This window comes from Podarcis gaigeae (genome assembly GCF_964106915.1).
Source record: "Podarcis gaigeae genome assembly, chromosome: 5".
Taxonomy (NCBI): Eukaryota; Metazoa; Chordata; class Lepidosauria; order Squamata; family Lacertidae; genus Podarcis; species Podarcis gaigeae.
In genome coordinates, this window is record NC_139681.1 from 61741266 (window position 1) to 61864180 (window position 122915).

At 43.0% G+C, this 122915-nt stretch overlaps 5 protein-coding genes and 1 long non-coding RNA gene across 7 annotated transcripts; 3 read left to right on the forward strand and 3 right to left on the reverse strand.

Annotated features, from left to right (window-relative positions):
* Window positions 1–741: 741 nt before the first annotated feature.
* Window positions 742–29543, reverse strand: EFHD1 (EF-hand domain family member D1). The gene is made up of 4 exons (XM_083741980.1): window positions 28959–29543; window positions 13386–13533; window positions 4351–4485; window positions 742–2562 (listed from the first exon to the last, which is right to left on the reverse strand). The coding sequence occupies exons 1-4, from the start codon at window positions 29270–29272 to the stop codon at window positions 2428–2430; spliced, it is 732 nt and encodes a 243-aa protein (XP_083598106.1). The 5' UTR covers window positions 29273–29543; the 3' UTR covers window positions 742–2427.
* Window positions 29544–37451: 7908 nt separating this feature from the next.
* LOC310846002 (nuclear body protein SP140-like protein) lies at window positions 37452–48554 on the forward strand. The gene is made up of 8 exons (XM_083741981.1): window positions 37452–37486; window positions 43752–43893; window positions 44654–44819; window positions 45700–45798; window positions 46096–46206; window positions 47138–47280; window positions 47632–47679; window positions 48293–48554. The coding sequence occupies exons 1-7, from the start codon at window positions 37467–37469 to the stop codon at window positions 47674–47676; spliced, it is 726 nt and encodes a 241-aa protein (XP_083598107.1). The 5' UTR covers window positions 37452–37466; the 3' UTR covers window positions 47677–47679; window positions 48293–48554.
* LOC310846034 lies at window positions 41028–42714 on the reverse strand. Its single transcript, XR_014565103.1, has 2 exons — window positions 42095–42714; window positions 41028–41989 (listed from the first exon to the last, which is right to left on the reverse strand). It is a non-coding gene; the product is annotated as an uncharacterized lncRNA (long non-coding RNA).
* An 8406-nt stretch (window positions 48555–56960) lies between the features above and the next one.
* LOC310845982 (nuclear body protein SP140-like protein) lies at window positions 56961–73117 on the forward strand. The gene is made up of 11 exons (XM_083741922.1): window positions 56961–57241; window positions 57648–57789; window positions 58918–59083; window positions 60091–60186; window positions 61413–61555; window positions 62651–62701; window positions 65623–65741; window positions 66672–66777; window positions 68992–69063; window positions 69191–69334; window positions 70814–73117. Exons 2-11 carry the CDS (start codon window positions 57649–57651, stop codon window positions 70892–70894), a joined length of 1119 nt encoding a protein of 372 aa, XP_083598048.1. The 5' UTR covers window positions 56961–57241; window position 57648; the 3' UTR covers window positions 70895–73117.
* A 7734-nt stretch (window positions 73118–80851) lies between these two features.
* On the reverse strand, window positions 80852–92705 carry LOC310845971 (uncharacterized protein). Its single transcript, XM_083741900.1, has 13 exons — window positions 92564–92705; window positions 91250–91415; window positions 90265–90360; window positions 89271–89413; window positions 88005–88052; window positions 86412–86530; window positions 86144–86285; window positions 84753–84918; window positions 83574–83672; window positions 83163–83273; window positions 82119–82261; window positions 81720–81767; window positions 80852–81022 (listed from the first exon to the last, which is right to left on the reverse strand). Exons 1-12 carry the CDS (start codon window positions 92702–92704, stop codon window positions 81723–81725), a joined length of 1419 nt encoding a protein of 472 aa, XP_083598026.1. The 5' UTR covers window position 92705; the 3' UTR covers window positions 80852–81022; window positions 81720–81722.
* Window positions 92706–99006: 6301 nt separating this feature from the next.
* On the forward strand, window positions 99007–120479 carry LOC310845974 (nuclear body protein SP140-like protein). 2 transcript variants are annotated; one of them, XM_083741909.1, is made up of 14 exons: window positions 99007–99230; window positions 99864–100005; window positions 101463–101628; window positions 103740–103835; window positions 104635–104733; window positions 106200–106289; window positions 107511–107621; window positions 109258–109397; window positions 110935–110982; window positions 114462–114577; window positions 115174–115267; window positions 116435–116506; window positions 116622–116768; window positions 117386–120479. In XM_083741909.1, exons 2-14 carry the CDS (start codon window positions 99865–99867, stop codon window positions 117467–117469), a joined length of 1404 nt encoding a protein of 467 aa, XP_083598035.1. In that variant the 5' UTR covers window positions 99007–99230; window position 99864; the 3' UTR covers window positions 117470–120479. The 2 variants fall into 2 exon arrangements, with proteins under 2 accessions (XP_083598035.1, XP_083598036.1); XM_083741910.1 differs by lacking the exon at window positions 103740–103835 and having other exon boundaries at window positions 99027–99230.
* Window positions 120480–122915: the final 2436 nt, after the last annotated feature.

Here is a 122915-nt window from a genome sequence, read left to right on the forward strand (position 1 = left end):
AGCCCGAATCCCAAAGACAAGCAGCCATTCTCTTTCATCAAATAGCTCAAAATAGCTCCAAAAGTGGCATATTGATCTAGGTCATTTCACAGGAATTTTACAGAAGATGGCGGGGAGGGAAGTTAAATAGTTGGATCTAGGACATTGCCTACTCATAGACTCTCTAGAATAAGGAGAGTTGGCCCTCCATATGTCCTTGGACTCCTATCAGCTGTGTGGCCAGTAGTCAGTGAGAATTGATTTATTACACCAGTAATCACCTTACACTTTAAAAAAGGTCTCAAATGGATTTACAATACAGTGGTACCTCGGGTTAAATACGCTTCATGTTACAGACTCCGCTAACCCAGAAATATTACCTCGGGTTAAGAACTTTGATTCAGGATGAGAACAGAAATTGTGCTCCAGCGGTGCGGCGGCAGCAGGAGGCCCCATTAGCTAAAGTGGTGCTTCAGGTTAAGACAGTTTCAGGTTAAGAACGGACCTCCGGAACGAATTAAGTACTTAACCGAGGTACCAGTGTATATACAATACAATAAAGCATATTAAACAAAGCACAATATATATAAAGTAGCAATTATATTAACAAATACTAAATCCCAGATTGAGGTTTGTATCTAAAGAAGTACTAAATCACTCATTGCATTAGTGCAAGGATTTTAGTTTGCACCACAGAACTCCGCCCCCTCCTTCTGCCATGAAGGATGAGACAGAATAAAAGGATTTCAAGTTAGCCTCCAGCAAGTTAGAAAAGTTTTATTTGCATAACTAAGCAACAGGGGAAGAAAAATCAAACTTTTGCATGTATAAAAACATTTATTATAAATATTTTAGCTAAAACATGTGATTTTTATCAAATATAATCTGTGGTCTTGCAAATACAGTTTTAAAAAATTGTTTAGCAATTTCCCCACCTATTATTAAATATCAGATGGGCTCCCTTTGTTATTCCACACTCACAGTTTAGTGTCACAGTGTAAAAAGCTAAAAGACAGTGAAAATAAAGTTGAGGATGAGAGATCCAGTTTATGATCAGATGACAAGCTTGGCAAGGAAGAGGATGTTTTCCTTTTCTATACATGAAGATATATATATACACACACAAGTATAAGCTCTGAATATAGTACAAGCTTTCTGAGCAGAGTAACATGCTGCTTTCTGCTTTTGGAATCTATTTTCTCTTGCAAGCAGAACTGGCTGTTTTATGTAAGTGTTAACTCTACAGAAGCTCTTTCATTTGCACCAATGTTTGCAAGAAGATTAAAAATTCCATGGGGTGGGAAGCCACTGTGTCCCCAAAACTGTACTAATCCACTTCACTGAACATCTTATTGATTGATGTTTCCTTGCTTCTTAAAATCCAATGGCTTTAAAAATAAAAAGGAGAAAGCTGAAAACAGCTATGGACCTACACAGAGAATGCAATGGAATGTGGCCAGAACTTAGCAGTTCTATTTGTTGCTCAAAAAGTACAGTCGTTTGTATACATGGAAAGGGTAAAATTGAATGGTGACTGCTGTATCCCTGAACAGAATCTTTATGAGTTAAAAAATGGCATGGACCCAGAAAAGCATGAGTAGAGTTCTGCCCACACAACAAGGTTTTCCTGCCACCTCTTTCAAGTCATGGTACCTTGTGTCCCCTTGAAAACCTGCTTGCAGGGGTCAAGGGATGATGGGGGATATGCAATATGGGGGCTGCATTGGAAGGGTGGGGTAGTATTGGGGATCAGCTTGCACAAGAATTTGAGGACTGAGTGGAAGACGTGCCTGCTATTCACCCAAGAAGCTCTTTGGATCTCAGCCAATATTTACTAACTGGGTTTCCCTTCATTACTGGGAAGCTGTTGTACCAAAAAGCTGTTGTCTTTCCCCTCCACCCCCAATAGTGAGCACAAAGACAGAAAAGAATGATACATTAGGAATTGGGGCATTTATTTGCACATGAAAGGATTGTGATCTGCACCTAGAAGAAGGGTCAGCTTGTTTAGAAGCAAGAAATGGTTTTGTAAAATTCAGGAGGAGTCAAAAGGTATACAGAAAGGAAGCCCGAGGGAAATTACAGAGCTATGACACAGAGACATTCAGAAGGACACAAGGAGTGTTTTCTGACCAAGATGCAAATGGTAAGCACTATTATCAGGTGCTTCAATCACCTGCCTCAGGCTAAAGCATTAGGACATTTTGATTCTTCTAAGCAATGCCTATTACAGAAATAAAGGAGGTTGCTTGAACCACTCCTGCATCGTTCTGAATGCCGCTGTGTGTATGGCACACCTCCCCAGCATCTAGGTAGGAGGCTCAGAAAAAGAAAAGAAAAGAAAAGGCTTCAAAACAGTTTTGTTCCCTCTCCTGGTCCTTCACCTAGTCAAAGGCAAAACTTGTAAGATTGTACAAAGTCCCTCAGGTGGCCGATAGGTTGCCTCAGTTATTGGCTGAATGCAGACTTGAGTTCTCGGAAGGCTGCTCTGCGGTGACGTCTCTCCTCTTCCTCACGTTTTCTCTCATCTTGCTCTGCTTTTATCTCTGCTTCAAACTTACTGGCTGAGGACAAAGCTTGAACCTAGAAATAGAGGAATAAAATTGTAACACAAAGAAAAGATTGAGAGATGGGTTTGTATTACATCTGGGGTAGGGGACCTCTGGCTTGTGGGGCAATTTTGGCCTAACAGTGGGTCCAATTTGGCCCATGAGGCCATTTCCCCAAACCACACCCACCTGTGAACCAGTGGGTGCCATGGGGTGACAGTTGATGGGGCAGAAATTTAATTGTGTTGGCTAACTTGCCAAAGTTGGCCTGCAAGGGGCAGGGGAGATATATAAACATCTGGCTTGCAGGGTCAAAAGGATTCCTACCCCTGTATTCCATCATTAGCAACTTATCACTTATCTAAGACAGCTAGCTCTTAGCTGCCCTACAGGTACTGTGAGATCACCAGTTCTCGCCAGAGTTGTACACAGTCAGCTTCCAGTACTGACAGACACTTAATTTCCCCTGAACTTGATCTGGGAGAAAGGATGGTGTTTTAACCAAAACCCACAATGGACTCATCCACACATTCTGTTAATGCTTGCATTTCCCAGACTAGTAACAAGTTCAGAAGAGGCATGTATGAAAAACTATATGCTGCAAACCATCTGAGTCCTCAGGCTGTTAAGCACAGCTATTTCTCTAGCCTGTACGATGTAACTACAGTGGTACCTCGGGTTAAGTACTTAATTCGTTCCAGAGGTCCATTCTTAACCTGAAACTGTTCTTAACCTGAAGCACCACTTTAGCTAATGGGGCCTCCTGCTGCCGCTGCGTTGCGATTTCTGTTCCCATCCTGAAGCAAAGTTCTTAACCCAAGGTACTATTTCTGGGTTAGCAGAGCCTGTAACCTGAAGCGTATGTAACCTGAAGTGTATGTAACCCGAGGTACCACTGTAATACCACAGGCTGCACACCCAATGGTTCTTTACAAACAGGTGACCAGAGTCAGCTATCTTGGTGTCAACCAAACATTATTTTAGTTCAGAATATGGTTAAATGCCCTGATTGGTTGTGCTCACCTTGATTTATTGTAAAATGAGAGGGTAATTTAATTTAGGGAGAAAAATATATTGTGACCAAGCACCAGGAGTACTACTAAAGAAGAGTTATTAGTACTAAACTTAATAGATGACAGTTATCATCTTCCCTTGGTCTTGGCCTTTGAAACTTTACCATGCAATTGGCATTATCTGCAGAGAGGGGCAGATCATGTTGTATATTCACAGCACAGCCTTCGCCAACCTGATTGCACCTGCTTTCCACGTGCTTTGGACTACAGCTGCCATCAGCCCCAGCCAGCACTGGGCTTATGAGAACTGTAGTCCAAAACACATAGAAAGTATTGGGGTGCTTTTCCCACCATACAAAGATTTGGGGGAGGTGTTACAATACCTCAAAAGTAGCCAACAAGATTGACTTGGTGGTGGTTTTGTTTTTTAAAAAAGAAAACTATGTGGCTTTTGTTTTCATAGTGAGACACAGGAAACGGAACAAGCATTCATTAGATCTGATTCATCCAGTCTCGGTTCCACTTGCACTTTCACCCAATCTGAAACAATTGTACTTTCAGCTTTTAAAACAGCACTCTGGTTTACATTAAAGCAGGGAAATTTCCAGGTGCACCACTTTCCCAGTGTGAATCGTTAACTTGTGCTCTAGGTGGTATCATTGAGTTGACATACAGCAGAATCCGACGCATGGTTACTCAGAAGTAAAACTCCCTGTGTTCAATGGGGCATACTTCCTAGGGTGATTAAGATTACAGCCTAAGACTTATGAACCCCTCCATCACCTGATTCTAAGATATGTTTTTCCTACCTTTGCTTCAAAGAAGTTCTTGGCGCCTTTCACTCCCTCAAGAGCGACATCTATTTCGGAAAGTTTTGCCAAAGCCAGCAGGCCACTGTCTTCTTCAAGCTCCCCAGCTGCAGCTTTGTGGAAAATGAGTAGAAACTATACAAGATAAAAAATGGTAATTTAGAAAAAAGTAACAGGATGAGCACTTAAGCCTAAGCTTTCATGACTGGGAGCTGTAATAGCTTAGGCAGGAAAATCAGTAATAAAGTGGTGAACTTATTTAAGACAAAAATATGTGAGACTCAGGAATGTGCCAACATTTAATTGTAACGTAAAAAGAGCTATAGGGGATGAATTTGATCAGAGCAACTGAACTGGGGGAAGATAAATCAATTTCCCTGATCTGAAGTCTCTCCCTCACCCGTGCCAGTGCAAAGTTGGTGGGGCAGGAGACCAAAACTGGAGAAATGGCATGTCATCTCCACCCTGCCACACACTCCATTTTTCTAATAAAACCTGGAGCCTTTCATGGTTTAGGTAAACACTTAAATATTAGGAGATCTAATAATGGATTTCCCAAATCTCTTCTGTTTTGTCCTCAGTATAACTTATTTTATATCAATGACCATTTTACTACTTATGTAGATCATCTATATATGAATAATTTGAGTCCAAAGAAGAAACCAAAAGGAAGATAGCTCCACTGCCACTGCTCTGTGCCCACTTACTTGTTTGGTCCTGGAAAATGTAACAACAGCCCTGCTAGATCAGACCAAAGGTCCGCAAAGTCCAGCATTCTGTCCTCCCCGTGGCCAAAGCAATGCCTATGTGAAGTCCATGAGCACATGATGACAACAGCAATGCTCCCCACTCAGTACAGTCAGTGTGTGTGTGCGCGCACGTGTGCTTTGACTCAGGCCCTTTCACTTGTCAAACAGCCCTATGACACTTGAAGAAACTAGACTGAGCTGGGAAAGCTGGGAGTATATGGAGGCACAAGCTTGTGTGTGACTGGTCTGAGAGGGAGATGTCTCATGCTGCCTCTCTTCCTAATACCTAAAACATTCATTCTCCATGTCTCCCCCTGCCCCCCATCCACCCCAAGTTACATTTAAAAATGGTGAATTTGTGACATAGCACTCAATAGCACCTTATCTATCTGGTCTGCTCAGTGTGGTGTAGTGGTTAAGAGCGACAGACTCATAATCTGGGGAACCGGGTTCGCGTCTCCGCTCCTCCACATGCAGCTGCTGGGTGACCTTGGGCCAGTCGCACTTCTTTGAAGTCTCTCAGCCCCACTCACCTCACAGAGTGTTTGTTGTGGGGGAGGAAGGGAAAGGAGAATGTTAGCCGCTTTGAGACTCCTGAAGGGGAGTGATAAAGCGGGATATCAAATCCAAACTCCTCCTCCTCTTCTTCTTCTTCTTCTTCTTCTTCTTCTTCTGGCTGATGCTGAACCCAGTTACTTCACCAGATCACTGACTTCTTGAGATGCCAGTGCACTGTGTCCTAGCACTTCTAATCACTTCCGGCTTCATTCCTCCTCTGGCACAAGCAACAAGTCATGAAGCCTTGGCTTGTCAAACATGGGATGGTGGTGGGTTTCCATCTAAAAAAGTGTGATCACTTTATCAGCATGAAAGGGAGGAGCAATCCCAATTTGGACCTAATGGCAAGCCAAGATTTCATGGCTCCTTGCCCCTACTCAGACCTAGGGGAAGGACCAGAGCCAGAGTGAGCAGGCAAGGTGGACTAGCATGCTGCTCAGTCCCAATACACCACAGCTTACTGCTGTGTGCAAACTGGCCTAGTGGCTCCAAACTAAATAGCACCAAGTGCTAATACTGCAATACTCCAACTCTTCTTCTATAGTCAAAGGACTCACCTAAGGTCCTAAATAACATAAAACATCCAAACAGGGAATGCCAGTACTACAGTAATTCAGCTTTCAAATTTCGTATGTGTGTGATCAGAGTGGATTTCCATCCTCTGAAAAGCTCACATTCTCTCACTACAGAGCAGCATGCAAGATACCAGAAACTGCATCCAGCTTCTTTCATCAGGAAATTAGGCATCTGGCAGAACCCTTTGTTCCCAAGCTTCCCCCGCATGCCCCCCCAGCTCCCAGCTGCTTACTAATTCAGCGTTTAAAAAAAAACAAAGTTGAAAAATTCCCAAAGTCCCTCAGGGATGGGAGGGGGAGCATTACGAAACTGCTGGGCTCTTTTCTAGCAGCAAATATAGGATGGGTGTGTCCAGCCAAATGTTTGGTAAGTTTTGCTGCCGCAGTGTGCTTGACAGGTCCTTATACTGAATCACATTCCCAGCCTCAACACATCCCTCAAGAGTGACACCGCCATGACACTGCCATGACTCACTCCAGAGGCTGAAAACTGGGAAAGGATAGAGGGAAGGGCTCTATGACTGGGCTAACACCCCTCCCACTAGATTCCCTTCTGAGAGTAGCATAATTTTGCTTCCAATACTTGGCAAGTGGCTAAAAGCTTTTCTGCAGCTGGAAAAAAGTATGTACGCAGTTACAAAGCTGCCTTTTATAGTGATACATTAGTCCATCTACAATACCATCTACTTTGCCTGGCAGCAGCTCACCAGTCTCTAGCAGAGATCCATTTAACAGAGACCGAGGAAGGTGCCAATCCTGAATCTCCTGGGTGTATAAACTGGAAGAAGCTGGTTTTTAATCAGCTGTGCCCACCTGAGATCTTGGTGCAGGACCAACAGAAAAGGGTTGTAGTGATCTGTAATAATTCTATACCGCTTGGCTAGACTTTCTGTCCAGTCCATTGCCAGGTTGGAGGGCTTCTACCTGGTGATGGGCAACTAGATCCAAATAAGGATTTGATCACAGTGCCACCTACCCGGCCTGAGATGACAGTGGTAATTATTATGGATTTTCTGGACTCTACCCTACAGAATCACTACTTCCTGTTGAGGGTGGCTCAGGAATATATAAACTTCCCTGTGAAAGCATGCCCACCTGCCCCACACCTTATTGTCATATGTGATGTCAGGTGCTGGGCAAGTCCCAATGTGGCTGCAGAGAAACAGGTGAGAGCTGGCAGCGAGCTCTCGAAAGGTTCCTTTGTTAGAGCAAGGTGCACTCCAACTTCTGTTGTCTATGCTTGGATAACCTCTTAGGTTAGATGACTGAAGCGTGTTATATGAAAAGGCTTTGGAAACTGCAGCTGGTGCAGAATTCGGCAGCAAGGTTGCTTAATGGGGCAAGAGGGTTTGAACATATTACACTGTTCCTGGCTGGACAGCACTGGTTGCAGATTGGTCTGCGGGCCCAATTCAATTCTTTTTGACCTATAAAGCCTTAAATGGCTCAGGACTGCAGTACCTCAAGGACCACCTCTCTTCATATGAACCTACCCAGACCCTGAAACCTGTCAGAGAACTGCCATCAGCTCAGAGGCGAGAGGTGGAAGGGCAGTTGTGTTACAGGGAGCCTCCAAAGAGCTTGTGAAGCAGTTCTTCCTCTGGTGAGGAGGGAAGCCCTGCCTCCAGTGGGGAAGGGGCACAGGGATCAGAAGATGCTAGGGAGACCCTCAACACCAAGCCTGAGCAAAACAGAGGGGAGCCAAGTACCCTTTGCCAGCGCCCACTCTGCGCAGTAGGTTTGGGCGCAGAGAGGGGAGGAGAAGGATGGGAGTCACACGACTGTTATGCTGGGGAAGTTATAAGGACCGCCCACTCCCAGATTCTGCTAGCGACTGAACAGACATGGACTTGAGACACTCTGCACTGTAAGTAGTTTTGTACAGATAATAAAGCCTGGAAAAGACAGCTTGGAGTCTTGCCTGTTTGCTCTTGAGCAACCACACCAGCACCTGACAGCACCATTCCTCTTTAGCCATGCTTTGGGTTGATTAACATCCTATATTCTTTTAAATGTGTGGGTGAGGGAGGAGTGTTACTGGTCTGTTCTTGTTTTTATTATGTATTTTGTTTGTTTTTTAATCTTGTATTTTTATGCTGTGAACTGCTCTGAGATCGACAGATGAAGGGTGGCATAAAATTTAATAAATAACATTGATTAAAAAATAATAATAAATAATAAACTCTGTCATGTCAATTACGTTTACCACCACTGAGCCATGGATCCTCTCAGTTTCAGTGGTGACCTATCAAAGTGATAAAGAAATAACTACTATATTGAAAGAAGCCTGGTATAAGTAGCTGGTTTTCCGGCCTGTCCATTTTGGTGACCTTTGTGAGCTGGAAGCTATACACAAACAGATTTAAGATTTATTTAAATAACAGGTCCCACTAACTGGGAGTGCATGCCATTCAAGCCATATGCACCCTTTCCTCAAACACAAGTAAGCACATCACATGCAGAACAGTCTTGTTCCAAACAAACTGAAGCTGCAGTTGCAATGTGGCCAATGGAGATCCTCCTGGCTTTCAGATTTTCTGATGCTTGCTTCGATCACTATTATACTAGATATTACTTCCCCCTGTTCCAACAACACCCCCTCACAGAAGAAGCACCCAAAGGTCTATTACCAGCAAATGTTCTGAGATCTAAGACCCACTCTAGTCCAAGGAATGTCAGGTTGGTCCCTGTAAACACGTTGGCATGACCAGCTGTAGCAGAGTCAGCAAATGCTCCAGAGTCTTCTGCACTGGGCAGGTTCCTCCATTTGGCTGGGAAAGGAGGGAAATATGCTGTTGTACCAGCTGACACAGCCAGAAAAGGCATGTGGGAATGACTCACTAAACAGCTGGGAACAAGTCATAGGTGCAAGTTGCCAAGTCCAGATCATCTATGCGCAGGGGTAGAAGGGACTATTCTGTGTAAATGGCAAATGATTTGAGCACGTTCACATTGTCCGAATGCCTTCTGGAGAGATTCTTCACATTGCTACACAAACTTTTGGGGACATAATCCACAAGGCGTGGGTGTGTTCAGATTTTGCAAAGTCGTATGCCTACTGCGTGCTCTTCAGAAAGTAAGTAAAGAAACCCATACATCCAGCATAGTAGCCAAGCCTCAGAGTAGTGATTTAAAGGATGCTTTAGACCACTGTGTGGATGATGGGGCTGAGTCCATTTCCACACAACACAATTTTTTATAAGTAGGAAAAGGGCAGTTCCACATGTATTGTATCTGAATATTGGCCCCATGTTACTAACAGCAGACACTGATACAGAAAAGTTGCAGGCACATTGCTTAAATGCAACAACTTTCTTCACCCTGGGATCTGGGCTAGAATGGTGTGGAAGCAATTGGTGATATATTGATGGGTTGATAAGTACAAAATTAACTTTATTAAAACACCCCTTGGGAAAGGTACGGTGGAATAAGTAACCATTACAAAAGCAAACAGCTGCACAAGTTTCAGAGGTATGAAATGAACCTCCCTGGGGAATTCCTTTTCCTGCAGCAGAGGGCATAAGGTGCAGCCAAAATCAATATGGAAATAAATGCGATGTTCAACTGCTGCTGGTGGCCAACAGTGAGAGCCACACAGGCCGAGTAATAGGAAGTAAACAGGGACAAGTTGCTTATTTCTGGGTTGAAACTTCTAGCTGGCTTCAGCCTGAACAGAATCGCATATTCCCCCAGAGAGCAATTTTGCAGCCTTTTTATAGGCTTGTTCCTCAGTTGCAATAGATCGGCACAAATCACTCTTTTCATCTACTTCCTTAATCTTATTTTTAAAATGCAGAGAAAGCAGTTCTAATTTCCTTGAATGTGGCATGTCTAGTGAATCATCTTTTTTGTGCTGATCTGCAAGACCATGGTGGACAAGCGAAATGCTCTCTTGCAAAGCAAGTAACTTTGCACTATCCCCTCCTCCTGCTCTTTTAGCTCTCATGGTGCCAGAATGATGAGAAATAAAGTTTCAAACTTATTTACCGTCAACAAAAGTTATTGCTCTTCCATTTCTTTCCCACTGCAAAAAGCATCACATATATGTTATACTGGAGAAGGAACTGGCAAGCCACTCCAGTATTTTGCCAAGAAAACTCCATGGACATAAAAAAGGAGAAGCTTTGAGAAGAAAGTGAGAGTTTCCAAGGCATTCTTTGGTTCATGGCATCACGGAGAGTCGAACACAACTAAGACGACTAAACAACAACATATGTTATACACTCCATAGTATCCAGCGATCTACCTTCATACCGCCTTGCCATATCTCCTACCGCTCAGCTCCCAGCTCTTGTGTCAACACACAACCATTTTGCACCCCAGCAGGGACTGGTTTCACCAACCCCTAGGCATACCTTTAGCTCAATCTATGGCTTAGGCTCCCGGCTTTCTGCCCTACCAGTCACAACAGGCCCCAGCTACCACTGTGTGTATGCATATTCATGCATACAGACACACACACACACACACACACACACACACACACACAGAGAGAGAGAGAGAGAGAGAGACAGACAGACAGACAGACAGACAGACATATATACACACACACACACACACACACACACACACACACGAAGAATGACACATCCTTAGACTGCAGTTCCCTCGCCAATCCTGAACCCAAACAAAATCAGACAGCCATCCCAATCATAAAACTAGCTGTTGAGTGAAAGTGGCCTTCATGAAGATAAAACAGGCCCCTCGATCACTTTTATTGCATAGTTTGTAATCTGACAAAAATAAACAAAAGGAGAATGGTTATGACACCTTTCTCAACTTATTTCCAATCGCTTACTCATTGTCACAGGTAGGTAACAGGAGAGACAGAGTTGGAGAAAGCTGTTCTGCCCTACTTGTCCTTCAGTAAGTCAAGATAATACTTCAAGGACAAAGAATGAATCCTCACACATTAAATTAGAGCAGCAGCAGCAGCAGCAGCAGCAAAGCAGGTGTCTGGGTTCTATTAAGAGAGAATTAATTTAGCATAATGACCTAATCAGGGGATGGTTTGCTGGACGCTTTGGGTATATTTTGAGGGGGGTGTGTGTGTGTGGAAGGGCCAATGTCCCACAGCCCAAGTGGCCTGCTTGAAAAATCTATCACCATTACCACACCTGCTAGAGGAGCAACTGGGGCATCAGGTAGCACTTCTCTAAATGGTGCCTTTGGGGCCATACTTGGCAAACAATATAACATAAAATAAAATATAAGCATAATAAAAACATTAGAACAGTAAAAAGGTAAAGGTACCCCTGACTGTTAGGTCCAGTTGCGGACGACTCTGGAGTTGCGTGCTCATCTCGCTCTATAAGCCGAGGGAGCTGGCATTTGTCCGCAGACAGCTTCCAGGTCATGTGGCCAGCATGACTAAACTGCTTCTGGCGAACCAGAACAGCGCACGGAAACGCCATTTACCTTTCCGCCGGCGCAGTACCTATTTATTTACTTGCACTTTGACGTGCTTTCGAACTGCTAGGTGGGCAGGAGCAGGGACTGAGCAACTGGAGCTCACCCCCATCGCGGGGATTTTAACCACCGACCTTCTGATCAGCAAGCCCAAGAGGCTCAGTGGTTTAGACCACAGCACCACCCGCGTCCCATTAGAGCAGTAGTCAAGATTAAAATGTCATCACAGAATGACATCATATATAAACAACAATAAAAAGCAGGAATTATAGTCAACAGTATTCCTCTCTCTCTCTCTCTCTCTCTCTCTCTCACACACACACACACACACGCATCCACATACAACCAATTTATCCACCAAAAGCAAAAGTAGGCAGACTTTGCCTTGCACCCGAAAAGTAACAAAGGCACCAAGTGGATCTTCCTTGGAAGATAGCTTCACAATTGACATGCAACCATAGAACAGGCCTTCTCTCCAGTAGCCGTCTACCTAACCTATGAAGGTAAGGGAACCTAGAGAGTTGTGCTCAGAAACAAAATGGAAGCCAATGAACCTTTCTTGGGTACTATGTACCAGCCAGTCCACATCAACAGCTTGGGTGCCATATTCTACACCAAATGAAGTTTCTGAACCCTTTTCAATGGTATACCCACATATATTACAGCCTGAAAGTTACTAAAGCATGGCTAACAGTGGCTAGGTCATCCCTTTCCAAGAGAAAAAGGTACTCCAATGAAACATTTTGAAAACCTATCCTGCCAAATCACACACTGAGAAACAATGTCCTTGCTGATTAAGTGAATGACATGTCCAAAGATGGTACCATTGGAACTCTACTCCCTACAGCAGGGACGTCCAACACCCAATAGACTGCGATCTACTCACGGTATAAAAAAAATGGCAGTAGTCTACCCATTATCATTGGATGGACCAAAGTTGGAGGCACTCACACTCAGAAAGCATTACATCAGGCAATCCCAACCTTGGCCCGCCAGCTGTTTTGGGACTACAACTCCCATCATCCCTAGCTAACAGGACTAGTGGTCAGGGATGATGGGAACTGTAGTCCCAAAACAGCTGGAGGGCAAGTTTGGGGATGCCTGGATTACATTTTCTGGCTGTTCTGCCTCTTCAAGCAAGTGGAGCTAGACAATACCCATGTGGTAGTGCCTTAGTACACACTTGAGTATCCGCCTTCTATACCTACTGCTACAAGGGGAATAATTTATTACAATGTGGTCCTGAACCCCAGAAGTTGTTACAAGCAGGTGACATTTGCAAACCGTGACATGAACAGCTGAGTGTAGTGTCACAAGAAAATAAAATTGTTCAGAATTGGTTCAGCTTTCTCTTGATGAGGAAAAATAAAGGCAGAAGTTTTCATATAAGAAAAATGAGATGATTATTTCTTAACTCTTCTACCTGCAACATGGAAAGTCTAGGTTAAAAGTTCTTCTGGCCTTCAAGCCTCAGACTTTCAGTCCCCATAGCTTGTGTCTTACAGTATGCAGAGGATGTCTCCGTATCTAGTATCATGCCACAACACCCGAGCCTGGGAAATTGCTATCTGGTGTACAACAAGCTGGAGTTTTCCACGGAAGTTAAAGCACAGCTTCTCCAAACAGCATAGGCTTAAAGGAGGAAGTGTGTTGGTGAAGGACACATTCGTTGTGATAGCAGAAGTTCTACATTTTTATTCCCCATTTGGTTTTGCATTACATTTTATTTTCTGCTGACATTTACCTCACGGAAGCTGAGTTTGCCATCAAAGTCTTCATCCACTTCCTTGATCATGTTCTTCAGGCCCAGATGAGTCTGAGGTGCCCCAAGCTTCTCCATCATCAGCTTCAGTTCCATAAGGTCAATGTAACCATCCTTCCCAGAGTCATACCTAAAAAAAGGAAGGGGGAAATGAGAGACATGAGAGATGTCAGAGAGACATAGCTTTGTTGGCTCAAAGGCCTTCAGTTTAAGGAGTGCTCAATGCTCCCTTGTACATAATGTAGTTCCAGCTAGTCAGTGCTGTCTCAAGACATTTTGGTGCCTGGTACAGATCCCCAATAGTGTCCTAAGAATGCTTTTAAAAGTCTCACTGGCACCATTCAGGCACAAATTCCTGCCTTCATCTGTTTACCCACTCCATGGTGCTGCCTGAAGGTGATCACTTTGCACAGCCACATGGAGGGCCAGACTTGAAATAAGCTACTTCCAGAGCTCTCACGTCTTTCACGACAGAGCATTCAACAGAGAAAGAGAAATGTAGGTTTAGGTTATCCAGAAAATTATCTGGCACAGAAATTTATACCATTGCCCATTTAAAAATAGTTGATACAGTCAAACCTTGGTTCCCGAACAGCTCCGTTTTGGAATGTTTTGGCTCCCAAATGTCAAGAACCAGGAAGTAAATGCTCCAGTTTTCGAACGTTTTTTGGAAGCCGGACATCTGACACGGCTTCTGCTTGAGTGCAGGAAGCTCCTGCAACCAATCGGAAGCTTCCAAAACGGATTACGTTCGACAACCGAGGTCTGACTGTACCGGCTTTCTCCAACCTGCTGCCCACCCCCAGATGTTTTAGATTAAAATATCAGAGATGTAGTCCAAAACATCTGGAAGGGGCAAGTTGTGGAACAATGTTTCAAATGGATGAAACACCCATTCAGTACTATCCAAATGTGCACATACTTGATGTTTACTAATTTCTAGTGTAACTTCTATGTAGGCAGTCAAGTGTGCAATCATGGACCACAGATGACTTGAGACAAAAGTAAGTCAGATATCCACATAGTAAATATATCTTGACTTTAGAACCTATTTTTTGAAAAGATACCTAAGAAGTAGGCACTCATTTCTGAAAGGAGTGGCTGAGATCCCTTCAACTAAAATAATAATATTGATGTTGAAATGCATTTTCCTTTTATCAGCCCATTACATTATTCCAAAGATATGAAGCGCCTTTTAACGGCAAGTGTCTGGCTTCTGATTGCAAAACATGTGCTCCATAGCATGTTCAAACACACACACACACAAACAGCTGAACTCAATGGCAATGAAAATAGATGAACTGGAATCTAAAATTGGATAGCATAGTTCCAAGCACAACAAAGGAGCAGTTCATATATATAAATATATATATGGAAGGTTCCTTATCATGGGGGATGGGGGGGATGGGGAGCTGAATAATTACTGAAGCTTCTCTGTTCTGCGTTATCCTCCTAACTCTTTGCCACTCTCGCCAATATCCGGTTGCTGCCTTTTTTAAAAAAAAGAAAAAGAAATGAATCCACAAGGGCAGAGACCCAGTTTTGCAGATAGGAAAGACTAATATAGAAGGAACAAAAAAGGGAGCAAGGAGCAATTAAGAGGGCCAAAATGTGTGTGTGTGTGTGTGTGTGTGTGTGTGTGTGTGTGTAGGGGCTGGGAACAGACACTCCTCCCTGCCCAATATAGAAACCAAAGGGGCTGCTACAGGACTCCTCCTCCTCTGCACTGGGCTGCTTCAGAAGGGACAGAACTTATGGGCTCTCCCCTACCAGCAGTGGCGTAGCGTGGGGGGTGCAGGGGGGGACGGCTGCACCGGGGCGCAACATCTGGGGGTTAGGGTTAGGGGGCGCAAATCCACGGGTTAGGAGGCGCAAATTACTTGCCTTGCCCGGGTGCTGACAACCCACTCTACGCCACTGACTACCAGTCCTCAGCAGACTAGTAAAAACAGGCTGATAAATTCTGACAGCTTATTTACAAGGCTGCTGTAAACCGTCATTATACCCGGAAACCCCACAAGCAGTGATAGGTACTTGGAGCAGAAAGAAAACGTTAAGCCCCTTTTCCTAAGCATGACACTCCACCTGTGGGGATAGGGGAATTGAAGCAAGGCAGTGCTCATAGAATCAGAGTTGGAAGGGACTCCAAGGGCCATCTAGTCCAACCCCCTGCAATGCAGAAATCTCAGCTAGATCATACATGACAGGTGGCCATCCAACATCTGCTTAAAAACCTCCCAGGAAGGAGAGTCCACCACGTTCCGAGCAAGAACGTTCTACTGCCCATGTTCAAGGCAAGGCTATAGCAGTCAAGTGGATTATTATAATCTAAGGAGGACTCATGCACTTTCACCTACTTTGTTTGTTTCTTACCTGCACTATGACATGGGGTCTCAGGGAGGTTTACAATGATTTAAAAATACAGTTTTGAAATCAGTTAAAACAAATTCCAGCCACAATTCCAGCAAAGATGGTGGGGTACACTGCTACGCTCCGACATGAAGAGAGAACAGATAGCGTACTAAAAAGAAATACATCACGGGGAGTCACAGCCCAGGATAAAAAGGTATTTCTACAAACATAGGCTTACTAAAGGTATTCTGGAACCTTGGAAGCTGCCTTATATGAAACCAGACCATTGTGTCCATTTGGCTCATTATTGTCTCTACGCCAGAAGTGAGGAACCTTTGGCCCTCCAGATGTTGCTGAACTAGAAATCCCATCAGCCCCAGAAAAAGGATAGCCTAGCCGTGGTGGCCCTCCAGCTGTTTGGGGACTACAATTCCCATCATCCCCGACCCTTGGTCCTGTTAGCTAGGGATGATGGGAGTTGTAGTCCCAAAACAGCTGGAGGGCCAAGTTTGGCCACCACTGGCCTATGAGCAGAGATGAAGGGAGTTGCAGTTCAGCAACATCTGGAGGGCCAAGGGCTCCCCATACCTGCTCTACACTGACTGGCTGTCACTTTCCAGGATTTCAGATGGGAGTCTCTCCCAGCACTACCCAGAGATGCCTGGGGACTGAACCTTGGACCTTCTGCATGCAAACAGAGTAAATACTCTGCCACTGAGCTACAGCCACTCCTCTAGCTCAAAGCAATGTTCTGAGAGCTGCCCCTTTTGAAAAAGAGGGGCTCGGATGCTGGTGCACAAGGAGGAAGGCAACTTTGCAGCAATAGCTCCACAGGGGTTAACCGAGTGTACTGGGGATTCACAGCCACCGGAGCAAGTCTCACGTATCTGTCATTCCAGCACACATGCAGTACAAAGCAGGGATTGTGAGAAACTGGGTCTTGCCAGCAATGGCAAAGCAATGCACTATCCCGGCAGTACAATAGGAGTTTAGTGCGCCGTGCCAGAGACAGCCTTCAAAGCACAGCTTCCCAAAGTTGTGCCGCCTCAAAAAGCAGAGTGGCTATGGAATACTCAATCTGTTCTCAATTCAGCAGGACCTAGGAAGCAGATGAAACAGCTCAGCACAATACAAAAGGAATTAGAGGGAGATAATGTTTCTCCTCCTCCTCCTCCACTGAGTCCTGAGAGGCAGCACTGAGACATTTAAATGGGGGCGGGGGGGGGGGGAGAGAGAATCTCGTTCTGTGGGTGTGGAGCAAGAAAGACAAACTTGTTTTTCCAGAGCAGAAAGAGCTCAGCACAAATTCCTGCAGGGAGTGAAGGTTGCATCACATCGCTGGCCTGCAGCATTCCCCACAAAGGGAGAAGTTGTTTTAAGGCCCCACGCTCAGCCATTCCAGAGTGACACGGTACCAGGCATTATTATGATTGTATCACACCAGTGCTGCATCAACTGCGCTGGATCCCGGTCCATTTCAGGCCTCAATTCAAAATGCTGGTTTGGGGGCTAGCACGCCCACCTTCAAATATGCCTGCCTAGATACTAAGACTTTGATATCTTAGGCCCTTATCTGGGTATCCCTGCCACCCCACCAAACATGCAACAGCTGGCTAATGGGAAAGGACCATTTCTGTGGTGCTGCTAATTAAAATAAGGTTCTCCTCAGCAAGGCTTGCCTGCCACCTACATTGCGTGGCGAGTTCCCGCCCCCCACCAGGATAAATAAAGACACAAGACACCATAATTAAGGTTAATTGGGCGAATTAGGCCACAACTTTATTGAATTCAGGAATGAGAGGCATTGACTTAGGCATTGGTCCTATCGACTATCCGGCTCCAGCCCATTTGCTGGAGACATGGGGAAGGGTTAACACTTTATCGGGGGAGTCTCCTGCCAAGGCACGTCGACTAGGAGCTCCCCCGGGTCACCGCTCTGGGGCGTGCCTTAGGCCCACACCTCCATAGGCTTCGGACAGGGCCACGCCCCCCGGAGTCCTTTAACGGACCACCCTTCGCTCACTGGGGGGAGGTGATGGCGTTCCTCCCCCCCCCCATCCTCTTAACCCCTTCTTTAGGGCGAGCCCCCTCTGAGCCGGCCCTAAATAGGGCAGAACTGGCCGGGATTCCCCTGTTCTCGTGGGGGCTGAAACCAGCCCCCGCTCATGTGGGGGTGGGCGTGAAGCCCACAACCCCACCTCCTGGGCAGGCCGGAAGTGGCTTTGTCATTTTAGCATCGGGCAACATCTTTCTAAAATTCTTCCAGGCCTTTTAATCTAATGCAATGCATTCGATCTCTGCTGGTGATATTATGCTTCTGTTTGTAATATGCTTTTAGTATGTGCATGTTTAAATTATAGCTTCTGATTTACTATTATTATTATTTTGTGTAAGCTGCCTGCGAAATTGTTTGAATGGCAAGGGGGTAGAAGTTATAATAAACTAATTTGCAACACACTCTTTTACAGGAAGCTGCATAAGATATCATAACCAAAATTTGCAAGATGGTTCCCAAGATCAAGGAGGAGAGTTTCCACGTAAGTTTGGATACAACTGAACATCATTTTGAATCAAGATGGCAGACTGGACTTTTCGAAAATGGACTTTTCTTAGAATTCCTGAACAGCATTGGGTACAGGGCCTCTAGTAAGTCATAATGCCCTGAGCACCTTTCCTTTGCTAATGCCATTTTTGCCCACAAAGCACCAAACCAATTCTAATCTCAACTTATGTGAAATTAGTTGTTAAGAAATATCTAGGATTCTAAGTGCCAGTATTTCCAAAGCCAGCCTCTCTTGAGGGATGTGACTGACAGTGCAACCTTAAATATCTCTCTTCAAAATCACATTCTGAGTTAAATGGGACTTATTCCCAGATAAGTGGGCACGGGATTGCAGCCTAAATTTCTTCTCATAGGAAAAAAAGAGACAGAATTAGGGGAGCAAAAACTGCTGGCATCAGTATAACATTGTAAGGAATGCATGATGCTTATCTGTATAATTTGATGGATGAAATGAAATTTGAAAAGCAAAATGTAATTTCTTCAGTGCTAATAATGTAAGGTGCCACACCAAAAGATTCATGCAGACCAAGCTACAACATTGTTGCAGAGATAGCAATCAATGTGTTAACATTATGTGAAAAAAGAAGGCTCGACCCAGTTCAACAAGCCCCCAGTGATAGGGAGAGAAAACACAGTTAGAAGCCACATGTCCTTTTTGAATATGTTTGTAAGGAGTGTGTGAGAAGCCCTCCAACCAGGACTGATGAACCCAATGGCTCAAACTGCATGTCCCAATCAAAAGAGGGAGGGCCAAGGCTCCATCCAAGAGAGTTACTTGTTTCAGATGTAACAAAAAAGGACATATAACCAAATTTTGTGAAGCCCCAAAACTAACGAATGCCCCTTCATTTAAGCAACCAAATCCCAAGACACAAGGAAATCAAGATAAGGGGAACAGGGCAAATAAATAATTTTATTTTTATCCCCCCCCTCAAAAAAAGAAGTCTAGTTGTAAACAGCTGTGATACAGTATCAAAGGGCTTGGTTTCAACAAGTGTTTTCTTCCCTCCCTTATAAAGAGAAAAAGCAATACTCAAAGGAAGTTGCTATTATCTTGGATTTTCAGTGATAGCCCAAACAGTTGTACTTTTTAAAAAAATGACATTAACACAGCAACAATAAAAAAGTCATTTTTTTAAAAAAATGTGATTATGATTGTAATGCAAAGAACAAAAAAGTTGAGACCATGGGGGTGGGTGTATGTCCATGTATTTGCAACTGCTATCAGATTGCACTAGGACTACGCAGGCACTAAACAGGTGAAGGGAGCAATGGAACATTTGCTGTCTCTGCCCCCATTGATGCACCTGCTGTCTCAGTCCTCCATGTGGAAGTGTGAAAGGGGCTATACGTATATGGAATTGTACACACATAGGATCCTCTTCCATTTGATCAGGATCCCCAATGACTCCAGAGTTCCCAAGCATGTGAAGAAGCAAATGCATTTAACAGTTGTGTATACAAACAGCCCATTTCAAGCTACACTGAAGCCTGGAACATGATCCCACTCTAGCAGTTCAGAGAACCAGAGGGAATGTCTGCACAGTCCTAAAATGACAGTGAAAAATATAGGCTGCCACCTAAACAAGGATATTATTGGCTTCGGAGTATTTGACTGCAGTACTTACCACATTATTGCTTTGAGAGTTGAATGGCCTAACCCTAGCATGCCAGGAGCAATTAGAGGCATTCCTGCCTCTTGCCACACTGACCACCTCATAAACGAAACTGAGCTAATGAAGCGTTGTTGCAGATATCAGCAATGCAAGACCTGAAGGCAGACTCACAAACTCAGTCTTCAGAACTTACTGTAACTAGCAGCTTGCCCTGAGCAGAGAACGGTTTGAAGCTGAGCTGCAATACTCTGAAGAGTTTCTCCAAAACTGTGAGGAACAGGACCATAATAGTTTTGGAAGACTTCTCATCGTGAAACAGCCAGCTAATTACAACGCAGACCATGGAAACACCAGAATCTCCAAGAGTAACCTGCTCCACATAAGAGAGCTGCGAAGCAGAGACCACTTGAGATTGTACCTGGGTAGTAACTGCTCTACACAGTTAGTGTGCAGCCAACTGCTTCGCGATTCAAGCCAGTATGCAAAAACAGTATGCCACTTTTTTAAAGTGGGCTTTGTGTGATAAAAGCCAAATGCAGCCTGCGTGAAATAGTGAATATAGAATCAGGAATATTCATTAATTTCATTTCACATTTGTACAGCGCTTGACTGTAATAGAACCTCAAAGCATAGACCATAGAGGTGGGAGTTCATATCCCACTTGATCAGGGATAGCTCAGTTTGTAAAGCATGAGACTCTTAATCTCAGAGTCGTGGATTTGAGCCACGCATTGGGCAAAATATTATTATATTACAGCGGGTTGGACCACATGGCCCTTTTGGTCATGTCAAATTTATGATTGTGTATGCTTACTGGGTGAGCTTGGGCAAACCAGCCCAGCCTTGTGACAGTAAAATGAGGGGGTTGGGGAGGTCTGCTGCCTTGAGCTTCTCAGAAAGGTGGTGCAAAAATGTGGAAAGAAAGAGAAATTACTATAGCACTTGTCAAGAACAAAGTGAAATACACCAGGCTTCCCAGCCTCACTCCTCCTACCCACCCTCCAAAAGAATTCCCCAGCATATGCCTCCTACATATCAGCAGACATTTGCTCTAGAAATAGACATATGGTTTAGAAATTCCTGTTGGTTCTTACTGTTGATACAAGAAATGAGAAGGCTGCTGGTCTAAGCAACAGCTACTAATTTTAACCAACAATTAAGGTTGGCTAAAGTGTGCTCTCTTGTAATGTTCCAACATCAGCAACTCAGATTTCATTTCATGTGCTCAATGTTGTCAATCTAGACAATTTAGAAATACCTTTCTCTACTCTCTGTTTTCGAGGCTAGACATTTTTTGTTTCCAAACATGGGGAAAAAATCAGTGGCATTTTTATTTTATATATTATCTTATTTACTGTATTATCTATTTATTAAGGACCAATTCTTATTATGATTTTATTGCAGTTCCATCAGCATGGAATGTGCTTTATAGAATACAAGAGCCCAAGTCCAAAGAGTTTTTAATCTAGAATGCAACATGGGAAAACAACACAGGAAGGGAAGGGGAACTGCTCTAAATTGAAGACTCAAGAGCTTACCAAATCTCATTTAAATAATCACCCTTAATACTTGGAACAGATACCTGTTAATAATACATGAACTTAAAACTATGTCAAGCTTCAAGAGCAGCAATATAGTGTTCACCAGAAGTATACAAATTTTACACTAGAGAGTCCATTAACAACCAGAGGCATACCTAGGGGCTGGCAAAACCAACTATTAGATGTATTCCAAATTAAGGGTGTCTAATTAGCATAACAGGGCGCGGGTGGCGCTGTGGGTAAAACCTCAGTGCCTAGGACTTGCCGATCGTATGGTCGGCGGTTCGAATCCCCGCAGCGGGGTGAGCTCCCGTCTTTCGGTCCCAGCTCCTGCCCACCTAGCAGTTCGAAAGCACCCCTAAGTGCAAGTAGATAAATAGGTACCGCTTTATAGCGGGAAGGTAAACGGTGTTTCTGTGTGCTGCGCTGGTGCTGGCTCGCCAGAGCAGCTTCGTCACGCTGGCCACGTCACTCGGAGGTGTCTCCGGACAGCGCTGGCTCCTGGCCTCTTAAGTGAGAGGAGCGCACAACCCTAGAGTCTGTCAAGACTGGCCCGTACGGGCAGGGGTACCTTTACCTTTAATTAGCATAACAAGAAAGAAAGAGTAACACTTAAAAAAATAAAAAGGATTTGGGTACCCGGGCTGGTCCATTTATAGACATACATTTGTGTTTGTTTCAGGTGGGTGTGGGTGTATAAACAGTCAGGCAGTATCTTTATTAGGACTAACCAAAACATCAAAAAAAGTGAGCAAGCTTTCAGGCTCTCCAGAAAGCTTCATCAAGGTAGATATTTTGAAGAATATCTAGCTTTGTCTTGCCAACCTAGTGCCCTCCAGTTGTTTTTCCAAGTACAACCTATTTAGAGGGCAGCAGGATGAGGAAGGCTGTTCTAGCCTGAGGTGGAGTTCTGGAGAGTTTGAAGGTTTTCTCACTATTTTACAATGTTTTGGTTGGTCCTAATGAAGTTGTTGCCCTGCTGTGGATCTAAAGATACACTGTCTGCAGTGGAAAAAGTAGATTAAGATACCATTCCCAATCCCAGCCAAGCCTGCGTTCTACACTAGCAAAAATTGCCCATGAATTCTAGCATCTAGACTGTAACTCTTTCACAGTGAGGACTTTTGACTATTTTTCAGTGCTTGCAAAACATCTGGAAGTGCTTGGAGGATCAACTACAACTTCCTTTACTCCAACAGGCTGACACAGGAGGATGACTGATTGCAATGTCATACCACTGCTCCCTTCCTGGCATGCACTAGTGCTGAAAAGAGTCAGGCTTTGGGTGTGCAGATCTGGCACATTCCCTATATAATTAAAGAGGAGTGTTTAATCAAAACAGAAAAGTTAGTAGTGGTGGTGGTGGTGGTAGCAGCAACAGCAACAGAAAGCCCTGCTCCACTCTTTCATACAGTGTGTTCCCTCTCTCTCCCCCACACACTATCCTGCAATAATTTGACTGAAGGAATGTGCAAATCACACCAACAGTGTACAGAGATTATTTTCAGAGGCTCTCATAATTAAAATATCTCAATGCATCTGCAGTGGAACCATCACTGTACAAACCTATCCCTTCTGACTACTGCACATGGCAGTCCATTGGTATCTCTGGCAGAGAAGAATGATGGATGAGGTTTTAAAAAGAGGCACTTCCCTTTTCGGTTGGGGACTCCCCCCCCCCCAATCTTTCTTGCCAGATTAACACAGCAGTAAAGAACTTTATACTACCCAGAGCAGCTGGCTGAAAAGGCACAAAGGCAGTGGTCTGGCAGACAGGGAAGCAAGCCACAACACAGCTGGATCACAGCCAAAGATAAAATCAAAAGACTAGGTATCCCTTCAAGTATATGCACTAACAAAATTGTGGGGGACAGTCTACACATCACCACCCCCACCCCAAGAGGGTATATTTGTAGCCTACATGCTAGACAGTAGGGAACAGGTCTGCTTACTGAGTGCAGTAAAATCATGTAAACACAACACAGATCAGTCAAGTTTCGCTGCAATATTTACACATCATGCCAGAGCCAGAAAGGCAGGGCGGCTGTTTTTTTTTAATATGGTCTTGGACAGGATACACCTGCATTGCTCTGATAGGGGCAGTGATTTCTCCTTACTCCTTTAATTTCTTGCCAGTCAAAGAGGATGAACATTTTAAATCATCAGAAGAGAGTAATTTTCTTTGGCGAGAAGCTTGAAACAAATCGCATCATTCAGGCTGAATGCTTTCCACTAACAATTATAGATTAGTGATGCCCACATATACAAGCCAATAGATTTGAACTTCACTGGGATGGACTTCCCATAGGTACCTGGCTGGCCACTGTGTGAGAACAGAAAGCTTGATTAAATGGAGTTTTCTTCTGATCTAGCAAAGTTCTTCTTCATGTTCTTATGATCTGAAATCACTCTTCTGGATGACTAGCAATGTTAGAACTAGAATGTGCTTTATTATGTTGACGTGCAGGGAGCAAAAGGAAATATTCTTCACAGCACACAATTGGCCTTTGGAGCTTATTTAGTATGTGGCAAACAGCCAGCACTAGAGCTGGGTTCAAAAAAGGTCAAAAAGAATGAATGAGAACATTGAATGCTATTAACCAAGATGTTCAGGGCAAAGCATCCCACATTTATTCTCTGATTGTTGAAGACAAGTCAGGGGAGTGGGGAACAGAATTTCCAGATAGGGCCACCTGAGACTAAACTATTTTGTTTGTTACTTCTGCCGTCAATCGCTTTTCCTAAACTAAAGCATAAAGAGTTGGTCACTGGCTTCAGTAGACCACCATGGAGGTTCTGTAAAACTGTTATTAAGTGTTTAAATACAAGTTGGTATAAATAATAATAATAATGATGATGATGATGATATTTATACCCTGCCCATCTGGCTAGGCTTTCCCAGCCACTCTGGACAGCTTCCAGCAGAATATAAAAACAAGATAACATAGACGTCATTAAATAAAAAAAAATGGATGTTGGACTCTGAAGCCAGTCAAGTTTTCTAAAGCTAAAATTCCACTGTGTGCATTTGTCAGGTTTTCTGGCAAAACTGAGGAAAACCCTTTTCCGTAGAATCCCCACGCTGAATAATAATTGCTTTGTTTTCCTAGGTGTTATTTGATCTGGAAGACACTCATAACTATTCTTTCCCTCCTGGAATTAACTGCCGTTTCCCCACCCCAAGATGATTTTGTTTAATTAGCCGCTGTGCCTTCTACAATTTGAAAAATGGTTTTATTCGAAGGTAAAGGCGACTGTGAACAAAGCTTATCAATACCTAATTAGGGCTGAACAAAGAAAGTTGCATCAGCAGTTGTCTGCACTGGCAGACTTCCCCTGTGTGCTTCAAAGAAGCCTCCTCCCCACATGCTACAGTCCTTGAGGTCTCCAAAACCCAACCCAACCAGCTCCTGAGCTTTCTGACAGACCCAAGGTGGCAAGGCAAGCTTGTAGTTGCTGTGTTTGTCCTGTTGACATGTGAAGTGGGGGAGAAGCTTCTTCATATTTATGTCAAAACCACCCCCCTCACCTGCCTTCCTCCCTATTCTCAGTTGCTTCCATTGCTTCACTCTCTCTCAGCTCTGGCACCAGAGCCAGGCTGGGGAAAAGGCATATAATAAGGAGGTAAGCTGGAGGAAGGGGAAAGGTTTAAGGCTCCCTCACCTTCACCACACATACCCTTTGAACCTACAAATGAAGATGCCATTCCCAATGTTATACACAACTAGAGCAGACGCATCAACAAACAAATGTGACAGACACCATCAGCTCTAGTTCTAAAGAGCAAAATCTCCAAGGATCTGTTGACACAGAACACATTATACGTTCCTATGCTTTTACTAGGGGCTGCTGCCTCTGCTTTGCTGGGCCCCCATTCTCCACACCTGGCTAACCCCTCTCCTCTTTACATCTGACCAAGTCCCCCACCCCAAGCCCCACCCACTTTTAAAGGGGGTTGGGAGGTGCTTCAGAGAGTGGTTTGCCAAACTTCAATGCAGCCATGTTTAATAGAGAGTGGGAGGCACTTCAGAGAGCAGTTTGGCCTTCCCCATCTCTGTTGAACAGCTCACCTGGGCCATCCACACTGCTTGCTTGCTCGCTCACCTGTTGTTCTGTCATCCCCCTGGAGTTGGCATAGCTGCCTACTGACGGCCTCAAATTGCAGCAAGACCTGTTTATGCATACTGGAAGAAAAGCATAGCCCACTTGTAATATAGTGCCTTGGCACTGAGGGTTGGAGATGTCTTGACTCTACATGGGAGCTGGACTGCAACTCACCTCTAGGCAGGAAAGTCATGTTGGCAGAATCGGAAGACAGTTGTTACCAGCAAGTTGTTACCTGGAAGGTGGAGGCCAAAACCAAGGAGGCATAGACTGCAAGGTCTATACTCCATAGGGCTCATATGCATTCAATATTGCATAGGAAAGCTAGATGCTACAGTGGTACCTTGGGTTAAGTACTTAATTCGTTCCGAAGGTCCTTTCTTAACCTGAAACTGTTCTTAACCTGAAGCACCACTTTAGCTAATGGGGCCTCCTGCTGCCACCGGAGCATGATTTCTGTTCTCATCCTGAAGCAAAGTTCTTAACCTGAAGCACTATTTCTGGGTTAGCGGAGTCTGTAACCTGAAGCGTATGTAACCTGAAGCATATATAACCCGAGGTACCACTGTACTTTCCTGGTCGCTGCAATGTTCTTATGGGGAGGTAACGTCTCTCTTCTTCTGTAGAAGTATTACTGTTACAGAGGCCCTTAAAAATCCTAATGAGGCTCACAGTGTTGACATGTAACGGAAGTGGAAAACCAGGCCTTGGACTGATGAGTGGTCTTAGTTAACACCCAGCTTATTTATATCCCTCCCTTTTTGGTACTAGCAGCTTTCCTTAGACTGGAGGCACAGCTGCTACTGTGGTTTAAAGCAGGTGTGGGGAACCATTGGCCTGCCAGAGGTTGCTGAACTACAACTCCCATCATTCCTGGCCATTAGCCACGCTGGCTGGGGCTGATGGGAGTTGTAATTTAGTTACACCTGGCGCCCAAAAGTTCCATACACCTGTTTTAAAGTGAAGTAAAATATGCAGCATTTGCCTCTGTCTTTCATAACTAGCCCACAGACAGTGTTTGTCTTTTTGCTTCAAGTAATAAAGAATTATGTTAATTCTGCCCTTGGGCTTTGCATTAAAAGCAATGCAGTTGCCCTTCAGTGTACTGGTAAAAATGCAGTTATTTCTTTCTACCTACCACAAGAAGAGGCACATGGATGTTATTTAAGAGCAGCGTGGTCTCAGAAGCACTTTCAGTGCTGGGATAGAATCATGGACTTGCACAGTTGGAAGGTACCCCGAGGGTCATCTAGTCCAACCCCCTGCAATTGCTCTGTGCTGTAAGGCTCAGGTGGGTGGGTTAGTAGCAATTACAGCAAATTATGAAGGGTGGGCTACAATTTTTGTTATTAAATAATAATGAAATGAAGTATCAAACAGCTTCTCCTTAATTCTGAGGTTTTATGCAACTGTCTGATGGGGACAATCTATTTCAGTTCTTTGTCTCAAGGGGAGTGGAACAGAAAGTGTGCCTCTTTTTCAGCCTCAACTCAGTTTCACAGGTTACACAATCTCCACTCTCTTGGCTTGGGATGTGCTTTATAGTCTTCAGATTCCTATCTCAAAGATGTGATCAACTTTGTTCTTGGTCCCTAGCTCCACCAACAGCCTCTCCTTAAACAAAACAAATACCAATCAGGGAAAAACCATAATCAAAGTCAAGGGATCTTTGTTGCGACACTAATCGCTGATGGAGTTGTTATAGCTATACACCTCATAATGCGCTGTCCTGCCTCATTACAATGGCTATTTCAGCACCATCATAAATAGCTGTTTGGGGGGTGGTTCACATTTTCTTCCAGGACTACAGGTTTATGGATAAAACAAACCTTTATCAACTAGATAAAAGTAGTGCTAACATACTTAGCACAGTAATAAACAAAAACACCACTACCATCCCAGACAGTTTAAACTACTAGCAAACTACACTGCCTGAATAGTGTTTTTCTAGGAGACAATATTAAACTACAACCTACAACTTTCAGAACACGTCACCCAGTACACTTCCACATCCTACGCATGTTTGGAAGTAAGTCCCACTAAGTTCAGTGGGACACGTAATTGCAACACTGACTTAAGGAAGCTGTGCTAGCATAGACTTACTAAGAAAAGGCAGCCCCAAAAGTCCCTTTTCAAAGGGTGCTTAAGCAAGACTGGAACAAGTGACAAATAGTCATATTTCACGACTTAAAAGGAACATGCTAAATATAACTGCAGTTGGCTTTGCAGAGATGAGGATGGTCAAACTTTTTGTTGTTGTTGCAGTGTGGCTTTTGAGCATTGCTACTAAGTATAAACTGTTCCAAAACTAGACCACAGAAGAAAAACAAACCTTGAGATGACTGGTACAAGAGGTGCAATTCACACACAGTGGTCCCAGTTCTGCAAGTTGAAAACGGCAACCTGTTTTACAACTTAGTGAGTGTAAACTTTAAAAATAAAATGAAAAGAATACAGATCCTTTTTCACCTATTCTCATTCATAAGGCTATACAGTACTGCAGGAAGGGTAGCAAAGGAAAGAAGTGCAGGCACTTGAATGCTACTAACCTGGGGGTACTTAAAAGCTCTACTTTCCATAATGACCAGGGTAGATGTAGTTCTGCAAGGCTATCCTCAACCTGCTTTGCACAAAATAAGCTAAAACCCAGACTCAGACTTCTCCAGAAAAGAGCTGCAATTAAAGAACTCCTAGTTAAGAAACCAAGCTTGACATCCATTCTACAGAAGCAGTTCTTGGTTTTAGGCTGCAATCTTATGCACAGTTACCTGGGAGTAAACTCCACGGAGCAGAATAGGTCTTACTTCGGAGTAAACATACAGAAGATCATATTTTCATCTCATACAACCACTAAGAACTGGGGGGGGGGGGGAACGGGGGGGACAAAATTGCTGCTTCTCGCTAGCCAACCACTCACACCTACCCCCAGATCACAAGAGCTTCAAAGCACTTTTCCCGTGGCTACTAAACCAGCAGTCGTGTGAAATAGTACTTGACCGGATTCAGCCCGTGCTTCCAGTGAAGGCTCGGTTGCAGAACGTTTTGCTAATTAAGGCTGCCATCATACATACATACATTTACTGGAGAGTAAATCCTAGTGAACTAAGCGGGTTGGGTTTTTTCTCCTGCCTAGAAAACATGCATTGCTTGCATGCAATCCCGATCTCCAGCAGCAGAGGAGCTGCTTACTCCGTGGAGCTCAACGGGATTTTCTATTTTTTTACACCTCTGAACTAAAGGCGCTGAGAACCGCGCCGCATCGATGCAACTCCAAGCGCACGTGCAGCCGCCCGGTTCTACTCCGAAGCAGGCGCTTTCCACTCCGTACAGGGACCCGGGCTAAGGAGGAAAGGAGGGCCGGGGACGGGGCGGTGCTTACAGTCGGAAAAGCCGCTCCATGTCCTTGATCTGCCGGCGGCTGAACTCCTTGAACTCCGTGTAAGGATTGAAGATCTGGGCGAAGCGGGGCCGCGCCGCGCCCGCGTTGATGTCCTGCCTGCGACTCAGCTTGGCGCTCAGCTCCGGGTCCGCGGAGGCGTTCACGGGGTTCTGGTCGTCGTCGTCGTCGTCCGGCTCCGCCAGGCTCGCCTCGGACCCCGCGGGCTCGTCGCCGTCCTCGGGAGGAGCCTCCGAAGTGCTGCCGTCCCGCAGCAGCCGGCGCTGCAGCTTCTGGGCCAGCTCGGCCGAGGCCATGTTGCGGGGCGAAGAACGAGCGGCGGCGGCGGCGGCGAGAAGAAAAACCTCCGCGGGGCCACTTCGCTCCTGCGCTGAGGAAAGAAGTCTGCCGGCCCCGAACTTTATTCTAAGACTTGGGCGAATTGGCGGGGAAGGCGAGTCAGGGCCAGGGGGCGGGGAGGCGGAGGGAGGCCGGGCCGGGACTTAAGGAGGCGCCGGGGAATTGGCGCGCTCCAGGCTCGGCCTCCGGAGACTCTGCCTTGCGGGGGAGCCGGAGGTTGTTCTCCATTAGTTCCTCTTCCCCCGCACCTGTTCGCTCTGACTCAACGTTTCGCCTTTATTTCTTCATGGCTGGAAGCCGACTTTCATTATTCCAGAGCGCATACATGCACTTACGCGTGTATATATATATATATATATATATATACACGTATATATATATTAGCAACCAGCAATGAGGTTATCTTCTTCAGTGGGTTTGTCTCAGGACAGATCACCACACCTTTACAGCATCTGTGCTACTGACTGACAAACTTTGTTGAAATATGAACACACACACAAAAAAATCAAGTTAAGTCGTGTAAAAATAAACAAGCAATGTACACTAAATTCGCTTCTGGGACCCCTCTGGGATTAGGGGCCCCCAACCTTAAACTGCATCAGTTTTATAGTAGGTGGGCCCCTGATACACACACAAGCTAAGGAAGCAGCTGCACCTCCCCAAGGTAAAGGTACCCCTGCCCGTGCGGGCCAGTCTTGACAGACTCTAGGGTTGTGCGCTCATCTCACTCTAGAGGCCAGGAGCCAGCGCTGTCCGCAGACACTTCTGGGTCACGTGGCCAGCGTGACAAGCTGCATCTGGCGAGCCAGCGCAGCACATGGAACGCTGTTTACCTTCCCACTGGTAAGCGGTCCCTCTTTATCTACTTGCACCCGGAGGTGCTTTCAAACTGCTAGGTTGGCAGGCGCTGGGACCGAGCAACGGGAGCGCGCCCCGCCGTGGGGATTCGAACCGCCGACCATGCGATCGGCAAGTCCTAGGCACTGAGGTTTTATCCACAGCGCCACCCGTGTCCTCTAGCTGAAAACTTAAACTTCCCTGGGTCAATGCACTCTATATTTCACACAAAGTGGTCCTGTTTACCTCATGCTTTGGATCTTTCTCTCTTCCCACCCCCACCCCACCCCCTTCACCCCATTTTTAATCACCAAGTGAGCCAAGGACTATTTATTTAGGGGTTCAGGAGTGTCATTTCAGATTATGGTGAGGGAGAAGGGAGATTTATAGTAAAAGGTTCCCCCATCTGGTGTTCTTCAAATGTAAGGTTGTAGAACAGTATGCTGTGGCTATTAGGACACACACTTTGTCTCAGAAGCAAAGGGACCTGCACTTTGGGTATTCAAGTAAAGTGCAAATAGACCCGTATGCAACAGGAACTTGACTGTGGCTACTTGGAAGTAAATCTGGAAGTTTTCAACAGGGTTTACTTAAGTGTGCATAAAGGTAAAGGGACCCCTGACCGTTAGGTCCAATCTCGGACAACTCTGGGGTTGCGGTGCTCATCTCGCTTTACTGGCCGAGGGAGCTGGTGTACATCTTCCGGGTTATGTGGCCAGCATGACTAAGCCGAGCCAGAACAGCGCACGGAAACAGGAAACATCGTTTACCTTCCCGCCCGAGCGGTACCTATTTATCTACTTGCACTTTGACATGCTTTAGAACTGCTAGGTGGGCAGGAGCAGGGACCGAACAACGGGAGCTCACCCCGTTGTGGGGATTCGAACCGCCAACCTTCTGATAAGCAAACCCTAGGATCTGTGGTTTAGACCACAGTGCCACTCGCATCCCCTTAAGTGTGCACAGGTGTGCAGTTTCAACACCAGCCACCCAGCACCCACAGAACTGTGAGCTGGCCACAAGTAGAAGCTCCATCAATACATGGATCACATGTTGATCCAAATAGTGGAGGAGCTGCTCCCTGGTGGCCCTACCTTTTCTAAATGAAACTGCTGGCTGTGATTTTACCCTAGAACTGAACTAAATTTTCTCTTTCCAGTTCTTGGTGCATCAAAACACATTGAATAATTTTTGTTTCTTTGCTGTGATTTCAGCTGTTGAAGCAATAGCTCCTTACATTTAAAGCACATTGTTTGCCCCGAAGGATTCTGTTAAGGGTTGTAGAATTGCAGCTCTGTGAGGCTTCCTGCTAATCAACCGTCTACAATTTTATCTAAATACCAATTTATGATATATTATTTGTTCTGCAGCTTTTTTTAACATTTCAAATATAAGCCATCCTAAATAAATAAAAGCTAGGGTGGAAATGATGATTATGATAATTATACAATTTCTAACAGGGCTGGGAAATAACAAGGAAGGAAAATAGATCTGTGCATTTCCCACATGTTTAAATTATGAGCGCTTAAAGCAGTTATGAGGTAAATGAATAGTAAATGATCTACTCCAAAATATGGCATATAACTTAAGCTTTATTAGTTACGTCCTTGATAACATGTTTGACTACCTTCTAAGGCAGAAGATGGAAATACAAGATTTAATTTGATTAAATGGTTAAAGAAAGCCCACACTTTCCAAGTATATTTATGTATGGTGTTAGGGCTGTGATTATAGAAGCTGTGGGACCAGTTATTCCATGTTAATTCAGAATAAAATGATGTGATCCATCTTTACATCTTGCCCCAAGCTACTGTCCAGCTCTGACCCTCCTGTATGGCCTCCTTTTTGTTGGGAAAATCTGCTTCTAATACTTACGAGAAGGTGTCTTGTTTCCTCGCCCTCATCAAGGCATGAGGTCTTGGAATTTGCCCATCCCAGCATAGAGGAGCCTCCTTAAAATTGCAGTGGCACGCCTCCTCCCCGCCTATCTCCTGGGGTCTAAAATAAACTAGAACCAAGTCCCAAGTACAATGCTATGCTTTGGCTCTCTGTTTTCCAAAAGGGAACCAGCAGAGGTTTTATTTTCTGTGTGGGTGTGGTCAGGTCTCTTTTTAAGTTCTATTTCCCCAAAGAGATCTGTCTGATAAGAAGTGATTTATGTGTTCATTTTCTTAAGTGCATTTTTTGTCAGAACAGGAGCTAGTCAATTTGCATTATCAAAAGGGCTTTGTTTAAAATCCTAAATGCTTGTTTGTGTCTGTCATGGGGAAGCTTGGCCAGGGGTCTTCCAGGCTTTTCCTGCAGTTAAAATAATATTCAGAAATCCTAAATCTAAGGGCTACATATAACAAACGTCCTTAGGGCTAAGATCAACATTTTTTGTGTGTGACTTGAGTCATCCTGAATGCTTTCTCCCTTCTCCAACCACTGCTCACATCTCTATTGACTTTATTTTACTCTGCCTTAGTGCCAAACCACTTGTTGGCATCAGTCTGTCTGAGAGACAATGGAGTGCACCTGTAGAGAGGGGTTGAAGTCAAACTGCTGCATTAGCAGCACTGAAGTGACCTCCTTGGAGGTCCTGGGCTACCCAGAGGACAATATCTATCCTCTCCACCTTGCTGATGTGGTCCAGAGCAATACGTTTGACACCAGCTTAGCTACAGGAGTTGTCAGGAAAAGGTGTACAAGGCACTATCCAACTATTTTAGGGACTACACTCCAAATTTTTGTATGGTTTACTCCTTAGCCTTTCCTTCTCCCAAATATATCCTGCAAGGCAACAGAGATTTAGGATCAAAGGTTTCTGTCTTCTAGATAGGTTACCTTCCCAGGTTGATGAGCCCCAACTTTTGATACTCATCAGCTACCCTCACCTGGTTTAACCGGCCAGTCGAAGCCGTTCTTGGGATGTGGCTGCTGTCGCATGCTGACAGTTTCTAGGATCCACAGGTGAGGGCAGGGTGGGGACCAAGATGGACAAACTACCCCAGAAGGAGAACAATGTGTCCCGAACCAGAGGTACTACCAACACCCCTAACACCCTCCCACACTGTTTTTCATCATATGTGATAATCCCAGATAAAGTAAAAGTAGAACTTTAGGCTGAAGGAAAAACATGAAAGTCTTGTATACCTTAAAAGACTACTAACACATTCCTGTAGCAGAAACAAGTGTAGAAGCATACAAAAAGGACCAGCCCAGGCCATAGTCTGAGCAATCCTTCACCAGGGCTTAGCAATAAACTTGGGTTTTTTGTGTTTGGTGTATCTCTGGAATATGTAAAGCAACCTGATACTGTCCCTGGCAACAACCAGGTTTATCCATTCCCATCAGTGATTAAGGTCTTTACCTCAGACAGAGGGTGTGGTGTCTAGGCAGCCTGGGGGCTTTCCCTTGGTTGGTTGGTTGGTTAGTTGTTTTGCTTGTTTTATTTTTGCCAGTTAATAACTGAACCAGTCTATTTTATTCCTAAGGTTCATTTGAACAAGTCATCTCAAACTAACTGCTCTGTAAAATCCTTCTGCAGGACACCTAGCTGTACTTTGTATCAATCAGGCAAAATGGCTAGGATTGTGTAGGCTGATTTGTATGGATCATTCTGCTTCATGACAGAGATCTTGGTTAGATAGTCATTCTAAGATTCCATTTGTATCAAAGCCCTTCTTTAAATACTATTTAAAGATGCAGTTAAACTTAAAAAACCTTTTGATTGAAGGTGTTCCTATTAGCTGAGCAGCAGTTGTTTGTTTTTTAAGCGTTAATCATTTTTAATTTTATGTATTTATTTATACCCTGCCCTTCTTTATATATTATCCTGGGGTGTGTCACAGCAAACAACATAAACAGAGAAAACAAATATAAATTAATAGCTAGAAAAGCCTGCAGTCCTCCAGGCTGGACCTATAATTATTTAAAGGTATTTTTTTAAAAAAAACAAAAACACCCTTCAGTTGGTGCTGAAGTTTGGAAGGGAGGATATTCCATAGCCATGATGCTAATGATGAGAAGGTCCTTTGGCAAGACATTGTCTTTTGACCTCTGCTAGGGATGGTATCCTCAAGAGGGTCAAGCAGGATTGTATGGGGAAATGTGTTACTTCAGATACTTGGGTCCCAAGCTTTATTGAAGTTTGTGTGTCTGTACCAGAATCCTGAATTAAGCTTGGTGACTAATAGGCAGCCAGTGTAGACAATTTAACAAGAAGTGTAATGTTGTCTCTTGCAGACATGCTTGTCAATTCACTCTTGCTGCAGTTGCCTGACTGTCTTCAAGGGTAGCCCCATGTGAAGTTAGTTGCAATAATCCAGCCCATATGATAACAGGGTGTGGATAACTTTGCCCAGGTCATCTGTGTCCCCCTCTCCAGGAATGGCCATAGCTGGCAAACCAGCTGTAGCTGTAAAAAGCCATGAGTCACTGAGGTCACCTGGTCCTCTAGCAACAGAGCAAAATCACACACACCTCCTTGATGGAGGGTAACATTTTGCCATCCCAATTATAAAGGTAATGAAATTGCTGCTTTTTAATTCAGAACATATTTTCATCTTTGGCAGAAATGGGGGTAAGTCCTAATTCTATTTATTATCTACTTTCACAAACTTCTCAGAACCTATGTGATATCCATACTACATGGCCTAGTTTAGACATCCCAGTTCTATAAATTAGCCACAGTAATAATGTGTGTGTGTTTGTGTGTGTGTTTTTGTGTTTCTGCCCAGTTTCGAACAGGGGACCTTTCGCGTGTGAGGCGAACGTGATAACCACTACGCTACAGAAACTAGCCACAGTAATACCCTGGCAGATTCTCTCTTGGTTTTGTATAGTGCCATGAGCACTCACAAGGGGACGCAGGTGGCGCTGTGGGTTAAAGCCTCAGTGCCTAGGACTTGCCGATCGAAAGGTCGGCGGTTCGAATCCCTGCGGCGGGGTGCGCTCCCGCTGCTCGGTCCCAGCGCCTGCCAACCTAGCAGTTCGAAAGCACCTCCGGGTGCAAGTAGATAAATAGGGACCGCTTACCAGCGGGAAGGTAAACGGCGTTTCCGTGTGCGGCTCTGGCTCGCCAGATGCAGCTTTGTCACGCTGGCCACGTGACCCGGAAGTGTCTCCGGACAGCGCTGGCCCCTGGCCTCTTGAGTGAGATGGGCGCACAACCCCAGAGTCTGTCAAGACTGGCCCGTACGGGCAGGGGTACCTTTACCTTTACCTTTATGAGCACTCACACAAAATCATTAAACAAAATTATTAACTCCTCTTCTTCAACAAATCCCCCATTGCTTCACAATATGGGGAAAATGTAGGATTCTTGGATAGTTCTAAGGAGCTTCTAAAGGAATGAGTGACAATTATTGATTATCACGAGAACACTAGATCACAACATTTTGGCTATTAATAAATTATTAGACAAGGATCCGTAGTGTTATGATAACAAATTCAAATTGTAGGGAAAGTTTATAGTTTTACCACCCAGATTATGTGAACAAAATAATGATTTATGCATATGAATGATGATCCTGGAACATACCCATGGAATCTTCAATGGGAACTTATGAGAAAATGTGGTTTTAGGATTATTTAATATGCTTGAAACGTTATAGCTCTTATAGCCAAGAAACAGTCTGCAAATGGGCAATTAAGAAAAGAAAAGAAAAGTTATGTCTAATAAACTCAGAGCCAGTATTTCCTTCCTCTAGTGTAAAATGCAGAACTCCTAGAGCCAAGCTAAAAAACAAAATTCAAGAGAACTATTTAACATGCGTGCTAATAGAAGTGCCTGTGAGGGGCCAACTATTTATTGGCTGTGGGAAACAACAGTATAGTTTCTCATGTTTTCAGATAAATGTGAAACCCTGAAAGAGAGCCAAAGCTAAATTGCAAAAGGAATGCTGATTTACCCATATGTAAACACAGCTGTCAATGGTGAAATAGCAGTAGAAGTTTAAAATGAAACACAAGATGTTACAAGCAGACTTTGTTCTGATGTATTTGTTAAAACTACATCAGCTCAGCTGCAATTTTGACAATGTCTAGCAGACACAGGAAATAGTTGCAACATACAGTGTTCATTTGCAGGCAACATACATTCATCTTTGAGATTTCATGTCTGGATTTGGAGCGGGGTAGGTTTGCCCTCTGCTGGATATTGTATGCAAGTTCTGATTCAAAATTTTAAGGATAGCTAATTCTTAAGAGCCTGCTTAAGACATTACACTCATCTTATGTCACATTCACACATCATGGAAAACCATAAATCATGGCTTGTGATGAAAAAAATGTACTGGTGCACACACAGCCGAATGATTCCCTTTTTGTTCCACCCTTACTCAAGCCAGGAACAACAAACCACAAGACTTGGTTTACAATGATGTGTGAAGCAATGCTCATGGTTTGTTTCTTTCCAGAAAAAACTAGGGTGGTAAGACAAGGTTTGTTCTTGGCATATTGATCATGGTTTGAGGCATTAATGCTTCTTAATACTAGTACAGTTGTACCTCGGGTTACATACACTTCAGGTTACATACGCTTCAGGTTACAGACTCCGCTAACCCAGAAATAGTACCTCAGGTTAAGAACTTTGCTTCAGGATGAGAACAGAAATTGTGCAGCAGCAGCAGGAGGCCCCATTAGCTAAAGTGGTGCTTCAGGTTAAGAAAAGTTTCAGGTTAAAAACGGACCTCCGGAACGAATTAAGTTCTTAACCTGAGGTACCACTGTAACTAGAAACTGTAAGAAGGGAAAGTGCTCATACCCTCATTGTGGATTTCCAACAGGCATCTGATTGGCTAATGTGAGTGCAGGATGCTGAACTAGATTGGCCATTGGCCTGATCCAGCAGGTCTCTTCTTCTTGTGTTAGGATAAAAAAACAGTGAGTGCTGGTTCCCACATCACGTTAAGGCGATGCTTATTGTTTATTGGTCCTGGCTCAAGAAAGGGGAGAGTAAAATGGGAGTGATTTTGCAGCATGCAATATCATGCTGCTTACTCATTATGCCATGAATAATGCCTTATACCATGACAACGTTGTTTTTCTTGTGCGGTGCTACAGGCAGAATCATTGCTTCCCAGAGCGAAGGCCCTTCCCACTAGAAAAGTCAAATGCCGCACTACACAGGCAGATACATGCTGATTCCTATGCAGAAGTGTCTTCCACTTAAAGTTGTATAACAATGTATTATTTAAAGTATTTTTTTCTGCTTTCAATTTGATGAATGCAGAATAAACACTGAAAACATCATAATGGGGAGGGGACTTCTTTTTCAAGTAACAGCAGCCTGAGTTGTTGCTAAAGTTAAAGGACTTCGGTTGTAGGCCTATGACACCAATTTGCATAAGGTAAGTCATATGTATACATGCAAATTTAGGCTGACTTTCAAAAGGAAAGAGGAGAAGGGGCAAGAGAGCTGAGGACCCCTCTCTGAGCTACCCTCTAATAATGACCTGGCAGCAAACGTTAAGGAGAACAAGAGTTTAAGGCGCTATACAGAAAAGTGTATTTATTCAGGGCCAGTCTGGAACACAACTGTGCCTTGGTTCTGATCTCATGATTGCCACCTCACACCTAAACACACATTGAAAAAATATCTACTCTTTTATCAATGAGCCATCCTAATTGAAAATTTCAGTTTCAGGTCTTGTCTGCACTGCAGGGTGACTCTCTTCTCTCTGCTGCAGATATTGGTACTGCCTATAAAGTATCTGCTTTTGGGGTTGTCAGGCTGTTACTTAGGCTGTGTTCACACTCCTATTTGCTATGCATTCACTGTGTTTGCAGTGCTGGTTTTTGCTGCTGTTCACATGTTATCTGCGACGCATATGCACCCCCTACTTTGAAATAAAATACTAGTGTTTGATGCACTGTTTCTCAAACTATCTTCTCTAAGGCAGTAATGTGAACACAGTTTTAGAGAACATACTTCTGCTTCGGTTCTGCAGAAGACAAGACACAATGGCTTCTTCTGCACGCTCCTCCCTTAGTTCTGTTGCCTGTGTGTTGTTGTCCTACTATAACAAGCAGGGCTCCACAGCAGGTTGTGAGTCAGGCCAATGGCCCATCAAGAACGGTCAAGACACAGGAGCCTTGCTTCCTCCTGCAGTGGGGAATGTGAAGATATATCTATGTTTCTCTGAGCTGCAGCTTGGCAACTTTAAAGCTGTCTCATGGGCAGTGGTTTTTAAGGTCAAACAAGCAAATTTAACTGTGTCGGAGAGGAAGCAGGAAGTCACTACATATTTTGGAGCATGAGAGAAATGTGTTCCCAGTGCTCAATCCCCAGTCAGCAGGCCAGCTGCTGCTTTTTTTCATTAGTAAGAAACGTCTTCGTAATTATGAATGGCATCAAAAATAGTTGGATCTAGGAATGCCCCAATAATCTGCAACGTTTGCTTTCTGATACGGATCCATTAGAGTGAAGCGGGCAAGCATCTTGAACTCCCTTTATATCCAAATCTGTCTGATTCAATTTCAATTGGGCAAGATTATCTGTGACTGGATGAACAAATGCTTGTCCATGCTGTTGGAGAAAAAGGTTGGCAATATAAACTTCCGCATGCTTGCCAGAGAAATGTTGAATATGATTGGATGTGCAATTGCATGCAAAGAGAAGGATGTTTTCTGCTTGCCTTGTGCCAAGGAAAGGAGACTCTGAGCAAACCATGCCACAAGTACCTTGCAATAAAACAGACACTGCAGTCAGTAATTAGCCATGCATGGCACTAGATCAGACAGCCTCTGAGCATACTCAGAGTGCCTTCCCTCCGCCCCCAAGATATGTAGTCATGAAGTTGCCTGCATGGTACAAGGAAAGAAAGCCTTTGGGCACACGCCAAATGCAATATAACTAACTGAGTCTGCTTCTGGGCTTCCAGTATATCAATAAACTCATTGGGAGATGGTGTAGCAAATAAGAAGTGAAGTGGGTGTTGAAAACAGAGGGAGTAAAGAAATTAATGAGTGCTAGCCACAGAGGATACACCCTATGTGTGTACAGATGGCAATGATTTAACAATTGCTCATACTATCTGCAGATTGTGCAGGTATGACTGCTTGTGATGTCTACATTTAGAAAACCCCAAACTGTAATGCCTGAAATGTGTGCCTAGCCACTAACTGAAGGTGGCAGCAACACTTTATAGTATTATCTGGTTCCCACTAGTGAGAAGTCCCAGGGCTGAACAACCCAGTATTAAAGACTTGTGGCATTTGTGTAATATTTTGCTTATTTGCAAATATATAAATAGAGCTTCAGTGAAGGCAAGAAACATGTGCCACTATCAGATATGCTACCAGGTATCAGAACTACAGAGAGAAATGCCTTGAACCTAGTGATCTGGGGCATACATTTCCAATTTCTGAAAAGAATGGATGTCAACTGCAAATAAATAAACAAACCTTGGTAGTTTCAAAGTGTTTAGCTTTACTTACTAAATGCAAATAAATAAGCATCACTCTCTGGGCTATGCAATTTACACTAATTCAAAACTTTCCAGAAAAAACACACCCCACTGCTTCCCATTCTTCACCTAAGTCTGTCTGGATTGTCCTTCACATTCTGTTCCCCAAAAGGTTTTACTGTATTTCTCCACCCAACAAACCTTTCTCCTCAGTTTAGACAAGGGTGGGGAATCAGAGGCCCTGGGGCTGAATGTGGCCCTCTGTGTCTTTCAACCAGGCCCTCTGGACATTCCAAAGCCACACCCCTACTCCTGAGTATTTTTACTCTGATTATGCTTTTTCCTTGCCTGGAAGGAGATCTGTGAGCAAATTCACATACCTTCATCCACAGGATGGGTATGTGTGTTCTGGTGGTTGGGTCTTGCTTTTGGGTATCTCTTAGGCATCTGGTTGGCAACTGTGAAAACTGAATGCTGGACTAGATGGCCTGATTCAGCATGCTCGTCATATTTTCATGTCCATCCACTTTTGCTTCTGCCTCCTGGCCCCCAGGCCAGCATGCATAAGGTTACCAGATTTTTTTCAATGAATCCGGGGACACTTTTCAACTTCAATGGATTTTGCCAGGGGACTGATTGGCAAATCCGGGGACTGTCTCCAGGAAATGGGGACATCTGGTGACCTTAAGCATGCAGTCCCTGAAAGGTTAACTAATAATAATTGTTAGGTTGTGAGTGAACATATCAGATGACACAGCAATTCTTCAAACAGCTTTTGTTTATTCACAGGCCAGGACAGAACTGAACTGAAGGGTTCAGTCAGCCTGCTTATATAGAGCTCCAGTACCACGTAACTGTAACAACTTTCTAAAACTGTCCAATCACTGAACATCACTTTCGATCCCTTATTTGCATAACTATCTACAGTATCCCCCTGCTGGCCCAGGGTGAGAACTTCAGTACATAACACTAATAATAATAATAATAATAATAATAATAATAATAATAATTTTTTTTATTATTTATACCCCACCCATCTGACTGGGTTTCCCCAGCCACTCTGGGCAGCTTACAACACACATCCATAATTTCTCAATACAGGGCTGCCTTCAGATGCCCTCTAAAAGTCAAATAGCTGTTTATTTCCTTGACATCTAATGGAAGGGCATTCCACAGGGCAGGCGCCACTACCGAAAAGGCCCTCTGCATAGAATGTGGCTCTGGACCAAAAAAGGGTTCCCTATCACTGTCACCTTCCAGCCCTCCTTGAACTTTGATAGCTTGCCTTTCAGTGATTTTGCATCAAGAAACCATTTTCTGGCAATGAGCCCCCACATTGACTGGATTGACTTAGCTCTTCAGGAAACACACACATCCCTTTCTCAACTCCATGACTGCTCAACCACAGAGATACAGTTATTCAAAAACTTACGTCACCATTTCCTCATGATGTGTGAGGGAGAGAATGGACTCTAAGAGATGGTGACGAGAACAATATTTTTTTAAAAAAATAAGAGGCATACAATTCAGAGGTGCCAACTTGAATGAAATATTGTGGGGGGCCAGGTAAGCCATGCCCCACATAATTGATCACACGATGTGGTGCATGCACACTATTCGAATGGCAATTCCTATCAACTTTGAAGGGGTCGAAAACCCCACGACCCCTAGGAGTTGGCTCCTATGGTACAGTTCCTATTATGACCCCCGGGGGAGGGCTAGAGAGGATACTAATCATTGATGAAAAAGGTTGTTTAGTCATTTAGTCGTGTTCGACTCTTCGTGACCCCATAGACCAGAGCACACCAGGCACTCCTGTCTTCCACTGCCTCCTGCAGTTTGGTCAAACTCATGCTAGTAGCTTCGAGAACACTATCCAACCACCTCGTCCTCTGTCGTCCCCTTCTCCTTGTGCCCTCCATCTTTCCCAACATCAGGGTCTTTTCCAGGGAGTCTTCTCTTCTCATGAGGTGGCCAAAGTATTGGAGCCTCAGCTTCAGGATCTGTCCTTCCAGTGAGCACTCAGGGCTAATTTCCTTAAGAATGGATGCGTTTGATCTTCTTGCAGTCCATAGGACTCTCAAGAGTCTCCTCCAGCGCCATAATTCAAAAGCATCAATTCTTCGGCGATCAGCCTTCTTTATGGTCCAGCTCTCACTTCCATACATCACTACTGGGAAAACCATGGCTTTAACAATACGGGCCATGGATGAAAAAGGAGAGGATGTTAATTCTTGATTGTGCTTTCCTTCCTCTTAAACCGGCTATGCGAGAGGTTTTTTGGAACAGCGACTCCCGACAAAAGCGCCGACTTTTGGAAGAGGAATACTTTCAGTTTCCTTTCCTCGAGACAAAAATCGACGGGGGAGGAAATTTCCCTCATTCTCTCTTCTTTGTCCTTTATTGGGCGACATCCTGAGGCCGAGTCCATCTGTTTGCTTCAACCTGGTGGTTGAGGAAAAAGGGGAAAGGTAAGTCAAGGGACTGGTTGATCTGCTGCGCAAAGGAAAGGGCTCTGGGCGTCGCCTTCCTCGGGTCACCATTTTGTACTTGATAGAAGGGACCGTCTCTTGATTCCCACCGATCTGTTTTAAAGCGCGCGTGTCTGCCAAGTGCGTAAAGTATCACTTGCTCCGGAGAGTCCTGGTTATCTCCGGCTCGTGGGCATGGAGGTCCCCCGTCTCCTCGGAGGGCGCACGGTCCCACTAGAACCCCCTTGATCTCTGTGTCCATGAAGCAGACAAGCAGTCCGGGAGAAACGCGCTTCCAGTCTGCGCTCGGCTCCCTCTTGCCACAGACTCCGGAAGCGCCTCTTAACGCGGCAAACAAATCCGAATCGGCGCTGCGTCAAGAGATCGGGGAGAATCGAGCCTCTGCCTAAGTTTCGTGCAAGCAACTGGGGATGAGGGACGCCCAATAAACTGGTCTAAGGGCAAAACAAAACGAAGACACGTCTGTTGCGGGCAAGATTTATGTCTTCCCCTCCGTCTACTCCTCCCCCGTCACTCCAATAGGAAGGTGCAAAAAGGGGCACCGCGCATCTCCTGAACCCCATTTCCTCTTCCTGCTCTTACTTATGTGGGGCCAGAGCTCTCACAAGCTGTTTCAAATCTAAAGAAACAAGTTGTGCTCACTTTCCTCAAGCAATAAAGTCAGTTCTTGCTCCCCTGGTAAGCAGTCTGAATAAAGATAGCAAACTTTTTAGGAACACACCCTAACTGAAAACTGCAGGGTGTGTTCATTATCTGCCTCTGAGAGTACCAGAAGTTCGGTGGCTGCTGAAGTAGAAACACCCGTATCTCTGAAACTAATAAGGCACGTCTGAAACAAAGCGAAGTGAATATCCTTGCACCCAGAATGTTCAGAACAACTCGGGAGATAATTTTGAGTAAGGGGTTGGGGTGGGGGTTGATACCATTGTCAGAGCTACCAACTGAAACGCCCAGCTTTTTATTACAGATATCTGGTCACACACTAATTTTACTGGACTACAGGGCTAGCTTCTGTTTGCCGCTGGCAATTCAGACTACCAGCGTGCCATCAATGGGCACAGACAGTTTTTAGCATCTCCAAGACCTGAGGCAACTGGTGGTGTGATCAGAATGTTGGCTGGCTACTGGGGTGGAGTCAGGTTAAAACCCCTATTCAGACATGAAGGCAATCTTGGGCCAGTCTCTTTTATCTTGACCTAACCTACCTCACAGGGTTGTTGTATGGATAAAATAAATGGTGGAGAGCCTGGCATGCTACCCTTTGCTCCTTGGAGGAAGGGAGCAATTGAAATGAAACTCATGAGCTTTCATTCTTTCTGAACACTGTTCACCCCCACCCCTAGTTTATTTGTGACTCTTGCTAATCTAAGTTAAACTGAAGCCATCCATGCTCCTAAATTCACATTGGAATCTCACTTTGGCTATAGCTGGGTACTCAAAGTAAATATAGAAGGATACCCATATAAGTTACTAATAGTCACACAGAACACCTAAAGCTGAGTAGAAGTAGGAAAATAGCAGCACAATTCTACAGCCTGATTTGAGGTTAGAGATTTATCAAGCCTCAGACATGTTTTTCTTCTTCTAATGGGACCTTTCTGTTTATATGCTCTACAGTTCTTTACTTTGTGCTTGAAATTATTCTTTAAATAGCCATGTCATTTATTGCTTTCATTGAATTTTTTGTGTTGTGATACTTCTTGCTTTGTTTATAGCATGTCTGCTCTAGGTACTTCAGATGAAATTTTTCAGTGGTTCAGAAGCCAAAAAATACAGATTTCTTATGCAATTAAAGATACTTTCCCTTTTCTCTATCTCCTGCGAGACAAGAAAAGAATATCCGAAGAAGATTTTAAGGTGATTATTATAGGCATTGAATTTATTTTTTAAAACTCCACCTGGACATGTGAAGTCCATCTAAAGTAAGAGTGTGAAATCTTTGTCCCTACAACCAGAAAGGTTTTCTGGGTTATAGGTGGAGCACAGCATGAGAGGCAGTGCAGTATGGTGAACAGGGAGCCAGACTTGGATGCAAAGATCTGGACCCCAACTTCACTCAGTCAGGGTTGGACTAGATGATCCTCAGGGTCCCTTCCAACTTTATGATTCTATGATGAAGTTCACTAGGTGAACATAGGCCATTTGCACTCTCCCAGCCTAACCTTCCCCACAGGATTCAGGGAGTATCCTCCACTCATCACTCCTGAGTTTCTTTAGGAACAGTTGGTATAAAAATGTTCTAACAACAAAAAACTTTGCACGGAAGGAGAAATTAGTGGGGAGATGTGAGCCACAGGAAAAAACAAAGAAGACAAACCCCATAACAGCAGCCGATTGTGGCTTGTTTCTGAAGAACAAGTGGCCAAATGCCTTGAGGCTTTCTCTGGCATTGATAAAAAGCATAGGAAAGGACATTAGCTGGTCTGAGGGATGCTAAGTGTGCAGGGTATTTGAATCTGGCAAAGGAAGATAAAACTGCCTTGACAATTTTTGCTTCCTTTGATTGTGCTGGGATAACCACCCAAGTAATCTGCTGTTAGATCTGGTGGGAAATAGGAAAGCTACTTTGCATTTTCTCTCTAAAAATGTTTTTAAAGCCTGTATTGTTTCTTTCTAGAAATGGTGTGATAAGGTAATTGCACAACCAAATGATATTTCGAAAGTGGTATACAATGTCCTTGACAGCATTCAGACCAATGTGTTAGCAATAAAGGAGATCTTCTGCAAGGAGAACCTGGAAGCATATCAAAATTTACAGCCATTATACGAAAGCCTAGAAAATGGTAAGTTATCCTGTTGGCTGTGCTAAACCAATCAAATAAGCCTTAAAGATAGAAAAGTCATCAGCATTTACTGAGAAACGGTAGTCAGTCAGTCTTTGGGCCACAAAATCCTGTAGACGCCATGCATTCACTTTGCCTCAACCCTCTGCCTGTCTCCTGGGATATAATAATAATAATAATAATAATAATAATAATAATAATAATGTATTTTGTTTATTTTTTCCAATAGATTGCCTTTTATTGTGAAAAATATCAAGGTGGTTTGCAAAGTAAAATGAGTACCCTTAAATAATTAAATATGAACCAGAATATTCAAAACTCAGTAAAGCCAATACTAAGAATTAGTGTCTAGGAATGTCTGTAGTTTTTACCAACAGGTGGAACACCTGCACCATAGGTGCCCATTGTGTCTGCAAGGGGAGATAATTCCATAATGTGGAGGCCATAGTGGAGAGGGTCCTTCCAGCCACCATAAGGTGTATGCTTGCAGGACATATAATGATTAGAAAAGGCCTTCAGCGATGACAGGGAATGGGCAGGCCCATATTAAAGGCGACACACTTTCAGGTCACCTATGTCAACTCAGTAGCAAAAAGGCAACCAATATATGTATATTTTTATGAGCTGAATACAGTGAAAGATTAAAAGCCATGGGGGTGTGGAGAGTGTGTGCATGAACTTAACAGTTCAAAGCTGGTGATGCCACCTTAGAAGAACCAAGCACACTGTTAAGATTGTGCCAACCTTACACCTGAACTTTACTTGAGGCTCTCAGCTCTTTTATAAGCTACAAATAATTTACACTTCATTTTCGCCACTTACCGGTAATTTAACATTAAGGTGGCAATGCCCTTGTTTTCCTAACACGTGTCCTCTTCAGTTCTCCAGCATGCTCAGAATAGTCCTGCCGCAGTACCTGGGAGCAGCAAAGTACTCCAGGGAGAAATGAAGAAACCTGCGTCCCCTGGGGAGCAACAGAGTGAGTTCAACAAAAGTCCGTAAATGAGGGACAGAGCATCCTGTTTCACTACCGCATTCTTGATTATTTGTGCTAATAAAGCTATCAGGACAGTCACATGTAATCTTGCTTTCAGTGAGTTTGTGCCTGCAAAGGTTTGGGGCAGTCACAGTGTTTTGTTTTCACTCTGACATGAATGCACACTTTGTACCTCATCCTCTTAGCAGGATCATTAATCTGGTAAGACCACTGTCATTCTCTGGAAGGCCAAAACATGGGTGTTGTAACAGCTGACATACATTTCTTGATTTCATCTAGGAAAAGGCATGCAGAATAATGAAATACAAGATTTGAGTGTTGAGGTACGAACACTGAAAGTACGCTGTGGAAGAAGTAAAGGTGTTTTCTATAAGAAAAGATTCATAGCAGGTAACCATTGTGTTGGAATAATATAATTATACATGGGATTGCATCTGCTAAAGGAATGTGATACCAACAGCAGATGAAAATATTTTGATTGTGCAGTGACACAAGGCCTGGCCATGTTGCCCAGAATGCCTGGCTTTGAGAAAAAGGAGCCTCTTGGCCTTTTCTCCGTGTCCAAGTGCAAAGGAGATGTTGGAGAAGCCCTGCTTAAGCCCTATGCTGAAATTCCTTTCCAGCATTCATTCTAGGGCTGTGCCCCTCTGATCTGCCCCATAGCTCTCATTTGGGAGGAGGGTGTCAGGTTGACCCACCTTGGATCAACATTCGAACCACCACCCCACCTAGCATTTAAGCTGCTTACAGAGACTCCAATCCTGCCTGGTCTATGCTATTGCTTTGCAAGCAGTTTCTCTGCCGGGAAGCCTCTAGCAAAGGAGTGCCCTGCAGCACACAGGATAGGTGCTTCCACTGAATAACTGCTCAACAGAGGTGCTAATCCTGCTCCTTTGCAAGTGGCTTCTCCCAGGAAGCAGGCTCAGGTAGCAGGCTCCTTCCTAATCCCAGAAGTCAGGGTAAGTCAGGGTCTTTTATTGTGATTTTCCTGCATGATGTCCTCCTCTCTTTCTGCCTAATGCCCCACCCCTTGACAACCACTGATTGCTTTGGGCCATCCAGCCTGACCTGTGGTGATCTGTGTTTGTTGGTATCTAATTTGTCTGATGCCAGAGTCCCTCCTAATATGCCAGTTTTGGCCCGCGACTTGGTCAACTCTGGTGCACAGCCCTAGTTCATGACACAATCTTTGTTCATATCTTTTTTCCTAAGTAGATATTGGAAAAGAATCTCTTGTTGGCGAAATTTCTTTCTCTCTTCAGTGAAATTTGCCAGATGGGATAAGTGAGTCACATTGATGTGACATATCTGTTTGTCATAGGAGACTCACGGAAATGTATCAAGGGTTCCGATGGAAAATGGTTCACACCATCAGAATTTAAGGCTAAAGGAGGATATAAAAGTTCAAAAGACTGGAGAAGCTGTATCCGCTGTGTTGGGATTTCCTTAGAAGCATTAATAAAGGTATGCAGTTCAGGTATAAAAATCTGTTAAAAAATCAGTTTTTACTTCTAATGCCAAAGACTTTCAGGTGATAACATCAAGGCTTTCCAGTTATCCACACATTGTATTCTTATGACTGGTATAATATCCTGCATGACGTGTGAATAATTTTCATGCACTGTTGTTGCATGAAAATAACATTATTCAAGTATGGCCACCTTAAGATCAGTAGCAAAGTGTCCTGGCAGAATGACATGTCCTCCTACTGACTTTTAAACAATGATTTATAGTAAGCTGCTACTTATGGATCTAATTTATTTTGAGTTCATTTTGAGTGCCTCAGAGTAAACCCAATACATGTGATTGTTTCAGTGGGGAGAAATACTGAAGCCACAACCGGAATCCTCAAGAATGTAGAAGGTAAATAATTACTAGACATTCTTACCAGATGGTTGTGTTTTCCACATATATGGTACACACATGCACACACATTATTCGTTAAGATATTTCTGTGCCTCCCTGTTGCACAACAGTGGGTTAGGCGGTCAGGTTTGCCGCCCAAGGCAAATGGCTTGACTTGACCTCATGGATGGGCTTCACACATGCAACATATGAAGGGAGGAAATCCAAAACAGGCAACAGAGAGATCCTCTTTACTCAGAAGCTGAAATGCCAACCATGGCCATTACTAGTTGATTACACACCCTCACCTTAGGGCCCAAGAAACGTTGCATGCATTAGCTTCCTGCACCTCTCGTTTCCACAAAAAAATATTGAATTGAGAAAAGAGGAAGGATCACATTTAAAGGAAACTACTAGAGGTTATCAGTTGAAGCAAAAATAAAAAAGTCTGTTTCAAATTATATTTTCTTCCCTACACCATTACATGTTTTGATGATGTTGATATACCTGCCAACTGAATATTCTTTATTAAAGTGTTTTTAAACCTCCTTTTGGGGAATATTGACAAGAAATTTCACATATTACAACCTCTGTCTCTCTCTTATGCTTTCAATAATTTTATTTTTCAGAGTGACAGGTGTTGTTTCTTCTTCTCCATTTCAGCCAGATGACCTGTGTGCTGTGTGTGCTGTGAGGAGAGAGGTCACTGATACACTGCAATTCATGTCCCAGATCTTTTCAGGAAGATTGTTGAGAAAAAGTTGACAGGCGATGGTAAAATAGAACTAAATCAAGCAATGGTCTCCATATATATCAAAGTGAATGCTATGATATCTTCTCCCTTTAGGGTTTGGAAATTTCAGTAGATGGAAAAGTAGTGGAAGATAAATTTGTTAAGAAATTTTGGGAAGTGTTTTCTATTCTGTAAGCAATTACTTACGTTCCGTCTTCACACTTGTGAGCCATCCATCCCAAAAGGTGCTAACTTGCTTGCTGTTTTTAAAACCTCTTAACTTTACCCTATGCTTTCATTTTAAAGTTAATGCCTATGACCCAGATAGACTGAAAACTTAGCAGTGACCTTGATACCAAGCCAAAATGTCCTTAGCAACTCTGTTTAGTGACAGCATAATAGAAAGGATGTGTATATGTGTATGCATTTGGAGGGGTTTTTTGTTTGTTTCCACGGGCTAAGAACGAAAAATTGAGCTTGGGGCTGGTAAATGAGAGGTGTGAAGAATCAAGTTGGAACGGTGATGCAAGCAAATCTGGACTTTGCTGCTTGCACTGGCCTCATGAAACGAGGAGAGGACAACATTAGGACAACCCTGGATTTGGCCAATGGATTTTGCTGCTTTTGCAACATTATGGCATTCTAGATCCTGTTGGAGAGGATGTTGCTTCCCATCTTTGTCTATGTAAAACCTCTGTCTCAGTGCCATTTGAGAGAAGGTTACCCAGCAATCCTCTATAGACAGGACCAGGGCTAGACATTTAGACACCTGAGGCAAACCACCAAATGGTGCCCCCCACCCCCTGGCCAGGGAAGAAGGGGTGAGCGAAGATGTACACCAGGAACAAGTGGGGAATAAATATTGACATTGGGATCTGCTATGCCTGTGGATCCTGCCGCCTGAGGCAGTCATCTCACCTGACCTCGTGGATGGGCTGGCCTTGTCCATAGCGGCAAATGTGTCTGCAACACCTTCTCTCTTTTTTTATAATAAGTTTTTATTAAATTTTCTTTTACAAATTGATCATCACATCCATGTTCTCAGATTTCCAGTTTTTGTACTTCCACCAGCTCCTCCACCAATCATCCATATTTTCTATTTGTTACGCATTTTCGATATATTATATTGCCAATTAATATTATCCTTTTATCTCTATTTCTTTTTACAATACACCTTTAACTATCACAAAGCCTCTTTAAAACCGACTAACGTTGTCTGTTCATCACATATGTTTTTCAGATAATCCGTAAACTTTCCCCAGTCCTCGATGAACTTGTGATCCTTTTGGTATCTAATTTTCCCAGTCATTTTGTCCAATTCTGCGTAATCCATAAGTTTCATTCTCCACTCTTCAAGGGTTGGTAGTTCCTCTTGTTTGTATTTTTGGGCCATTAATATTCTTGCCGCTGTTACTGCATATTGAAAGAGTTTATAGTCCCTTCTGTTAATCTCTCTTCCTGTTATTCCTAGCAGAAAGGCTTCTGGTTTCTTTACAAATGTATATTTAAACATCTTTTTCAACTCATTCTATATCATTTCCCAGAAACCCTTAACCTTCTTACATTCCCACCACATATGAAAGAATGATCCTTCTTTTTCTTTACATTTCCAACACTTATTACATGTTTTGAACATTTTTGCTAACTTAACCGGTGTAATGTACCATCTATATACCATTTTCATAATATTTTCCTTTAATGCCGTACATGCAGTAAATTTCATATTTTCATTCCATACTTTTTCCCAATCAGCCAGTTGTATATTATAACCAAAGTCTCTGGCCCAATGTATCATAACCGACTTAATCTCCTCATCCTTTGTTTGCCATTCCAATAGCATTTTATACATTTTTGACATTATCTTAAAATCATTATTTATTATCTCTGTTTGAAATTTCGATTCTTTTTCTATATATCCCCTCTCTTTAGAATCCTTTTTGAACATTTCATTTACCTGAAGATAATGCAACCAATCAAACACATAGTCTTTAACTTGTTCATATGGCTTCATTTTCCATTTCTCCTCCTCTTTAATTACTAAGTCTCCATAAGTAATCCAATTCCCTCTCATATTAGTTTTCTTTACGCTCATAACCTCTAATGGAGACAACCAGTGTGGGACTTTAGGTTCCAATATATTTTTATACCTGTCCCATATTTCTATTATTGAGCTCCTGAAGATATGATTCTCAAAACCCTTGTGACTTTTCTTCTTCTCCAGCCATAAATAAGCGTGCCATCCAAATCTGTTATCAAAACCTTCTAGGTCTAATAATTTGTTGTTTTTTAATTTTATCCAATCCCTTAGCCAGCAGAGACAAGACGCTTCATAGTATAGTTTCAGATCTATAGTAATTTCATTGTCCCCGAGGGGGCAATGACAATAAATATATTATTATTATATTATTATTATTATTGTCTGGCAGGGCAAAACCACCTCTTTCCTTTGCATCGGTTAGTAACTTAAATTGTATTCTTGGCTTTTTGCCCTGCCAGATATATCTTGAAATCATTCTTTGCCACTCTCTGAAGGTCTTTGTCCCCTTAATTATAGGAATCATTTGAAACAAAAATAACATCTTTGGAAGCACACTCATTTTGATCGTTGAAATTCTACCCCAGAAGGAAAGTTTCATCCTGCCCCAGACTTCCAAATTTTTCTTAATTCCATTCTACACTCGTATATAGTTATTTGGAAATAAATCAATTTTTTTGGGTTAACCATATTCCCAAATATTTTACCTTCTTAGCCACTTCAATCTCTGTTTCTCTTTGCATTTCTTCTATTAAACTCTGATCCATATTCTTAGCCATTACTTTGGTTTTTCTCTTATTTAGTAGAAACCCGGCCACCTTGCCAAATTGGTCGATCTCCTTTAAGACCTCATTTAAACTGTTTACAGGGTCTTCTATCGTTATTACCAGGTCATCGGCGAAGGCTTTAACTTTATATTCGTTTTGACCTACTGTCACCCCTTTTATTAATTCATTTCGTCTAATTGAACTCAAAAGGACCTCCAGAACCGTTATGAATAACAGTGGCGAGAGAGGACATCCCTGTCTTGTACCTTTCCGTATCTTCACTTCTTCTTTAAGTACATTATCTACAATCAATTTCGCTCTTTGCTCTGAATAAATTGCCCTTATACCGTTGTAAAAATCATTCCCCACTTCTATCATTTCTAATTTTTTTAACATAAATTCCCACGATATATTGTCAGATGCCTTCTCCATGTCTACAAACATTAATATAGCTTGTTTCTCATTCCTAGCAGTCAGATATTCCAAAATATTTATTATATTTCTCACATTATCTTTCATCTGCCTGCCTGGGAGAAAGCCTGCTTGGTCTTCATGGATAAATTCTTGCAATATCTTTTTTAATCTTCTTGCTAATATTCCAGAAAAAATCTTATAGTCTGTATTCAGCAATGAGATCGGCCTATAGTTCTTCACTTGTGTTAAGTCGGAGTCTTGCTTGGGGATGAGTGTAATAAAGGCTTCTTTCCACGTTTCCGGGATATCTTGTTGTTTCATAATATTGTTCATAACTTCTTTCAATGGTACCGTCATGGTGTGCCTCAATTCTTTGTAATAACTAGATGTAAAGCCATCCGGTCCTGGTGCCTTTCCTTTTTTCAGTTCTTTTATAATCTCTGTTATTTCCTCATTCTCAACTGGGGCGTTCAGTCTGTCTTTCTTTTCTGTCGGGATCTTTTGCACCTTTTTTTCTCTTAAAAATCTTTCTATTTTCTTCATATGTGTCTGCAACACCTTCTTATGCCTCTGTCTTTTTCTATTTTTGCTTGTTGCAAGGATCACTGGCTGGGATCCTTTGTATGTATAAGTATCACGCCATCCTTGGTATGTGTATGGATTAGGGTTAGTCTGCTTAGATAGGATGACTCCTTCACTCCAATTTTTATTTACCCTTTTCCAGAAAGGATGCCCAGTCTGTAAATGTTTGATCAGGAAATAAAGCTTTTCAACTTTAGTCTGGCTATTTGTCTATATACTTCCTTGCAAAGAGAGATCCTGGATTGTGTGTCTGAGGCCTGATCACCTTGGCACACATAGCAATGCTGTTGTTTTAAAGTTCACAATCCAGTTCTGACCCACAAACTGGGTGTGCTGACCCCGGGGGTAAGGTACCGTGGGCGTAAGCAGAGTCCACACGAAGAGGGGCGAGGTCCGAGGCAGAGAGCCGGGCGGGGAACAGGAACGCTGGAACAGGAGGCCGAGCAGGGAACAGGAACACCGGATGGTCAGGAACAGGAGGCCGAGCAGGGAACAGGAGCACCGGATGGTCAGGAACAGGAGGCCGGGCAGGGAACAGGAACACAGGAAGGTCCGAAGCCAACAACGACGTTGCTCCTGCAACCTGGGGCCGGGCTGACCGGGCTTTTATCCTCTTCTAAGGCCAGGGGCGGTCCCGGCCCCCAGGAGCCCCGCCTCCTCTGACCTTAAGGTGAGCACTACTCCTGGGAGCAACCAGTTCCCTTCGCCTCTCTGCCCTAAGCCTCTGCAGATCAGGAGAGGCCGAAGGGTTACTGGGCCCTGGAGGAGGCTCACCTGTAGCCACTGAGTCCTCAAGCCCCTCTGGGGCCAGAAGGGTTTCACCTGGGGCCAGCTCCTGGTGCTCTGCCACAGGTGCAGGCTCTTCAGCATCTAGGCCTTGCCCCAGTTCAGCCGGTCCTGGAGGCGGGGACTCCTGTGCAGGCTGGGATTCCTCCGGTTCGTCCTCTGAATCGGAATCCCAGGCCATCACACTGGGTCATAACAATATGAGCCCAAGGCACGCTCTTATGCACCACCCTCTGCAGCTTAATCTACACCTTATGTCTGCAACCCACAGGCTGAAGGATCCACAGCTGGGTCATCAGGACCCACAGCTGGGTTGTGAGGCCACACCAGGTGGGTCACAACCAAACTTACCACACCACCATGCAAACCTGCAGCCTTCTGTTCTCTTCCTTATGTGAGGGTTTCCTCCTCACTTTGGACTGCTCCAGCTTTGCCACCCTCTGTTGGAACCATGCCGCTTGGCTTTGAAAGACGCTATCCATCCAATTTCAGCAGCCTCACTGAAACAGTGTCATGGAGAGCAGGCTGTGACAGGAAGCTGAGAAGCCACAGGTCACTTTTCTTCTCCATAGGTACAAGCAGCTGGAATCAAAAAGAGGATACAACTACAGTGGTACCCCGGGTTACATACGCTTCAGGTTACAGACTCCACCTCAGGTTAAGAACTTTGCTTCAGGATGAGAACAGAAATCGTGCTCCGGCAGCACAGCAGCAGCAGGAGGCCCCATTAGCTAAAGTGGTGCTTCAGGTTAAGAATGGACCTCTGGAACGAATTAAGTTCTTAACCTTGAGGTACCACTGTATTAAAAAGGGAAAAAATGTTTGACCAACAATACATGAAATAGTGGCTCCAATCTACTGAAAAAAACCCTATGTACCAAGCACATATGTGATGAGTGCTAGCATTATTAGGCATTTTATAAACAACAATTTATGTTCCTGGAGGAACAAAGAAGAACATTATTAGTAGTTTGTCTTGTGTATCCACAAGACTTGTGAGTGCATGACTATGCACAGTCCAGGGACAAAAATGTGTTCTCTTAAAAACTTTTCGCAGTGTTGCATGTGGAGAGGTGAAGCTGACATTTGAAGACAAGTAAACACAAGCAGAATAAACAGGCTACATTGGCTCACTCTCTGGGATGTGAGAAAGTATTATGATACAATTTACGCTAAGTCAAGAATTCTGCATCACTGAAAGGTGCTTCCATTCTTCAGCTAATCTCAATTTTACCTGGATCTCATTCACACTTTGCTCCAAGGAGGTATTTCCCCCTCAATTTGGACAGTGGATGGTTAACTTGAGGCCAGGGGATTGGTTGTGGCCCTCTATACCTTTCAATCTGGCCCTCTGGACTTTCCCCAGCAACACCCCTTCTCCCTAGATGACACTGCCTCCATACCCTTTTAGAGTTGTAGAATAGAAGTCTGAAATCTGGACTCTTGTGTAGGGGAAAAAAATACTTTTAAAAGCTATACTGCAGAAAAGCATCTGTCTTAAACACTTAGATGTTACAAAGTAACAAAAAGAACTAGCAGTGGTTCAGTTAAAACATTCTCCCTCTAATCCTCATCCCAGAGAGAATTTAAACATACAGTAGTTTTTATCGCTAAATTCAAAATGCACCTCTCTATGTTCTCTGCATGCTGGCATCTCACAGCACCTTTGTCTCTCTCTGTGTTGTAAGCAGCTCTAGTTACACATTTACATAGGCGGGTGCTCAGATTTCAGACCTCCTGTTAAATCAGGAGGCTTATACAGTAGCTCCAGATGCAGTCACCACCACACCCAGTGGAAAAACACCAGTTCTGTCCCCATACAAAACAACAACAACCCACAACAAACATAGCATTATGTTTGACTCGGCCCCAGACACACTGACGAGATGTCTGGAAGCTGTAGCTGGATGGCTACGTGGGAGCCGGTTTAAGTTAAATCCTTCGAAGACAGAGGTCCTCTGGCTGGGACGGGACGATATGGGATTGGGGGGGCAACTCCCATCTCTTGTGGGGGTGCAATTAGTGACAGCACCGTCCGTTAAGAGTTTGGGTGTAATCTTCGATACCTCCCTCTCTATGAAGGCGCAGATTACAGCTATAACAAAGGCGGCATTTTTTCATCTCCGCCAAGCTAAGCAGTTGGCTCCTTATCTCTCTCGCCCTGACCTAGCCACTGTGATCCATGCAACGGTCACCTCCGGACTGGATTATTGTAACTCGCTCTATGTGGGGCTGCCCTTGAGACTGACCCAGAAACTCCAGCAGGTGCAGAATGCCGCAGCGAGACTCCTTATGGGGTCTTCGCTGAGAGATCACATTCATCCGGTACTATACCAGCTGCACTGGCTCCCGGTGGAGTACAGGATCAGGTTTAAGGTGCTGGTTTTAACCTTTAAAGCCCTATACGGACTAGGACCCTCGTACCTATGGGACCGCCTCTCCTGGTATGTCCCACAGAGGAACCTACAGTCTGCAAATAAAAACATCCTGAAGGTCCCAGGCCACAGAGAGGTTAGGCTGGCCTCAACTAGAGCCTTCTCGGCTGCGGCTCCAATCTGGTGGAACGCTCTGTCACAAGAGACTAGGGCCCTGCGGGACCTGACATCTTTCCACAGGGCCTGCAAGACAGAGCTGTTCCACCAGGCCTTTGGTCAGGGCGCAGCCTGACTCCCTCCTCTGGCAATCTGCACAGAATTTTGCTTAACGGTTGCCATCAATTTGTTTTTAATTAATTTTTATAATGAAATGTTTTTAGAATGTTGGATTATTTGATTGTTGTTAGCCGCCCTGAGCCTGGCTTCGGCTGGGGAGGGCGGGATATAAATAAAATTTATTATTATTATTATTATTATTATTATTATTATTATTGCATTAAACATATAACCAGGGCTTTTTTCAGACAGAACTCGCTGGTATTCTCAGGTGGGCACCATTGCCATTATAAGAGAAGAAGAAAGGCATTCATTGTGAGTTCTGGCACCTCTTTGTCTAAAAAAATAGCACTGCATATAACACAGCCCTCCACTGCACATTCCTTGAGTGTTTTTGCCTAGCTGCAATGTGTCCTCGAACTCTGATAATGCTTCTTCCCTGCTTGGATGATAGAGAGGAGTGTGCAAGTAAATTCACGTACCACCAACTTTTCCTTCTGGCCTCTCCAACCAACGCATCTGGCGCCTGAAAGGTTTGTCTAGCAGGGTACGCAGCTGATGGACTGAAAAGAGTTCCCCCATCCCTGTCACACTTTTCTCAAATTGATGCCATTCCTTTCTCAAACTCATGCAGTGTCTCCCCGTCTATGGAATGCTCTCTGCAAGGAAGTTCACCTGGTGCCTTCATTATGCACCTTCAGGCGCCAGGCAAAAACGTTCCTTTTTAACCAGGCCTTTGCCTGATTGACATCTTATACCCTTTTAAAATGTGGCTCTTGTGGAGGGGTGTTATTGGGTTGTTATTTTTGTTTTGGTTATATACCGGTATACTGTGGTTTTTATGCTGATCTTTTCGGGTATAGGGTGCTGTGTGTGTGTATGTATATGTATATATGTGTATGTGTGTGTGTGTATTAATGGCTCTGCTCAACCATCGCTTTAAGTTCACACCATAGAGATCACCCACAGTCATTCAGAGGCACTGAAGGAACTAGTCAGAAATCCCTGGACTGGATCCCACACAAGTCCTTACCTGCAGGCTGTGGTCATGATCTGTGATGGAGGACGGGAGGGGCCTCTCAAGTCAGAGACTGACAAGAATAATATTTTTTTTAACAGTTACAGATAGGTAGCCGTGTTGGTCTGCCATAGTCAAAACAAAAAAAAATCCTTCCAGTAGCACCTTAAAGACCAACTAAGTTAGTTCTTGGTATGAGCTTTCGTGTGCATGCACACTTCTTCAGATATCTGAAGAAGTGTGCATGCACACGAAAGCTCATACCAAGAACTAATTTTTTTTTAACGTGAGAAATATCTTATTCATAGTTTTGACTCACGGGGCAGGGGGAAAACTCATGGTTTATCATCAAGCGTTCCTCCAGTTTCGGTTTTCTTTTCTGATTTCTGTGTCCGTGATGATTTCCTTTCCGTGAAACGGGCCGAGTTCCTCACTTCTCCCCGAGCGCAGCTCAGAGCAGGCAGCGCCAGCCCTCGACTGGAAGACGTTGAGTTTCCTTTCGTTTCCTCTCGCTCTTCTGGACGGGGAATTACTCCTCCTGCTTTCTTCAGCCCCTTCCTCACAGCCCCATCTCCGCTCAGTCAAAGCAGAAAGGTAAGTCAAGGGACAGGTCGGTCTCCTCCGCAAGGAAAAGGCGCTCCGGGGGAACCGCGCTTCCCGTCTGCGCTAGACTCCCTCTCGCAAAAGAGCGACAGACCCCGGAGGGACCCCACTTCTGGCACAGCTGGGGACTCAGATTAAACGCAGAAGAAGACCAGGGTAAATTAACCCGGGCTGGTGTTAGTCGCAAGGAACACCTAAACCTGCGTCGAAGTGGAAAGAGGAAATCGCAACACAATTATTTCCACAGCCTGATCTACACCTAAGGATTCCCTGATAGGGTTTCTCATTTTTGGAAACGGAATCATTCTAGATAAACGCTAGATAATGCTTAATTTTGCTTGTTTTAAAACCACATGATTTCCAAGGTCTTTAAAACATAGTTTTGTGTTGTTTGTAGTATGTCTGCTCCAGGTACTTCAGCTGAAATTTTGGAGTGGTTCAGAGCCCATAAAATGGAGATTTCTGCTGCAATTAGAGATTTGTTTCCTTTTCTCTATGGCCTACGAGACAAGAATATAATCTCTGAAGAAGATTTTAAGGTGACTATTGTATCTAACTGATGCAATTATTTTCTGCTTAAATTCCTACTTTGTTGCTCAATTCAATTTTTAACATACTTTTTAATGCATTGTAAATTTGCTGTTTTTAATTGATTATAATTTAGTAATGATTTCTTTCTATTGTTGAGAGTGAATTTCTGTTTAATTATTATTTATTGATACTTTGGGAGTGTCGTGTTTTATTCTGATTATCACATATTCCTTTATTTGATATAAGATATTTATTTTAAGTCATATTTTTATTATGACTTCTTTGTTTTGCACCGGATTGTTATGTGTGTCCTTGTATATTTTGTTGTTTCTTCATAATGTAAACTGTCTTGTGTATAGCAATATAGAAAGATGGTATACAAATTAAAAGTGAAATGAAATGAAATAGCAGCAGCCTGGATAGCTAAGATGGTTAGAACATGATGCTGATAACACCAAGACTGCAGGTTTGATCCCCGCATAGGACAGCTGCATATTCATCCATTGCAGAGGGTTGGACTCAATCATTCTCAGGGTCCTTTCCAATTGCGCAATTCTATGATAATAATAATAATAATTTATTATTTATACTCCACCCATCTGGCTTGGTTTCACCAACCACTCCCAAAAACACAATACAGCACAATACAGAAAAACTTCCCTAAACAGGGCTGCCTTCAGATGTCTTCTAAGAGTTGGATAGTTGTTTATTTCCTTGACATCTGATGGGAGAGCGTTCCACAGGGCGGGCACCGCTATTGAAAAGGCCCTCTGCCTGGTTCCCTGTAAACTCACTTCTTGTAGTGAGGGAACTGCCAGAAGGCCCTTGGTGCTGGTTCTACAATTCCATCCAGGTTGTGGCTTGTTTCTGAAAAAGTGGCCTTGAGTCTTCCTCTGCCATTGGTAAAAGGCATAGGATAGGATATTAGTGTTCAGAGACATGTAAGCTGCCCAAGGTATTTGAACTTGGCAAAGGAGGATAAATAACAATTTCTGCTTCCTTTAATTGTGCTAGGATAAATATTTAACTAATCTGCTGTTAGATCTGGTAGGAAATGGGAAAGGTACTCTGTATTTTCAGTCTAAAAGATATTTTGAAGACAGAGATCTGAAAAACCTTGTATTGTTTCTTTCTAGAATTGGCATGATTGGGTAACTGCAAATCCAAATGATATTCAACGAGTGGTATACGATGTCCTTGAGAGGATTCAGAGTGATCTGTCAGCAATAAAGGAAATCTTCTGCAGCAGTAACCTGGCAGCATATCAAGACTTACGGCCACTATATGAAAGCCTAGAAATTGGTAAATCATCTTGTATTGGGGACTAAACCTACCAGTTGAGCCTTAAAGATATATAGCCAAAAAGAAACAAAAATCATTAGCATTTGAGAAATGGTATGGTCAGTGTTTGAGCCACAAAGCCTTGTTCAAGTCTTTTTCCAGCCATGCATTCACTGTTTCAGTCCTCTGCCTGCCACTACAAATGACATAAAGGTAAAGGTACCCCTGCCCGTATGGGCCAGTCGTGTCCGACTCTGGGGTTGCGCGCCCATCTCGCTTAAGAGGCCGGGGGCCAGCGCTGTCCGGAGACACTTCCGGGTGACGTGGCCAGCGTGACGAAGCTGCTCTGGCGAGCCTGCACCAGTGCAGCACACAGAAACCCCGTTTAACTTCCCACTATAAAGCGGTACCTATTTATCTACCGGTACTTACACTTAAGGGTGCTTTTGAACTGATAGGTGGGCAGGAGCTGGGACCGAACGACGGGATCTCACCCTGCCGCAGGGATGAACCGCCGACCATGCGATCGGCAAGTCCTAGACGCTGAGGTTTTACCCACAGCACCACCCGTGTCCCAAATGACATATTTGTGCATTAATTTATGTATTGAAAATTATTGATAGGCTGGTGTTGATTGTGAAATATAACAATGTGGTTTACAAAATAAAACCAGTTCCCCAGAATAACGATAAAACATAAACCAGCATATTCAAAGTTCAGTAAAGCTGGTCCTAAGGATCATTGCCCACGAGTGCCTATGCAAATAAATAAGTTTTCACCAGCAGGCAGAGTAGCTGCAATCCCCTGTAATGTGGGGGCCACAGTAGAGAAGGCTCTTCTCTGGGTCCCCATAAGATGCACATTTTCTGGATGCAGCACGACTAGTCTTCCGTAAGACACATCATGATTAGAAAGCTTCCAGAAATGTCAGTGAGCAGGTTGCCTTCAGACTGCTGTCACTTGTTGGCAGCCCAAAATATGGGAACTGTAACCTTTGACATCTGTTTCTTCATTTCATCTTGGAAAAGGGACACAAGAGCAAAATCTGGATTTCCAGGGCACGACACTGCCCGTAACCTGTGGAACAGCACAAGGCATTTTACATACGGATATATTTGCAATAGGTAATCATAAGGAATATGATACCAATAGCAAATTAAAAAAATGGTGTTTGCATAAATGTGTGGTGTTGGGAGGAGGAGGCATCAATGTGGGTGGTATGTGAGTATCTTTTATTTTCTGGGAATACTTCAAATACTAATATCCTATAAAGCTCTTTAATTATATTCCACTGTATCCTGTGAACCTGGGCAAGCCTAAAATAATTCCATCAGTACCACAATGGTGCAATCAGTGCTTTTGAAATCTTTCCCTATTTATTAATGCATGATTAAATGATTTTCTTTAGCTTTAAATGTTTTGTTTTTGTAACAGAACAGTGCCATGTTGATTCTCTTTATCATTAATGCATTAATCTACATTTATATGTGGCAGTTATCACAACCCATAAATCTGAATGAAAAGTAATTGGCGATTGCTCCCATTTTTTCAAAAAATATAGAAACAATTTATTGTGACCGTGTACAGGAGGAAGGGGGACAGGGAGGAAAGCAGGTGTCAGGGAGTCTAGCTGTGGTGACCAGGGAGAAGAGTCGGCGGAAGAAGATTGGAAGAAATTTAAAGACTATCTACAGAAATATTGCAAAATTAATGAATGTTAGAATGATGTCGGATAGCAATTAAGTGGTTTCCAGCTGTAATGCTTTAAGAGAATATGGGGGGGGGGAATGGTTTTAGAAATAGGTTAAAATTTATTAATAAGGATTTGCTGAACTAATAATTTGAATTGGAATACAAAAAAGGGAGGTATGAGGAGGTCTGGGAAATAAGTTAATGAAAAATAAGTAATGGAAACTTTATGTGTTTTTAATTATTTTTATTTTTGTATTTTTGTTATTTTTTGTCTTTTTACTTTTTGATTTTTATTGTATTATTATTGAAAACCTTAATAAATATTCTTGAAAAAAAAAGGGAGTCTAGCTGTGGTGATGGGCTAGTTCATTCTGAGGGGCCCTGAAGTTTGGCATTAGCCGTCATCAGCCTGAAGTTTCTTTCCACACCACCATCTCGGCTTCTTTCTCTCTTCAGTGAAGTCTGCTGAATGGGATAGGTCAGGCATAGGCAACCTCGGCCCAACAGATGTTTTGGGACTACATTTCCCATCATCCCTGACCACTAGTCCTGTTCACTAGGGATCATGGGAGTTGTAGTCCCAAAACATCTGGGGGCCGAGGTTGCCTATGCCTGGTATAGGTGCATAACATTAATGAGACTGTTCTGTTTGTCAAAGGAGTTTCAAGAAAAAGTATTGAGGGTTCCAATGGAAAGTGGTTCACACCATCACAATTTGAGAGTGAAGGAGGACGTAAACACTGGAAATGGTGGAGAAGAAGTATCCAATATGGGACAACCTCATTAGACACATTAATAAAGGTATGCAGTTCACTTGTAACAGCCGTAATTTTAATGCCTCATTTTCTTACTTGCAACTCCAAAGGAATTTCAGATGATACCATTAAGGCTTTACAGATAATAATCCACATATTTTATTCTTAAAATGAGTACGTTATTTTTAAGCTGCTTTGAGTCCTCTAGGGGAAAAGATGGGGGATAAATAGATTTATATATGATGATGATGATAACAATGATGATATTCACAATGATAGCTTCAGATTCTATACTATATAACTGGAGTTACCTTCATAACATCCTTACGCAATAAAGAGGGAGGAGAATAAAGAGTGAGCAAGAGGAACAGATGGAGTTCGGGTGCTTCATCAAAAACCACAAAGTGTACTTTCCCTTACTATCTCTTAGTCCCAACCCCACCCTTGCTGAAGGGGGACATGCAAGGTAGTTTCGTTGTACCTGACAGTGAGGTCAGAGGAAAATGAATTGTCATTTCTTCCAATTCAACCCCAAGCAGCAGGTTTTCCCTGGGGAAAGCGGTGGGACAAATAAGTGTGGATGAGCCCTTAGTAATACAGTGGTACCTTGGGTTAAATACGCTTCAGGTTACATATGCTTCAGGTTACAGACTCTACTAACCCAGAAATAGTACCTCGGTTTTAAGAACTTTGCTTCAGGATGAGAACAGAAATCGTGCTCTGGCGGTGCAGCAGCAGCAGGAGGACCCATTAGCTAAGGTGGTGCTTCAGGTTAAGAACAGTTTCAGGTTAAGAATGGACCTCCGGAACGAATTAAGTACTTAACCTGAGGTACCACTGTACTGAGCCAATTAACATTTGCAGTGGGCTAAGAAACCACTGTCTCTCTTCAGGCTCAAATGAATGTAATTCAGCAGTTTCACATGGGAACCAACTTTTACATATCATTGTTCATGCATGGCAACTTTAAGGTTAGCAGCAGAATGCCCCAGCGGAATGAAATATTCTCCTACTAGATTATAAACATATATCCGTAGTAAGGTGTCTAATTTCTTATGAGTTCACTTCCTAAATTCAGATGATGTTTTGGGATTCTGATTATGCCTCACAGTAAACCTAATAGTTGTGATGTTTATTTCAGAGCGGACAGCTACCTGAGCCACCACAAAATTCCAACAGGACAACAACGATGGTAAACATTTCCTTAACAGTTTTACTTGATTTAAACTAGCATATGCACAGATTATTTATTCACTTATGTATTTAGATATTTCCTAACTTCCCCTCACCCAAAATGGTTGTACCACAGTTTACATCTAAATAAGGCAATACAAAACATAATATATAACAAAGAAAAACAAAATGAGAGAGAGGAAGCTTCATGTGTGAGTGAGATTTGCAATTCAATAGGCATCGTGGTGGGAGGCTCTTTGTCCAGCTTGCTTGCCCCACAAAATGATGGTGGCACACATGAAGGACAAAATCTAGTGCCAATGATGACAACGAGGGCTCAATCCCTTAGCCAATGATTTATTACAAAACTCTTATTGAGACATGACACGAGAGTGCAATCTTAGTCAAAGGCAGGGATCCTGCTCATAGTTTCTTTGAAATTTCCACTACAAGTGCTCACACTGCCAAAGAAGTAAGCTATGCTTTAAGCTAAGTAATGGGGTACCTTTCTGGCAAATTTTATCTGGCCTCTCCATGTGGGCCAACTTTGGCAGGTAGATGAGACAATCCACATGGCGCCATTATGTCACAACATGATTGGCAGGCAGGGTGTCTCATCCCACTGCCAAAGCCCCTTGAATGGGGTTCCCAAGTGCTCAAAAACCAGCTGACAGTTGTGTGCTTGGCAACCAAGCTTAGCTACTAGTGTAGCTAGCCAGAGGCATGGGGGATGGTTGTCTGTGCCAGGTAGTGGGGGTGGGGGGTATCTGTAGAGTGGCACCTGGGTCTGTAGGGCAGCACGGTGTCTTGGGATTCTGGGTGGCAGGGGAGCCTGTGGGTGGCAAGGTAGTTCCTAGGTGTTTTGAGTGGAGCCACTTCCCTTCTCTGAAATCGGCGGCTGCCCTAAAAAACGCTGAACAACTTTGGTCTGCCCCAAGCTCTGGTGGGAGTTGCTACATTGCTGAGTGCAAGCAATGTTGCCAGTCCTGTGCTCAGAATGGGCATCTAGTGAAAGAAGCAGAGAAAGAAGCCTGTATTTTGCAGACATTGGAAGCAAATGGGGCTGCCCCACCTATATGGTATAAGGGGCTTTTCTATATATTTCCAAATGACACTCAGCATTCTGTAATTGATGTTCATGTTTAGTCCTGACTGAGCTGATTTGGGGAGGTTTTGATCCTTTAGGGTTGTTCCCTAAATATTGTTTGTACTGCTGCAAATCCCAGGTTTTCCTAAACATGGTGATGACTTCCTCTTGTTTCCCAGTGTCCATGTTTTGGCACTCACTACCTGAGTTCGCTTCCCACTAGGAGATATGGGAGCCATCAAGGTCAACCCTATGGTAGCAGTCCAAATAAGGTTGGGGGAAGGTTGGATCAAGAAAATGCAGAATTCCCTGATAAAATAAGCTCAGTTTCACATATGCAACTTATAAAAGGAATAAAACAAAAACAGGAGAAAGAGGCATTATCTTTATTCAGAAGCTGAAAAGTCAGTCATGGCCAGTGAGTAATTTTACAAGGGCACCTTATCTAAACACCCTCTCTGCTTATTATAAAGATAAAGGGACCCCTGACCATTAGGTCCAGTCGACTCTAGGGTTGCGGCGCTCATCTCGCTTTATTGGCCGAGGGAGCCGGCGTTTGTCCACAGACAGCTTCCGGGTCATGTTGCGCAGCATGACTAAGCCACTTCTGGCGAACCAGAGCAGCGCACGGAAACGCCGTTTACCTTCCCGCTGGAGCGGTACCTATTTATCTACTTGCACTTTGACATGCTTTTGAACTGCTAGGTTGGCAGAAGCTGGGACCGAGCAACGGGAGCTCACCCCGTCACGGGGATTCTAACTGCCGACCTTCTGATCGGCAAGTCCTAGGCTCTGTGGCTTAACCCACAGCGCCACCCATGTCCACTGCTTATTATAAAGGTAAAGGTAAAGGTACCCCTGCCCGTACGGGCCAGTCTTGACAGACTCTGGGGTTGTGCGCCCATCTCACTTAAGAGGCCAGGGGCCAGCGCTGTCCGGAGACACTTCCGGGTCACGTGGCCAGCGTGACATCGCTGCTCTGGCGAGCCAGAGCTGCACACGGAAACGCCGTTTACCTTCCCGCTGGTAAGCGGTCCCTATTTATCTACTTGCACCCGGAGGTGCTTTCGAACTGCTAGGTTGGCAGGCGCTGGGACCGAGCAGCGGGAGCGCACCCCGCCGCAGGGATTCGAACCGCCGACCTTTCGATCGGCAAGTCCTAGGCGCTGAGGCTTTAACCCACAGCGCCACCTGCGTCCCCACTGCTTATTATAGGGCCCAGTAAATGTTACCTGTGTTGGCTTCCTGCCAAAAATGTTGGGGGAAGGTTGGATCAAGAAAATGAAGAATGTCCTGATAAAATAAGCTCAGCTTCACATATGAATAAAATATAAACATATGAACAAAATAAATAAATAAAACAGGGGCAGAACCTGAAAAGTCAGTCATGGCCATTTATTAGTGTTACCAGTGGTAGTCTAATCAACAGTGAGTCAACAGTGAGTAATATATAAACACGCTCTCTGCTTACCTTTTAGGGTCCAATAAATGTTACCTGTATTAGCTTCCTGCTCTTCAGGTTGTCTCATAAGTACTAAACCAAGAAAATAGGAAGATGCTGAGTATATATATCATGTAATAAACTGAATATATTTAAAGAAAACTACCAAAGGTTATTTGTTGCATCAAAAATAACAAAATCTGTTTTTTTAAAAAATCCTATTTTCCACGCCGTTGTTTATTTTGATAATGATGATGTGTCTGCCAGCTGAATATCCTTTTAAACTACAATTCAGGGCTTTTGCCCTCACAAGGTGGTGTACAAGAAGCACCACATATTAAAACTCACCCCCCCACACACACACGCATTCTGATAAATTTATTTTTTACAGTCACTGTTTTTTCCTCTTTAGACTGAACATGATGATGTATGTATTGTGTGTAAGAAAGAAGATTCACTGATATGCTGCAGTTCATGCCCCAGATGCTTTCATGAAGATTGCCATATCCCGAAAATATCTGCTGAGAAAAGGTAGTTTCTCCACCTCAATTTCTGTATTAAGCTGATCTATGAAATAACAACATCAATATCTTACAACTAAAGCATCTGCTACATTTGCTAAGTAGTGCAAAGTCACACAACATGAATTGTAGCCCATGACTCAGGCTAAAACTGCATCTATTTGAAGCCCAACAATATCTTGTTAAGCTCTAGGCATCTCAATTGTGGACATCTGAATTAATGTTGGCAGGAGTGTGGTTTGCATTTCACGCCAGTTTTCATATTATTCTCATGTTGAGTTAAGGTGCAAGTCTGTATAAGGAAAGCCGCACAGATTAAAATATATTGTAACAGTTAAATTAATATTAGCTAAGGTAAACAAGTTAGTCACTAAGGTTAGTGATTATTATGACTAACCAGGGCTGGCCCACCCAGGAGGCAAGGTGAGGCAACTCCCAAGGGGCCACGTTGCCTTCGCCCCCGCCCCCCAATAAACGATGAGGGAGCTCGGCACCCCAAACATTGATGGGCATTGCCATTCAAATGGTATGGGTGCACTGAATCATGTGTTCGATTATGCGGACTGGGGCTTACCTCCCCCCCCCCTATTTTATTCAAGTTGGCACCCTAGGCCGCAGGATCCACAGGGGCAGCTGACCTGGCTTCAAAGGAAGGCTCCTTGAAGGCTGGTTATTATGTCCCCTTGGCAGCCTACTCTGTACCACCTCCACAGCAGTCAGTGAATAGGAGATGCTGCTACTCTCCTCCCAAACCTAGGGAGGAAATGGCAGGGTCTGCCCTCTGGGGTCTGCTGTGGTCTGCACCCACCTGGCATGAGTCAGAGTGAGCCCCTTTCCCCCTGCCCCATGACAGCTTTTGATTTCGACTTCAACCAACAGGTAAGACTGATTTCCTTTGATTCCTATCAATGGTATTATCACACTTTGTTCTGCTTTCCAGAAATAGGTGGAAATGCACCTTTTGCCAATGCCCAAAACCAGCAAGTGACCGTCCCCGTGAAGAGCACCTGGTTCTGAGATGGAAGATGCGTGGCAGGACAATTATGGTGAGCTACATCAACCTTATCCTATTTCAGTTAAATGACAGGAAACATAGCAAAAAGAGGGCTGTGACATTAATTGCTTAAAAATCTGGGATGATCGAAACCTTGTTTCCCATTCATTAAGCCTTAGAAGAAACTGCTATCCAATATATATAACTCAAGGTGTTAACACTAGCATAAAAACCCTAAATGGCTTAGGAACCAAATATCTAAAAGACCATCTGTCAGGGTTTATGGGTTCAGAATCAATCCAAGTCCCCCAACAGGTAAGCCCAACAAAGACCCCATCTCCTCAGAGTATTGCGGAAGGATGATGTCAATCAACATTTGATGATCTCCTTCTACCTGTCAACAATAGAAAATGTCCTTTCATACTGCATCATGGTGTGGTACGCTGGTTTGACATCAACTGATAGGAAGTGCCTACAGAGGGTGGTGAATACAGCACAAGATATTATGGGCTGTTCTGTGAATCCGCTGGAGGAAATAGCGGAAGAACGTTGCCTCAGGAGAGTGAGGAAAATTCTTAGGGATGATTTACACCCTGGCCGTCACTTTCTTGATCTCCTGTCCTCAGGCAGAAGATATAGAAGCATGATTAGTTGCACCAACAGGGTAAAGAACAGCTTCTATCCATGGGCTGTTAGGCTGCTGAATGAAAAGATAACAACAAGGCAACTGACTTTCAGGTTTGGTGGGTGTGCATCAGTAAACAAGGGGAATTATGACTAAGAGAGCTGAGTGGGGGGTGCTCGTGTAATCTCACTGTATACAAGTTGTACAAGTGACAATAAAGTATTTCAATGGTGGTACCACCCTCTTCTTACAGAGGATGCCTGTGGCTCACTGAGCCCTTATGAGATTCCAAAAAGTAACAGCTAAATCACCACTTTCTACTGCTCTGAAGCCTCCAGCAAAATGAAACACTTACACCAGAGGTTTTCAACCTTTTTGGGTCCATGGCTCCCTTGACCAACTACATTCTTTCTGCGGCACCCCTGTGGGGCTCAGGAGCCCAGTTATGTCACCCCTTGTCTGCAGAGCCAGCAGCATCTCATCCTTTTTCAAACACCCTCCCTTCCGGAGGGGTCCCTCAGTCTCCTCTCCCTTCTCCTTGGGAGTCCTCCGGGCAGCCACTGCCGCCACTCCTGATCTCTGAGCTGCCCCCCCTGCCTCAAAGAGAGGTGCCTCCTCACACTGGCCCACAGGGGCCTGGGAAGCCCCCCCCCACCAGCCAGCCCCAAAGGCACCATTTGCCTGAGGAGCTTGCAGCCAGGGCTGCTGCAACAAACAGCTGCGCAAGCCTTTGGGAGGCAGAGACACAAGAGGGCATCAGAGGAAGGGAGGGAAGGCAAGAGTTGCCATGGCACATTGACTGAAAACCACTGACTTACACAAAAGCCAGATGTGACTAAAGAGATCTGAGGCACCTGGTTTCACCAAGGCAAGGCTCCAAATCAACACACAAAAGTACATAGTATTTATTTAAGATTACTAAATAGCAGTAATATGGACCAACATCGCTAGCTTTGCTTATCAAAGTTATTGTTACTGCTCTATTAAAAAACAAATATGATGGGCTTGCTAGAAAAGAGGGTCTTGGAAATCTTGGTTTTAGCACCATCATGAAATAGTTGGTCATGTGCTCTTTCAGTGTTGATATTACAGTGTTACCTCGGGTTAAGTACTTAATTCGTTCTTAACCTGAAACTGTTCTTAACCTGAAGCACCACTTTAGCCAGTGGGGCCTCCCGCTGCTGCTGCGGCGCCGGAGCACAATTTCTGTTCTCACCCTGAAGCAATGTTCTTAACCTGAAGCACTATTTCTGGGTTAGCGGAGTCTGTAACCTGAAGCGTATGTAACCCAAGGTACCACTGTATTGCTTTTGCCAAAGTTCTAAAGAAAAACATGCATCAGAATAAAATAAAATTCCAATTTTATGTTAAATTTTGTTTTGTTCATATGCACATTTAATCAATGAGCTATGCAGGTAAAGCATGATGATTATTTACAATTTCTTAATTGCTAATTAAAATCTCATTACCAAGGAAACATTATCTTGGTTGTGATATATATTAAGGACACTTCTTTGAATACAAATTTCATTGAAATTGCTGGGAGTTGTTTCCAAGTAAATATAACAAATGCATATTTATTGGCATGGGATCCTTATTTTATCTGAGCCCCCTTAAATATCAGTTTCTTTTGTTTTATAGAAATGCCAGTTCCTGCTTTTGATGATCTGCTGTCAGCCTAAAAGTTTTCTTTTTGTTGACAATCCAGCTACAGTAAGTCTTGTTGACTACAATATTTGGGAGATTGATGCAGAAATGGTTCTTTAAAATGTTACAAGTGCTTGAGTTGAAATTGTAGGAAATTCTACAAATATTCTTTTCTGATGTGCTGATTTAACAGATACAAAATTGTAATGCCGTCATAAAGAGACCCATGTGGCTCAAGCGCCTAGCTGAGAAGTTGCATAAAGAAAAATACAACACAGTGGGAGATTTCGTAAGAGATATGCGCCTGATGTTCAAAAATTTCCATAAATTTTATAAGGTAAGCTCCAGTCTCTCTTTTCCCTACAGTTCCTTGCCAGTGCATTTTAAAGATGCAGGAGTGGGTAGAGAAGGTAAAATTATATTTCCATTCTAATTGAAATAAAAAACAAAACAATCAGGGTGGGGAAAAGCGAAATGTGATTTAGTCCATTTTCCATTTCTTCCTCCATCACACATACTCACAACCTCTCTCACAATGATCACAGTGTCTCATAGTCAGCAATCCAGTACGTTTCCAAGCACAATTCAAAGTGTTGGTGCTGACCTTTAAAGCCCTAAATGGCCTTGGTCCTGTATACCTGAAGGAGTGTCTCCACCCCCATCGTTCAGCCTGGACCCTGAGATCCAGCATCGAGGGCCTTCTGGCGGTTCCCTCATTGCGAGAAGTAAGGTTACAGGGAACCAGGCAGAGGGCCTTCTTGGTAGTGGCGCCCGGCCTGTGGAATGCCCTCCCTTCAGACATGAAAGAAATAAGCAGCTATCTTATCTTTAAAAGACATCTGAAGGCAGCCCTGTTTAGGGAAGTTTTTAATATTTAACACTGCATTGTTTTTAACACTCGATTGGGAGCCGCCCAGAGTGGCTGGGCAAACTCAACCAGATGGGCGGGGTATAAATAATAAAATTATTATTATTATTATTATTATTATTATTATTATTATTATTATCCTCATGCATTTCCCAAGAATCCCACCTGGCAGCGGCGGAGCAAGCCAATCGGACGCCTAGGGCGGCACGAGCTGGAGCAGGACACTCTGTGGGGCCTCTGAGGAGTCTGCCTGCCTCCTCTCACTCAGCCGCCCTACAGCTGAGGGGGAGGCAGCGGGCGGACCGTTTGGGCAGGTCAGAGCCTGCGGGCGCTCAAGCCACCATGTCACTCCCAGGAGAGACGTGTGGCTTGGGCGCGCTGCAGGCCCCACAGTGAGTGCCACCCGGCATTTTGTCACCCCCCCCCCAGTGGTGACACCTGGGGTGACCTGCTCCACCGCACTTCCGTTCCTCCACCACTGCCACCTGGAACCCCTTTTGTCTTTAAAAGCTTGGTGAATGTCTGTGGTTATTACAGTAAAAGTAACTCGTAACTTGTGTGCATTAAGCTTTATGCACTTGACAACAAATAATACAAAGAAATTAATAGGAGGTAGGCATCTGGGGGGAAATACTTTGGTAATCCCACCTGCCATTGAACCCAATGTGTTTTGACTATCCACGATTTTGGCTTTTCGCTCTATCCTCAGAATGTAACCCTGCTGTAAAGTGGAAGTCATCTGTATAAATAACTGAGAATCTACTAGTTCATTGTACTGGTGCATAAGTTGCCAACCAGAACCTGAATTGTCTAGGAGAGCAGGAGAGCAGAAATATTTAAATACATAGCTTCCCTTGTTGTGTTTTGAAGCAAAATGGTAAAATTTAAACAAATAAAGTAACAAGCTCCACACATATCAAAGTGAACATTTTAATTCTTTTTTTCTAGGGCAGTGACATGGTGGAATATGGAAGAGAACTGCAAGCTGAATTTGAAAATAGCTTTCGGGAAGTGTTTTCTATTCCGTAACAAATTTCTTAAATTCATTGGTTTTCAGACATGTGAGCCAGTTTCTCAGCTAACCAACTTTCCATGCATTATGTAAAAATTGGATTTCTGTATAAGTAATACTTCATGCCAAATTTTAAAAATGGTGCTTTATATATGTATAACTTAATTTTTATTACTCAGGAGGATACATAATGCTACCTGCATTCTTTAGGATTTAGAAATTGAACTGCCATGGGGATTTTAGGTGGGTTTGCAGGAAGTACAGGAAAAATGTATTCTATGTATTCAAATTATTTGGCTAAAGAGTCAGATGTATAACATGGCCATAGCAATGGTTTCTTCCATTTCCTTAGCTTAATCTAGTGCTTTTTTCCCTTAAAAATGTTTAGGGGTACTCTCATTTTCCTACTCATATTGAAACACTGCCCCTCAATGAGGCCAAATTTAGATTCACAAAATGTTTAGGGGTATAGATACCCCTGTGTCCCCCCCAGAAAAAATGCACTAGCTTAATCCCACCCTCTCCCAACAACCACTAGCTATGGACAAGCTGAGAAAAGCAGGTCCAGAGGTTCCAGCTGCTGCAAAACATTGCAGCTAGTGCTAGATTGTTGAGGGGAACAGATTCTCTCCCCCACATAACTGCAGTGCCCAAAAGTCTGCAGTGGCTGTCCATATGCTAGCAGGCCAGTATCAATATTCTTATAATGCAGGCATCCCCCTCACTTATGTGTGTGCCACTCACATGTGACCTTGTATATGTGTGGTGCTGGGAAATAAATAAATGGAATCATGCCAGGAAAGGATGGGAGAGAGCTGGAGAGTCCTCGTGGCTCACCAGGAGACTCTCTCAGAAGCCTGAAGAGGACTTAAGTGAAGGTGGAGGAAGTCCCAAAGAGTGTTGAGATGCAGTGGAGCTTTGTTTAGGCTACCTAACAGCAGCTGCCTGCAGCCTCCAACCTATCCTCCAGTCTCCAGCCAGTCCCAACTCTAGCTGAAGAGAGAGTTGGGGAGAGAGAGAGATGTAGGAATAACGGAGGACGACAGGAGGTTGGATGCAGGTGAGCTGTGCAGAAGCACGCTGGCAAGCATGCTTCAAGACAAGCTGCCGGCTAGCTCTGTAGAGGCTCCTTTTATTAGCACAATATGTAAAACCAGTGAGATACATTTTGGACTGTGACCTTTACACATCTTCCAATCCCAAGATCAAGGGGTGGTACAATGTTATTTTGGCACCTGTTTCCACCACGTCATTTCCCCCTTGAACAATGTATGACGAAGGAGACAAAGGTCACAGACAGGGCATGGCAGACCACTAAGAGAGCAAAGGTTAGATAGAGGGCATGATGTTCAGACAGCTGTGGCTTTGTCTGCGGGCAGAAGTGTGTTCCACACCCGGCGATCATTCATGAGAGAGAGAGCTCAGGAGAGCAGGGGGAAATAGACTCAACAACTTTCGGCTCAACAATTTTGGGTTTTCCTTAAAAAAATCTCAACCACCTTAGGGGTGTCCGGATTTTTACTACTTGAAATATGGCAACCCTAATTACACGAGGGCCCAGAACATTACATCCACATAAGTGGGGTGAAACCTAAAATTTACAAGGCCCTTAACAATTTGGGTTCAGGATACTTCCAGTACCACCTAATCCCTTATATCTCTGCCTGATCAGTGTGGTCTTCAGGAGTCACTGTTTATGGCATGGCTGAGATGCATGACTTGGATTTGCTAGGAAACATGCATTTTGTATTCTGGGTCTAATTTTATGGAACTCCCTTTCAGTTGAGGTCAGACAACCTCCCCTTCTCTTGAACTTCCCAGCACATACTGTATTGTTAAAAAAAATTCCAGTGGGTGTATCAAAGTATGTGAAACTAAGTAAGAGAGTTAAGACAGCAGACAGAGAGACTTAGTGACAGAGGGAAGGCAAAAGTTAAGGGAACAGCTACCAGAAAGCGATTCAGCACAGAAAGTATAGAGAGAGCAGGAGGGTCAGAGGCTTAAGAGTTAAAGCTTGCTTAAATAAAGGTTTTTTGTTTTGTTTTATAGTACCCCTGCCTGATCCTTAGTGATAATTAACACCACTTGAAACAGTGGGCATTTTAACTGAAGTTTCAATTATAATTTCAATTGATTTTTATTTTTTTGTACTGTATCTTTGTAAACCACTTAGAGACTATTGTAGTTAAGCATATGTAAATTCTTGAAATAAATAAATAAATTTTTGCTATCTGGACAAACTTTATTTTATATGCATCTAATATCAATATGCAAGGACACCTATTGATTGGTGTCTCAGAAATATGAAGAGATTAAAGGTGATATGGGTGATGCATTTATTTCGTGTCTCTTGCACCAATTGATAATTATAATTTTTTCCCTTTTATTTCCTGTATAAAATGCCCCTAGGAGTCCTACAGTGGGGGGGGATATAAATAAAATATTTTAAAATGAATTATGCATGTCTACAATTCAAAGTAACAATGATAATAACAGACATTTTACAATAAGTGAACTAGCAAATTCACAAGCTATGAATTCCAAAGTACTTTCATGGAATGGAAATGGAATTGCTTCCAGTTAAGGTGCCTAAAATCTGTAGCCACTGCTGAATTCTTGAAAGCATCCTCCCTGCAAAAATTAATTGTAGCATAAATGCTAGCGCTGTACAACTGATCATTCTGAATACCAAATAATGAACTGATTTGATTTGTGCCAGACCTGAATTTGGTAAACAAAGCTCTGTGCAATCTGAATCGCATAAATATGGAGCAATCTGTTGTGATCCAGATCTCAGAATGGTCTCCAAAATGTTGCACCACCATATTAATTACACCACCATATAAGGAAAATACAAGGGACAGGTGACAGGGGATAGAGAGCTGTACTTTGTTCACTGAGAACTCTACTTTCCAATCCAGGGCTAGAATCTCACTCAAAACTCTTCAGACACAAGGCCGGGGAATGGGCTGCAGTGGTGGTATAATTATGAATGTGGTGGTACACAATCCAGGGACAAAAATGTATGATGTCAAAAACTTTGGTCGGTGTTGCATGAGGGAAGGTGAAGTTGGTTTTTGAAGACAGGTGAATGCAAGCAGAATAAACATGGTATTATTATTATTATTATTATTATTATTATTATTATTATCATCATTATTATTATCATTTATTAAATTTATGCCACTCTTTATCCAACAATTGCAGGGCAGCTTACAGCATAAAAAATGCATAACATATGACATCACCCCACTTTAACATGCTTTGAAAAATACCTACCACCAACTTTACCACTTTTTAGATGCCCTGACAGTGAGGGAAAAGACAGGCGAAGTATTGTGAGGCTTTGCTAATATATTTAAGCACTCTTGTGAATCCACTCCCAGAACATGTATTGCACTGCAGAATACTTCATTTCTTTCTGGTGTAATATTTTATTGGCACTGGCGTGCAGCATTCTAGGTTACCTAGTACATCCACGTCAATTCTGCAATTCTATTATGGTTAATTCTGCATGTTTTTCCCTTCTTATATAATGAGCAGGTAGGAGATGGATCACTGGATGAGAGAATGTAAATACCTATTGTCTGCCTTGTAACCTGGATTTTTTATTTACATCTTACAATAGAATCATAGAATTGTAGAGGTGGACGGGACCCCAAGAGTCAACTAGTTCAGGCCCCTGAATCCTGCCCACAGGTGTCCAACCATGGATGGGCTTGAATCACCAATCTTCTGGCTAACAGGCAGACACCTGGGAATAATGTGTTCGCAATTACCAGTATGCCAGTTGCATCCAGTGGTCCTTTACCTTGCTGCAGTTTCCCATTAGCAAAAGTCCTCTGAAATGATAAAGGAGAGTAAAAATAAGCTGAAACTAGGGATGGTATTCAATGCTAGTCCTACTCTGAGTAGAGCAAAGGGCATGACTAACTTGTGTTCATTCATTTCAATGAGTCTATTCTGGGTAGGTCTGATGTTACTATTATTCTTCCACTGCTGTGGACAAATATCCTTACATCCAACTTTATCAAAGTAAATTTCCACTGAAAAACAAATGATCAGCAGCAGGATGTGTAAATGTTAGGCATTGGCTGGAGAAAAGTATATCAGCAACTGGAGGCATATATGCGTGTAGGAGGCATATATGTGTGTAGGATGGTCAGATTAAAAAAACAAACAGATGTGGTCTGATATGCCATAACATGCACAAGCTCAGATAATGATATGCATTACTTCAAAAAATTGAGATGAGACTAGCAAGCTTTCTACACAAAAACACACCTGAGTGGAAGAGTCCTTCCCTGTAATGAGGAAGAGGCGAAAGGGAGAGAGAGAGAGAGAGAATGTGTTAAGTTTACCGTAATCACTGTTTTGCAGAACTGCAAAGGGGTGGAACGAAACTAGCAGACTTTCTATACAAACATCGCTTGCAGGAAGTGTCATCAGGAAACAGACAAAGCTCAAGGAACAGAAGGAATTCATTTCAGCTTTCACTACTGCTTTTCATATGGGGACTAGAGAATGCAATGAGGACTAGAGAATGCAATTGTTGGTCAGCCAGTGATATTGTACCATAGCTGACAACTTACAGATTTGAAAATAAAGGACCAGCAGCCTCGAAAAAAAGGGATCAGCAGCCAAAATAAGGGATTTTCCGGGCACAGGTATGTTCAGCTTCTGAGCCCCTCCGAGCCAAAGGCAGAAAGCCCAGCCAGCAGCCAAACGAAGCCTCATCAATAAGGGACAGCAGCGGGACATGGCGCTGGGATAAGGGACTGTCCCACCGAATAAGGGACGCTTGACAGCTATGTATTGTACGTGCCTTTATGCATGCAAGATGCAGTCATGAATGTGCTGGCTTTCTGTTATGATGCGGATCAGCTGTTCTAAGGTCTGGAAAGCAAATATTATATATGCACAACAGCCTTTTTCAGAATAGCAAGAATATTAAAGCCATTCTGCTACCTTCCTATAGTTATCCAATAATATAGTCAGGAAATACAGAAGAGGTCGTTAAAATAAAGAAGCTAGTTTTGCACATCCTAACAGGCTCATGCAAAAAATTAACTAGTGAAGCTCTTTCAGGCATTAACCTAAATGGTAGGAGTAGCTTCACTTCACCTGCTTAATTTCCTTTCAGCCACAGAGGTAGGGACCCCCCCCCCAAAGGCTTCAGCATTAGAACACACTACAGTCCTCCCACTTTCAGATGCCAAATACATGTGTGAGTGCAAGTAATTGAAAATCTGGGAAATAGGGTGTGGGGAAGTCTTCTCAGCTTTCTCACTGGCTGAAGAATGTGTCAATACAGCATTGAATCCATTAACATGCTAGTCCCCTCACTGTGAGGGACGCGGGTGGCACTGTGGGTTAAACCACAGAGCCCAGGGCTTGCCGATCAGAAGGTCGGTGGTTCAAATCCCCACTTTGGGGTGAGCTCCCGTTGCCCAGTCCCTGCTCCTGCCAACCTAGCAGTTTTAAAGCACGCAGTGCAAGTAGATAAATAGGTACCGCTCCGACGGGAAGGTAAATGGCGTTTCCGTGGACTGCTCTGGTTCGCCAGAAGCAGCTTAGTCATGCTGGCCACATGACCCAGATGTGCTGGGCCCAGGGGTAACCCAAGTAACATGGTACAGGTCCAGTCCCAAATCCAAGGGTTCCGCGAGGAGTCAGTCCGACAGGACCAAGGCAGGACATGAGGCAGGAAACCAGGCAAAGTCAGGCACAGGATCACAGGCAGGTTCTGGTAAACAGCAATGTTGCTCTCGCAACCTGGGGTGGGATCCAGCAGCCTTTTATCTTTGTTGGGGTAACGGCTGGTCCTGATCTCCCAGTGACTCCCCTCCCTCTCTCGCCCGAAGGCAAGCGCTCCTCCTGCGGATACTCAGGTCTCTCCTTCTCTCAGACCTCAGTCGCTGCAGCTCGGGAGATGTTGGTGGGTTACTAGACCCAGAGGCCACCTCAGCCTCTCCTGACCCGACTGGTAGTGGAGCAGCTGTAAGTAATTGCCCAGCTGAAGACAACGAGGTAATCCCCACATCTGGAGCCAAAGCAAGCTCAGGCCCCTGACTCGGCCCAGCTGGTGCTTGTTGCAGGGGAACCTGTGCAGACTGGGGCTCTCCAGAATCAGGCCCCAGACTAGGTTCAGCTGCTGCCTGAGGCAAAGGATCCGGTGTGGACTGAGACTCCTCTGGCTCCGAGTCCAACCCCGAGTCCCAGGCCATCACACCGGAAGTTGTACGCTGGCTCCCTCGGGCAGTAAAGTGAGATGTGTGTCGCAACCCCAGAGTCGTCTGTAACTGGACCTAATGGTCAGGGGTCCCTTTGCCTTTACCCTGAGTGTGGACAAACAGAAGAGGCTGAATGTGCAGCCAGTGATAACTGTGTCCCACTCTTTCCATCACAGTCAAACGATTTGACAAGCACCAGTATGTCAATCTTGTCTGTGTCAAGCTTCTTCAGCGAGTTCTTCTATAGTGGGATCATCTACAGTACTGACAAACAAGCACTGTAAGACAGATAAAGTGAGAGAGATTAAAGACTTAGGAATTAGTACTGTATCATGATTCCCAAGGATGTAGCACCTTAGACACATACAGTGGTACCTTGATTCTCAAACGACTTGGTATTCAAACAACTTGGAACCCAAACATTGCAAACCCAGAAGTAAGTGTTCCAGTTTGCGAACTTTTTCCGGAAGCCAAACGTGCTCCATTTTGAGTGTTATGCTTCCGATTTGAGATCCACGCTTCCGTTTTGAGTGCCTGGGATCATCTGTATGTAAAGCGGAGACTGTACCACACAGCTGTGGCCTTTCCCTTTCCTGTGGTTGAGCTCTATCTCTGTAGAACCAAAGGAAAAATATCCCAAATGGTGGGGAGAGAATATGCATAGCTAAAGGTACGGTACACTTGCACAGCACTATTATGTGGAATATATTCTTTTGTTGCACACATCCTATGACAGAACAGTTCTTGTTTCTCCGTCATCTTTTATTTTAAATCATTCCGTACAGTTGAAATACCAGATCAAGTTATGCTGGGTAGATCACATCAATAACCATTATTGTCCTTAACTTGAGATTTAAGCCTACACCAGTGCCAGCCAAGCTCAAGTTTGCCCTTCAACATCCTACACACGCCACAATAGGAGTTGTGAAGAAGATGACGATATGGAGTTACATCCATCTAAACAGAGAGAGCAACATCTGGGTATCAGCTGATTAGACATTGATGATTTTATTTTAAGTCACTTCTTACACCCAAAACACACTAAAGTCGTATGGCTGAATAGCTGTGATACTGAAGCACGTATTTGGAAATGATGCTATTTTTTGGTACTCTGAAAAATTAATGAAGAGCTAAACTCCACTTATTGGGCTGCATCCATGATTCTCTGTCCACTAGATCAAGGGATCTTGCTGTAATGGACTGCTGAGTTTTAATGTTGCCTAACAGAGGAATCCAACGCAACAGCTGTACTAGTGGAAACATGTTGTGCAACTGATTCTGCAATCTGTTTTACCGCAAAGTTACCAGCATCTTGCTTATGCATTTGCTTGCACAACAGCATCCTGCCGTTGGAACCCAAACACTGCAAACTTGGAAGTAAATGTTCCGGTTTGCAAACTTGGTTCAGAAGCTGAACATGCTTCGTTTTGAGTGTTATGCTTCTGATTTGAGTTCCACCAGTGGCGTAGGAAGGGGGGTGCAAGTGGGTACGGACCGCCCTGGTTTTAATCACTGAGGGGGGTGACAAAATGGCAAAAATATGTGTCTTTAAAATAAAACAAATTAGGCTCACAACACTTTTTTGAAAAAACAACATAATACTTATTGAAACTTTTTAGTTCAGTCAACAAACGCAACAAAACTGAACTCGACGGATGTGTATGTGTATGTTGACTTGTTGAGGTTAATTAATTGTCAGATGAAGTTATTAAGCTTGTTTTAAATATATATATACATATTTAAAGTGTAATGTTCGGCTTCCAAAAAAAGTTCACAAACTGGAACACTTACTTCTGGGGTTACAGTGCTAAATTGTGTTTAACTGTACTTAAATTGGTTATATGTTGGAACGGAGTTAAATGTTTAACTCTAAAAGGGTGTGGAGGCAGTGTCATCTAGAGAGAAGGGGTGTGGCTGGGGAAAGTTCAGAGGGCCATACAGAAAGGCATAGAGGGCCACAACCACTCCCCTGGCCTCATGTTCACCATCCATTGCCTAAATTGAGCGGAAAGACCTCCTTAGGGCAAAGTGTGAATGACATCCAGGCAAAACTGAGATTAGTTGAAGAATGGAAGCACCTTTTAGTGATGCAGAATTTAGGGTAAATTGTATCATAATCCTTTCTCACATCCCAGAGAGGGAGCCTGTTTATTCTGCTTGCGTTTACTTGTCTTCAAATGTCAAATTCACCTCTCCACATGCAACACTGACAAAAGTTTTTTTAAGACAACACATTTTTGTCCCTGGACTGTGTATAGTCTGGCACCCACAGGTCTTGTGGATACACAAGACAAACTACTAATAATGTTCTTCTTTGCTCCTCCAGGAACATAATTTGTTGTTTATAATGTGCCTAATAATCCTAGCGCCTCATCACATATGTGGTTGGTACATAGTTTTTTTCAGTAGATGGGGGCCACTATTTCATGCATTATTGTCAAACCTTTACCCTTTTAAATAGTTGCATCGTCTCTTTGATTCCAGCTGCTCTTACCTATGGAGAAGAAAAGTGACCTGTGGCTTCTCAGCTTCCCGTCACAGCCTGCTCTCCATGACACTGTTTCAGTGAGGCTGCTGAAATTGGATGGATAGCCTCTTCCAAAGCCAAGCGGCATGGTTCCAACAGAGGCTGGCAAAGCTAGAGCAGTCCAAAGTGATGAGGAAACCCTCACATAGGAAAGAGAAGAGAAGGCTGCAGGTTTGCATGGTGAGTTTTGTCATGACCCACCTGATGTGGCTTCACAACCCAGATGTGGGCCCTTCAACCTTTGGGTTGCAGACATAAGTGTAGATTAAGCTGCAGAAGGTGGTGCATAAGAGCCTGCCTTGGGCTCATATTGTTATGACCCAGTTTTGGGGTCAGAATTGCACTGTGAACTTTAAAACAACAGCATTGGTGTGTGTGCCAAGGTGATCAGGCCTCAGACACACAACCCAGGATCTCTCTTTGCAAGGAAGAATATAGACAAATAGCCAGACTAAAGTTGAAAAGCTTTATTTCCTGATCAGACATTTACAGGCTGGGCATCCTTTCTGGAAAAGGGTAAATAAAAATTGGAGTGAAGGAGTCATCCTATCTAAGCAGACTAACCCTAATCCATACACATACCAAGGATGGCGTGATACTTATACATACAAAGGATCCCAGTCAGTGATCCTTGCAACAAGCAAAAATAGAAAAAGACTGAGGCATGAGAAGGTGTTGCAGACACATTTGCCGCTATGGACAAGGCCAGCCCATCCACGAGGTCAGGTGAGATGACTGCCTCGGGCGGCAGGATCCACAGGCGTAGCAGATCCCAATGTTGATACTTATTCCAGCTTGATTCTTCATACCTCTCATTTACCAGCCCCAAGCTTCTTTGTTCTTAGCCCGTGGAAACAAACAAAAAACCCCTCCAAATGCATACACATATACACATCCTTTCTATTATGCTGTCACTAAACAGAGTTGCTAAGGACATTTTGGCTTGGTATCAAGGTTACTGCTAAGTTTTCAGTCTATCTGGGTCATAGGCACTTAACTTTAAAATGAAAGCATAGGGTTAAGTTAAGATGGATGGCTCACAAGTGTGAAGACAGAACGTAAATAATTGCTTATAGAATAGAAAAAACTTTCCAAAATTTATTTTCAGATTTATCTTCCACTACTTCTCCATCTACTGAAATTTCTAAACCCTAAAGGGAAAAGATATCATAGCATTCACTTTGATATATATGGAGATCATTGCTTGATTTAGCTCTATTTTACCATCGCCTGTCAACAACCAACTTTGCATTATAAAGATGTCTGCTAATGTGACATGAAGTGAACTACTTTTTCTCAACAATCTTCCTGAAAAGATCTGGGACATGAATTGCAGTGTATCAGTGACCTCTCTCCTCACAGCACACAGCACACAGGTCATCTGGCTGAAATGGAGAAGAAAAAAACACAACACCTGTCACTGTGAAAAATAAAATTATTGAAAGCTTAAGAGAGAGACAGAGGTTGTAATATGTGGTATTTCTTGTCAATATTCCCCGAAAGGAGGTTTTAAAATACTTTAATATAGAATATTCAGTTGGCAGGTATATCAACATCATCAAAACATGTAACGGTGTGAGGAAGAAAAAATAATTTGAAACAGACTTTTTTATTTTTGCTTCAACTGATAACCTCTAGTAGTTTCCTTTAAAGGTGATCTTTTCTCTTTTCTAAATTCAATATTTTTTTGTGGAAACGAGAGGCGCAGAAAGCCAACACATGCAACGTTTCTTGGGCCCTAAGGTGAGGGTGTGTAATTAAGTGTCCCCTTGTAAATGCTCTCACCACTGATAGACTGCCATTGGTAGCACTAGTAATGGCCATGGTTGGCATTTCAGCTTCTGAGTAAAGAGGATCTCTCTGTTGCCTGTCTTGGATTTCCTCCCTTCATATGTTGCATGTGTGAAGCCCATCCATGAGGTCAGGTCAAGCCATTTGCCTTGGGTGGCAAACCTGACCGCCTAACCAACTGTTGTGCAACAGGGAGGCACAGAAATATCTTAACGAATAATGTGTGTGCATGTGTGTGCCATATATGTGGAAAACACAACCATCTGGTAAGAATGTCTAGTAATTATTTACCTTCTACATTCTTGAGGATTCCGGTTGTGGCTTCAGTATTTCTCCCCACTGAAACAATCACATGTATTGGGTTTACTCTGAGGCACTCAAAATGAACTCAAAATAAATTAGATCCATAAGTAGCACCTTACTATAAATCATTGATTAAAAGTCAGTAGGAGGACATGTCATTCTGCCAGGACACTTTGCTACTGATCTTAAGGTGGCCATACTTGAATAATGTTATTTTCATGCAACAACGGTGCATGAAAATTATTCACATGTCATGCAGGATATTATACCAGTCATAAGAATACAATGTGTGGATAACTGGAAAGCCTTGATGTTATCACCTGAAATTCTTTGGCATTACAAGTAAAAACCGATTTTTTAACAGATTTTTATACGTGAACTGCATACCTTGATTAATGCTTCTAAGGAAATCCCGCCATAGCGGATACATCTTCTCCAGCCTTTTGAACTTTTAAATCCTCCTTTAGCCTTAAATTCTAATGGTGTGAACCATTTTCCATCGGAACCCTTGATACATTTCCTTGAAACTCCTATGACAAACAGATAAGTCACATCAATGTGACTCACTTATCCAATCTAGCAAATTTCACTGAAGAGAGAAAGAAATTTCGCCAACAGGAGATTCTTTTCTAATATCTACTTAGGAAAAAAGATATGAACAAAGATTGTGTCATGAACTAAGGCTGTGCACCAGAGTTGACCAAGTCGCGGGCCAAAACTGGCATATTAGGAGGGACTCTGGCATCAGACAAATCAGATACCAACAAACACAGATCACCACAGGTCAGGCTGGATGGCCCAGAGCAATTGGTGGTTGTCAAGGGGTGGGGCATTAGGCAGAAAGGAGAGTTGGACATCATGCAGGAAAATCACAATAAAAGACCCTGACTTACCCTGACTTCTGGGATTAGGAAGGAGCCTGCTACCTGAGCCTGCTTCCTGAGAGAAGCCACTTGCAAAGGAGCAGGATTAGCACCTCTGTTGAGCAGTTATTCAGTGGAAGCACCTATCCTGTGTGCTGCAGAGAACACTTTTGCTGGAGGCGTCCCAGACCAGGCAGGATTGGAGACTCTGTAAGCAGCTTAAATGCTGGGTGGGGTGGTGGTTCCAATGTTGATCCAAGGTGGGTCAACCTGACACTCTCCTCCCAAATGAGAGCTATGGGGCAGATCAGAGGGGCACAGCCCTAGAATGAATGCTGGAAAGGAATTTCAGCATAGGGCTTAAGCAGGGCTTCTCCAACATCTCCTTTGCACTTGGACACGGAGAAAAGGCCAAGAGGCTCCTTCTTCTCAAAGCCAGGCATTCTGGGCAACATGGCCAGGCCTTGTGCTATTGCACAACCAAAATATTTTCATCTGCTGTTGGTATCACATTCCTTTAGCAGATGCAATCCCATGTATAATTATATTATTCCAACACAATGGTTACCTGCTGTGAATCTATTCTTATAGAAAACACCTTTACTTCTTCCACAGCTTACTTTCAGTGTTCGGACCTCAACACTCAAATCTTGTATTTCATTATTCTGCATGCCTTTTCCTAGATGAAATCAAGAAATGTATGTCAGCTGTCACAATACCCTTACAATACCCATCTTCCAGAGAATGACAGTGGTCTTACCAGATTATTGATCCTGCTAAGAGGATGTGGTACGAAGTGTGCATTCATGTCAGAGTGAAAACAAAACACTGTGACTGCCCCAAACCTTTGCAGGCACAAACTCACTGAAAGCAAGATTACATGTGACTGTCCTGATAGCTTTATTAGCACAAATAATCAAGAATGTGGTAGTGAAACAGGATGCTCTGTCCCTCATTTACAGACTTTTACTGAACTCACTTTGTTGCTTCCCAGGGGACGCAGGTTTCCTCATTTCTCCCCGGAGTACTTTGCTGCTCCCAGGGACTGCGGCAGAACTATTCTGAGCATGCTGGAGAACTGAAGAGGACACGTGTTAGGAAAACAAGTTCATGTGTAAGGTTTGCACAATCTTAACAATGTCCTTGGTTCTTCTAAGGTGGCATCACCAGCTATACTAGTAAAAGGATATTGTACGCCCATAGAGGACGATGCTTGATCTAGCAAGGTCTGTTACCGCAAGTGCTATTTTCTGAACTACTGAGAGACCCAGGTAGCAGCTCTTCAGAAGTCTACTTTGGCCCAGGGCCTCTTATTATTGACATCTACTTCAACCCACTCTTGTAAAAAGCTACTTATCTATCTCAAGTATAAACTCTTTCCAGGGACATTAGTTATCACATACACTAGTTGCTCTGTGACACATAACCTATAAAATAATATTAACAGCATTAAGAAAAAGCAGCCAAAAAGTAAACTAATCACTGTTAAGTTCATGCACACACTGTCCACACCCCAATGACTGATAATGTTTCACTCTATTCAACTCATAAAAATATACATACGTTGGTTGCCTATTTGCTACGGAGTTGAGGTTTTATTGTTGACATAGGTCACCAGAAAGTGTGCCCGTTCACTGTCATCGCTGAAGGCCTTTTCTAATCATTGTATGTTCTGCAAGCATACACCTTACGGTGGCTGGAAGGACCCTCTCCACTATGGCCTCCACATTATGGAATTATCTCCCCCTGCAGACACAATGGGCACCTATGGTGCAGGTGTTCCACCTGCTGGTAAAAACTACATACATTCCTATACACTAATTCTTACTATTGACTTTACTGAGTTTTGAATATTCTGGTTCATGTTTAATTATTTTAGTGTACTCATTTTACTTTGCAAACCACCTTGCTATTCTTCACAATAAAAGGCAATCTATTGGAAAAAGTAAACAAAATACATTTATTTATTATTATTATTATTATTATTATTATTATTATTATCCCAGGAGACAGGCAGAGGGTTGAGGCAAAGTGAATGCATGGCTTCTACAGGATTTTGTGGCCCAAAGTCTGACTACCATTTCTCAGTAAATGCTGATGACTTTTCTATCTTTAAGGCTTATTTGATTGGTTTAGCACAGCCAACAAGATAACGTACCATTTTCTAGGCTTTCGTATAATGGCTGTAAATTTTGATATGCTTCCAGGTTCTCCTTGCAGAAGATCTCCTCTATTGCTGACACATTGGTCTGAATTCTCTCAAGGACATCGCATACCACTTTACAAATATCATTTGGTTTTGCAGTTACCTTATCACACCAATTCTAGAAAGAAACAATAAAGACTTTGTAAACATATTTAGAACGAAAATGCAAAGTAGCTTCTCCATTTCCCACCAGATCTAACAGCAGATTACTTGGGTGGTTATCCCAGCACAATCAAAGGAAGCAAAAATTGTCAAGGCAGTTTTATCTTCCTTTGCCAGATTCAAATACCCTGCACACTTAGCATCCCTCAGACTAGCTAATGTCCTTTCCTATGCTTTTTATCAATGCCAGAGAAAGCCTCAAGGCATTTGGCCACTTGTTCTTCAGAAACAAGACATAATCGGCTGCTGTTATGGGGTTTGTCTTCTTTGTTTTTTCCTGTGGCTCACATCCCTCACTAACTAGTAAGGAAGTAGCTGTCTTATTACAAAAGAATTTCAAAAATATACTGGAAAGATAAGTTGCTGAATTGCAACTTATTACCAAATTTAAAACCATGGAGAGACTGAATAGAGACATTGGATCCTTATCTCATTATACATGATAAAACTATTTTCAGCCATCTCACGGCTTGCTTTTTCCTGTAAGACCAATTGCAGTCGTCGTCAACAGGTTTAGCACACCTATCAGCCAATCGCCCATTCCCACCACCCTTCTGAGTAATACCCCTGCCCACCCTCTCACTATATATAAGGGTCTGGTGACTTCTGTTTCAGTGTATCTGAAGAAGTGTGCATGCACACGAAAGCTCATACCAATACAAACTTAGTTAGTCTCTAAGGTGCTACTGGAAGGGGAAAAAATTATTTTGTTTCGACTATGGCAGACCAACACGGCTACCTACCTGTAACTAACTTGTAAGGTTTCTCCTTCCGTGCAATGTTTTTTGTTGTTATTAGAATATTTTTATACCAACTGCTACTAAAGAAACTCAGGAGTGTTGAGTGGAGGCTACTCTCAGAATCCTGTGGGGAAGGTTAGGCTGGGAGAGTGCAAATGGCCTATGTTCACCTAGTGAACTTCATCATAGAATCATAAAGTTGGAAGGGACCCTGAGGATCATCTAGTCCAACCCTGACTGAGTGAAGTTGGAGTCCAGATCTTTGCATCCAAGTCTGGCTCCCTGTTCACCATACTGCACTGCCTCTCATGCTGTGCTCCACCTATAACCCAGAAAACCTTTCTGGTTGTAGGGACAAAGATTTCACACTCTTACTTTAGATGGACTTCACATGTCCAGGTGGGATTTAAAAAATAATAATTCAATGCCTATAATAATCACCTTAAAATCTTCTTCGGAGATTCTTTTCTTGTCTCGCAGGAGATAGAGAAAAGGGAAAGTATCTTTGATTGCCAAAGAAATCTGTACTTTATGGGTTCTGAACCACCAAAAAATTTCATCTGAAGTACCTAGAGCAGACATGCTATAAACAAAGCAAGAAGTATCACAACACAAAAAGTCAGTGAAAGCAATAAATGACATGGCTATTTAAAGAAGTATTTTGAGCACAAAGATCACCTTAATACAGAAATTGAGGTGGAGAAACTACCTTTTCTCAGCAGATATTTTCGGAATATGACAATCTTCATGAAAGCATCTGGGAAATGAACTGCAGGATATCCGTGAATCTTCTTTCTTACTTACAATACATACATCATCATGTTCAGACTGAAGAGGAAAAAACAATCACTGTAAAAAATAATTTTATCAAAATGCATGGGGGGGGGTGAGTTTTAATATGTGGTGTTTCTTGTATACTACCTTGTGAGGGCAAAAGCCCTGAATTGTGGTTTAAAAGGATATTCAGCCGGCAGACACATCATCATTATCAAAATAAACAATGGTGTGGAAAAGAATATTTTTTTGAAAACAGATTTTGTTATTTTTAATGCAACAAATATCCTCTGGTAGTATTCTTTAAATATATTCAGTTTATTACATGATATATACTCAGCATCTTCCTATTTTCTCAGTTTCGTACTTATGAGACAACCTGAAGAGCAGGAAGCTAACACAGGTAACATTTATTGGACCCTAAAATAAACAGAGTGTTTAGATAAGGTTCCCGTGTAAAATGAGTCACTATTGATTAGACTACCACTGGTAACACTAATAAATGGCCATGACTGACTTTTCAGGTTCTGCCCCTGTTTTATTTATTTTTTATTCTGCAGCTGTGTGCAAAGGATTGCCCCGCCGCTACTGCAGCCGTGAGTGGAGGGTCAAGGGGTTTTGGCAGTGGGATGAGACAACCCACCTGCCAATAATGTTTTGACATAATGACATCATGTGGATTGTCCCATCTGCCTGCCAAAGTTGGCCCGCATGGAGAGGCCAGATAAAAATGGCCAGAAAGGTACCCCATTACAGTCGTACCTTGGTTCTTGAAAGCCTTGTGACTTGAACATTTTGGCTCCTGAACGCTGCAAACCTGGAAGTGAGTGTTCCGGTTTGAGAACATTTTTTGGAAGCCAAACGTCTGACATGGTTTCCGCTGCTTCCGATTGAGTGCAGGGAGCTCCTATAGCCAATTGGTTTTCAAATGTTTTTGGAAGTCGAAGAGACTTCCAGAACAGATTCCATTTGAGAACCAAGGGTACGACTGTACTTAACTTAAAGCATGGCTTACTTCTTTGGCAGTGTGAGCAGTTGTAGTGGAAATTTCAAAGAAACTGTGAGCAGGATCCCTGCCTTTGACTAAGATTGCACTCTCGTGTCATGTCTCAATAAGAGTTTTGTAATAAATCATTGGCTAAGGGATTGAGCCCTCGTTGTCATCATTGGCACTAGATTTTGTCCTTCATGTGTGCCACCATCATTTTGTGGGGCAGGCAAGCTGGACAAAGAGCCTCCCACCACAATGCCTATGGAACTGCAACTCTCACTCACACATGAAGCTTGGGGGGGAGCGAGACAAGGCTATATGCCTTGAGGAAACAAAGTTACTTAGGTTAAGTATTGATGCAAGTTGTTTTGTTTTTCTTTGTTATATATTATGTTTTGTATTGCCTTATTTAGGTGTAAACTGTGGTACAACCATTTTGGGTGAGGGGAGGTTCGGAAATATCTAAATACATAAGTGAATAAATAAAATGTGCACATGCCAGTTTAAATCAAGTAAAATTATTAAGGAAATGTTTACCATCGTTGTCCTGTTGGAATTTTGTGGTGGCTCAGGTAGCAGTCCCCTCTGAAATAAACATCACATTTATTAGGTTTACTCTGAGGCATAATCAGAATCCCCAAACATCACCTGAATTTAGGGAATAAACTCATAAGAAATTACACATCTTACTATGGCTATATGTTTATAATCTAGTAGGAGAATATTTCATTCCGCTGGGAAATTCTGCTGCTAACCTTAAAGCTGCCATGCTTGAACAATGGTATGTAAAAGTTGGTTCCCATGTGAAACTGTTGAATTACATTCATTTGAGCCTGAAGAGAGACAGTGGTTTCTTACCCCACTGCAGATGTTAATTGACTCAGTATTACTAAGGGCTCATCCACACTTCTTTGTCCCACCACTTTCCCCAGGGAAAACCTGCTGCTTGGGGTTGAATTGGGACAAATGGCAATTGGGATTCCTGTGGATTGCTGTTTGCTCTAGTTTAACGGTAAAGAGTGAGTTTCTCTGGGGAAAGCAGTGGGGCAAAGGCAAAACCTCCTGGCCCCTGCTTTCTAGGCATGTGCTCTTCTTTTAAATACCCACAACAATGTATTCTGCAGGGAATGAATTGTTACTGTCTAAGGTTTCTCAATGGGCACGGCTGTTGAAAAGCATCACAGTGCTTATTTTGCACACTTGTTGTCTTGTATTATGATTTTATATTTGGAGTGTTTTATGTTTTAATATGTTGGTATTCACAATGGAAGGTAGCCTATGAATAATGAAATAAATAAAAATCCCAGCTCTAATTAAATCATCAGTCTGTAGGTTTTACATTTCATTTTCCTCTGACCTCACTGTTGAGTACAAGGAAGCAACCTTGCTTGCTTCCTGTCAACAAGGGTGGGGTTGGGACTAACAAATAGTCAGGGAAAGTACACTTTGTGGTTTCTGATGAAACACCCAAGCTCCATCTGTTCCTCTTGCTCACTCTTTTTTCTTCTCCCTCTTTATTGAATGAGGATGTTATGAAGGTAACTCCAGTTATATAGTTATAATGTAGAATTCATTGTGAATATTATCACCATTGTTGTTGTTTTTGTCATTACACACACACACACACACACCACTTTCCCCCCTCGGGACTCAAGTCAGCTTAAAAATAACATACTCATTTTGAGAACAAAATGTGTGGATAATTATCTGTAAAACCTTAATGGTATCATCTGAAATTCCTTTAGAGTTGCAGGTAAGAAAATGAGGCATTAAAATTGCAGCTGTTACAAGTGAACTGCATACCTTTATTAATGTGTCTAATGAGGTTGTCCCACATTGGATACTTCTTCTCCACCATTTCCAGTGTTTACGTCCTCCTTCACTCTCAAATTGTGATGGTGTGAGCCACTTTCCATTGGGACCCTCAATACTTTTTCTTGAAACTCCTTTGACAAACAGAACAGTCTCATTAATGTTATGCACCTATACCAGGCATAGGCAACCTCAGCCTGCCAGATATTTTAGGACTACAACTCCAATGATCCCTAGTGAATAGGACTAGTGGTCAGGGATGATGGGAAATGTAGTCCCAAAAACATCTGGTGCACCGAGGTTGCCTATGCCTGACCTATCCCATTCAGCAGACTTCACTGAAGAGAGAAAGAAGCCGAGATGGTGATGTGGAAGTCGGAAAGAAACTTCAAGCTGATCATGGCTAATGCCAAACTTCAGGGCCCCTTAGAATGGATCAGCCCATCACCACAGCTAGACTCCCTGACACCTGCTTTCCTCCCTGTCCCTCTTGTACACGGTCACAATAAATTGTTTCTATATTTTTTGAAAAAATGGGAGCAATCGCCAATTACTTTTCATTCAGATTTATGGGTTGTGATAACTGCCACGTATAAATGTAGATTAATGAATTAATGATAAAGAGAATCAACATGCCACTGTTCTGTTACAAAAACAAAACATTTAAAGCTAAATAAAATCATTTAATCATGCATTAATAAATAGGGAAAGATTTCAAAAGCACTGAACATCCCACTGTGGTACTGATAGAATTATTTTAGGCTGGCCCAGGTCCACAGGATACTGTGGAATATAATTAAAGAGCTTTATAGGATATTAGTATTCGAAGTATTCCCAGAAAATAAAAGATACTCACATACCACCCACATTGATGCATCCTCCTCCCAACACCACACATTTATGCAAACACCATTTTTTAAATTTGCTGTTGGTATCACATTCCTTAAACAGATGTAATTATACATTTACTCTTCCAAATGATTACCTGTTGCAAATATATCCGTATGTAAAATGCCTTGTGCTGTTCCACAGGTTACGGGCAGTGTTGTGCCCTGGAAATCCAGACTTTGCTCTTGTGTCCCTTTTCCAAGATGAAATGAAGAAACGGATGTCAAAGGTTACATTTCCCATATTTTGGGCTGGCAACAAATGACAGCAGTCCTAAGGCAACCTGCTCACTGTCATCTCTGGAAGCTTTCTAATCATTATGTGTCTTATGACAACTCAAAAGAGGACCTACTAGTCGTGCTGCATCCAGAAAATGTGCATCTTATGGGGGCGTTACTGAACTTTGAATATTCTGGTTTATGTTTTATTGCTATTTTAGCAAACTGGTTTTATTTTGTAAACCGCATTGTTATATTTCACAATAAACATCAGTCTATCAATAATTTTCAATACATAAATTAATGCACAAGTATGTCATTTGTTGGGACGCGGGTGGCGCTGTGGGTTAAACCACAGAGCCTAGGACTTGCCAATCAGAAGGTCGGCAGTTCGAATCCCCAAGATGGGGTGAGCTCCCGTTGCTCGGTCCCTGCTCCTGCCAACCTAGCAGTTCGAAACCACGTCAAAGTGCAAGTAGATAAATAGGTACCACTCCGGCGGGAAGGTAAATGGTGTTTTTATGTGCTGCTCTGGTTCACCAGAAGCGACTTAGTCATGCTGGCCACATGACCCGGAAGCTGTACGCCGGCTCCCTCAGCCAATAAAGCGAGATGAGCGCCGCAACCCCAGAGTCGGTCATGACTGGACCTAATGGTCAGGGGTCCCTTTACCTTTTTATGTCATTTGTGGTGGCAGGCAGAGGACTGAAACAGTGAATGCATGGCTGGAAAAGACATGAACAGGGCTTTGTGGCTCAAACGCTGACTATACCATTCCTCAAATCCAAATGAATTTGTTTCTTTTTAGCTATATATCTTTAAGGCTCAACTGGGAGGTTTAGTCCCCAATACAAGATAATTTACCATTTCCTAGGCTTTCATATAGTGGCCATAAGTCTTGACATGCTGCCAGGTTACTGCTGCAGATGATTTCCTCTATTGCTGACAGATTGCCCTGAATGCTCTCAAGGACCTCGTACACCACTCTTTGAATATTGTTTGGATTTGCAGTTACCCAATCTTGCAAATTCTAGAAAGAAACATTACAGGGTTTTAAAATCTCTGTCTTAAAAATATCTTTTAGACTGAAAATACAGAGTAACTTTCCCATTTCCCACCAGATCTAACAGCAGATTATTTGGATAATCATCCCAGTACAATCAAAGGAAGCAGAAATTGTCAATGTAATTTTCTTCTCCTTTTCCAAGTTCAAATACGTCGCGCAGCTTACATGTCTCCGAACACTAACATCCTATCCTATGCCTTTTACCAATGGCAGAGAAAGACTCAAGGCCACTTTTTCAGAAACAAGCCACAACCTGGATGGAATTGTAGAACCAGCACCAAGGGCCTTCTGGCAGTTCCCTCACTGCAAGAAGTGAGTTTACAGGGAACCAGGCAGAGGGCCTTTTCAATAGTGGTGCCCGCCCTGTGGAACGCTCTCCCATCAGATGTCAAGGAAATAAACAACTATCCAACTCTTAGAAGACATCTGAAGCGCCGCCCTGTTTAGGGAAGTTTTTCTGTATTGTGCTGTATTGTGTTTTTGGAAGTGGCTCAAGAAACCTAGCCAGATAGGTGGGGTATAAATAATAAATTATTATTATTATCGTAGAATTGCACAATTGGAAAGGACCCTGAGAATGATTGAGTCCAACCCACTGCAATGGATGAATATGCAGCTCTTCTGTGCGGGGATCAAACCTGCAGTCTTGGTGTTATCAGCACCATGTTCTAAACCATCTTAGCTATCCAGGCTGCTGCTATTTCAATTCATTTCACTTTTAATTTGTATACCATTTTTCTATATTGCTTTACACAAGACAGTTTACAATATGAAGAAACAACAAAATATACAATCCAGTGCAAACACATAACATAACAATCCAGTGCAAAACAAAGAAGTCATAATAAAATGTGACTTAAAAGAAATATCTTATATCAAATAAAGGAATATGTGATAATCCATTAGAATAAAGCACGAAACTCCCAAAGTATCAACAAATAATAATTAAACAGAAATTCACTCTCAACGATAGCAATAAATCATTACTAAATTATAATCAATTAAAAACAGCAAATTTACAATGCATTAAAAATTATGTTAAAAAATTGAATTGAGCAACAAAGTAGGAATTTAAGCAGAAAATAATTGCCTCAGTTAGATACAATAGTCACCTTAAAATCTTCTTCAGAGATTATATTCTTGTCTCGTAGGCCACAGAAAAAAGGAAATGGGTCTCTAATTGCAAGAGAAATCTCCATTTTATGGGCTCTGAACCACTCCAAAATTTCAGCTGAAGTACCTGGAGCAGACATACTACAAACAACACAAAACTATGTTTTAAAGACCTTGGAAATCATGTGGTTTTTAAACAAGCAAAATTAAGCATTATCTAGCGTTTATCTAGAATGATTCCGTTTCCAAAAATGAGAAACCCTATCAGGGAATCCTTAGGTGTAGATCAGGCTGTGGAAGTAATTGTGTTGTGATTTCCTCTTTCCACTTCGACGCAGGTTTAGGTGTTCTTTGCGAATAACACCAGCCCGGGTTAATTTACCCTGGTCTTCTTCTGCGTTTAATCTGAGTCCCCAGCTGTGCCAGAAGGGGGGTCCCTCCGGGGTCTGTCGCTCTTTTGCGAGAGGGAGTCTAGCGCAGACGGGAAGCCCGGTTCCCCTGGAGCGCCTTGCCCTTGCGGAGGAGACCGACCTGTCCCTTGACTTACCTTTCTGCTTTGACTTGAGCGGAGATGGGGCTGTGACGAAGGGGCTGAAGAAAGCAGGAGGAGGACTCCCCCGTCCAGAAGAGCGAGAGGAAACGAAAGGAAACTCAACGTCTTCCAGTCGAGGACTGGCGCTGCCTGCTCTGAGCTGCGCTCGGGGAGAAGTGAGGAACTCGGCCCGTTTCATGGAAAGGAAATCACCACGGACACAGAAATCAGAAAAGAAAACCGAAACTGGAGGAACGCTTGATGATAAATCATGACCCCCCCCCTCGCCCCATGAGCCAAAAACTGTGCATAAGATATTTCTCACGTTAAAAGAAATATTACTCTTGTCAGTCTCTGACTTGAGAGGCCCCTCCCGTCCTCCATCACAGATCATGACCACAGCCTGCAGGTAAGGACTTGTGTGGGATCCAGTCCAGGGATTTCTGACTAGTTCCTTCAGTGCCTCTGAATGACTGTGGGTGATCCTTATGGTGTGAACTTAAAGCGATGGTTGAGCAGAGCCATTATGGATGGATGGATGGATGGATGGATGGATGGAATTTATATACCACCCTACACCCAGAGGCCTCAGGGCAGTTCACAGAAAAGATCAACATAAAAACCACAGTATCTATAATCAAAATAAAAACAACAACCCAATAACACTCTCCAATAAAGAGCCACATTTTAAAAGAGTAAGGTAAAGGGACCCCTGACAGTTAAGTCCAGTCGCGAACAACTGGGGTTGTGGCGTTCATCTCACTTTACAGGACGAGGGAGCTGGTGTTTGTCCGCTTCCGCAGACAGTTTTTCCTGGTCATGTAGGCAAGAAGACCAAGCTGCTTCTGGCGAAGCCAGCGCAGCACATAGAAACGGCATTTACCTTCCCACCGGAGCGGTACCTATTTATCTCCTTGCACTACGTGCTTTTGAACTGCTAGGTTGGCAGTATAGACTGTCAGTGTGTAGTGGGACGCGGGTGGCGCTGTGGGATAAACCACAGAGCCTCTTGGGCTTGCCGATTGGAAGATCGGCGGTTCGAATCCCTGTGACCGGGTAAGCTCCCGTTGCTTGGTCCCTGCTCCTGCCCACCTAGCAGTTCGAAAGCACTCCAGTGCAAGTAGATAAGTAGGTACCGCTCTGGCGGGAAGGTAAACGGCGTTTCCGTGTGCTGCTCTGGTTCGCCAGAAGCGGCTTAGTCATGCTGGCCACATGACCCAGAAGCTGTACGCCGGCTCCCTCGGACAATAAAGCGAGATGAGCGCCGCAACCCCAGAGTCGGCCACGACTGGACCTAACGGTCAGGGGTCCCTTTACCTTTACCCACGACTGGACCTAACGGTCAGGGGTCCCTTTACATCGAGAGCCAGTGTGGTGTAGTGGTTAAGAGCGGTAGTCACATAATCTGCGGAACCGGGTTCGCGTCTCCGCTCCTCCACATGCAGCTGCTGGGTGACCTTGGGCCAGTCACACTTCTGTGAAGTCTCTCAGCCCCACTCACCTCACAGAGTGTTTGTTGTGGGGGAGGAAGGGAAAGGAGAATGTTAGCCGCTTTGAGACTCCTTAAAGGGAGTGAAAGGCGGGATATCAAATCCAAACTCTTCTTCTTTAAAGGTGTGTAATGAAGGCACCAGGTGAACTTCTCTGGGGAGAGCGTTCCACAGATGGGGAGCCAATGCCTTTCTTCTTCTCTTATAATGGCAATGGTGCCCACCTGAGAATTCCAGTGAGTTCTGTCTGAAAAAAGCCCTGGTTATATGTTTAATGCACATATAATGCTGTGTTTAAGTCTGTTGTGGGTTGTTGCTTTTTGTATGGGGACAGAACTGGTGTTTTTCCACTGGGAGTGGTGGTCATTGCATCTGGAGCTATAAGCCTCCTGATTTAACATGAGATCTGAAATCTGAGCACCTTCCTATGTAGATATGTAAATAGGGCTGCTTACATCGCAGAGAGAGACACAGGTGCTGTGAGATGCCAGCATGCAGAGAACGGAGAGAGGTGCATTTTGAATTTAGCGATAAAAACTATGTTTAAATTCTGTCTGGGATGAGGATTAGAGGGAGAATGTTTTAAAGAACTGAACCACTGCTAGTTCTTTTTGTTGCTTTGTAACATTTAGGTCTTTAAGACTAAAGAGCAGTAATGTTTTTAAAAGTTTTTTTTCCTACACAAGAGTCCAGACTTCCATTGTACAACACTAAAAGGGTGTGGAGGCAGTGTCGTCTAGGGAGAAGGGGTGTGGCTGGGGAAAGTCCAGAGGGCCAGACTGAAAGGCATAGAGGGCCACAACCAGTCCCCTGACCTCAAGTTCCCCATCCATTGTCTAAATTGAGGGGAAATACCTCCTTGGAGCAAAGTGTGAATGAGATCCAGGTAAAATTGAGATTAGCTGAAGAATGGAAGCACCTTTCAGTGATGCAGAATTCTTGACTTAGCGTAAATTGTATCATAATACTTTCTCACATCCCAGAGAGTGAGCCAATGTAGCCTGTTTATTCTGCTTGCGTTTATTAGTCTTCAAATGTCAACTTCACCTCTCCACATGCAACACTGACAAAAGCTTTTAAGACAACACATTTTTGTCCCTGGACTGTGTATAGTCATGCACTCACAAGTCTTATGGATACACAAGACAAACTGCTAATAATGTTCTTCTTTGTTCCTCCAGGAACATAATTTGTTGTTTATAAAGTGCCTAATAATGCTAGCATCTCATCACATATGTGGTTGGTACATAGTTTTTTTCAGTAGATGGGAGCCACTATTTCATGTCTTGTTGGTCAAACCTTTTACCCTTTTTAATAGTTGTATCCTCTCTTTGATTCCAGCTGCTTTTTCCTATGGAGAAGAAAAGTGACCTGTGGCTTCTCAGCCTGCTCTCCATGACACTGTTTCAGTGAGGAAACTCAGGAGCGATGAGTGCAGGCTACTCCCAGAAAGCTGTGAGATCTTTCACTGTATTCAGCTCATAAAAATATACATATATTGGTTGCCTTTTTGCTACTGAGTTGACATAGGTGACCTGAAAGTGTGTCGCCTTTAATATGGGCCTGCCCATTCCCTGTCATCGCTGAAGGCCTTTTCTAATCATTATATGTCCTGCAAGCATACACCTTATGGTGGCTGGAAGGACCCTCTCCACTATGGCCTCCACATTATGGAATTATCTCCCCTTGCAGACACAATGGGCACCTATGGTGCAGGTGTTCCACCTGTTGGTAAAAACTACAGACATTCCTAGACACTAATTCTTAGTATTGGCTTTACTGAGTTTTGAATATTCTGGTTCATGTTTAATTATTTAAGGGTACTCATTTTACTTTGCAAACCACCTTGATATTTTTCACAATAAAAGGCAATCTATTGGAAAAAATAAACAAATACATTATTATTATTATTATTATTATTATTATTATTATTATTATTATTATTATTATATCCCAGGAGACAGGCAGAGGGTTGAGGCAAAGTGAATGCATGGCTTCTACAGGATTTTGTGGCCCAAAGACTGACTGACTACCGTTTCTCAGTAAATGCTGATGACTTTTCTATCTTTAAGGCTTATTTGATTGGTTTAGCACAGCCAACAGGATAACTTACCATTTTCTAGGCTTTCGTATAATGGCTGTAAATTTTGATATGCTTCCAGGTTCTCCTTGCAGAAGATCTCCTTTATTGCTAACACATTGGTCTGAATGCTGTCAAGGACATTGTATACCACTTTCGAAATATCATTTGGTTGTGCAATTACCTTATCACACCATTTCTAGAAAGAAACAATACAAGCTTTTAAAACATTTTTAGAGAGAAAATGCAAAGTAGCTTTCCTATTTCCCACCAGATCTAACAGCAGATTACTTGGGTGGTTATCCTAGTACAATCAAAGGAAGCAAAAATTGTCAAGGCAGTTTTAACTTCCTTTGCCAGATTCAAATACCCTGCACACTTAGCATCCCTCAGACCAGCTAATGTCCTTTCCTATGCTTTTTATCAATGCCAGAGAAAGCCTCAAGGCATTTGGCCACTTGTTCTTCAGAAACAAGCCACAATCGGCTGCTGTTATGGGGTTAGTCTTCTTTGTTTTTTCCTGTGGCTCACATCTCCCCACTAATTTCTCCTTCCGTGCAAAGTTTTTTGTTGTTAGAACATTTTTATACCAACTGTTCCTAAAGAAACTCAGGAGCGATGAGTGGAGGATACTCCCTGAATCCTGTGGGGAAGGTTAGGCTGGGAGAGTGCAAATGGCCTATGTTCACCCAGTGAACTTCATCATAGAATCATAAAGTTGGAAGGGACCCTGAGGATCATCTAGTCCAACCCTGACTGAGTGAAGTTGGAGTCCAGATCTTTGCATCCAAGTCTGGCTCCCTGTTCACCATACTGCACTGCCTCTCATGCTGTGCTCCACCTATAACCCAGAAAACCTTTCTGGTTGTAGGGACAAAGATTTCACACTCTAGATGGACTTCACATGTCCAGGTGGGGTTTTTAAAAAGTAAATTCAATGCCCATAATAATCAGCTTAAAGTCTTCTTTGGAGATTCTTTGATTGTCAAAGAAATCTGTACTTTATGGGTTCTGAACCACCGAAAAATTTCATCTGAAGTATCTGGAGCAGACATGCTATAAACAAAGCAAGAAGTATCAGAACACAAAAAGTCAATGAAAGCAATAAATGACATGGCTATTTAAAGAAGTATTTCAAGCACAAAGTAAAGAACTGTAGAGCATATAAACAGAAAGGTCCCATTAGAAAAAGAAAAACATGTCTGAGGCTTGATAAATCTCTAACCTCAGATCAGGCTGCAGAATTGTGCTGCTCTTTTCCTACTTCCTACTTCCTACTTCGACTCAGCTTTAGGTGTTCTGTGTGACTATTAGTAACTTATATGGGTATCCTTCTATATTTACTTTGAGTACCCAGCTATAGCCAAAGTGAGATTCCAATGTGAATTTAGGAGCATGGATGGCTTCAGTTTAACTTAGATTAGCAAGAGTCACAAATAAACTAGGGGTGGGGGTGAACAGTGTTCAGAAAGAATGAAAGCTCATGTGTTTCATTTCAATTGCACCCTTCCTCCAAGGAGCAAAGGGTAGCATGCCAGGCTCTCCACCACCATTAATTTTATCCATACAACAACCCTGTGAGGTAGGTTAGGTCAAGATAAAAGAGACTGGCCCAAGATTGCCTTCATGTCTGAGTCGGGGTTTTAACCTGACTCCACCCCAGTAGCCGTCCAACATTCTGATCACACCACCAGATCCCTCAGGTCTTGGAGATGCTAAAAACTATCTGTGCCCATTGATGGCACGCTGGCAGTCTGAATTGCCAGCAGCAAACATTTGTATTGGAAAGCTCTGACTCAGCCACATTTTTTTTCAGACAAGGGAAATAATTCCAGCATACAATGTTTGTTGCAGATACTGTAAACATTCATTTATGAGACTTTGTGTCTGGATTTGAAGCAAGATGGGATTTGTGGCTTTCACATTCCAAGCAGAGAGATTTTGCATCAGGAAACCATTTAAATGAACCAGGCACACGAGTGGCTCTCCTCCGCCTTTCAGCAACATGTACATTCCTGTTCAAATCCTTGACTCCGCGCAACCATCCCTTTACATTCACACCGCAGACACACAGTCATTGAAGACCCACAAAAACATAATCTCAAAATCTGTTTATACAGCCACTGAAAGGAACTAGAGGGGAACTCTTAGGTCATACCAGGACTCAGGCAGTAGTCACAATCTGTGTGTGAGACAAAGGGTGGGGTCTCCAAAGGAAGAGATTGTGACAAGGGTAATTATTTTAAAAAGCAATACATTATGCACAGTTTCTAACATGAGTCACAGGGAGAGGGAAGTTTTGATTTCCTAGTTTTTTTTAAACTTTCGATTCTGCCTTTCTTCCCAGAAATTGGCCAATTTAGAGGTTCCACCCAAATCCGTCTCCCAACAGCCAGTCATGGACTCAGTGGGAGGTCCGACGTACTGAAGAAGGAATATTTTTAGTTTCATTTCACTTTCGCCCTCACTTTTTTTTCTCACCTGGCGAAATTTCAAGGTCGATCCTTCTATTTAACCTGGTGCCTGTTCGTGCAGCCTCCACTTTGCGAAGGAAAAGCAGAAAGGTAAGTGTCGCGAGCGGCTGATCTCCGCAAGGAAGAAGGAGCCTCCGACGGGCTTGGCGTCATAGCAAAGCAATCCTGCGCTCATTCAAGAGATCGGGGAGACTCCAGGCGCTGCCTGAATTTCGGCAAGCGAAGGGGGATGAGGGAGGGACGCCCAAGAAACAGGTCGCCTGCAGCAGGATCGGACTGATGCGTTTCCTCAGGGGGTCTTGGAGTGCTAAGGCTGCAATCCTATACACGCTTACCTGGGAGTAAGCCCCATAGAACTCAGTTGGGCTTACTTCTGAGTAGAGGCGTGTTGGATTGAATAGACCGTTGGAGCTAGATTAGCATTGGTTTCTCACTGTAATGCTGCTTTCCTGTTGCTTCCCATAGTATGAAATTTTCCCTCCTCATCAGGGGTTGGAGAAGAAAATATTCTCTTCAGCTCTATTCCAGATGGATGGCCATCTGCCATGGACACTTTAAATATAGCTTTCCCCTTTCAGAAATGGGATCTGCCTATTTTAATTCCATGAAATTCTAGATTTTGGTTGCGACGGTAATGCTAGAACTTTTTCTTCAAATAGCCATCACTTCTCTTGTTTTCATCGAGTTTTTGAAGGTATCTGATACATCTTGCTTTGTTTGTAGCATGTCTGCTCTAGGTACTTCGGGTGAAATTTTGGAATGGTTCCGAGCCAATAAAATGCAGATTTCTGCTGCTATCAAAGACTCATTTCCCTTTTTCTTTATCCTGCGAGACAAGAAAATAATATCTGAAGAGCAGTTTAAGGTGACTATTATAGACATTTAATTTATTTTTTAAAGTTGTGTCTGGGGTTTCGTAGTTCATCTAAGCCAGGATTGGGGAATCTTTGGCTTCCCAGAAGTTGATGGACTGCAACTCCCATCAGCCCTAGCAAGCATGGTCAATGGCCAGGGGTGATGGGAATTCTAGTTCAGCAACATCTGAAGGGCCAAAGATTCCCCACATCTGTCTGAGCTTTTCCTGGAGCAAAGCCTGACATTATAGGACCATTGTTCATATGTCCGCCCAGCTAGTATATAAAGCAAGGAGTGGGAGACGTCTTAATTTAACCATCAGCAATGTATAAGAAAGGGAGTGTTGAACTCTCACTGCCTGTTTTTTAGCTCCTTGGAATCGGTTACTTTTCCCTTTTCCTAATGCTTGAATCCAGCCAGTAGGGGAGGAAAATGGCTGAAGGGAAGGTAGGAAACGAGGTGGAAAGTTGCAGCATCCTTCTCCCATGTGCTGCTTTTAATGCTGAAGTACCCATATGGCAGGGACGCTGGTGGCACTGTGGGTTAAACCACAGAGCCTAGGACTTGCCAATCAGAAGGTCAGCGGTTCGAATCCCTGCAACGGGTTTAGCTCCCATTGCTCGGTCCCTGCTCCTGCCAACCTAGCAGTTCGAAAGCATGCAAATGCAAGTAGATTAATAGGTACCACTCCGGCAGGAAGGTAAACGGTGTTTCCGTGCGCTGCTCTGGGTCGCCAGAAGTGGCTTAGTCATGCTGGCCACATGACCCGGAAGCTGTACACCAGCTCCCTCGGTCAATAAAGCGAGATGAGCGCCACAACCCCAGAGTCGGCCACGACTGGACCTAATGGTCAGGGGTCCCTTTACCTTTACCTTACCCATATGGCACAGGACAAATGGCTGCAGCTGTGGCATAGGGAGATGTTATACGTGATTCATAACCAGAAAGGTTTTCAGGGTAGCAGGAGGAACATAGCATGAGAGTCAACCAAGTGTAGTGATCAGTGTGTTAGACTTGGATGCCAAGATCTGGGCTCAAACTCCATTCAGTCATCGTGTCCCCAGAGTGAACCTACGCCAGTGGTCCTCTCCCAGCATAACTTCCTCTCTCCATCCTGAGAGCCTTTAGGAGAGGTTGGGATACAACAGCAACCATTGCACAGGAGGAGGAACCTTGAAAGTTAGTGTGGGATATGACCCAGCGAAAAAGTGAAGAAGATGCACTCCTTAACAGCAGCAGGTTGTGGCTTGTTTCTGAAAAACAAGAGGTCACATGCCTTGAAGCATTCTTTGCCATTACTGTAATACAAAATATAGGAGAGGGGTTTTAGCTGTGCTGGGCCTTGGAATTTGAATTAAATTTGATTTCTTTGCTTATGCTAGGTTTACCATCTTGGATATGATGGGAAATGGGATACTTACTATAAATGAGTTTAAAAAATGCTTGTGGTGTTGTTGTTTTTTCTAGATTTGTTCTGAGCAGGTATCGTCAAATGCAAATGCTCTTCAAAGAGTGGTATACAATGTACTTGAAAGCATGACAAACAATGTGTCAGCAGTAAAGGAGATTTTCTGCCCAGAGAACCTGGAAGCATATCAAAATTTAAAACCAATATATGAAAGCCTAGAAAATGGTAAGTTATCTTGTTGGCTGTGCTAAATCTACCTAGCAAACATAAAAGATAAATAGTCAAAAGGAAAGAAAAATCATCAGATTTTATTGAGAAATGGTGTAGTAGTGAGTGTTTGAGCCACAGAATATTCCCAACCATGCATTCCCTTTGTCTCAGCCCTCTGCCTGCCATCTGCTGGCGAATTTATTATTATTCTGTTTATTTGAAAGTACTTATTGTCTGCTTTTTACAGTGAAAAATAATATGGTGGTTTACAAAATAAAACCAGTATACTAAAACAACAAGAAAACATAAACCAGAATATTTAAAGTTAAGTAATACCATTACTAAGGATCAGCGCCCAGGAATGCCTATTTAAATTGTAGGTTTTTACCAGCTTTCCCCATAAGTGCTCATTTTGTCTCTAAGGTAAGGTTATTTGACTGTGTCAGAATATGGTGCTGTATCCTAGTCATCATAAGACGTATGTCTGCTTGATATGGCATGTCTAGAATATCCTCCTTACTCGAGGGGCATCCAACTTTGACAGTGAATGGGTTGGAATATGTGAAAGGAGGCTTTGTCCTAAACAGTGGCGGAGCTTCATGCTCCAGCACCGGGGGGGGGGGGGGGGGGCAGAGAGCAGGCGGGGGCGGGGCTGGCGTGCGTCCTGGGGGTGTGGTGTGCCGCCTGTGGGGGCGGGACCACAATGGCACCACACTGGGATTGCGCTGCCAGGGGCGGGGTGCTCCCCCCACACTCCCTTCCTCCGCCAGTGGTCCTAATCTGTTCAGAGCCTTACATGTCAACATCATCACCTCAAACACAGTTCAGTAGCAAATAGGCAATCAGTGCTGTTCCTCCAGCACTGTTGATATAGAATCATAGAGGTGGAAGGGTCCCAATGATCACTTCGTCCAATGCCCTGCAATTCAGGAATCTCAACTAAAGTATCCAAGACAGATCGCCTTCCAGCCTCTGTGATGTGTATACATGGAAGGATGCTGTACAGTGGTACCTCGGGTTAAGTACTTAATTTGTTCCGGAGGTCTGTACTTAACCTGAAACTGCTCTTAACCTGAAGCACCACTTTAGCTAATGGGGCCTCCTGCTGCCACTGCGCCGCCAGAGCACAATTTCTGTTCTCATCCCGAAGCAAAGTTCTTAACCTGAAGCACTATTTCTGGGTTAGCGGAGTCTGTAACCTAAAGCATATGTAACCTGAAGTGTATGTAACCCGAGGTACCACTGTACTAAGCGTTTTGCACCAGCTGCAGTTTCTTATAAACCATAAATGATTAGATCAGCGATCTCGAATCTTTGTCAACTACTGGATACATTTTCAATTATGAGAGTGCTAGGGGCGCTGGTCACAAAATGGCTGCCATGGGGGAGGGTGGCATAGCACAAAATGGCTGTCAAGGGGAACATGGCATAACACACAGTTAGAGAGACAACCACCCCCAATAACCTCATGCTTAAAATCAGGACTGGCTCAGAGCATTTTGCAGCTTTGGGCAAAACAGGAAATGTCACTAGCCCCTACTCTTTGTCAGAACTCTTGTCACCTGCTCCTCCCCTATATGCCACATACCCACCCCAAGCAGAAGGCCGTAGTGGAGAGGAGTGGGCAGCGGAGAGCAGGCATAGTGGGTGAGGGTGTCACAATGGGCAGGTGAGGAGGAGGAGGAAGCAGAGGGCAGGAGTGGAGGCTGGATACACCACCTGATGCATTTGCCTCACCTTACCTCATTGGCAGGCTGGACCTGCTTACAATGGGAAGTCAGCTGTGTCCTGCTGGTACTGATTATGATTATTGATTTTACATATACTGATGCTGTTGCTGTCCATAGTATCATGAAAAATATACAAGGTAGCCCCACCAGTCTTGTTTGCTTAGAAAGCACCTGCACATTTTGTTGCATAACTTTTTTTTAGGAGGGCTAGAAACTTACTTAAAACAAGAGCAATGAAAGCTCAAAGTCAGAGGACCTTTCCCCGGGGCGCCACTGGAAGCCTTCCCAGGTGCCATGTTGCTGACCCCTGAATTAGATGTTCACAACACATTTTATCCATTTAATTTAATAGTAAGGTGCTAATGCCCTTGTTTTCTTCACACACTTTCTTTTCAGTTCTCCAGCGTGCAACAAATAGCTTTGCCACAGGACCTGGGAGCAAGAACATACTCCAGACAAAGAAGAACAGTTCTGAATTCTCTGCACCAAAAGGTGAATTTTACATGGGTCTCTAAATGTTTCTGAGGCATAGACTGTGGGAAGAGAAAAATACAATAATATAAGGCAGAACTCCCCAAACTTTCCACCTACAAGACCTACCTGAGATGGATGAAAATTAGAGACCCTCCAGGTAGTCTTTTTATTGCACATTCCTGATGATTTGTGCTAATAGGGCTATTGGGACAGTGATGTGTGTTCCTGCTGTCAGCATTGTTTGCGCTTGCTGAAGCTGGAGGCAGTTGCACTGTTTTATTTTAAGTCAGTGCATAGCCTGTAACATCCTTCTGAAGTTCTATAACTTTTTATGTCACAAGTGTTCTGCTATATTTTTGTGATGCTTTTGTTGCGCTATAGCACCTTTGGACAGCAATAACATGGTAGCATTAAGGAAACAAAGCACAGCAAGCTAAAGCAGAATAAATCCACCATTAATGGATTATTATTGTGTCAAGAATGTGTTGCAGAATACACCCACAATAAAACATCTGCCTGGAGGGGCCCTTACTGAGGCCCACTAGTCTCAAAATGCTGGCAAATGGAAACAGAGTTGGCATAATCAGCTGCCAATTGCTGACTGAATTGTCAAGTGATACCTAATCCATCTTTGGAAATTGAAAACACCATTTCCCTTATGGTAAGGAGTTCCATATTCCACCTTTCCCTAAGCCAAGTACAGTACAGCCATTTTCTCAGGAGGTATTGTGACTAGCCTTCTCATTTTAGGCAGAATTTGCTGACCCATAAGAACTAAGTGAGAAGGTTGTTCAAAATTTTCCTTTTTTTGTTTCAGGTTTTCCCTTTCTCCTTACACCCACGTTTGATCAAGAAATGGCAGAACCTTATAAAAAAAAATATTTTTCAGAGGGAGAAGCCTCAACTAGCTATCAAGGTATTGCATAAAAATAGATGGAGCAGGGTGGGCACTTCTGAACATAATTTTATATGAAGAGGTTTTTCAGTTTTGATATTCATGTTTCATGGCAATGACGGTATATAAGCATTGGATAAAAGTAGACGAGAACATGTTAAATTTGTGGAAGGTATTATTGTCTTGGGAGGAAAAAGGATACTTTAGATAATGCAATTTTAAAAATAAAAATGGTAATCCCGTTTCCCAGGATCAACTAAGATTGGACACAGGAGATTTGGGTATGTATGGGATGGCTTCACTTACATCAGTTGTGTTAGATCCTGCTAAATCAGGGTATCTAGGCACCGGATCCCTTACCAGATTTGAAACTGTTCTGTTAAACCAAGGATCTAAAGGTAAAGTGTTGATATAAGAGATTTACGGAGAATTGTTGGAAATTTCATCCAGCCCATTAAGAAGCACGAAAACTATCTGGGAGGCAGACATAGGATGTGAAATAGATGATATAAAACAGAAAAGCGTGTGAACCATTAAAACCAGCAGGGTCTATTGCTGCCTGCATAGTGCAGAATACCACACCAGAGTCTCCCATAGGTGGTACAAGGCTCCAGTTTGCTAGCTATTATGTATTACCCTTTCTCTAGCAGTAGTTTTTTGGCTGGGCTGTGGTCACTTGGTAACATATTTCAGTCTCTGATGGGAATGCCTGATTGTCAAAAACTTTTATTCTGACATATATTAGGAAATCAGTAGTATTATTCAGGACCCAATACAAATTACACCCCAATTGTAACTATTTTTAGGACATTAAGATGAACATAAAACTAAACATTTTGCTAATCTTTCTGCTAGTTGCAGCTAGGCTGTCTATCACACAGTTGAGGGAAGCCTTGAAAGACCTAAATATTTCTCTTTGGTATAATAACATTTGGAATATAGTCATATCTGAGAAGCGAACATATCCGTTAAGAGTATTGAAAGGTATTGAAAACCCAGTGACTTTGTGCTACTTGGTGAAACTTGACACTGACTGATGCTTTTAGTATGGGATGCTTATATGTAGTATGTATGAACTTTATGAAGCAATGTATGGGTTTTTCCAGATTTCTCTTTTCCTGTTGTTCCCTGTATTGTGTTTCCTTCCATTGTTCTTGTAATTTAAAAACGCCATTTTTAAATGCTTAATACACAACTGCACTGTTGGCCTGGCACTATGAAGGCATTCCATGGCATTTCGGTGGAATCTAGCCACATATTAAAAATGTTGTGAAAATGCTAAAAAAAATTTTTTTTGAAAAATATGTTGAATTTGCCATAGCTTGCCATCGCCATCTAATGTCACATTTGTACAATGCGCTTTACAACACACTTAAAACGTTTTATTTGCAGCTGTATAGCTGAATCCTTGGTTCCTCTTTTTAAAATGAGTGAAAAAGGGATAACAATTCCCTACTAAATGGCTTCTTCTTCTTCTTCTTCTTCAGGACTGAAAGTTGCTGGTGCGACAGAAAGCATGGCAAAAATGTCTCCAGGACCAACTAACACCTGTTTGAAAATGGGTGGTACTCCGAAAGGTAAAGAAGGTGCAATGGTATAGATTCCTCATAGGTTCTCCAAACTAACCCCTTCCACAGTTCTCCAAAAGCAGCTTTGGCATATACCCTATAAACTGGGCGTGGGTGTTGTCCATATGTCATTTACCTGCACCCTGGTTCCTAGCTGCCATTTTGCCCACTTCTTTTTAAATGCCTGCCTCCATTACCCAGTTCCCTGTTTTTGTTGTTGTTTTAACTGCATGCATGCAATGTTAGCCATTACCAATAGTTACAGAATCCTGTTATGATGACTATGGAGCTCTATTCTTGCTATGTCTTGAAACCTGACCCCTTGACCCTATGTGAGCTCAAGGAACTTGCTTCACATTGTGGTTATATGCTGCAACCTGACTTCTCAGTTCCCAGTTCTCTTAAGAGTTGGCACACATGGAGTTGCACCAGGGCATCTGCGCAGATGTGCCAGAATATCTCCATGGCGGAGTCATAATTTGAGTTATGCTGGCAATGTGGAGCTTCCACCATATCCTGTAGCTTTCCAGCCATTGTATCTGTCGGGGGCTGGTCTGAATATGATGTCAGAGACTGGTCTGACTCCGAAGATGGGGGAATGCAGTCACAGACAGAGCAGCCTCTAACAGAGGAGGAGGGAGAGGATTTCTCCCCCTGCGCCTTCCATGTTCCCAGAAGCAGAGAGACCAGAAGATTCAGAGGCTGCACAGTCGGGGGAAGAGCTGGACAGCTTTGAGATAGTAGCTAGGCAACCAGGAGGGAGGGAGCATTTAGGAGATTCTTCAATCGAGTGGTGGGGAAGTCCATCCCCCCCGAACTCAGAGGACTAAAAGGGTCCAGGAACAACGGGGCGGGACAGGTGACCGGTAGCGCGCTTCTTGCTGCAGAAGCGGAGTGGATTCAGAGTGAGCAACTGCCATCCATGGGGAGGGTGGTTTGATGCTGCTCTCAATATGTCGTTATAAATAAAATGGACTATAAACCTGCCAGAGCCTCATTACTTTTTATCAGAAGCTACTGGAGGGAGGGGAAACTCCCTTGCCTGCCAACATACCTGACAGTATCTTTGGTTTAGAATTGTGTCCCAATATATTTTCAGATGATATGAAATGCTACTTCATGCCACATCTTATCAGTAGGATCTGTAACTTGGTAAGACTGTTGTCATTTTCTGGAAACCCAAAATATGGAAATTGCAGCATTTGACATCAATTTCTTGATTTCCTCTAGGAAAAGGGATACAAAATATTAAAAAAGACAAGCCGGTTGTCCAGGGCTCAACAGTGGTTGTTACTTGTGGAAAAACTAAAGGTGTTTTATATAAGGAAAAATTGGCAACAGGTAAACATTGTTTCGAAACAGTTTAATTGTATGTGTAATTATGTATTTTAAGAGAATTTTATAGCAATAAGAAGTTAAACTCTTTGTGTTTGTGCCCATGAGTGTGTTGGGAGAAAGATGGATCCATGTGGCAGTATGTGGGTGTAATTGTATGTTTGGGACCACTTAAATAGACTTGTAGGAAATTGGTTTTTTATTTCCCACTGAATCCTGGGTAACTTGGAGTAATTCTGTCTATATCACAATGGGATTTTCAGTACCTTTAAATCCTTCAAATTACAGTTCAGAAATGCATGCTTAAATGATTTTTTTCAACTTAAGAAAATTATCACAAAACAGTATTGTATTGTATTCTTCCACTTTAATTGGTGCAGCATATCATTTGTGTATTAGACTATGTGTGGGAAAACTTTGGCCCTCTGGGTGCTGTTAGCCCTGATCATGCTTGCTGGGGCTGATGGAAGTTGTACTTCAATAACATCTGGAGGGCCAAAGTTTCCCCACATTAGACTGCATTAATGCACTGCAGTTACCGTACATCAACCCATAAATTGTGAATTGAAAATAATTGGCAATTCCTCCATATTTTAAAAAAGAAAAAAGACAACTCAATGTATTTGGTGCTACAGTTTTCAGGATCATTCTTATTGGGTGGAGAAAATTTGCCCCCCACTTCAATTATAATTATACCAAATGAACATTGGAAGAGAAACACATTTTACACTTCATGTAATTAATGCTATTTTTTACTGGTGGTATTATCAGGCCCAGTGCTTTTGGTCAGCCATGTTTGGCACTGGCCAAAGACTCCAGGGCCTCTGACCAGACCAGCCTTTTGCCCAAATACTCACCCCCATGCACAGGTAGTGGTAAGTGTGCACTGCTTACAGCAAAGGTTGTCCCCATCTACAGTGACTTGCTAGACACTCACCTCACTGCTCAGAGGTGTGCTCTGTGTGAGGTGTCTGAGAAAATGGCTGCACTGTTGCAGTAGTTTGCCACTGCAGCTAGAAAATCTTTTAAAGTATTTGTAGCCACCATTGGGCCTTTCTCAGATCTCAGATGTGGAGGAGATGATAGATAATCCACCACCACTTATGCTACTTCAGGGGACAGGGAAGGAAGCAGGAGGGATGGGGGTAGCAAGAGGGAAAGAAGAAAAGTTTGGATTTGATATCCCGCTTTATCACTACCCAAAGGAGTTTCAAAGCGGCCAAGATTCTCCTTTCCCTTCCTCCCTAACAACAAACACTGTGAGGTGAGTGAGGCTAAGAGACTTCAGAGAAGTGTGACTAGCCCAAGGTCACCCAGCAGCTGCATGTGGAGGAGCAGGGAAGCAAACCCGATTCACCAGATTATGAGTCCACCGCTCTTAGCCACTACACCACACTGGAACTGGAAGAGGATAGTGTTGCTGTTGCCACAAAGAGAAGGACTGGGACAGGAGTAGAGACCTCGCTTCCCTGTAGTCTGGTGTTGGCCCTGAGCAGGTCCCGTGCTGAAATACATTTCTAGTATTGATTTTTCCCAGTGTAAATATTGGAAAAGGAGCTGCTGGTGGCAATTTCTTTCTCCCTCTATTGAACTTTGCTGAATGGGACAAGCTTGCAGCACTGGTGTGACTTTTCTGTTACAGGAGCTACACAGAAATGTATCAAGAATTATAACGGAACATGGTTCACACCACAAGAATTTCTGATTGAAGGAGAAATTGGAGGTACAAACTGGAGAAGAAGTATCCGCTATCAGGGGGCTCCTTTAGAAACATTAATAAAGGTATGCAGTTCACTTCTATTGGCTATAATTTTAATGCCTCGTTCTTTACTTGTAATTACAAAGGAATTTCAAATGATGCCACCACGGCTTTCCATATATTTATTCACACATATCATTCCTGTTACAAGGACAATATCCTGTATTGTAAGTGAATAGCAGCACAAATTGTTTTATGAAAAAGCCATTGTCTAGATTCTAGAATGCCCTAACACAAGAGCTGCCCACAGACAGGTGATAGGTTGCCTGCAAAGGCCACCACTGGTTTCCCTGAACAGACGCTGCTGAGTGTTGACTTTTCATTTTTTGAACAGTAAGGCTCCAGCTCTTCTAGAAAATCAGTTATGGGACAAAACATGCAGATACCTTCAAAGCAATTTCAGTGAAATAATTTGAGTGTGGTGTGACTACCTTGTATACATTTCCTGTTGCTGAGGAATGCTCTCTGTTGCTATTAGACAACAACAGCATCCATATGTGTGTAAAATAAAAATTCTGTGATCTTCACAATCAGAACCAGTGGGACAAAGCTGACTTCCTATGGTATTCCATCAGGTTGCTGGGGATAGCCATCTTTCTTATTTTGTTTTATCCCATTCCACCCCACCCACAATGGCAACTATTTTGTGCCTCCAGCATTGTCGCAAAATTTGAAATGTACCCACTGATTCAGAAAGATTGGCGACTCCTGCCCTAACACAATGTAGAACTGAGCAGACATAAAGATTGTGCCAGCTAAAGGCAAGATCTGTATTCCACGGAACCATGAACTATGGAAGTTTTATGATTACAATAAAGACTATGTGATATTTATTATAAAAATAACAAAAAAATCTGATGGCACAGATTGATTATAGTATCAGCTTTTCTAAATCGGAGGCCCCACCGTTAGATACGTGAAGTTCAATCCTCAGTTGTAGGGTAGAGTAGGAACAGAATTCTCAGTGGGAGGGATTGTAGGCAGTGAGGTCAGTGGGAAATTACCGGTAAATGCAAAAAGTACAGACCATGATAATTCTATTAGAGCTAGGATTGTTATATATGTCATTACTTATCGGCCACCTTTCAAGGTTATATTTCTTAGGGTGACTTTCAGCATACTAAAACACAAAATACTGCAAGCATAAAAATCATAATCTACAAGACAACAGGTGTGCCAAATGAGCACTGTGATGCTTTGCAATAGCTGTGCCCATTCATGAAACTCAGTAACAATCCATCTCATGCAGAATACATTAGTAATGCTGAATTTATTATCTGTGGTGCGGTAAGAAACCCCTGTATCTCTTCAGACCAAAATGGAAGTAATTCAGCTTTTCACATGAGAGCCTATCTTTGACGTTCGTTTGCTCAAACATGGCGAATTTAAGGTTAGTAGTAGAGTGTTCCAGCAGAATGAAATATTTTCCTACTGGCTTTTAAACAAATATAAATTGTGAGTTGTCAGAATATGTCTCATTTCCACCATCTAATTCAGATTAAGTTTGGGGATTCTGTTGGTTCCTCAGAGCAAACCTAATAAATGTGATGTTTATTTCAGGATGGCTTGCTACCTGAGCCAGCACGACCTTCCCCAGTGAAAAATAAGGTAAACAAATTGTGAACACTTTTACTAGATTGATTGTAGACAATGCACCAATCTAAATGGGCATCTACACATTTTATTTGTCCATTTATGCATTAAGACATTTCTGTCTTGATCATCTCCAAAAAAATTAATATTTACTTCAGAATAAGGAGGTACAAAACATAATCAACAAAAACATTAAAGCAGTACTAAGATTCATAAATAGCCCGACAAAAATGCTGAGTTTGTACCTGGTATCCATATGAATATAATAAGGTGGTAAGACTCACCTTAGTAGAAAGGTTATTCTACAGATGCAGAGCCACCACCAAAATCAATTTATTAATTGATTTCTTCAGATTTCATAGGATGCATGTCAGTTAATGTATTATCTATATAAATGTATACTGTACTTTAAACAATATTGTTCTCTGTCTCTTACTCGGAATCTGATCATATATTTGTGTGAGGAAATGCTGAAGGAAAATATCTGCTATCCCATGAAACCTTTTCCTCCTTTATATCTGGTTCAATATAATTTTCATACCCTAATTCAACCCTAATTCAGAAAGGGATGCGGGTGGCACTGTGGGTTAAACCCCGTGACGGAGTGAGCTCCCGTTGCTCGGTCCCTGCTCCTGCCAACCTAGCATGCAAGTGCAAGTAGATAAATAGGTACCGCTCTGGCGGGAAGGTAAACAGCATTTCCATGCGCTGCTCTGGTTCTCCAGAAGCGGCTTAGTCATGCTGGCCACATGACCCGGAAGCTGTACTTGGCCAATAAAGCGAGATGAGCGTTGCAACCCCAGAGTCGGCGAAAACTGGACCTAATGGTCACGGGTCCCTTTACCTTTACCTTAATTCAACCCAACCCATCCCTTTCTCAACACCCAGTACAGATACACAGTGAACTGTCAATGAAAGATCTTCTTCTTCCACTGGCAACTTGCTGACAGGCTGGATTGGGAGCCTCAATGGGCTATGCCCATGTCAAGAGCCAGAGGTTCATTAACTTTAAACTGAAACTAATGCTTTAAAATGAGCAGTGACTTGCCTCTCGAACAGTTCCAGTAGCATCTTCAAGTGCCAAATCAGACAGGTAGGTGGGGCTGCCCACCTGTCAATCGCAGGGTGTCATTATTATCCCACCCACCTGTCAAAATCTGTTGCGAGGTTCCTAAGCTGCTCCTGCTGCTGTGGGAAGCATGAGAAACAAGTCTGCGTTTTAAGAAATAAGCAGCTTCTTTCATGTACTTGCCACACTGGCAGCAGCAGGCAGTGGTGTAGCGTGGGGGGTGCAGGGGGGGCCGGTCGCACCGGGCGCAACATCTGGGGGGCACGCGCTAACACTCGCAGTGCTAAAATCCACGGGTTAGGGGGCACAAATTACTTGCCTTGCTGACAACCCACGCTACGCCACTGGCAGCAGGGAGAGCAAAGGGGAAAGAATAACTTTATCCTTCCCCACCCCCACTATGGCTGCTGGTGGCAGTGTATGGGGGCAAACAAAGAGAATAATTTCTCCCCTTTATCTTTCTTCTCCGCCTCAAGCAGTGGCAGCAGGGGTGGCAGCAAAACCTGCCCTGTCCTGATCCTCCTAGAACAAGGTGTTATTCTACCACAAATCAGCTGGTGGGCAGCTGGGAGCATGCCTTGTTCCAGCAAAGGATAAATTGGAAGCCCACTTTAATCTCCCAATTGTTTCTTTGAAGCCCCACCTGTATGACATCAGGTGTAGGGCAAGTGAGTGTGGCTTCCCCAAAATGGACTGGAAGGCCAAATGGAGAGGCCTGGCTTGTGAGCCAGAGGTTGGTCCTCCATGTGGGAATGTTCAGGGATGCAGGAGAGGATATATTGTGAGATTATATCCTTATCCAACTTGTGCTAACAAGTTCCCAAAATATCAGCAGAGTTTATAGACATTCCCCTTTTAAGTTTGCAATGGTAACATGTGCTCTGGTTTGCTAGAACCTCTATAATAATTACTTTGGTAATTTCCCCTTTGTTCCCTCTTAAAATACAAGACACGACAGTCTTTCATAAAAGTATAAAGAGAATTTACTCACGTTCTGTTCACAAAAGGATCCCAGAAGGCAGACAGGCTTAAAAAGGTAACATACATTTAGAATCTATCTTATAGGAAGATAGTCCCTTTCTGCTCTCTTGGCTGGGAGCCAAGAGGGCATCCTTAGCAGATGTTGCTGCTTCGAAGGAAGATGGCAGAGAGAGAGGGATGGCTGTTCTGCACTGTGCTTTTATTATTACCTGCACAGGTGAGGCCACACCCACCTCTGGTCACATGCGGAGGAAGTCTGTCCCAAGAAGTTTACCTGCTGGCTGGACAGACATCCCTCCCCCTGTCTCAACATGTACACTCTAGGAATGCTATAATTGACTGCTCCTGTGTTTTACATCCCACACTCCAGCCCTTCTGTGGCCTCCAAATGTTGGACTCGTAACTCCCATCAGCCCCAACCAATATAGCCAATGGTTTTGAGTCATGGAAGTTATAGTCCCAACGATTGGAGGGCACTACGTTGTCTACCACCGCTATAAGGCTCTCAGACAAGGCATTCCACTATCCCTCCCTCTTTTCAATTTTTCTTTTCCAACTGATGCTCAACATGGTGCAGCTGCTCTGCATGCTCAGTCCTCATTGGGCTTTTGGGAGTTTGTGTGTTTGTTCCTTAAATATCTTTTTTTCTTCTTCTTCTACAAATCCCAATTTCTCCTAAACATGGTGACGGCTTCCCCTTGTTTCCCGGTGGATCTGTTTTGGCCCTCACCAGCTCAGTTTTCTATCCCCCCTCTCCTTCAGCGCACATAAGGAACTTCCAGACGAGCCTGTAGTAGTAGTATAAAAATATGGGTGTGGGAAGGGGAAGGTTGATCAAGAAAACAGGCAAAGCAGCCTGAAGAAACAAGCTGTTCTTCATGTGTGCAATGCATAAAGGGAGAAAATATAAAATGAAGACATTCAAAAATGTTCTTTACTTAGAAGCTGAAATGTTAGCCATGACTGTATAGTGCTACTACTGGTAGTCCGTCCGTGGTGAGTAATTTTACAAGGACACCTTTGTCTACACACCTAGCACAGCAAGATGTGATGCTTTCAGGGTCCAAGAAATATTACCTGTTTGCCAGCTTCCTACACTTCTGTTTTGCCAGACTTGAGAAAACAGGAAGATACCAAGTGGATATTGACATATTAATTGGATACCTTCAATGACCTCTACATAAACCAAAGATAACTTCTACAAGTTATCTGTTGCAGCAAAAACAAACCAAGTTAGTTTTAAGTTTTTACTGCACACAGGTGTATATGTGGTTGTTGAAGTTATTTTATGATATGCCTGCCAACTGAAAATCCTTTGTTAAAGTTTTTTAAAACCACCATTCAGGGCCCATTATGCTCACAATGTGGTGTACTAGCAACACCACAGATAAAAAACCTTCTCACTCTACCGTTTCAACAAACTTCTTCTTTTTTTTTACTTTAGCCAACAGATGGCATATGTGATGTGTGTATGGAAGAAGGGTCTGAGATATGCTGCAGTTCATGCAATAAATCATTTCATCTTTCTTGCCATGTTCCAGAAGAATTGGCTGTGAAAAGGTATTTGCTTTCCTACTCTGAGTTCTAGAGTAAGGTGAAATAGTCAAGAAAGTCAGGTGTTGACAACATCACTCTGTAAAGCCCAGCAATAACTTGCTAAACTGTAGGCTAGCAAGATGTAGGCTAGCTCAGCTGTGAACTTTTGTATTAATATAGACAATAGTGCACTTTGTATTGCAAATCAATTTCACTATTTTTCTCACATTAAATAAGGTACAAGTCTATAAAAGCAAAACTACACTGTTTATAAAATCTTGTAATGATATTTCATCTCTCCTGTTTAATGCATATTAGTCCTGTTGAAGCTAAACTATAATAGAACAGTAGCTTTCAGTAATATGTTATAGCCAAGTGATATGTTATACCACTACTTCTTTTTGTTCCAGTTCAAGATAGTGTTTAATAAAAATGACTATTATGATTAGCCTTGTCATCGTGTTAGTTCTGGTGCTAAGTATTTTTCTAAGGAATGTTAGTTTAAGAAAGTCATGGTTATGGCAAACCTTCAGAAATGAATAAATAAATTTCTACTATGGCAGTATTGTCTGCAAATTGCATCTAACACTACCATCATGCTTTGCACTGCATTTTTATAGGTTTTGGAAATGCACCTTTTGCAAATGGAAAGGTAACCTTTTCTTCAGAGAAGACCAGGTTTTAAAGTGGAAAATGGGTGCCAAGCCAAAAAATGTGAGTAACGTAAAACCTTTTCCTACTTCAGTTTAATGATAAGCAAAGTAGTAAAATTAGGGCTGTAACACCAATTGCTTTAAAATTCTAAATAAAAAGTCTCCTTTTAGCAAGGCCAGCCACCTCTGTCATAAACTTCCCAATATTTTTACCACCAAGACAGCTCTACCTCTCCTTGTGACACCCAAAATTTGTGACCCAAATGTGGGAGGAACCCCTGGCATATTTAAAAGCAGTGCTGTGGCAGCTTTAAAGAGCTTCACAAGGCTTCATTGGACTTGGTTATCAAACAGCTTGAGTACTTGGTCTTCTACACTGTGTGGCTGCTACTATTTGCTGCATGGGCAATTCGTTTCATCTGTATTGGGAATCAGGGCATTGCATATGGCTGGCCATTCTACAGAGCAAGAATGCCGTATTAAATATTTAAGCTATAATTAACAGGGAAGGGTGTTGTATAGGATTAGCCACTGATTGAATAATTTATTGAATGGGCAGTGTCCTTTTATTTGGGGGAAAGAGGAAATATAGCTGACTACTGTCTTGAGGATCTTAGAAGTCAGGAAGGACCAGTTATCTTTGTGGGGAGGATGGAGGTGGGGGAATTGCTAATGACTGGCCACTGCTAGGTGTACACTATGTACACTAGGAGTACATAGTGATTGCAACTCACACCTTATTTCCTCCCATCTCACATTCGGCAGCTGTATTTTTAATTTTTTGTTTCTGAGATCTACAATGAAAGGTTGTAAATAGATAGCTAGATACGTTAGAAAAGAGGGTGCTGGAAATCCTAGTTGCATGGCAGCTAACTGTTTAATACTGTGTTGCTTCATATTGTTTTTTTCTTTAAATTCTTCTTTTTCCTTACTAGAACTCATTCAGATGAATAAAATAAAATTGATTTTTTTTCAGTTTGTTTGTTTTATACACATGCAAATTTAATCAATTAAGTAACCAACAATAGTTACCAATTACAATTTCTTAATTCCTAAGTAAAATCTCTAAAGGAACCCATAATAATCTATTTTGGTGAATTCTGTGAAAGTTTCATTCAAATAGCTGGGACCTGTTTCTAAATAAATATAATCAATTTATGTCTATCGGCATGGGCTCCTTATTTCATTTGAGGCCCTTGAACATTGGTTTTTTTGTTTTGTTTTATAGACATGTGAGTTCTTGCTTCTAAAGATCTGGTGTGAGCCTGAAGGTGCTGTTTTTGCTGATGAACCAGTCACAGTAAGTCATGAGGGCAAGAGTAAAATAACACAATCCTGGAGCACTATTGCTGAGATTATAGAAATATTTCCAGTACTTATACTAATATTGCTTTCTGGTGGTGCTGATTTAACAGATCCAAACATGTGATGATAACTATCCAAATAACACCATGTGGCTCAAGAGGATTAAAAAGAAGCTGAGTCTAAACCAGTACGAAACAGTGGCAGATTTCATTGGTGATATGCGTCTGATGTTCAGCAATTTTCTGCAGTTTCATCAAGTAAGCATCAGTCTTTCCCTTCCCTTCAGTTTGTTGCCTGTGAATGATAAACACATGCGAGTGAGGAGGTCAAGTTAGGTTTCTGTTATACATTGAAATTAAAACCCCCAAAAGAATAAGAGTGAGGAAAAAGTAAAATATGATTCAGTGTGACTCAATTTCTCTCTGTCTCTGTCCCTCTCCCTTTCATGTACTAAAACAAATAACTCTCTGCTGTGATAACTGACCACTGTCACTCAGTGCTAAACCATCTAAGCGATCCTCATGTGTCCCTAAGAAAACCCACCTGGCTCCCTTCTTGTCTTTGAATGCTTGGATAGCTGCAAACCTATGTGTGGGAAGATCTCAATATATTACTTGTGGAGAAGGAGTTCTCTTCCGGAGGTCTTTAAGCAGAAGCTAGACAGCTGTCATTGAAATCCCACTATCTCATTGTGATAATCTCATTGTACTTGTACATAAACTGCCACGATAACCTGAAATGGCTAGAACAACAGAAATATTTAAACGTTTCCACCTGCTGTAGACATTTTGAAGAGCAATGGTAAAATCTAAATAAATTAAGCAACAAGTCACACACATATCAAAGCTAATGTTCTATTATATTTCCCCTGCAGGGCCAGGATGTCGCAGAAGATGGAAGAAAACTGCAAAATGAATTTGAAAAGAGCTTCCGGGAAGCTTTTTTTATTTGTAATTAGCTGCTTGAGGGCAGCCCAAATTTACTAAACAAATTAGTAAGAGAAACTCAACACGAAGTATCCGTCCAGTAACAAAACATAGCCTAGATCAAAATATAAAACAAGTCTAATTTAAATTCATGTCAACACAGTCTCAAATGCAATCTCTGTAACACAAGAACTCCGTGAAATATTCTCCCTTTTGGCCTAAATGTTCCCATTAGGAGTGGAGAGATTTGTCATTTTCGGTTCTCTTTTTGTCATTTTTCCATTCATAACTTCAGTTCTCCACATTTCTGTAGCAATTTGAGAATTTTATTTTTTTAAATCCTCATGAGAATTCTACAGCATTTTAGTGCAAAATTAACACATATTTGTATGCAGTTTTGACTGAAGCGCATATTTTGCAAGCCATAATGCATTTTTTGTATGTTATTTGCACTACTATATCCATTTTAATGCAGTTGCCCCTAGTATATGCATTTTCTTTGGTTGTAGAACAGCATCACAAAATTCCCCACAGAAGCCACCTTGAAGCCAGATGTTCATGTCCATGGGAGGAAGCTGCTTAGTCTAGAGCTGTTCCATCTGTCAATCCCGCTCTCTGCTCACCTCCACCACAGCAGGAACGAGGAACCAGGGGCAGGTGTTACAATAAGCCTATTTGCTACTCATAAGCTCCTGTGGCCATCATGGCTCAAGGTATTCACTAGATTATTTATCCAGGGGTAGCAGGTCAAGCATCTTAACTCCAAGCCAACTGCTCACCTCTCTGGCCAGGCAGCTTCTGAAATAAGTACCTGGAGTTGGTTAAGACTAGCAAAATGGCCTTCAGGTGGTATCACTTCAAGCCAGTTGCTCAACACTAAGGGCTCGCCCATCCTTCACTTGCCCCACATCTAGAAATCATGGGTCTGAGAGTTTTTTGCTTTCTAGGCACGGGACTGAGCCCTTCCACTTTCCCTGGGGAAACCCACTCTCTACCACTGAATCAGAGCAAACATCCATCCATGGGACTGATGCTCCGATTCAGTGGTAAGCAGCAGGGTAAATGGCACGTGGAAGTGTGGATGAGCCCTAAGTCAAAACAGTCTGGCTTCTCACCAACCCACCAGTGATTAAGGACAAAGCTTTCATAGCAGAGGATGTGATGTCTGGTCTTGGCTTCGTTGTAAACCAAACTGACCCCAACCTTTCAGTGCTACATAAAGATTTGGCCTTCACACCCCTGTGGGAGCTCATATGAAAAAGATTCAAGGGCACTCATGATAAGTGGTTTGCTTGACAAGCAATAGCACTTTCAGAAACATATAACACAGCATAAAAGAATCATCAGATGTCACAAAACATGACCAATTTGACAGAGTAAGGTTTCCATTTATATGTGGGATGGTTTATTGTCTACTCCACTTGTGAAATACACTCGGCTTAAATGCCTGACTCACTGTTTTCAACCATGTATTGTTTGTAGGTGTTTGGGAAATTACGGTCCACACATGTTATAGATAATTTATTACGGTCAAAGACCAGCTTGCATAATACAATAAAAACAGCATTCATAAAGATAAAATATACAATCAGAGCAGATTGCAGCAATAGCTCATGAGTTAAAATTGAGATATATACAAACACCTGTACAGCTGAGATTTGGGCTACCATAAAAATTGACCATGGGGAACCCCAAAGGGCGACTTCAGCATTTCCCTAGTAACCTATTTTATTCTAGAGGATGATTTGTGCCTACAAATCTGGGCACAGAATCTGGCTACCAGCCAGGTCGCCTTGTGATCTTTGCCTAAGAGGAGAGAATTAAGTTTAGACTTATCTCAAAGATCGGCGAGCCTCTTCAGCAAAGGATCAATGGTGTCTCTACGAATCTCAACATAAAAATGACATCTAAAAAATACATGTTTGGGGCTTCCTATTTCCCCTAATGGGCAGGTGCAAAGTCTCTGTGCGTACGGGACACTTCTGTAGGAGCCTTCCAGAACCGGTGAGGGCAAGGCCCAGCTTCTAGCAAGAGTGAAAGCCCTTCTTGCATTTCTGGATGTGAGGAAATAGAGATATGTTGCTGGAGTGGCTACGTATCTCCCATTTTCTATGATTTTATAATCAGGGACCCTTGTACAGTCCTGTTGTCTCTCTATGTCCATGATTCTTTGTTTAACCATGGATCTAGCTTGGCCCAGGCCCATAGTTATGAGGGTTTGGGGAGCAAGGCCTAGTTTCTGAAGAGTGTTTAAGACTGCTGTCTGCCAGCCAGACTGAAACTGGTCGCTCAGAATCAATGGGGCTATTCCTCAGGGAAGCAGTTTCAGAGTTAGCCACTTATATATTGAGGTTCGACTAATATGAGCTTCGACTTTCATCATCCCTGTTTCTAGTCTGACCCATGCATTTGAAATACATCTAGGAACTTGTAGAAGGGCTCTGAGGAGTTTGGATTGCACTCTTTCAAGGGGAATGAACGAGGAGGGAGACGGGCCCAGAAAGGAAATTACAGTCCACACATGTTAAGTGTTTGTCCTTGTTTCATTATTTTTTTAACCACAGTTCTGAAAACAGATAAAATATTTGTTGAAAAGGAAAATGGAAAAGGATGTGGTACCAAAGCAGCCCAGGTCACTTTTTAAAAAATGAATTGTTGGGCCAGCTTCTGTTTTATTCCTAATACACATCTGCATTAATTGTCTCAAATCAATGGCTCCGCTTTTCTTTAGTGCAGCTGTACTTTGAAACAGATAAAAGATGGCTAATTTTTTCATATGAACTGTACTGTTTGATGTATCAAGCGTTCTACACTGCTGCAGGGAGTGGGAGATGCCCCCTCTCTGCAACAAGGAAATGAACGACGCTCAAGAGAAAGGGGATTTGGCTAAGTTTAATCACTAGCTTTTGCTATAGGACTAGAAAATGTAATTTTTGTTGAAAATGTGAGTTGGGTGAGCAACCTGCAATAAGGCACATACATTTGTGCTTGCAAAGATGGGAAATATAGAAGACTTCATGTAAATAAAATAGCTTTGCACAACTCTAGTTGACTCTTCTTTTCTTGGCCCTTCTATTTCTTTAGCAGCCAAAAATTTGACATATGCTTTTTCAGTGGTAAAGATAAGTGGCAGGAAGACAGTGACAGTGACAGTCAAGAGACAGTGCTCCTGAAGGTAGGAGTCTATCAATTGATGAAGATGATCATCCAAATGTCATAGACCAAATGGAGCAAACAGCACGCAGACCTAGTGGTGGGAGGAAAAAATCCTTAAATAAGAGACACGGTGGAATGATTAATGGACTTCAATGTCTGTACACTAATGCGCAAAGCATGGGTAATAAACAAGATGAGCTTGAGCTCTTGGTACAGCAAACTAAATATGACATAATAGGCATCACTGAAACCTGGTGGGATAAGTCCCATGACTGGAATGTAATAATGCAGGGATACAATCTATTTCAGAGAAACAGACCAGACAAGAAAGGAGGAGGAGTGGCGTTATATGTCAGGGATGTGTATACCTGTGAAGAGATCCAAGATATAGAACCTCAAAGCCAAAGTGAGAGCATTTGGGTCAAAATTAAGGGAGAGATGAATAACAGGGACCTCATTGTGGGAGTTTACTATAGATCCCCAAACCAAACGGAGGACATAGATGATGCCTTCCTGGAACAGATGGCCAAGCATGCAAAAGGAAGGGAGATAGTAGTAATGGGGGACTTCAATTACCCGGATATTTGCTGGATGTCAAACTCAGCCAAGAGCATAAGGTCAAACAGATTCCTCACTGGCCTTGCAGACAACTTCGTTGTCCAGAAAGTGGGAGAAGCAACAAGAGGAACAGCCATTTTAGATCTGGTCCTAACCAATGTTGATGACCTGGTTAGTGGGGTAGAAGTGGAAGGATCATTAGGTGCGAGTGATCATGCTCTTCTGAAGTTTACTATACAGCAGAAAGGAGCAGCCAAGCATACTAGGACTCAATCTCTTGACTTTAAGAAAGCTGACTTCATAAAACTTAGGGAAGTGCTGGGTGAGATCCCATGGACAGTAATACTAAAGGGAAAGGGAGTTCATGATGGCTGGGAGTTTGTTAAGAGGGAGATAGTAAAAGCACAACTTCAGGCAATACCAATGAGACGGAAACATGGAAGGTGCCTAAAGAAGCCAGGGTGGCTATCTAAAGAACTTTTAACTGAGTTAAGATTAAAAAAGGATGTGTACAAAAAATGGAAAAGGGGGGAAACCACCAAAGAGGAATTCAAACAAATAGCCAGCACGTGTAGACACAAAGTCAGAAAAGCTAAAGCACAGAATGAAAGGCTTGCTAGAGAGGTTAAAAGCAACAAAAAAGGCTTTTATGGGTATGTTCGTAGCAAAAGGAAGAACAAAGAATCTGTGGGGTCACTCAGAGGAGAAGATGGTGAAATGCAAACAGGGGACACAGAAAGGGCTGAACTCCTCAATGCCTTCTTTGCCTCAGTCTTCTCCGATAAAGAAAACAATGCCCGACCTGAAGAATTTGGAGCAAATGATTCAGCAGAGGAAACACAGCCCAGAATAACTAAGGAGATAGTACAAGAATACTTGGCTAGTTTAGATGTATTCAAGTCTCCAGGGCCAGATGAACTACATCCAAGAGTATTAAAAGAACTGGCAGATGTGATCTCAGAACCACTGGCAGTCATCTTTGAGAATTCCTGGAGAACAGGCGAAGTCCCGGCAGACTGGAGGAGGGCAAATGTTGTCCCTATTTTCAAAAAGGGAAAAAGAGAGGACCCAAATAATTACCGCCCAGTCAGTCTGACATCAATACCAGGGAAGATTCTGGAGCAGATCATTAAGCAAACAGTCTGTGAGCACCTAGAAAGGAATACTGTGATCACCAATAGTCAGCATGGATTTCTGAAAAATAAGTCATGTCAGACTATCCTGATCTCGTTTTTTGACAGAATTACAAGCCTGGTAGATGAAGGGAACGCAGTGGATGTAGCCTACCTTGATTTCAGCAAGGCATTTGACAAGGTGCCCCATGATATTCTTGTAAAGAAGCTGGTAAAATGTGGACTTGACTATGCTACCACACAGTGGATTTGTAACTGGCTGACTGACTGAACCCAAAGGGTGTCATCAATGGTTCCTCTTCATCCTGGAGAAGAGTGACTAGTGGGGTGCCACAGGGTTCTGTCTTGGGCCCAGTCTTATTCAACATCTTTATCAACGACTTGGATGATGGACTCAAGGGCATCCTGATCAAATTTGCAGATGACACCAAACTGGGAGGGGTGGCTAACACCCCAGAGGACAGGATCACACTTCAAAACGACCTTGACAGATTAGAGAACTGGGCCAAAACAAACAAGATGAATTTTAACAGGGAGAAATGTAAAGTATTGCACTTGGGCAAAAAAAATGAGAGGCACAAATACAAGATGGGTGACACCTGGCTTGAGAGCAGTACATGTGAAAAGGATC

Coding starts and splice junctions, on each gene's coding strand:
- EFHD1 (XM_083741980.1), bottom strand. CDS start 29,272: ATGGCCTCGGCCGAGCTGGCCCAGAAGCTGCAGCGCCGGCTGCTGCGG. Junction 13,534..28,958: donor ATGGAGCGGCTTTTCCGACT/GTAAGCACCGCC, acceptor TCCTTTTTTTAG/GTATGACTCTGGGAAGGATG. Junction 2,563..4,350: donor AGAACTTCTTTGAAGCAAAG/GTAGGAAAAACA, acceptor CTCTATTTCTAG/GTTCAAGCTTTGTCCTCAGC.
- LOC310846002 (XM_083741981.1), top strand. CDS start 37,467: ATGACACCAATTTGCATAAG. Junction 45,799..46,095: donor GTCCCCTGGGGAGCAACAGA/GTGAGTTCAACA, acceptor GATTTCATCTAG/GAAAAGGCATGCAGAATAAT. Junction 47,281..47,631: donor CCTTAGAAGCATTAATAAAG/GTATGCAGTTCA, acceptor TGATTGTTTCAG/TGGGGAGAAATACTGAAGCC.
- LOC310845982 (XM_083741922.1), top strand. CDS start 57,649: ATGTCTGCTCCAGGTACTTCAGCTGAAATTTTGGAGTGGTTCAGAGCC. Junction 59,084..60,090: donor ATATGAAAGCCTAGAAATTG/GTAAATCATCTT, acceptor ATCTTGGAAAAG/GGACACAAGAGCAAAATCTG. Junction 66,778..68,991: donor TGCGTGGCAGGACAATTATG/GTGAGCTACATC, acceptor TTTGTTTTATAG/AAATGCCAGTTCCTGCTTTT.
- LOC310845971 (XM_083741900.1), bottom strand. CDS start 92,704: ATGTCTGCTCCAGGTACTTCAGCTGAAATTTTGGAGTGGTTCAGAGCC. Junction 84,919..86,143: donor TCTCCGAAGAAGATTTTAAG/GTGATTATTATA, acceptor GTTTCTTTCTAG/AATTGGTGTGATAAGGTAAC. Junction 82,262..83,162: donor TAAGAATAGATTCACAGCAG/GTAACCATTGTG, acceptor TGTTTGTCATAG/GAGTTTCAAGGAAATGTATC.
- LOC310845974 (XM_083741909.1), top strand. CDS start 99,865: ATGTCTGCTCTAGGTACTTCGGGTGAAATTTTGGAATGGTTCCGAGCC. Junction 100,006..101,462: donor TATCTGAAGAGCAGTTTAAG/GTGACTATTATA, acceptor TGTTTTTTCTAG/ATTTGTTCTGAGCAGGTATC. Junction 107,622..109,257: donor TAAGGAAAAATTGGCAACAG/GTAAACATTGTT, acceptor TTTCTGTTACAG/GAGCTACACAGAAATGTATC.